Consider the following 142,899-nt stretch of genomic DNA (forward strand, 5'->3'; position numbering starts at 1 on the left):
CAACATGATACCTTTGGGCCCATTTGGTTTAGAAAATAGAAATGCAATATTGTATATATTAAGCTTATTTATATCATGTAAAAAAATATATTTATTTTTTTATATTTTTTAATGCTTGAGATATATTAGTGAAAATAGTTTTCTTTATAATAGAAAACTTAAGTTGCTTTTAAAGAAAATTAATTTTTCTTTTAAAGATCAAGCCATTTTTTATATTTTAAAATATATATTAATTATTTTAATTTATACATTTTTGTTTCTCCCCCTCAAATCGCCTAACCGGTCTATCCTCAATCCCATAAGTTTTCTTTATCTCTATGTGCTCCCTTTCACTGTTCTCTCTACAACTTCATGGTGATTTTTCAAGTTTGGTGACTGATATACTGGAGATTTTTCAAGAAAGAGATTAACAGTGTCACTAATCATTCATTCACACATTTCACCACCTCTTTCTTCATGTTGGGATTTTAACTTGTATGTGTTTTTTGGGGTTTTGCAATTGGATATTGTTTGCTTTCGGAGCTTAGCATTTGATGAACTTTTTTTATTTTTTATTTTTTGTTTTTCTAACAATCATAAATCTATTTTTATTTATTTATTTTTAGTTGAAATATTAGTAGTCCTACTTATGATAAAACTTGTCTAAACTGATACTACATGGACTGGTAGCATAATGTAAAATAGTAGTGCAATCCACATAAAATGCATGTAATTATACTGTAAATTTATATAGATTTAGTTTAGATAAGAATTGTCTCTACTTATATATAGAACATTTTTTCTTGGTAAAAATACTTCTTTTTTCCTGATGTGTTTTTCTCCTCATACTCGTTTTTTTTTTTTTGGTGGGATTACCCTTCTGGTAAGAAGACTTTTTAATTTGATTATGCTCTTTTTGCAGTGAGAATATAGTATTTTGAGTTGTTCTAAGAAAGAGATACAGAAAAACAAGTAGTAAGCAAGAATATCTTTTTATGACAATAAAGCAGATGATTTGTATTATCAATAATAAAATTAAAATTACAGAAACAACATTTATGATAAGAACAATCATTTGTGATTAAAATTTCAGGTCTAGAGACAAAAGCCTCCCTTCACAGAAATGCAGCCATTTGTGATAAGCAAATTGAAGAAAACAAGATTATGTAAGGAGTAGCTTTTGGGAATAAAAACATCTCCCTTCCCACATTATGAAGAGTATACATGAAATAGAAACAAAGTGATTTGTTTTAATAGATTTTGTAGATTAAAACTTATTTCTCTTTTCTTGATACAATATCTATAGATATTGTAAATAGAGTGAATGAGTGTCCATACCTTAAATTTAATTCTTAAGACAATGAGGAAAATGAGAACTGATTAAAACAAAAAGAGATAAAGAAGTAAATTGCTATTGAAAAAATTGATTTTAAGAAAGAAAGAAAAAAAAGCTTCAAGAAAATAATGCGATTGAATGATGAAATAAATAATCAAATTAAAAAACTCAGTTGAGGATAATCAAAGTTAAAAGGTTTACCGTTGATCATTGATTAAAAAGATGATTTATTTAATTGTCCATTGTTTGGTTATAACATTCAAACAAGTGAATCCCAATAATTCTTTCTAACGATTAAATTAATCTACATAGCGTTTAAATTAATTTCTAGTTAATTAATAATTTCATTAAGCGTGTAGATTTAATTAATTAACTGTTTTTAAAAAAGAAGAATTCAAACTTCATCAATAATAGTAAGCGAATTATTTAAACTAAATCAATTAATTCCTTAACATAAATGAATATGCTAATATCTATTTGTAATAACCTAATTAAATAATTATGTATTTACTTGGGTTAATTAGCAATATATTGTCTTATTAGGAGATTCAATAGGTCTCTTAAATTCCTAAAATGACAACAATGGAGGTGGTGTTCTTTGAAAATAAAAATTAATTGAAAACAGAAATTCAGATAAACAGAAATTAAGAACAAAATCTCACAACTTAATTAAATATCACTTGATTAACCGTCAACTGAAAAATAGAGTTTAGCCTCTAATTAAGAGCCATAACAAAATTGTAGAAGAATAAAAGAAGGAGAAGAAGAATTCGGTCAAGGAGGAACCGAAAAAAAGAGAGGAGATGATGAGAAGAGATGTGTGATTCTACTTCTAGGGTAGCCTTTATATGGGCTTTTTCCAAATAAAAAGATAATTATTCACAATTTAAAAGAAAAAATAAAATAAATATATTATTTCTATGATGACTCTTATTCTAATCCTAATTTGATTGTGTTTGCATCTATTTGAAATAGTTTTAAACTGTGTATAGCTGGCAAAACAGTAATTCTGGAATTTGTCCATCGGGCTTGGGCCTTTCAGTTAGAAAAAGCTTTAAAATAGTCTTTTTTGGTTATTTTCTCATTTTTCAACTCAAAATCTGTCCAAAATTAAAATTCAAGTAAAAATCAATTATTTATATCAAAATTATAGCAAAATCATGAAATTTAAAATAAAAAAAATAGTGAGTTTTGCAACTCATAAGATTTCCCTATACTTCACCTTTACTTGTCCTCAAACATAGAAATCCTTAAAAGAAAACAATAAAGACAAAACCCTCTCCTCAACCATTTGAAACTTAATTTGTCCAAAACAAAGAGCCAAGTTGTCATGAAATAAGATAATAGCAGAAATAGTTTAATTTCACCAAAATTTATTTCAATAAGTTTCATCTTTAAAACATGTTTCTCAAGACATAAAGCTGACCCTTTATTCAATTTCAAGTATACAAAATATTTAGATGCCATTAATATCAAACTACCATTTTGAAAGAATAAACTCTTAGAAACTCTTGGCTAGACCGATAAAATTTAAAGATTTTGAGAGTTTTATTACACTTCCTACTATATATTATCTGAAATTGGTGAAGTGAACGTAAAATAAATGGTTACTGAGTCACTTGCCTCAGGTTATTTAGTTCAGGTTGCTACTATCTCCACCCATGGTCACATAATTGAAGGCATGGGACGAGTTTTTAAACGATCCAAAAAGGGAGATACTCTCCCAAACACTAATTTTTCCATACATAATCACCTTAAGGGGTCACCAAATACCATGGGCCATCGAATGCATCAATTTAAAATTTACTTCCTTTTTATTGATTGATAAGAACTTATAGATAAGATAAGTGAGTATCAATCCCTCATAAAACTTAATTCTATTTAATTTAAATAACCAATTGGAATAGAAGAATGGTTTAATAAAAAAATGAGAAGAAGAGAGCTTTTTTTTATGAAAGTAGTTTTGCCTTGGACAAGTCAAGAAAAATAAACTTAAAAGATAAATAATAAATAATGCAATTGAAATTTCAGAAATAAATAATTAATTAAAACTTTCAGCAGGGCAGAAGGTAATCAAATTTTGGTGTTTTGTAGTTGATCATTGGTTAGAAAAAAATAATTTATGTTATTATCTATTATTTGGCTATAGTGGTCAAACACGTGAATCCTACCGATTCTTCCTTATGAATAAATTAATCCATTTCGCGTTTAAATTAATTCATAATTAACTAACAACTCTAACATGCATGTAGATTTAATTAGTTAGAGAGAAGAACCCAAACTTGATAAAAAAAAACACGCGATTTATTTAAATTATTCCTAACATAAACTAATATGCTAATTGCTACTTGTTATTAACCCAATTAAACAATCATGGATTTAATTCAATTAATTAGCAATATACTGTCTTTCCAATAGATTCTCAAGAAAACAACAATGTAGGGGTGTTCCTCAAATTCAGAAATTAACGGAAAATAGAAATAAGATGAAAAAATTGAAGCACGTAACCTCACAGTTTGAATAAAATCTCAATTGAAATTAACTTTCAGCTAAAAATAATTGTTTAGCCTCTAAGAGGAATAATAAAATTAAGAAAAAAAGAAAAAGAAGAAGATGAGGAAGAAGGTGGGGGCAGCAGCTAAAGAGAAGAGGAGGGAGAGAGAGAAAAAAATATGATATTTTAAGTTTAAATCTAGGAGCCTTTATAATTATTTAAAATAAACTCTATTACTCCTATTTCATCCATATCCTAATCTGATTGTTTTTTTATCCAACTTGAAACTTATTTAAAACTGCTGCGGTGGTGAAACTTCCCATCGCTTAGGTTACAGATTTGGTCAAAATTGCAATCTTTCAGTTCAAAAATTCTTCAATTCAGCTTCTTTTCATTTTTTTTCTCAACTTCCGCTAAAAAAACCTGTCCAAAATTAAATTTCAAATAAAAATGAATATTTATATTAAAATCATAACAAAATTATGAAATTAAATAAAAAAAAAGTTATGAGTTTTGCAACTATCACAAAGTTGTATTTTAATTAACTTTCCTATTTCTGTGGCTCTTAAAAGTTGTATTTTAATTAACTTTCCTATTTCTGTGGCTCTTGATTTAAGAAAAATTTATTAGGCTCTTTAATTAATTTTGAAACTCTTTCATACTCTTAATCAATTTCTTAAATATAAGATTATAGGTTCTAATCCTTTATTTTCCATCATTAATTTTCATCCATTAATACATTAATTAATAATTAAAAATATGACTTGGTTGGTCAAATACAAAGCAAGATAATAAACCACAAGGAAAATAATAAAGCATCAAATACCCAACTCATTAATAGAAAATAGTTTAAATTCAAAATTAAAATAGAGTATTACATACTTAATTTCTAAATCTAAGAAAACTACTCATTAATCATGCTATTTATAAGAAAAAATTCAAAGTAAGAATAAAGGATACATGAAATTAGTAAAGAAGAAGAAAAATCCAAATGAAAAACTATTCAAATATTAAAAATCTATGCGAAGAGAGTCTCCATTTGTGAAGTTGCAGCTACCCCTCATTTTCTCCAAGAGATTTTTACGTTAATAGTGTAGAGAAAAGGTGAGGAAGATGATTCCAGTGTTCTATTATAGTCTTCTCTCCCTTCAAAATGAAGAAAAAGACAAACATATACTCTCAAAAAATCTGACTAGTAAAGGTAAAAGTTGTCATTTGTTATAGAAATTAAATACTAATTTCTACACATATGGATGAGGTGGCAGACTAACAGACATAAGCTATAACACAACTTTATAGCTCCTTATATAACTTTTTCCTGCAAAATAAAAATAAAATTACCTATAAAATACTAATAAAAAGCAATTAAAATTATTAAAAATATCAAATAAATAAATAAAAATTACTTATGTAAACAAAAATAAATGCAAAATATACTTAAAATATATATAAAAATTGAGGTTAACAGCATTCAATGATTTGAAAGTTGAAATTTGTTACATCCATATTCTGATTTGAGTGACTTCAGCTAAGTGGGTTGATGATTTGTAATTCTCCATGCATGACTAGTTCATTTATTAAATTCATCAAATTTATAAAGAGAAGAAAGGCTGATAAAAGAAAAATGAAAAGAATCTAAAATAAATGAAAAATGTGTCTAGCTAAAGTAGTTCCCGTGTAGCATTTTCATAAAGTGGCAGATCTCTCAAGACTTTATGCAATTCTCTCAAGCCTGAACTTGAAAACTTGCTTGAATTGAAAGCCAAGCCAAAACTTTTCACAAGTAACTGTAAGATAAAATAGCATCAAGTAATAGAGAGACAGTTTGTGTAACATTAGGTATGACACTATTTACAATATAAAAATATAAAGTGACAAGAGTTTAGAGATACACATGTATTATTAATTTTTTACAACACAACATCAAATACAAATATTACTAGATTCAACAATTGCCACATATTCATCTGAGTTTTTCAGGCTCAATAGACACGACAGAAGCTGAAGTAGACAATTCATCAATACACCTGAAAATTGAAAATATAAATAAAATTATAATATTTTCCTTGAATTATATGCATATACTAGAACATTTTAAATGCATATAAATTAAAAGGGAAAATTTAGTTTAAATAATAATTTTAAATGAAGGAAAAAGATAATTTATACATACTTAATCATCTGCTGAATCGATATCAGAACCGTCGATAACAATTTTAGGAATATGAGCAATCTTGGACCAATCTTCACCTTTTCCACGTTCACATCTTTCGCTCAATTCATCACAATCTTCAATCTCCAATTGTTGGAGAGATGCTATATTCTGTATGCACACAGGCAATTCTTTGAGATATTTACAACTTTCTAGTTTTAAGAACTGGAGAGTGTTGGTGGATCCTTGAAGAAGCCATTCTGGAAAATCCACCAATTTTGGTAACATCGCAAGTATCAGCTTTTGAAGGTTGAATTGAGCCAAGTGTTTATTACTTTTTCCTTTCTCCTCCAATGTCAAATTGAGGTTTTCACAATTGCCAATAGCAAGAATCTCTAATGTAGTGAGGTACTTCATGCTTTGAGGCAAAGAGATTAAACTTTCACAATCTCCAATAATCAGTGTTCGAAGATGTTTGAGGCCTTGCATATCTTCAAACAAGTGTTCTAAGTTTTCACAGTTAGCAATGCCCAAAAATCTAAGAGATGTCAAGCACCCTATTCCATTCTTTGGCAAAAACTTCTGCTTTGTGGAAAACATTAGATATCTAAGGTTGATCAAGTACCTTATATCACTAGGTAACTCCTCAATACCTTCACATAACATTAAAGTTTGTAAATTATGTAACTTGCAAATAGAATTGGGGAGCTTTTTAATTCTAGAATTTCCATGTAGATGGAGATATCTCAAATGCTTTAGAGCACCAGTCCAATCTAGTGATATTTCTAATTTGGAATGAGCCAAATCCAATATTCGCAAATATTGAAATCTCAATAAATATGAATCCAAGTTTGATTGGCTGCTAGGACTCTTTTCATCACTCTGGAATATGGCAGTTCGCACACGGTCTAAACCTTGTAAAAGGGTGGAAAGATCTTGGGGAAGTGAAGTGGAGTTAGGAAATAGCAAATGACGAATATTGTGTGAGATGTGTGTGGTGCTTGAGGTTATTGCTAAAAATTCATTTTGTGTCAATGATAATGCAAGATCATGTACTAGATCATGCATTTTACATGCAATCGATATGCCCTCACCAACCTCAAAGTCTTGAAAAAAAGATCTAGATCCCAACTCCTGAAAATAACGCAACCCAATATCTTCCGGTTCTTCATTTTGGTTTGCTGATTCAAGAAGTCCATGTGCCATCCAAAATTGAATTAATTCCCTGTTATAGAATTCATAGTCCTTTGGATAAAAAGAGCAATAAGCAAAGCATTTTTTCAAATGAGCAGGCAACTGCTCGTAACTTAATCTCAAAGCAGGTAAAATATCAGTTTCCTTCTGCTCTATCTTCCATAACTCGCTATCTCTTATAGACTTCCAATAACTTTCATCAGTATTCAGAAGAAGAAGTGATGCTAATGTCTTCACTGCCAATGGAACCCCTTTGCATTTTTTGACAATTTCAACCCCAATTTTTAACAAGTTTGGATATCTCTTCACTTGGCCTTCTTTAAATGCAAATTTAGTAAACAAAGCCACACACTCATCTTCAGGAAGACCCGATAACTCATATGCTTTTGGGATGGTGCCCATAACGGAGGCTACTTTATTACTACGTGTAGTTACTAAGATTTTGCATCCATTGGCACCCATACACAAGAGCTCTTTCAATTGGTTCCATTTCATAGGGTCATCATTCCACACATCATCTAAGATGAGCAAATACTTCTTATCACCAATGCTTTCTCGCAAAATTTCTTGTAATTGCTCCATTTCCATTTTACTCAAGTTTTCTACACCGTATCGTTTTCCAATCTCTGTAGATTTAATAATTTTCTCTGTCAAAATCTTTATGTCAAATTCTTCTGATACACAAACCCACATCTGAAATTGAAACTGATTCCTTACCCTTTCATCATTATAAACAAATTTAGCCAGTGAAGTTTTTCCCAACCCTCCAATTCCAACAATAGGGATAATAGAGATTTGTGCACCCTCACTAGAATCTTGTAAAAGTCTAATGATATTTTCTTTATCATCATCTCTACCTATAACTTCAGATGCTTGTACAAATGAGTGAGTCAGTGCTCTTTCTCTAGGCATAACATGCCTACTTTCATATCGTTCTGTGAGATGAAATTTAGATTTCTGACTTGCAATCTCATCTAATCTTTCTGTTATTTGTTTTACTTTTGCACTCATTTTAAAACGAAATGCAATTGGATTAGAACACGAAAAAAAGTTACCCACCTGTAATCCAAAAATCTACTAATTAATCTCACTATCAATTTTAACAGTTAAATGTTATAAAAAAAATTCTCACATGTTCTCAATATAAAAGAACTAATTAGTAGAAATTTTTACAAAATTGAGAACCAATTAATAAATTCTGAGACTAAATACTAGAATATTTAATAATTAAAACTAATGAAACGACTAATTAAAATATTTTTAATACCTTAAAGACGCTTAATGTACTTTTTCAAAATAAAGAGAACAACTAATGAATTTTTTCATATTATATGAATTAAATAGTAAATTTTCCTTCCACAAAATTATAAATGTCTTTAATATGGAAAGACTAATTAGTATGTATTTTTATAAAATTTAAACACTAACTAATGAGTTTTTTATATCACGGGATTAAATAGTAATATATTTAATAATTAAAATTAATCAAAAAACTAATTAGTAGATGTTTTAAAATATAAAAGACGTTTTTGTAAATCAAAAAATTAATTAATGAATTTTTCTATATTATAAAAATTAAATAATAAGTTTTTTATAATAATATAAAAATATATTTTAAAAATTAATTAAATAAATATGTATTTAAAAACATGCATTTGATTGAATGAGATGAAATTTTAAAATTTTTTAATAATAATCTAATAAAAGTTGTAAAGAAAATAAGAAAATTCATATTTATAGTTTTTTATTTTTAATTTTTTTTTATTTCAAATATTTTCTAATAAGTAGTTAAAATGAAAGCTTAAACGAATAAATTTTATATTTTTTATAAAATAAAAAATAAAAAATAAAAAATATGTATTTAAAAACATGCATTTGATTTGAAGAGATAAAATTTGAAAATTTTTTAATAATAATCTAATAAAAGTTATAAAGAAAATCAAAGAATTAATATTTGTAGTTTTTTTATTTTTTATTTTTATTTATTTCAAATGTTTTGAAAACGCAAGGCTATTAAAGAATAAATTTTATATTTTTTTACAAAATAAAAAATAATAACGATAATGAACGCACCTAAATGTGTTATAAAAAATTAAACTCAAAATTAATGTTCTGGGCTTGTTTTTGTTCTTTTACAAAAAATTGAGATTGAGAGATTGAATTTAAATCTTTTAAGGTTCAACTTAATATATTTACTATAAATCAAGTATGTGAGTGTAATATTGTAGTATTAATTGAGATTTATATATTGTTTTAAAAATATAAAAATTAATTAGAATCAAATTAAAAAAAATTAATATATAAATTTATTTTAATTCAATTTTTTCTTTATATGGTTTGATTTCAATTTGTAATACATATTAAATTTATGTATCTATAACATAACTCAAATATCAGGGTGAAATAAAAATAATTATAATTCTGATTTTATTGTATTTTTTAAATAGAATTAAATTAATTTATATCGTTGAATTATGTTAATATGGTAATATTTTTATTAAAAAATGTACTATCCTGTAATTAATTTTCTAAAAAATAGAGAATTATATTTCAATTCATTAACACGACATGAAATTTCAAAATAAAACGAAATCGTGCGCCTCGTACCTTTTTGCAGGTGGTTCCATACAATTGAAGCACTCGTCTTCTCTGATCTTCACATTCAAATTCATCAAGCACATCCTCAGCATCATAAAGAGCATCCTTAAGCTTAGCCAACCACAACCGCAGTTGATGGTCATTCACTTGCTTCTCCTCAGCATCCATTAGCACAGCTTTCACTGTCAACAAGATATCTTCAAGCTTTCTGAGTTCCGCTTTCAAGCCCCATGCAAAACATATCTCTTGGTAGCTATGTGATGCTATCTTCTCCAACACTTTCTCAGCAATATTAAAAGCGAATGACTCTATTGCCATTTTTGTGGATTTTGATTTTTATTTGAGTATGAATTGAGATAGATAACAAAATTTGAATGAAAATCCCATGCATTTTATAGCCTAGAAAACTCATCTGGCAAGCATCGAGTTTTCAAAGTTGTGAATTAAGCATAAATTCTATTCTTTCTGCTGTTGAACTTAAAGATTATACTAAGTCTTTGGAGTGTAAAATTCTATGTTCTCCCATCTTCTTACTCATTCTTGGTGTAGGCAAAAGTTACAAGCAACATGATGACCTTTGGGCCCATTTGGTTTTGAAAATAGAAATGCAATATTGTATAAAAATTATTTTCTCTAAAAACATTTTTCTGTATTTATTTTTTCAAAAGAATAAGTCATTTCTTATGTTTTAAAAATCCTATTAACCATTATATATTCTATATATAAATTTATTAACATCAACTATTTTTTAATATTTTCACTTAACAATGAAAAATACATTATTTTTTAGAAAACATTTTACATACAATTATTTTGTTTTAGTTTTTTAAAGGATAAATTATAAATTAGTCATAAGATATGTCAAAACTCAAATGTCCCTCTTTGCTTTTTTGTTAGTAATAATTTTCCTTTAATATTTGATTATGTCAATCAACAGAATAATACCTACATTCTAGACAACAAGCAATCTGGGATTAGAAGACGGAACTTTTCCCTCGCTGATGGGCTTTTTTCCGCTTGCAAAATCAATAGGAAGCCTAAACAAAAATGCTCTTTCTAATCTATTTATAAACTTCTTCAATATTTATACTTGAAAAATCAACAGGAAGCCTAAACAAAAATGGGATTCAATTGAAGTTGGTATATCAGGAATCCTACATGGAATTCCATTTAATAATATATAAAATGCAGCACTCCTGATATTAGAAAAAATTATTTCATACAACTGTGATATATATATAGTAATTATATGTTAATAATTGTTTATAATAAAATTTATATAGTATTATTATGATGAATGGTTATAATATCATCATTATTGTATTATAAAATTTCTCAATGTGTAGGGCCAAGCCAGTAAATTCTAGATTTAAGCTAAAATTTGATGTCTCTCTGAGAAGACTTGGTTCATCCATCATTGCAGGAATTTCAACCAAAATATTCATTTCTTGTAAATAGATTTGAGAAGGATAAAAAAGTAGTGTATCTTATTGATTATGAAAAGTGCTTTATATAAGTATTGCTAATAACAAGAGCCCTAAAATGACTCAGCAGAATTATCTAACAAATTCAAAAATTAGAAAACCTTAGCCTCTTTACACCCCTCAAGTTAGCAGTGGTGTCAACAACAGCTAACTTATTAAAACAATTATTAAACAAGGTGTGTGACAACAGTTTTATAAGCACATCAGCAACCTGATCAGTTGAATGAAGATGTTGCACAATAACTTCTTTATTTTGAACTTGATTCCGCACAAAGTGAAAGTCTACTTCGATGTGCTTCATTCGACTGTGAAACAAATAATTTTGGCATAAATAAGTAGCACTTATATTATCACAATCAATCGTTTGGTACAGATTTTAGCAAAAAATAAAGTTCTTTTAATATATTAGTGAGCCAATTACATTCAACAAGAGAACTAGCAATAGCATGGTATTCCATCTCTATTGAAGAACGTGAAGTTGTGTATTATTTTTTTATGACCAACTAATTGGAGTCAAACCCAAATACACAATATAGTCTTTCGTGGAAGTCCGATCAACTGAATCTCCTACCCAATCAGAATCATAATAAACTAGTAATCTAGTATCCTCTGTGTGTGAAATATAAAGGCCATGATTACAAGTCCGATTAAGATAACGGAAAAGACGCTTCACAGCTCGCTAGAGAACTTCCATTGGCTTATGCATAAATTGAGATAGCCTGTTAACAACATAGGCAAAGTCAGGATGCAGCTTCCCAATAATACTACAATAGTTACTTTCATCAACCTAAGAGCCCAAATTTTAAAATAAGGATGTCACAGAAGTCATAGAAGTAGCCACACCATGACTACCAACCATATTTGTGTCATGTAATAAATTTGCAATATACTTAGAGTGAGATAAATATAGTCTAGTATTATGATGCTGAACCTGAACACCCGTAAAATAGTTCAACGTGCCAAGATCCTTAAGTGAGAATTGAAGTGACAGTCCTTGAATAACTCTATTCACATCTTCTTAATGATTTCTTATGACAATTATGTTGTTAACATACACAAGCAAATGCACAATAAGACCTCAACATTGTAAAATAAAGAGTGAAGTATACATGATTAAACCAACAGATAACAAGTAATGACCCAATTCATTGTACTAAGCTCGAGGAGATTGTTTTAACCCATAAATAACTTTTTAAAGTCGACAAATATGAAACGTATACTTAGGGTCTTCCATGAGGTTGTCGCATATAAATTACCTCTTCCAAACAACCTTGCAGAAAAGCATTGTTACCATCCAATTGTCCAAGTGACCAACCATGTTGAATAGCAATAGTAAGTACTAGATGAACAGTAGCAAGTTTGATAATAAGATTAAAAGTAGAGTGATAGCCAATGCTAGACCCCTGAATAAAGCCTTTCGCAACTAAGTGAGCCTTGTACCGATCAATATTGCCATCTAGTAAGTATTTTATGGAAAAATCTACCTGGAATCAACCACATTAGTAGAACAATCCATAGGAACAAGTACTCAAGTCCGATTTCTAATTAAGGTATCATGTTCTTTTTTTATTTATAGGTATTGGGAATAAATTGAAAATGAGTAATTAAGGTATGAAGATTGAATGGAACATTAAGAGTGAAGATACCATGCTGAGAACGGGTTGTCATTGCATGTTGATGAGTAGAAGGAAGTGGAGCAATTGGAGGAATTGATGAATTTATGGATATACACTGAATAGGAACAGAAGTCCTATTTAAAGAATGAGGCGAGAAATGCGATACGGGAGAAAAGATGATAGTAAAGTGTGAATTACCTGTGGAAGACAGTTCTGGACTTGTAGTAGGAATAATCATGGGCTGTGAGCTGTCGAAGACAGTTCTAGTTCTTACACAGAATAGATTGAGTGGGAGAATTCCTGAGTTAGTTGGAAACTGCAAAGGCCTTTCGAATATCCGAATTGGGAACAGTGATCTTGAAGGAGTTACTCCAAAGGCAATTGGGAACATTAGTAGCCTCACGTATTTTGAAGCAGATGATAATCATTTATCTGGTGATATTATCTCTGAGTTTGCTCAGTGCTCTTATATTAAATTGATAAAATTAAAAAATTTATAATAATAATAATGTAGATTATTTTTTAATATTTTAAATTTTAATTTAAAAAAAAAAAAACTTTAATTTTAAAATAAATTTATAATTGACACCCTAAATTTAAAAAATTACTAATTAAACCTGACTTTTTTAAATTGTAATAAATTGTGTTCCAAATTTTGTTGACGTGGGAGGAAAATAATATTAATCTCTAATAAAAAATCTAATGTCAAGATATAATTAAAATAAATATAAAAGTGTAGAGTTTAATAGATAAATAGGGTGCCGGTTAAATTATTTCTGTTATTATTAACTCTATTTTCATTACTAAACTATTTTTGTAATCAATAAATTTTTTTAACATATATTGAATATATAGGAGTACATTAAAACGCTAATATGTTATCATCTAAAAAAATTTCTCATACTTTTGGGATAAAATCATATTATTGTTTTAAGATTAAATATAAATTTCCTTTAAATTTTAAAATTAAATTATTTTAAAACATTTTATTATTTTGCAGTTGTTTATAAATTTATTTCATTTGAGTATATATGTATAATATATAAAAATAAAATAAAATATTAAATTCCTAAAACATTTCTATGATAAATCTGTTTCTAAAAATCAAAAAATTAAAAATTAGTTCTGATTCAAATGGGTGTGCATTCCAAAATGAAACGAAATTGTCTCCTACCTTTTTGCTGGTGGTTCCATATAATTGAAGCACTCGTCTTCTCTGATCTTCACATTCAAATTCATCAAGCACATCCTCAGCATCATAAAGAGCATCCTTAAGCTTAGCCAACCACAACCGCAGTTGATGGTCATTCCCTTGCTTCTCCTCAGCATCCATTAGCACAGCTTTCACAGTCAACAAGATATCCTCAAGCTTTCTGAGTTCTGCTTTCAAGCCCCATGCAAAACATATCTCTTGGTAGCTATGGGATGCTATCTTCTCCAACACTTTCTCAGCAATATTAAAAGCGAATGACTCAATTGCCATTTTTGTGGATTTTGATTTTTATTTGAGTACGAATTGAGATAGATAACAAAATTTGAATCAAAATCCCATGCATTTTATAGCTTAGAAAACTCATTTGGCAAGCATCGAGTTTTCAAAGTTGTGAATTAAAGCATAAATTCTATTCTTTCTTCTGATGAACTTAAAGATTATACTAAGTCTTTGGAGTGTAAAATTCTATATTCTCCCATCCTCTTACTCATTCCTGGTGTAGGCAAAAATTACAAGCAACATGATGACTATTTATTTTAAAATTTCACGCTATTTTACACCCATATATGAATATATACTATTTATTTTAATTTATACATTTTTGTCTAAACCAAGTTTACATGAACTGAACTGATAATATAATGTAAAATAATAATCTCTTTTATCGATCAATGGGTATAATATTACTTGAACGAATTAATTTTAAAATTATATTACCCTCTTTTAAAATATCAAAGTTGTATTTTAATTAACTTTTCTATTTCTGTGGCTTTCGATTTAAGAAAAATTTATTAGACTCTTTAATTAATTTTAAAACTCTTTCATATCCTTAATCAATTTTTTAAATATAAGACTATAGGTTCTAATCCTTTATTTTTCATCATTAATTTTCATCTATTAATACATCAATTAATAATTAAAAATATAATTTGATTGGTCAAATACTCAACTCATTGATAAAAATTAGTTTAAATTTAAAATTAAAATAGAGTATTATATATTGACCAAGGGAGTGATAAGGATGTGTTCACCCCCTGGAGTAATAAGGCTGACTATAGGACTTGAGCCTGGAGAGATAAGGTTGGTAATTGATTCTGCTGATTTTCAGTAATTTAGAGTTCTACGAGTTATACGTTCTATTACATATGGTAGTCTAACAATATATTGTGCCGTACTTCTAGCTATTTAGTTATTTTTGTAATCTATTTAAACAGAGTACTATGTCTCTGTTTATCATTGAGGAATACATGAATTAATTCATTTTTATAAAATCTTTTTCGCCATTTTTTTTCTATTCTCTTGTTGGTATCAGAGCGGGTTCGTATCCGCCTTCTTCTTCTCCAAAAGTTTTTTTTCTCTTCTCACGAAATGGCTTCCTCTTCCTTAAATGTTACAAATTGTGTTACCTTAAAGCTAAAACAAACGAATTACCCCTTATGGAGGGCTCAGTTGCTAAGCCTAGCTGAGAGCCAAGATCTGTCTGATCATCTGACGGCAGAATTTCCAGAAGACCAAAAATTTGTGGCTGCTCCCTCACCAATTCCCGAAAATTATCAGCCTCAGCTTTCTAATAATTTCAAAGCGTGGCAGAAATCAGATCGGTTACTTCGTGGGTGGATTTATGGAACCCTAAGCGAAGAATCTCTAGGGCTCGTTATCGGTCTGGAAACAGTAAAGACTGTTTGGGAAGCTCTGAAAGATGCTTATGCTCAAGACTCCCAGGAGAGAGAGTTTAATCTACGACAACAACTATCCTACTTTCGCAAAGATGAAAGTAAAACGATAACAGAACATCTGCGGCTTTTCAAAGAAATCTGCGATAACCTTACCGCGATTGGGAAAACAGTTCCAGACAACGAAAAGGTATTCTGCCTTCTTACAAGTCTGGGGCCTCAGTTCGAAGATTTTACTACTACCATGCTTAAGCCTCCAAGACAGACTTTTATAGAACTGATCTCTCAGTTGAAGAGTTTAGAGCAACGAAGAAGTTGGTTTATGAGTCAGTCTGATGCCTCTATGGGTCAAATTTCGTCCCACGTTGCATTCTATGGAAATCAACAAAGACAACCAAATTCCAGTTCCAGTCGGCGCTCAAATTTTACTTCTCAAGGACGAGGCTTCCGAGCGCAACAACCTCGTGGTCAGAATTAGGGAAGAGGAAACTCAACTACTCAACGTCGTACACCTCCCTCTAGGCACCGACGTATGACTGCAGAAGAACGTGAACTTTACAAAGATGAAGTCTGCCAATACTGTGGCAAACCTGGGCATATCGCCAAAATTTGCTGGTGGATTCCTAAATCACCTTAAGAAAATCTACCTCAAGCTCTTGCTGCACTTACTCTGGACAACGGAGTAGTAGATGCTGACTGGATTGCCGACTCAGGTGTGTCTCATCACATGACAGGTAACAAATTTATTTTAGACAATTTTAAAGAGTATTCTGGTATGGATTCTATTGCTATTGGTGATGGGTCTTCCTTGTCTATAAATGGTATAGGTAGTACTAGCATTAAGCAAAAGCGTTGTTTGCTTGTTTCTGATGTTTTAGTTGTACCTGATTTAAAATAGAATTTGCTTTCCATTAGCCAAATAACTGATGATTTTCCTGTTAATTGTGAGTTTTCTAATAAGTCTGTTTGTGTGAAGGACCGAAAAATGGGACAAATCCTACTAACAGGACCAAAGAAGCATAATCTTTATACCTTGTCTGCAGCTCCCAAAGCTTATTTTTCAAACCGTTTTAAAGCAGGCACAGCAGTTATTTGGCACCAGCGTTTAGGACATCCTCAAGCGTCTGCAGTTTCTACTTTAAGTAATAAGAGGTTAATAGATGTTAGAGGTTCTGTTCAAATAAAAAATCTGTGTGATAGTTGCCAATTAGGAAAATTAAGTAGATTTCCTTTTAGCAGTTCTGTTCATTCTAGTTCATGTGCTTTTGATAAAATTCATTGTGATCTGTGGAGTCCTGCCCCTGTTTTGTCGATTGAAAAATTTAGATATTATGCATGCTTTGTTGACGATTTTACCAAATATTGTTGGATCATTCCATTAAAACAAAAGTCTGATTTCTTTGCTACCTTTCTTGCTTTTGAGAAGTTTGTGTTTAGACAATTTGGCAAAAATATTAAAGTTTTTCATTCAGATGGAGGGGGTGAATTTGTTAATTCTGCTTTGTCATCTCATTTTCTTGCTAATGGTATAAAACATCAAATTTCGTGTCCATATACGCCTGAACAAACAGGCATGGTAGAACGGCGTCATCGAGTCATTCGCGAGTTAGGTATGACTATGTTATTTCATGGTCATTTACCTTTATTTTTATGGGTTGAAACATTTCAAACTGCTGTGTTTTTACTTAATCGCTTACCTTCTGATTCTTTACAACATAACACACCGTTTTACATGTTGAATGGATATGATTTTGACTATAGTTCCTTACGTGTGTTTGGGTCTAAATGTTTTCCTTATATTTGGAATACTAAATGTCACAAATTTGATCCAAAGTCTTGTCTTTGCGTGTTTGTTGGCTATAGTGATAGACACAAGGGGTATAAGTGCTATAATCCGACAACAAGGAAATTTATTATTTCCAGGCATGTAAGTTTTGATGAACAAATATTTCCTTATAAGTCTTCTGTTACGGATTCGTTATATGTGTCATAGGTTATGAATCCTTGGGTTAATTCAAGTTCCACTTCTAGTGTAGACGAGGCAACTTCAGACAACGAGTCTAGTCCTATTTTAACAGTTTCATGTGTGCAGGGTCTTGCAGAATCACCTGGCACTTCTGATCTTCCTCCACAAAATGTTTTGAATGAGATTACTCCTTTCCCTTCTTCTAGTGATACGACTGACGCTACTCATAAGTTACATGTTGATAGTGCTTTTAATACTCTTTCTGCCCCTAATAATGATGCTCCTTCAGATGTTTCTCCTAGTTTTGTGCAGGAATCTCCAAATATTGCAGGTTTACCGACTGCAGAACCACGTTTGCTGCTAGAATCAGTTGCCTCAGAACCGATTACGGCAGCAGCAACTGCTAGTTTATCTGCAGTAGAACCGCAGTTGCTACTAGACTCAGATGTCTCAGACCCGGTTACGGCAGCAGAGGCTGTTCCTTTAGCTATCGTTGCTCCTGCTGTACCTGCCAGTCCAGACTTCCATTCAAGTGCTACGGAGACTGAGCATATTGACGAAGTTTCAAATGTAGCACTAGGCAGCCACCAATCTCCTGCACCAGCTTCTGTCGATATACAATGTTCTGCTGCTGCTCCCTTCGACGGTACTGCAGTTGCAGTCCCAGCAGGTATGACTATTGTTAACTCAGCTCCTAGACACACTATGGTCACACGGTCACAATTAGGAATTGTCAAACCAAATCCGCGCTATGCGTTGTCTGTTACCTTGTTGAACTCTATTCCTAGAGAGCCTAAGACTGTTAAGGCAGCACTTGCACATGATGGTTGGCGTCAAGCCATGGTTACTGAAATAGATGCTTTACACAGGAATAATACTTGGGACCTTGTTCCTTATAGGGACGGGTTGCATATAATAGGTTGTAAATGGGTGTTTAAAGCCAAAATTAAACCAGATGGCACGATAGACCGACTAAAGGCTCGGTTAGTAGCCAAAGGATTCCATCAACTGGATGGCGTCGACTACACTGAAACTTATTCACCCGTTATCAAACCTGGCACGATTCATACTGTTTTAACTGTTGCTTTAGTTAAAAAATGGCCAATAAGGCAGTTAGATGTTACAAATGCTTTTTTGCATGGTTATGTTACTGAGGATTTGTTCATGGAGCAACCACCAGAGATGACAAATCCGGACAAGCCAACGCATGTGTGTAAGTTAAAACGAGCTCTCTATGGACTCAAGCAGGCTCCTCGTGCCTGGTTTGACCGGTTAAGTCAGTTTCTCATTGCTTATGGTTTCTTTTGCAGTTTGGCGGATCCTTCATTATTTGTTTTTTATTGTTCTAATGAGATATTAGTGCTTTTGGTTTATGTTGATGATATGCTACTCACGGGTTCGTATGTAGCTCTTGTTGATGATTTTATTAAGGTGTTATACGCAGAATTCTCCATGAAAGACTTGGGACCAATCCATCATTTCTTGGGTGTTAAAATGGATACCACAGCCACTGGCCTTCATTTATCACAGACGCATTATGCCTACTCCATTTTGGAGCGTGCCCAGATGGTTGATTGTCAGCCAATGCCCACTCCATTAGACCTTAAACACAATCCGCCAATTGATTCTGAACCACTTTCCGATCCAACATCTTTTCGAGGCATTGTCGGGTCCTTGCAATACCTCACTTTAACCAGACCTGACTTGTCTTTTAGTGTAAATTTTGTGTCCCAATTCATGCATTCACCTACTCATGCTCATCTGAAATATGTTCGTCGCATCTTGCGTTATTTAAAGGGCACGATACATTATGGTCTCAATCTTTGTTTCGATACTACACTTGCTCTTTCTGTCTTTTCTGATGCAGATTGGGCAGGCTGTCCGACGACGCGACGGTCAACTACAGGCTATTGCACGTTCCTAGGCTCGAATATCATTTCCTGGTGTGCGAAGAAGCAGTCCACAGTTGCTCAGTCCAGTACAGAGGCTGAGTATCGTGCCATGGCTCATACAGCAACTGAGCTTACATGGCTTGGATATATTCTATCTGATCTTCGGATTTTTCCTCCACACCCACCGAAACTTTTTGCAGACAATATCAGTGCTCTATTCCTCACAGTCAATCCAGTATTTCACGCTCGAAGTAAACATATTGCGTTGGATTACCACTATGTAAGAGAGCGGGTAGCTCAAGGGGCTCTTATTACTCAACATATTCCTTCCACTTGTCAGCTAACTGATGTATTCACTAAATCAGTTCCTAAGGCTCGTCTTGCGTTCTTTCGACACAAACTATGTCTCCAACCTCGGCATAGTTTGAGGGGGGATATTGACCAAGGGAGTGATAAGGATGTGTTCACCCCTTGGAGTAATAAGGCTGACTACAGGACTTGAGCCTGGAGAGATAAGGTTGGTAATTGATTCTGCTGATTTTCAGTAATTTAGAGTTCTACGAGTTATACGTTCTGTTACATATGGTAGTCTAACAATATATTGTGCCGTACTTCTAGCTATTTAGTTATTTTTGTAATCTATTTAAACAGAGTACTATGCCTCTGTTTATCATTAAGGAATACATGAATTAATTCATTTTTATAAAATCTTTTTCGCCATTTTTTCCTATTCTCTTGTTTATATACCTAATTTTTAAATCTAGAAAAACTATCCATTAATCATGCTATTTACAAAGAAAATTTCAAAATAAAAATAAAGGATACATGAAATTAGTAAAGGAGAAGAAAAATCCAAATGAAAAGCTATTGAAATATTGAAAATCTATGCGAAGAGAGTCTCCATTTGTGAATTTGCAGCTACCCCTCATTTTCTGCAAGAGATTTTTATGTTAATAGTGTAGAGAAAAGGTGAGGAAGATGATTCCAGTGAGAAGGGACTGCTCTCTTCTTTATTATAGTCTTCTCTCCCTTCAAAATGAAGATAAAGACAAACACATACTCTCAAAAAATCTGACAAGTAAAGATAAAAGGTTGTCGTTTGTTATAGAAATTAATATTAATTTCTACGTGTGTGTATATATATATAGAGATGAGATGAGGTGGCAGACTGACAGACATAAGCTATAACACAATTTTGTAGCTGCTTATGCAACTTTTTATCATTCTTGAAGTAAATCATCTCTTAAAAATAAATTGACATGCCTTTTTCCTACAAGATAAAGACAAAATTATCTATAAAATATTAATAAAAATTAATTAAAATTATTAAAAAAATCAAATAGATAAATAAAAATTACTTACATAGACAAAATAAATGTAAAAATATACTTCAAATATATATATAAAAATTGAGGTTAACAGCATTCAATGATTTGAGTGAGTTCAGCTACATGCATGACTAGTTCATTTATTAAATTCATCAAATATGTAAAGATAAGAAAGGCTGATAAATGAAAAATGAAAAGAATCTAAAATAAATGAAAAATGTGTCTACCTAAAGTAGTTCCCATGTAGCATTTTCATAAAGTGGCAGATCTCTCAAGCCTGAACTTGAAACCTTGCTTGAATTGAAGACCAAGCTAAAGCTTTTCACAAGTAAATGTATAATAAAAGAGCATCAAGTAATAGAGACAGTTTGTGTAACATTAGGTATGACACTATTTACAATATAAAAATAAAAAGTGACAAGAGTTTAGAGATGCATATGTATTACTAATTTTTTACAACACAATATCAAATACAAATATTACTAGATTCAACAATTCTCACATTTTCATCTGAATTTCCATACTCAATAGGCACACAAGAATCTAAAGTAGACAATTCCTCAATAGACCTGAAATCAAAAATATAAATAAAATTATTATATTTTCCTTAAATTATATGCATATACTATATCATTTCAAATGCATATAAATTAAAAAGAGAGAATTTAATTTAAATAATAATTTTAGACGAAGGAAAAAGATCATTTATACATACTTAATCATCTGCTGAATCGATGTCAGAACCATCAATAACAATTTTAGGAATATGAGCAATCTTAAACCAATCTTCACCTTTTCCAGGTTCACATCTTTCGCTCAATTCATTACAATCTTCAATCTCTAGTTGTTGGAGAGACATTATATTCTGTATGCACACAGGCAATTCTTTGAGATATTCACAACTTTCTAATTTTAAAAACTGGAGAGTGTTGAAGGATCCTTGAATAAGCCATTCTGGAAAATCCACCAATTTTGGTAACTTCTTAAGTACCAGCTTTTGAAGGTTGAATTGAGCCAAGTGTTTATCATCTTTTCCTTTCTCCTCCAATGTCAAATTGAGGTTTTCACAATTGCCAATAGCAAGAATCTCCAATGCAGTGAGGTACTTCATGCTTTGAGGCAAAGAGATTAAGCTTTCACAATCTCCAATAATAAGTGTTCGAAGATGTTTGAGGCCTTGCATATCTTCAAATAAGTGTTCTAGTTTTTCACAGCTACCAATGCCCAAAAATCTAAGAGATGTCAAGCACCCTATTCCATTCATCGGCAAACACTTCTGCTTTGTGGAAAACAGTAGAAATCTAAGGTTGATCAAGTACCTTATATCACTAGGTAACTCCTCAATACTGTCACTTAATACTAAAGTTTGTAAATTGTGTAACTTGCAAATGGAATTGGGAAGCTTTTTAATTGTAGAATTTCCATGTACATGGAGATATCTCAAATGCTTTAGAGCACCAATCCGATCTAGTGATATTTCTAATTTGGAATGAGCCAAATCCAACATTCGCAAATATTGAAATCTCAATAAATATGAATCCAAGTCTGATTGGCCGCTAGGCCTCTTTTTATCACTCTGGAATATGGCAGTTCGCACACGGTCTAAACCTTGTAAAAGGGTGGAAAGATCTTGGGGAAGTGAAGTGGAGTTAGGAAATAGCAAATGGCGAACATTGTGTGAGATGTGTGTGGTGCTTGAGGTTATTGCTAAAAATTCATTTTGTGTCAACGATAATGCAAGATCATGTACTAGATCATGCATTTTACATGTAATCAATGTGTCCTCAAGAATCCCAAAATCTTGAAAAAAAGATCTAGATCCCAACTCCTGAAAATAACGCAACCCAATATCTTCCGGTTCTTCATCTTGGTTGGCTGATTCAAGTAGTCCATGTGCCATCCAAAATTGAATTAATATCAAATCATAGAATTCATAGTCCTTTGGATAAAAAGAGCAATAAGCAAAGCACTTTTTCAAATGAGCAGGCAACTGCTCGTAACTTAATCTCAAAGCAGGTAAAATATCAGTTTCCTTCTGCTCTATCTTCCATAACTCGCTATCTCTTATAGACTTCCAATAACTTTCATCAGTATTCAGAAGAAGAAGTGATGCTAATGTCTTCACTGCCAATGGAACCCCTTTGCATTTTTTGACAATTTCAACCCCAATTTTTAACAAGTTTGGATATCGCTTCACTTGGCCTTCTTTAAATGCAAATTTAGTAAACAAAGCCACACACTCATCTTCAGGAAGACCCGATAGCTCATATGCTTTTGGGATGGTGCCCATAATGGAGGCTACTTTATTACTACGTGTAGTTACTAAGATTTTGCTTCCATTGGCACCCATACACAAGAGCTCTTTCAATTGGTTCCATTTCATAGGGTCATCATTCCACACATCATCTAAGATGAGCAAATACTTCTTATCACCAATGATTTCCCTCAAAATTCTTTGTAACTGATCCATTTCCATTTTGCTCAACTTCTCTACATGTCTCATTCCGTCTTCTGTAGATTTAATAATTTTCTCTGTCAAAATCTTTATGTCAAATTCTTCTGATACACAAACCCATATCTGAAGTTGAAAATGATTCCTTACCCTTTCATCATTATAAACAAATTTAGCGAGTGAAGTTTTTCCCAACCCTCCAATTCCAACAATAGGAATGACAGAGATTTGCTTGCTATCAGTAGAGTCTTGTAAAAGTGTAATGATATTTTCTTTATCATCATCTCTACCTATAACTTCAGATGCTTGTACAAATGAGTGAGTGAGTGCTCTTTCTCTAGGCATAACATGCCTACTTTCATATCGTTCAGTGAGGTGAAAATTAGATTTCTGACTTGCAATCTCATCTAATCTTTCTCTTATTTGCTTTACTTTTGCACTCATTTTAAAACGAAATGCAATTGGATTAGAACATGAAAAAAAGTGACCCACCTGTAATCCAAAAATATACACTATTGATTTCATATGCTTACATCTAGACGTAATCAGGAACTAATCAATTAATATAAAAGCATGCTTTTCTTAATGACTAATCAATTCGGTCTAGTTATAAATAATTTATAATTCAATTTTTTTTCAAAATTTTTCAATTTAATTTAGTTTGACTAGTTGCACATATCTATTTTAAAATCATTTATCCTGAACATACTATGATGAAGTTGGCATGAGAATATGCCTAATTATAGTTTTAAAAAAATAATAAGAAAAAATTGCTATGAAGAAATTTACTAATTAATTTTTTAATTTTTAAAAATATATTAAAACGTTTTTAATATTTTAAAAAATTTACTAATTATTTTTTCATTAACTTTTATATTAAACATTTTATTATTTAGTTCATATAATTTTAAAAAACTTATTAGTTGGTCCCTTATATTTTTAAAAAATTTACTAACTACTCCCTCTATATTAGGGTCAGTTGAAGACTTTTTTACAACACTTAATGGCTAAATTTAACAAAATGACTAATTTGTAAACCTTTTAAAATATCAGAAATATTTTAATACATTTTTTAAAATCGAAAGACCGATTAGTGAGTTTATTATACTATAAAAACTAAATAGTAATTTTTCTAAATAATAATCGTTTTGTATTACCTACAGTTTTATTATTTTTTTATAGTATATATTAACCTTACAAGTTTTTAAATATAATTATTTTAATTTATTGGACTTCATGATACAATTTTTAAAAAGTACTAAAAATTCAATAACACTTATAATTTTATTATTTATATTATTTTAATTCGTAAAATAATTAAAAAAACAACAACATATATCAAAAGTAATATATAATCTAAAAAATATAACCTTCAATGCACTTTGGAAATTTTATTTTGTTCCTTTCTTTCTTTATAGAGTTGATGTATTTTCCTTTCTGAAGTTAATTCACACATTTTCATATTATCTCCCCACCAAAATATATATAGATTTAATACAGTTAAAATAGTAATATATTCATGTGTTAATAAAAAAAAATCTATTTCTTTTTCCATTTTATAATTGTACCTTATTTTTTTTTATGGTTGACCAATTAAATCTCATATTTTAATATTTATTTCAATTAACGAAATTATCAAGTTATCTGACACGTTATTGTCACTGTCACTCTACTATTTCAGCGAATTTCAAAGTATAATGAATTAAAACTTAAAAAATTAAGATTTAATTAGTAAATTTTTAAAATTTAAGGTGTAACTATAATTTTTTTTAAAAGTTAAATTTTTTTTATTATTTTTTTTAAAATTAAAATTGATAATATTAAAAAATAATTTATAGTATTATTATAAATTTTTTAATTTTATAAGTTGTGCATTCCAAAATGAAATTATAAGTTGTGCATCCCAAAATGAAAAGAAATTGCCTCCTACCTTTTTGCTGGTGGTTCCATATAATTGAAGCACTTGTCTTCTCTGATCTTCAGATTCAAATTCATCAAGCACATCCTCAGCATCATAAAGAGCATCCTTAAGCTTAGCCAACCACAACCGCAGTTGATTGTCATTCACTTGCTTCTCCTCAGCATCCATTAGCACAGCTTTCACTGTCAACAAGATATCTTCAAGCTTTCTGAGTTCTGCTTTCAAGCCCCATGCAAAACATATCTCTTGGTAGCTATGGGATGCTATCTTCTCCAACACTTTCTCAGCAATATTAAAAGCGAATGACTCAATTGCCATTTTTGTGGATTTTGATTTTTATTTGAGTACGAATTGAGATAGATAACAAAATTTGAATCAAAATCCCATGCATTTTATAGCTTAGAAAACTCATTTGGCAAGCATCGAGTTTTCAAAGTTGTGAATTAAAGCATAAATTCTATTCTTTCAGCTGATTAACTCAAAGATTATACTAAGTCTTTGGAGTGTAAAATTCTATATTCTCCCATCTTCTTACTCATTCTTGGTGCAGGCAAAAGTTAAAACCAACATGTTGACCTCTGGGCCCATTTGGTTTTGAAAAATTAGGGGCGAGCGGAACCGAATAAATCACGAAATTTTGATATTTTATGAAAATTAAATTGAATTGATTTTGGTTAAAAATAAAATTGAATCGAATCGGTTTGATTCGATTTGATTTAAATTTTTAATAAATTTTTTATTTTTTATACTTTATTTTTAGTATTTTAAAATTTAATTAAAATATTTTAATTTTAATATGATATAATCTCTCATTAAAAATAATATATCATTATTATTAATCGATTCGCTTTAATTTTTTAATTTTTTTATTAAAATCAAACAAAACTGAAATAATTAAAATTTTTAAAATTAAAAATTAAACTGAATGAAATCAAAATAATAAAAAATCAAACTAAATTTTTCAAATTAATTCAATTCGGTCAATTTTTTCGATTTAAAAAAATATCTTTCATTTAATAGAAAAATTAAGTTACTTTTAAAAATATGAATTTCTTTTTTAAAGGGTAAGTGATTTTTATATTTTAATGATTTTATTAAAGCCATTGTATATTTTATATATAAATTTATTAACGTCGTTTCTTTTTAAATATTTTTTTCAACAATGAAAAGTAAATTATTTTTAAAAAACATTCACGAAAATTATTTTCTGGGATATTTTCTCTGGTCCATTCTCTTGTTTGCCTTGTTACAAGTGTTTCAAATCCTAATGGCTAACTTTTTTCCTAATGAAATATATTTCTTCATAAAATTTTAAATTAAAGGGTATTATATAAAAAAATTTAAATGTTTACTATCATTTATATTTATGTTTAATGTTTTAAAATTTAAATAGTAAACTCAAACTTTTTTAATTTGCTTAATTATAATTAAAAGGAACTAAAAAAATTAATAATAAATTATAATATAAGCTTAAAAATTTTATATTATTAATAAAACATATAACTCTTTAATTTAAATTTTATTTTAAAATTAAATATATTTCATATTTATTTTATGTAATAATATTATTTTAAATAAATATTTATTATAACTACAGTTTTATCATATAAAATATTATATATAAATAACATATATTAAAATATTTCATTGAGTATTTATACTCAATATTATAAATTATGTATTTATTTTTTATATTTAAAAAATTTTACTTTCTATTAATAATATTCTAAATAAAATAAAATATTATATGTTTTAAATTATAATTTTTTATATATTTTTTAAATTTTTATTAATATCTATAGTATTATATAAAAGTAAAAATAGAGAATGAATAATAAAATTAGTAAAAAATGATATTGTTGTAGTAAAAATATATATTTAAATATTAATTTATTATTTGAATAAAATTTTAGAAATTATATTATAATTTAATATTAATTTATATAAATTTTTTAATTATACTTATAATAAATTAAAAATATTTAATTTTATAAATATAAATGTGAATTACCGTAATTTAATATCTCTAAATTAAAATATGTGAATTGTATTTTTTTTATTTTTAACAACTTTTTTATGATATTATATTATTGACATATATAATTATTGGTTTATGAATTTAATTTAATGAGTTTCTTAAAAGATAAAGTATAACTTAGTTTTGAGATATATCAAAAGGTCTTTTTTTTTTTTTTTTTTGCTAATAATAAAATTGATCTTAACCTTTGATTTTGTTAACAGATTAATATCTACAGTCTAACTTGATTATTAACTCCATTAACTCCTTTCAATTTAAAATAATTTATTTTATAAATTTTTTTATCAACATAATATTTAAATCCCTAAATTTTTTATTTTAATCAATTATATATTTCATCTAAGTACAATTTAAAATACTTTTTCTAATAATTATAAAAATAAATAATTAATTAAATTTATATGCAAAAACTGTTCTATAAAAAGTACATTTAAAATATTATTAAAAAACAATTGAAAAAGTTGTTAATTATTTTGGAGGATTAGGTATTACTTATTATTTGATAAATTTAATTAACACTTCAATAATTAAAAAATAATTAAAAATTCGAAAAAAATGAAATAATATCAATTCTAAAAATAATAGTATTTCATATTTGAATTGTAACAAATATATTTAGTTTTTATTAATTAAATAAAAAAGATTTATTATTAAAATAATATAAATTAAAATTATTTTTATAAATTTAATGTGATCTTAAAACAATTTACACAATAAGTATTAATTAAAGAAAATGCGATTCAAAAAACATTTTATTTTCTATGCGAGTGATCTTAAAAAAGTCTCTAAAATTAGGATTTCAAATTTAATTTGACCTAATATGACTTATTACTTTTAAAATCAAACTTTACAAATTATTTTAAAAAAAAATTGTAAACAAGCAATAGAAAAACCATATTTCTAAAAAAGAATGAAATTACAATATTAATCCCATTGATGTGGATCCAATTCGTCCTCACGTTTTTTCCTTCCAGAAACTTATGCATCCACTGCTTTCTTCTAAATATTCCAAGATTAAAATCAATGCTACAATATAACATGATCTTTCCAACTTGATTCTTTAAATCACATATAAAAACATTAATGCCAAAGAAACCATAAACACAGCCGAATCTGACTCACATTTATTTGATTCATTCAGTATAGGCAACAGCATTTGTCAATCAAACCCATTTCCAGGAAAGAGTATGCAAATAAAAAGAAACAAAGATCCCATCATCTCAACTGATCATGGCTGTGTTGGGGTACTAAAACCAGATAAAACATTACCAATAAAAGGCATTAGCTATAGATAACGCAGCAGATCACCAGCTAAAATTTTGGTTCAAGATTCACGAGACTTCACAATGAAGTTCTGGCGACTGATTGGATTCATCACAACTGGAGGCCCAGCGGTGCGTGGCCATGCCTGGAATTTCTTGTCAGTTTCTTCCCACCACTCATTGGTTGCAACAGTTTTAGGTGTAGTGCCTAAGAATAAGAAAATAGTAAAACAAAAAGATTAGTGAATAGGTATAAAATACACCTTATACCAAACAAGACATATATATATATTACCTCCAAATATCTTCTTGTCAGCAATAAGATGGTCAAATGCATACGCAATTGCAAATGATCCAGCTACACCAGCAATGACCGTGGCTGCCCTGCTCATCCTGCAAAAGAAAGAACTCAACATGAAAAGGAACTTGCGATGACTAACCTCATACATCATAGTTCAATGATTAATTTAAAATATTCATCTTGTTATTAAAAAACAAAAACAAACATCCCAAGCTTTCTCAATGGTGTGGGCTTTTACCACATCTCCGAAAGCTTTAGATCTGACTCTTAAGTTCAACTCAGCTGTGGTTCTCAGGAAATCTAGAATTGAAAAAGAACTGAATTTATAGAAATCAAGCTAAATTTATGTTACTTCTTGATCTGATTCCAGTTCTTTACCAAAATCTGAATATAAAACAAATATAACCTGAACCAAAGCCAAAACTAAGTGAACAAATATATATGCAATTACAATGAATTTCATTATAATTAATTAGGATTAGGGGGTAAATTTTACCCATGGTACCTAAACTTCAATTGAAGTAACCAAAAAAACCACATTTCACCTATTAGCGAGTTTAGAGGTTAAAATAAGTTAATTTATTATTTAATTTTTAAATACAGTTAAATATTACTTCAATATCCTCATGTAAAAATATCTCTTCTCTCTCATTCATCCCTTTTCCCTCCCATCCAGTTGTCCTCCACCAATTCTCTAAATGAACTCTTTCATAAAGCTTCTTCAGCACCACTGAGCTTAACGAAGTCCGGCAAAATATTGAAGCAATCTTCCAGAGTATACTTGAATTGAAAAAGAAATAGATAACAGAAGGGCAAAAGCTAATTCCTAATTATGATGTGAAGTAGCTATTTACCATGAAGTCAAGCTTCTGCAGGGGTGGTATCACTAAGATCTTTTGCCAAAACAAAAGACACCTCTCACAGACATTCAACTCCAGAGATCCAAAACCCCCCTCATCTCAGTGATTCAACCACTGTGTAAAGGTAAAAAAACTCCCTCTCAAGGTTTTGTTTCTCAGATTTCATCATTCTCTATTTGGGACACTTGCTATCTGATGAATGTGTAGAATACTTTGCTTCAATGTTATAGTGGTTGATGCTTTTTTTATGGGCTCCATGGAATGGTTTGTGTAAAGATAGATTTATGAAGAGGGCCTTGGTAAATTTCACAATCTAATGGATGGAAAATTGAGCTGAAGGGAAGCTTTATTCTATTGAAGGAAGATAGTATTGGTTTAATAAGGGTGTCCTGAGTATCTCAGTAAGCTGTCTGAAAACCTTTTACAATATGTTTGGATCGAGTGAAAGGAGTTTTTAAAGTAAAGATAAACTAATGGCAAGTAAGGTATTAACAGTTTAACACCTCTATAACCCACCAATTTGGTACTTTGGAAAAGTGAGTTTTTGAAAGTTCTAAACGTCTGGAAACCTTACCTCCTTTAAACCAATAAAAAAAAAGTCTCCCAAACAAACTCACTGCTTCAGAAATCCACATCTTACTTCCAAAACATCCACCCAAACAAATTAATGTTTTTGAAATCGTGTTACAGGGATTTAGAATGAGAAATGGGTGACATTAGCAATTGAATTAAAAATGTTTCAATCTTTTTAGCAGTTCAATTAACTTGAAAATTAATGGCTGAACTGTTGTGGGTCCTCATTTCTATATGATATCATCGCAAGGAAATTTGCAATTGAAGAAAAAGTTGAGATAAGAATTTTTGTGCAGTTATAATAAAAAATGCAAATCCCAGAATTTACAGTATATAAGTACAATAATAACATCACCATTTGATGTTTTGTGATTGAGATTGATCATTTCTCTATGAATATTTGTTTGCATTTTGGAGTTCTAACTTTATTGTTTTCCATTGTTAATTTTGATTGTGTCATCCAGATACATTGCCAGAGGTGATAATGTTGTTGTGTACAATTAAGCCTTTTTTAAATATTTTTTTTCCTTTTGATAATGGTTTTGTAGATTAACTGGCTTTCTTTGGACATGAAGGTAGACACTTTTGATAAATTAGCTGACAACTTTGGGGCTACATGACAAGCTTCTTTTTGTCTGTATGTTTGGAGAAAGTATAACAGGTTTCTAGTTGATATTGCTATCATGCCTTCTTTGACATAGTTCTCTGCATATTTGCCTTTTTCAATCATTTGTATGATTTAACTGAAACCTAATCCAACATATCCCACCAATCTGCTTATTGACCTATAGCCTAAGAATAGGGAAGTTGATTCCCTTATATCTTAACTGTGCATAAGGAACTGAAAATCTATAGACTACAAGTGATGTGTTGCAAGGTGTTTCGACCAATTGAAATGTTAAAATAGTAGCATTCAATAATATGTTATATTCTTCTCTGTATATTAATTTACGGGTTTACATAATTTTCCATTGGGCAGAAATCTTTCCCTATTGGAATAACATAAAAAAGATCATACAACTCATGAATCTCAAACACCACTGCCATCCTAGAGTGAAGACAAAATGCAAATGCCGTCACTTATTAAAATTGAGCTCAAATATTCACATTGAAAAAGTGGATCCAGAGAAAACAAATCTTAACAAAGGAAAGCAGGTCCACAAACAACCCAAATAAAACAGTAGATGATGTAATGTAAGCCACAATCTCAGCAAATCAGAAAAACCAAAATCGATATTAGCAATCTTTGAATCTGAACACCCAAAATTAACAATCTTTGAATCTGAAAACCCAAAATTAACAATCTTTGAATCTGAAAACCCAAAATTAACAATCTCAGCAAATCCTATGAATCCGATACTTCAATATCAAGACATAATCGAAAATGAAGTGCTTAGAGAACCAGCAAAACCGAGAAAGTAATAAAATTAACAACCTCAGCAAATCTGAAAACCCACTAACCTGCGGTGATGTAATCGGGACCGTAAGTGGACGTTGAAGGATTATAAGCAATTAAACACACACTAACCTGAAATCCAAACCACAAGAACACAAATCTCAGCAACCTCGAACCCATAGAATCCCAAACCCACAAACATAGCAACACAAACCAAGAGAAACATAACCTGCAGAAACAGTAGCAGCGGGGGCAACCGAGAGGAGCCCGAGAGAGAGAGAGAGACCGTGAAGAGCCGGGGTGTGAGATCGAGAGGAGAGGGAGGGAGACCGATTGTTAGGGTTTAGAATGTTTGTTTCTATTTTGACGTTTTTATTAGGAAGAATTATTATTTAGGTACTATATAATTACAAAATTTATGAGTTAATTTATCAATTTAATAAAATATCTGAAAAGTAATTTATATTTAAAAATATTTTTTTAAAATATATTTTTTAAATAATTTATTTTTTATTATTTAATTTTAATTTAAAAATAAATTTTATTAAAAATTTATATATAAAAATTTTTAAATGAAAAATTATTTTTCTTAAAATAATTTATTTTTTATTAAAAAACATTTTTTACTGATTAAATTTTTTAAATATTTTACACGTTAAAAAATATTTTTTATAAAATAAACAGAGTCTAAAACATTATTAGTGTTATAAAAGCTCTCATTAATTTATGCCATGAGTATTTTTATTATTAGCAATCAAGAATTTCATGGTTTTATTGAAAATATAAAGTAATTTCCTATAAATTAATTTTTTAATATATTCTTATGGATTTTGTTATTTTATCTATGATTATAATAATTTGTTTATATTTCTAATATTATTTATAATTTTTTAAATGAGATGTTAAGAATAAATTTGGTATTTTAGTACAAAGAAAAAAGAAAAGGTAATTTCAATTCTTCTTATGTCGTTTGAAGTAAAATTTTCTTTTATATTTATAAATTTCTATGGTATTTTATTTATTTTAATAGTTATTGAACTTTTTCTTAAGGGTTTAAATATTTTATTTTTTAATTTATAAATAAAGATTTAATGCCGTTATAGTTTTAGGAATTAAGTGATTATTTTAAAAAAATTGTGAATTTAAATAGTTATTATAAAATAGTTTAAAATTTATATCAACCGTTTTTTTTAAGAGTTTAAATGACTTTTTATTAATTTTTGAAGGGTTTAAAAAAGTTTTTTTTTTTGCCCTTCTTTAAAATATTGTTTATAAAAGGAATAATAAAATCATAAAATTTATATTTAAATAATTTTTATTAGCATAAGTAGTTATATAAAGATTCACTTTCATAAATTTAGTGTCATGTTAACATATGTAAAATAATAATAAATATTATTATTATTATTATTATTATTATTGTTATTATTATTATTAGAATGAAATAGATATAGAGCATATGAATATTAACAACAAAGTAATATAGCAAAGGAGAAAGAATGAAGGAAAATTTTTATGTAACTTTTTTTAGTAAAGAATGCTTTTTAGTTTTATTGGAAAATTTAAATTTATAAAGGAAAAATATCTCTTGCTACTGAGAGGACATAGCAGTACGATTTTGTTAAACCTACCTCATTATTCACAATCATACATATAGGAAAGAAAAAATACTTCATGAACTAAGTTTAAGCAATAATTGCTCTGGAATAAATCACAAGTTCGAACTTTACATACTCTATCCCATTGCCTTAAGGAAAGAATTACATAACAATATATAAACTATTCTTTAAACATAAAAGGAATGACTCCTTGGAAATTTTGGAATACAAGGGAAGAAGCTTAAGGCAAATCACTGCTCAAAAGCTTGTAGAGACCAAAAAAACAAAAGAATCAAAGAATTTAATGAGAAAACTTTAACAAACTCGATCTCGGTTCTTCTTACATAAACTAACACTAATTTTGGAAAAAAAAGAAAAACAGCATATTCCTGAAGCTGCAAGGCTTAAAAACTTTGAACTGCTTATTCACTTCAGTACCCCAAGTTTCTTGTCTAGCTAGGGAAGAAGTGTTCTCGGATTCTTTGTCAGGTTCAACAACCAGCAGCTTTTAGAAAGTTATCGTAAGGGTACGATGATGGCAGCCTTAAGAAGTCGGGATTATGTTGATGTTTTGTGGCATATTGCTTCGGAATAGTCGCAACAGATAATCTTTGTGAGTCAGCAGTGAAGCTCAGGTCAATAAAAGGATAGCCATCCTGCATGCTCGGTTAAGCCATGTGAAAGCATTTCATAAGACGTCGTATTAGCAGGATACATATAAATATGTGAAAATATGACAATGTTGAAATTTACAGAAGGCAGAAGACCAACACTGCAAATCACAGTAATAAGATAAACAAGAGATTACCTTCTTCATCTCCTCACCATGATTCTCTGAAGACAAGCTAATCAAACTTTCCTGCTTCATTTGGGCGCTCAACACCTTAGATATCTTCTTTTGCTTTCCCATTAGAAGAGTCTCACAGTGATGGGCCATTTCTTTGTAAGGCATATCAGGTGCAGTTATAGACAATCTTCCCACTTGATGCGCAGCGGCATCCAAGACCTGCAGAAATAATGCATGCTATCAGTAATTATGGTTTTCGTTGTTTTTTACGTTGCAAGTCCCAAACACAGGCCAAATTAAGGCCATAAGACCAAAGTAGGCAGCACCTTATGCTGTCAATTTTCATAATTTCTATAATTTCGCAATGGGGAATCAATCTCAATGTGGATTTTCCATGCAAGATGGATAAAAGCCTTCATGTTGTTTGAAAAGCAAACAGATAAGGATCATGGTAACATACTGATTCTAGAAGCTGATTTACACTTAAAAGTATGGGATTCTGAAAGACCAACTCCTTATTAGCTTTGGCTTCATCTTCCACAGAATCTACAAAAACATCTTCATCTATTGCCACCATCTTATCACCCTGCATACAAAAACGAAGCCAGTCTCAAGCATGAAGTTAAAAGAATGGAAAAAATAATTCAAGGAAGTGACTGCAATAGAAGGATCTTTTGAATCGACCTGATCAAGCTTACATAGAGCATCCATATACTGGCCTCCTAATTGGCACACATCATCTGGTAAGAATTCATTGAGGAGCTGCTCATGTACAATGGATAATTCAGACTGCAGAGGAGGTCATTATTTATTAATGACTACACATCGTACAAAATCATTACAAATAAAATCATTTAATTGGAAGACCACAAAAGAATTCAAGTCAAAGCTTTACATCAGGAAAATTTTCCAAGCTCTTGACTATCTCAGCAGCAAGGAATTCTTTGCTTTGGTCCCCTGTAATGTCTATTTCTGAAAGAAATTTCAAAGCTGAATCATCATCCTCCTTAGATCCATAAAAATTCGTGCAGTGGTCAGATCCAGCTTTAACAGCCTTTAACTTCTGGTCGACCAAGTGCAAAAATGGATCAACCTGGCAGCATATATCCATGTTAATTCAAATACACAGTGTGATATATCCATCACAATGCACATGAAAGATACCCAAAAATAAAAGATACTTTGAATGTAATGAAAATAGATAACTCATAGAAACATAAAAAAAGCTGCTCAGTAGATGCTAACAACGAAAACAGGACTGTAATCTCATCACCAATGATTCACGTACCATTTTTTCTGTAAGCACAACCTTGGCACACTGAACAACTGGAACAATATTATATGCTTTTGCTGAAAAGAGAATCATTGAGGTTGCCAAAGTAAAGAGGGATCTATGACGCGACTGTGGTAGTGGCGCTGCGAAAAGGAAGTGAATGTATGTTATGCGTTGAAGAGTTGACATCTATTGGAATGCAAAATTTTACTTGTCCATCCCTTGCTCTTCAGTACAATGTAATTGGACAAAGCCAACCACTGTCTATTGAAGGCCTATAGACTAACTACCCAAACAGGGGTTTTCTCTAGAAAATGCAGGGAATATATATATTGCTACCATCTGCTTACGTGCTTTTGCAAGTCAGTGCATGTAGTTTTTCTCAGACAAGTAGGTATCCTATAGTTTATTTTCGTTAGCAATTGAGGCCAAACCAGCAATGCCATCCTATTTTTGCTAATGCACCATTTTTTATTATTAGCAAATTCCAATCTGTCAGAAAGTGGATCAAACTGAAAAGAAAATTAAAAAAAAAAAAAACAAGTCAAAACACAGTGCCATATACCTTCTCCCTCCTCTCTCCCTTTCTCTTATTCTTTTGTACTCCAAAATTAGGAGTGGCATTCTTAAATTCGACCCATGAATATAATACAAAAATATAGGGGTTAAGATTGGATATTTTAATGTTTGTATAGAAATCACACCGGCCATATATAACAAGCCAATAATAATATGCCATATTGTAGATTGACCTGCTAACCCGATTTGACACTTCTATTATTCATATCAAGTCTCAACCTGCCACCCACCAACCCATATTAACCCTCCAATCCTTTTGACCCGCTAACTCACAAATGACGCTATTAGAAAATGATTAATTTAGTAAATAGAGACCTAATTATTTATTAAATTTAGGAATTCATCACTTTGTGTAGTTTTTTTTTTTAATTAAAATTTATTTGATTTGTGAACTTATAAAACAAGTAAATTATATTGTTTTACAAGTACCTGTGTTCTTGAATTTTTTAAATATCACATCTCAAATAAGTCATGTTGAGTCATTTTAACTTGTAATTGAATGCGTGATATCGTGTTAAACAGGTTGTGCCAAATTAACACTATCGGATTTGATATTAATCATGTTGTATTGTGTAACCTATATAACAAAAAGAATATGTTCGTACTTAGATTTTTGACATAATTCACTAATCGTGTCAGTGTTTGTTGCGGCCAACCTGAATTGCCACCCGCTATTTGGAATCCAATTCCTCAAATCCATAAAACTATAAAAGTTGTTTTTTTTACACAAATTCTAAAGAATTGAACAAATTTTAAAAATATAACAAATAAACTAGTAAATATTTTCACAAACAAAGCATTAACACAGTAAAGAATTCTAGTTCATAACTTTGCATAAACTCGTGAAAAACCTAGCAAAGCACAAAATCAATATAACACAAAACCATCAATGAAAAATCAAACCCATCAGCCTCCTAGCAAAAGAAGATCCATTTGATCATACACCTACATTCGCACAGCAATCCATTGCATGGAAGAAACTTGGCAAAGCATCTAGCAAATAACAGTATGAGGATGATCAACAACAAAATAGCAATGCTGGTAGGGATCAATCTTAAAACACCCAAATTGATTTAATTGCTAATTGACCTACAAATAGAAAGGGATGAAGCAGAAGTGTAGAATCCATCTAAGAATCAAAGCTTGAGAGGTGGGGCCTACAAGATTGATATTTAAGAAAAATTAAAAGATTTTGATTATTACACATCTAGGGCAATAAATGGAGCTCGCAATCTTGGAATGAGAGACTCACTCCTCACTTTATTCTCGCTTTTGTGTTTAGAGAGTTTAAAGGTAAGGGAAACCTCATCAACATGTTGTGGGTGACACTGGAGGTGGGGAAGGGCTAGAAAGTTTGGGCTTTTGGTAATGGGCATGTGGGGTCAATTGGTGGTTCCTTATTTAGCTTTGATACACAACGATACTATTAATATCTGCAGCATCATCTTAATAATCACAGAGTAAAAAATCAAAGCCAAGACCATCGATATGACATTTATTAAGTTAAATAGTTTGTATTTGATGAATTTATGTTTATTATATATTTATATACATTTTTCATATTTAAATCTATCGATATTATTTCATTTTATGAACTTTGCAAATTGATTTGAAAAATTTGTATAGCACGAAGCCGTTACCATTACATTATTGCCATTACAGGCCTATTTCTATTACCTATGACCACCCATGATTTAAAACCATGGATTAGATTGAAAATTATTAAGAAGATCCCATTTTGGGGGATTGTGAGAAGAGATTGCATCATATCAGCTGCAAAGTTTATTAGATGGAATGAACAAGCTTGTCCCAAAATAGACCATTTTAAAGAAAGAGAGTATCTATGCTTGAACCTACTTAGTGATTAAGTTCACAACAAAAATACCTTAACATTTTTTTAATGTGTCTTATCTCTAGACAATTGACCATTGCATTATCTAGAATAAATTCATTTCTTATGCAATGCTTGCAACCGAATTGAACCTTAGTTTCATCTATAGATAATGTATTGCAATCATGAACGCTAATCATGCTTAGAATAAACCATCCACTAATTTTTTTATCCAAAATTCATATATTGAAATTTGTAGGACTCAAGTAGAATAATAAACATACTGGTAATTTACCTCCTTCATTAAGAGCTATGTCTCGTAAGGAAAATGCAAGCTGAAAGCTTCGAATCAGAGATTCATTACTGGAGTTCTGTGGCAAAAGATAAGGTACAGATGAAAGCAGCTCTAGAAAAAGGAAAACAAAACTAGGGCTTGATTCTCCAATTCAAATTAATTAGCAACTCTTTCGGAATAGTGGCATATATCAACAATAATAAATATTCATATTGTTAGAAAACAAGAATTCAAATTACTTCTCATTGAAGGACTACTAAAGAACTAAAATTTGTGGATTGAACGTTTTCTTGATTAAGATTCACCATGACCAGCAAAATATATGATACAATAAGCACAAGTATGGAAGATGAAGGACTACTAAAGAACTAAAATTTGTGGATGGAACTTTTCTTGATTAAGATTCACCATGACCAGCAAAATATATGATACAATAAGCACAAGTATGGAAGGTGAAGCACATTTCTACTTGTTAAAAATGAACCACTGTAAAGGGAAGAAAATATTAGCGCATAAAATACTTTGTCAACAAAAATCTAGTTAGCAGGATCTTCATATGCATATGAACTATACTAGAGACAGAAGTGAAAGACTGCCATATCAGTTAAGAAATTACCTTGGCTCGGGAAAACAGTATAACCAGGCCATATGTATGAGCAATTGCTTCGTAGTTTTCAGGTGTATTCAATGGAGAAATGGACTGTACCCAAATTGATGTCAGCAACAGATTAATCTGAAGACTACTCAGCCTTAGAGAACCTGCCTCCTGAGGTGCAACATAGACAGACAATTCAATTACATGTATCTATGATGGAGTAAACCAGTTTACAACAACCAAATGCAACGTAATCATTTGCATAAGTGAACATACAATCATGCGCCAAAATAAGGATCAATTGCTGCAGACAGAATTGCTTCTGACATCTGTAATTTGTTGCATGAAGTATGTCTAGGACCTATTTCCAACTAATATTGTCTTGCAATTCATAAATCTCCAAATAAGTTAAGCCAAACCAAGTTTTGGCATATGCATGATTATTGATTGATGTATGTAGAAAGATAATATTTGTTATCTATTACAGTAGAGATTAGAACATATTTATACATGAGACCGTATCTAGAAAGGAAAGGAAACAAGCCTATGATCATGCAATCTCTAAGATTAAGTAACTAACAAATCTATCAATATTTACTTTCTATATTAATATATTTACTTCTATACATTTCAGAATCTGCAAATGGCTCACTGTCTTTTATGGTAAGTTGAAGATTAGGGGTCATCGGTGCACTACAAGGCTTAGCACCCAATTTTCCTATTTTTGCCAACAAATCAAGAACATATTTTCTTTGAGATCAGAAAATGCCTTTCTTACACCGCATAACTTTGATGCCCAAAAAATATTTCAAGGAGCCCAAATCCTTTGTATAAAACTGTGTTTTGAGAAATTCTTTTAGGGATGTAATGCTAGCAACATCACTTCCTCCGATAACAATATCATCCACATATATTACAAGCAAAATTACTCCACTATCAGAATTTCTATAAAACACTGAGTGATTACACTTACTCATCTTCATTCCAAACTGTTGAACCAGCTCACTAAACCTGCCAAACCATGCTCGAGGACTTTGTTTTAAGCCATAAAGGAATTTTCGAAGTCTATAAACCTTGCCTAACTCCCCTGAGTAACAAGCCCGGTGGTTGCTCAATATAAACTTCCTCCTAAAAGTCACCACGAAGAAAAACATTTTTAATATTCAGTTGATGCAAAGGCCAATCATGTGTAGCTGCCAAAGAAATAAACAATCGAACAGATGTGAGCTTATCAACTGGAGAGAATGTATCAGAATGACTTCATAAGTTTGAGTATAACCTTTGACCACTAAACGGGTCTTGAGGCGAGCAACAGATCCATCAGGGTTTATTTTCACTGCAAACAACCATTTACACCCAATAGCCCGCTTTCCTGAGAGCAAGAACATCAACTTCCAAGTACCATTAGTATCTAGAGCCATCATTTCTTCTTCCATTGCAACACGCCAACCAGGATGGGATAAAGCCTCAATAACAGTTTTGGAGACTAAAATAGAATCTAAAGCAGTGGCAAAACAACGAGAAGAAGAGGATAATTGACCATAAGAGACAAGATGAAATAGGATAAGTGCAAGTACATTTACCTTTGCGAAGAGCAATGGGCAAATCCAAACCAGACGATGAAGGATCAGTGGCAGGGTCTATTGATGAAGAAGCTGGTAGCGGAGCGGAGTCAGAGTCCTCTAAGCGTGTAGAATAAACATGAAAAATGGGAGGGCGAGCTGGCACATGAGTGGAAGGTGCAGGAAGCATCTAAGGAGACAGAGAGCGAACAACGTATAACAAGAGATCATCTTCCTCTCCCTAGGTGTCATAAACAAATAATAGCGGAAAGAACGGAGTGGACTCAAAGAATGTTATATCAGCAGACACAAGGTACCGATTAAGATTAGGAAAAAAATAACGATACCCTTTTTGAAGTCGAGAGTAGTCAAGAAAGACACATTTGAGTAATTTGGAATCCAATTTAGCAACCTGTGGACGAACATCACAAACAAAACAAGTGCAACCAAAAATACATGGCTCAATAAGAAAAAAAAATTTAGTGGAAAACAAAATATTATAAGGGATATCACTATGAAAGACTGAGGAAGGCATGCGATTGATAAAAAAACAAGCAGTGAATACAGCATCAGCCCAAAAGCATTTAGGCACTTTCATTTAGAATAAGAGGGCTCTGGCTACTTCAAGAATATATCAATTTTTCCTTTTGACAACTCCATTCTGTGAAGGAGTGTCAACACAGGAAGACTGATAAAAAATTCCTTTTTGTAACAAATAAGATTGAAATTTCCCAGAAAGATACTCTTTAGCATTATCACTTTGCAATATTCGAATGAAAATATTGAATTCAGTTTGGATTTCAGTATAAAAGGCACAAAAGATAGAGTATAATTTTGAACGACTCTTCATTAAAAAAAACCAAGTAGTGCGAGAAAAATTATCAACAAAAGTAACAAAGTACTTAAAGCCAAACTTAGACACAATAGGACAAGGACCCCAAATATTTTAATGTACTAACTCAAAGGGGGACGAAACCCGTTTATTGACTCGAGACATTGCAAGTAAACGTGATATTTTGTAAATTGACAAGACTCACAATCTAAAACAGACAAAGAGTGAAACTGTGGACATAACTTCTTTAAAGCCGAGAGAGAAGGATGCCCCAAACGACAATGAACATCAAAAGGCGTTAAACTCGTGGAACATACAAGAGATCTAGATAATTGCTGATCTAAGACGTAAAGACCCTCTGACTCACGCCCTCTACCAATATCTGCTTCGTCGAAAGATCCTGAAGAACACAATGATCAAGAAAGAATGAGACATAACAATTCAGTGCACGAGTGAGTTTACTAACGGAAAGCAAATTAAAGGAGAACTTAGAAAGACATAACACAGAGGATACAAAAAGAGAAGGGCTTAAATTGACATGTCTAGAATCCATGATAGAAGATTTAGTGCCATCAGCAAGAGTAACATAAGAAGACGATGCATGAGATTTAAGATTAGACAAAAGGATATAATTACCTGACATATGATCGGTAACACCAGAATCAATAACTCATTTGGAGGATGAAGATACAAGACATGCAGTAGAGTTACCTGACTCGGTAATTGCAGTGATAAAGGAGTTAGAGGATTTCAAAGATGCCTGGCATTGGGTGAATTATGCATACTCATCTGCAGATATCAAAATTCCCCGATCAAGAGAGGCCTCAACCTCCATATGCGCCATTTGTGAGCTCTGATTCTTATTCTAAAGTTTCAGACATATCTTCTTAGTGAGTTCAGGTTCACGGCAATAATAACAAATGATTCCACCAGAGTCAGAAGTAGGAACTGATTTCCCGAATGCTGAGATCCTCTACCACCATTAAAACTTCCCTTGTACCCATCTCTGTTATTCTGTCTGCCACTGTCATTACGACTAACAAGAGCACTAGTGGTATGTGAAGGCATTGGAGATTCTGTACACAACACCCTAGTGAAAACATCATGTAACGATGATATTTTAGAATCAGAAAGAATCTAAGATTTAGCTGTCTCAAACTCTAGAGGGAGACTTGCAAGAAAACTCATAACAGCCATTTGCCCTCGTTGAGCTTGTTGAGTTTTCACATCTGTACTAAAAGGCATCAAGACATTAAGTTCCCCGTACGCTCTTTTAAAATCCATAAAATAAGAGGTCAGAGTTCTATCATTTTTCTCATCTCGATAAAACGCCTTACACACATCATAAATACAAGAAATATTCCCTTTGCTAGAATATAAAAACTCCAAGTAATCCATTAATTCTTTAACAAATTCACAATGATTAATAAGGCTAACTATCTCACTATGAATAGAATTTCGAATTTGCAAAAATAATCGAGCATCATTTTGCATCCAATCTCTCCTGATTTCATCAATTGGAGGATTCTTGGTAAGATGATCATCCATTCCGACATTTCGTAAACAAATATGAGTAGTCTTAGTCTTACTCTAATCCAGAAAATTAAATCCATTTAATTTGTGTTCCGTGATTTTAGTCATCACAGGAATCACCTCAGTTACGGTGTTTTTAACTTCAGCCATGAGAACAACCAACCCAAAGCAATAGCAACAAAAGAAACACAGAATTAGAAAATAGGACGTGAACAATACCTAAATGTGAATAGTACCAAAAACACCTCCACCCAACACCCAAATGGTATACGAACCACAGATCTAACGAGGGAGCTACGAGGCAACTCCGGCGAGGGTGACCGGAGCAGCGACGGACAGGCGATGCGCCTCCACGCGCTGGCGAGTGGGACGGCGTCAGAACCTTGTCGCAGTGCGTGAAGCTCACTCGCTGGCCGGACACCCGTCGGCTCTTCAAGCAGCTTCGCTAGCGCTCCGACATCCTTCCTAGGTGGGCGGTGAGAGACAAATGTTACCTTATATGGGTAACCCAAAATAACATAAGCCCTAAGTCTCTAAAAAAAATTTAAATCTCTATAGGAGAGGCTCTAATACCATGTAGAAAAATAATATTTGTTATCTATTACAATAGAAATTATAACATATTTATACATGAGAGGCCGTATCTAGAAAGGAAAGGAAATGAAGCCTATGATCATGTAATCCCTAAGATTAAGGGACTAACACATCTATCAATATTTACTTCCTATATTAACATATTTACTTTTTATAACCTATAATATAGAACCAGAAGCCACCAAGAGGTAAAGAGGAACAAATTCTCAAGACAAAGAAATAAATTCTCAACTTGATTTATTATCAATCGTCAATAAAATTTCTATAAGATATACGCATTTAAGGTAAAATAATGGGTTTTATTACTACTAGGATTAGAAATCCCAAAACAATAAAATACTAAAGCAATAATAATTAAGAATCCTAAGCAAAATTAAATTCAGAAAATAATAGTACTTCTTACAAAATTCCTAAATAATATAAATCTAAACTTACTAATTCTACAATGAATACAATTCCTAAGTTCCATCTTTTTGTGCTGCATCATTCTCCCATGGTTAGATAAAACTCAATCTCGAGTCTTACAGTGCAAAAGAATCAAGAAGTGGATTCAAAAAAAAAAAAAAAATTCCATTCTTTTCTTGACATCTAACAACATCAGAATTGGATAACTCTTCAGTCTAAACTGTCTTGTCCATGGCTTGACCTTCTACTTGCCCTAGGATAGATTCCTCAAGCTTTTTTTGCAAGAATAGGTTGCTCAGTCATTTCATCTTGGATTTTGTTATAGATTATAGGGAGTAAATATGTTAATATAGGAAGTAAATATTGATAGATGAGTTAGTTACTTAATCTTAGGGATGGTATAATCATAGGTTTGATTTTCCTTCCTGTTTAGATATCATCTCTCATGTATAAATAGGTCATAATCTCTATTGTGATACACAATAAATATTATATTTCTACATGGTATCAGAGCCATTCTCGTAGAAATTTAATTTTTTCTCTCTCGTCAAGTTTTAATTTTTTTTTTTTTTTGAGACTTAGGTCTCTATTCATTTGGGTTACCCATAAAGGGTAACATTTGGATCTCACCATCGTTAGAGTCGCCACACCGTCCCCTTGTCAACTCTGAGGTTTGTTTGCCGTTCAGGTGTTGGGTGGAGGTGTTTTTTTTTGTACTGTTCATATTCGGGTACTGTTTATCAGCACTGTTCATGGATATTGTTCATCAGTACTGTTCACGGGTACAGTTCATCGGTACTGTTCATGGCACTGTTCACGGGTATTGTTCTACAGAATAAAAATTAGCGCACACAAATGGCGCATATGGCAGTTGAGGCCCCTTCAGATCAGGGAATTTTAATATCTAGAGATGAGTATGCACAATTCACCCAATACCAGACATCTCTGAAATCCTCTAATTCCTCCTTTATCACTGCAATTGCCGAGTTAGGTAACTCTACTACATGTTTTGTGTCTTCATCCTCCAAATGGGTTATTGATTCCGGTGCTACCGATCATATGTCAGGTAATTCTACCCTTTTGTCCAATCTTGAGTCTCATGCATCGCCTTCTTATGTTACTCTTGCTGATGGTACTAAATTTTTTGTCATGGGTTCTGGTCATGTCAACTTAACCCCTTCTCTTTCTGTATCCTCTGTATTATGTCTCCCTAAGTTCGCATTTAATTTGCTTTCTATTAGTAAACTCACTTGTACATTGAATTGTTGTGTCTCATTCTTTCTTGATCACTGTATTTTTCAGGATCTTTCGACGAAGCAGATTATTGGTAGAGGGCGTGAGTCAGAGGGTCTCTACGTCTTGGATCAGCAATTACCTAGATCTCTTGCATGTTCCACACGTTTAACACCTTTTGATGTTCATTGTCGTTTGGGGCATCCTTCTCTCTCGGCTTTGAAGAGGTTATATCCACAGTTTCATTCTTTGTCTGTTTTAGATTGTGAGTCTTGTCAATTTGCCAAACATCATCGTTTACCTTCAGTGTCTCGAGTCAATAAACGGGCTTTGTCCCCCTTTGAGTTAGTACATTCAGATGTTTGGGGTCCTTGTCCTACTGTGTCTAAATCTGGCTTTAAGTACTTTGTTACTTTTGTTGATGACTTCTCTCGTACTACTTGGTTATTTTTAATGAAGAGTCATTCAGAATTATTTTCTATCTTTTATGCGTTTTATGCTGAAATCCAAACCCAATTCAATATTCCCATTCGTATATTGCAAAGTGATAATGCTAAAGAGTATCTCTCCGGGGAATTTCAATCTTATTTGTTACAGAAAGGGATTCTTCATCAGTCCTCTTGTGTTGACACTCCTTCACAAAATGGAGTTGCCGAAAGAAAAAATCGACATCTTCTTGAAGCAGCCAAATCCCTCTTATTCCAAATGAAAGTACCTAAATATTTTTTGGGCTGATGTTGTATCCACGGCTTGTTTTTTGATCAATCGCATGCCTTCCTCCATCCTTCATGGTGATATCCCTTATAATATTTTGTTTCCCACTAAATCTTTGTTTCCTATTGAGCCACGTATCTTTGGGTGTACTTGTTTTGTTCGTGATGTTCGTCCACAGGTTACTAAATTGGATCCCAAATCACTCAAATGTGTCTTCCTTGGCTACTCTCGACGTCAGAAAGGGTATCATTGTTTTTCTTCTGATCTGAATTGGTATCTTGTGTCTGCAGATATAACATTCTTTGAGTCCACTCCATTTTTTCCGCCATCATCTATTTATAACACTCAAGACGAGGAAGATGACCTCTTGTTATACACAGTTCACTCTCTGTCTCCTCAGACTACTCCTACACCTTTCGCTCATGTGCCAAGTCGCCCTCCCATCTTTCATGTGTATTCCAGACGCTTAGAGGACTCTGACTCTGCTCCACTACCCGCTTCTTCGTCGACAGATCCTGCTCCCACTGATCCTTCACTGTCTGATTTGGATTTGCCCATTGCTTTTCGCAAAGGTAAACGTACTTGCACTTATCCTATTTCAGCTTGTGTCTCTTATAATCAATTATCCTCTTCTTTTCGTTATTTTGCCACTGCTTTAGATTCTATTTCAGTTCCCAAAACTGTTATTGAGGCTTTGTACCATCGTGGTTGGCGTGCTGCAATGGAAGAGAAAATGATGGCCCTTGATACTAATGGTACTTGGGAGTTGATGTCCTTGCTCCCAGGAAAGCGGGCTATTGGGTGCAAATGGGTATTTGCAGTGAAAGTAAATCCTGATGGATCTGTTACTCGCCTCAAAACCCGTTTAGTAGCCAAAGGTTATGCACAAACTTATGGAGTTGACTATTCTGATACATTTTCCCCAGTTGCCAAGCTCACATCTGTTCGATTGTTTATTTCCTTGGCAGCTACACATGATTGGTCTTTGCATCAACTGAATATTAAAAATGCTTTTCTTCATGGTGATCTCAGGAGGAGGTTTATATTGAGCAACCACCTGGTTTTATTGCTCAGGGGGAGTCAGGTAAGGTTTGTAGACTTCGAAAATCCCTTTATGGCTTGAAACAGAGTCTTCGGACATGGTTTCGCAGGTTTAGTGAGGTGGTCCAACAGTTTGGAATGAAGATGAGTAAGTGTGATCACTCAGTGTTTTATAGAAATTCTGATAATGGAGTAATTCTGCTTGTAGTATATGTGGATGATATTGTTATCACAGGAAGTGACATTACTGGCATCACATCCCTAAAAGAATTTCTTAAAACACAGTTGCATACAAAGGATTTGGGTTCATTGAAATATTTCTTGGGAATCGAAGTTATGCGGTGTAAAAAAGGCATCTTTTTGTCTCAAAGAAAATATGTTCTTGATTTGTTAGCAGAAATAGGAAAATTGGGTGCTAAGCCTTGTAGTGCCCCAATGACCCCTAACCTTCAACTTACCACAGAAGACAGTGAGCTATTTGCAGATCCTGAAAGGTATAGAAGATTAGTTGGGAAGCTGAATTATTTGGCGGTGACTCGTCCTGGTATTGCATATTCAGTGAGTGTGGTAAGTCAGTTTATGTCCTCTCCTACTGTTGCCCAATGGGATGCTTTGGGACAGATTCTTTGTTACCTTAAAGGGGCCCAAGGCGAGGCCTATTCTATGATAACCATATGCACTCAAATATTGAATGCTTTTCTGATGCTGATTAGGCAGGCTCGAAGGTTGATAGGAGATCAACTATTGGGTATTGTGTTTTTATGGGAAGTAACTTGGTCTCATGGAAAAGTAAGAAGCAAAATGTGGTCTCCCGTTCTAGTGCTGAATCTGAATATCGAGCCATGGCACAAGCCGTTTGTGAAGTTTTGTAGGTACGTCAACTATTAAAAGAACTTGGGTTTACAAATTCGGTGCCTGCTAAGTTGTGGTGTGATAATCAAGCAGCTATCCACATTGCCTCCAATCCAGTATTTTACGAGAGGACTAAACACATCGAGATTGATTGTCATTTTGTTTGTGAAAAGGTCCAACAAAAGATAATATTAACAGGACATATCCAAACTGGAGAACAATTAAGAGATATCTTCACTAAAGCTCTAAATGGAACTCGAGTTGATTATATATGTAACAAGTTGGGCATGATTAACATTTATGCTCTAACTTGAAGGGGAGTATTATAGGTTATATGAAGTAAATATGTTAATATAGGAAGTAAATATTGATAGATGGGTTAGTTACTTAATCTTAGAGATTGTATAATCATAGACTTGATTTTCCTTCCTGTTTAGATACCGTCTCTCATGTATAAATAGGTTGTAATCTCTATTGTGATACACAATAAATATTATATTTCTACAGATTTCAAGGTGGGAAGGCTCAATTATCAATTCTTAAAGCCCAAACTCTTTAATCTCAGGTTCTCTTTAATTTTAGCTTTAAGTTGCTCTTTGCAGTTTTCATCTTCAAGTTGTTTTTTCTCATTTGTCTTTAAATTCTTGTCTTATATTATACCTTTAAGAGCTCTTGACATCATACCAACAGTACTTTGAGTTAAAACAAATGACTAGCAACTTGTAAGATCATCTGGTTAAAACAATGCCTTGAAGAGTTGAGATGTGATGATGTCAAAAGAATGAAGTCAATTTATGACAATCAAGGAATAGTGCATATCACCTGCAATCCAGTTTTTCATGAAAGAACAAATATATAAAGGTAGATTGTTACTTTATCGGACAGAAGATCGAGTCAGGATGTATTGCTATTAGCTTTATTCAAATAACCAATTGGTATACACATTCGCTAAATCCCTGAAGGATCTCGGATTAATTATATTTGTAACAAGCTGGGCGCATAAAATGCCCCAGCTTGAGCGGAAGTTTTAAGTTATGAATTAAGATTAATGGTTTCTATGTTATAAATTAGGCAAGGAATGTGTAGAGAACACAGGGCCAGAATCATGCAGAGATTATGGGGAATAATTTTAGAATTATTTCCATTCCTATTGTACATTTCTCCTATAAATTCCCCTCAAGTTGAGGGAAAAATCAAGTTCACTCAAGTCTCCTCTTTTTCTCCGTTCTTTCTTCTCCTCTCATAATTAATGTCAAGGAATAAGTTAAAGAAAGTCTCCAGTAATTTGAGCTTTGACAAGCTTATCAGTGGCTTGGTTCATTTGCAGCCCCAAATACAGGCCAATCCAAATGCAATTCCAAAGCTACAAATCAATTCACCAGTTCATAAACCAGTAAAAAGTTTTGAAGATGACTTTCCTAAACCTTTTCTCCAGGGCATATTAATCCCAAGACGAAGGGAAAAGAACATGTAATTAGGATCAGTTTCAAGAGGATGACAAATGTCTTTATGGTCACTCTGAGATAGTACAACAATAGGATCCTATCAAAATGGCTAGGTAATAAATGCATTTACGACCATATCTGTAATGCAGGCTGAAATATAAGTAGGTGTCGGTCGTCATCATACCATTTGAAATGAGAGTAGATAGTGTAAAGGAGACATAACAAACAAGCAGCCACAATCATAGATGATAAATTTAAACTGGTGGTGGCAATGAAATAACTTACCGTTTCCTTATTGCTGACAGGATTTTCAACTGTTGTCAAATGTGCAGGAGAATTTTTCACACTGTAGACTCGACTGTATGAAAGCTTCAAAGTATCAAGCATACCGCTCCTGATTTCTTCACCTTCCACAACAGTTTCTTGGTTGTCTTGGTGTGAATTTTCCTTAAAGGAAGTTTTCTCTTTCCTTAGCTTCTCAAAAAGAGCGGCTGAGGATGAAAAGACAGAGACGGTTCTTGAAAGTGTTCGAAGATTTAGGCCTTTATTTGCTTCAGAATTAGTTGAGGATTGACAAGGGGAAATTGAAGATGGCACTAGAACAACAGAAAAGATGCGGTGGGCTCCAAGTCGTACTTCATGATCAGGGTGGACCATAGCTGGAATTAAGTGATGAAACAAAGTCTCAGGGAATGCCTGAAAAAGAGAAACAAAGAAGTATTAGAATAACCTACAGAAACAAATTTAAACATTAAAAGAAGCCAGATTTTGTGACTTGCCTTCTTTTGATATAATAAATTAGGTATTGGAGCTACAATTTGAGCAGTGCGATAAACAGCAGAAATTGTCGTTCTACTCATAACTGTAATAGTGGAGATGTTCTCCAACATCACAGCCATAGCATCAACAATTGGACCTGCATCTCCCACCTGTTAACCAGAAAAGCATCCAGTTTTATGCTTTGAAAATCCAGCAACACCAATCGCACCAGACAACAATTTCTATGGCACATAGGCATTGAAATAATGAAAAATAAGAAAAGAGTTCAAACCAGAGAAGCATCAAACCCAGTGTTGCAGACCAAAATTGATAAAAATAAAATTCTTTAGGTTAGGAAATGAGTATCACCTTATATGATAATTCCACAAGACACTTGTCCACGGCTTCTCTATAGCTTTTGTTCCAATTTTTTACATCAGCACCCAGATCCACGTCATCGAGTGAGCAATGTATGCTTTTCCGCAAATGCCTCATAAGATCACTCACTGCGCCAATTATTGCTACAGAAGACTCAACCTTTGCATGTTGAGCAAGAGAGGTTGTAACTTCAATAATCTCAAGCTGCATTTTGGGCTGTTTAAGGACATTTTTATGATCAAGATGCTTAATCAATGTGGACAGCAGAACATGTGTATTTTGCCCTGTGAACACAGGAAAAAATCAGAAAGCCTGAGGAAGTCAATTATAAAAGCAATGGAAAAAGTAAAAGAATACAGAAACAGCATGTTTTGAGTTCAATAAATCAGGAAACTGAAGTAAAATAATAATAATAATAATAAATTTCTTAGGTGCCACAATTGTCCACTGAATAAAAAAATTTAGATTCTTTAGGTACCAGAATTTTCCATTAAAGACTGCATATCCTTTAACACTGGGAATGCAAGACCATATTCAGGAGACCATAAATTTGTATTATCAAAGTAGCGGAACAAAGATTCCAATACACGCCGAATGTTTGTGGTCTCCTTCCCTAACTGGGCCATGTTATGCAAGCAGACTATGGACCAAAAGGTGGGATTACGTGCATCATCCCTGCCAAAAATAATAAATAAAAATATATAAAAAAAAAAAGAAAAGGATGATCAATATCTGAAAGGGAATGACTCAAATTACATATTAATCTATAGAATATTGTGCCAAGAGATTACGCTGTCACGTTTACTTCTCCATTTTCATTAACAATTGCTCTCCAAGAAGGAACCCCTCTAATGACCTCTGATGGATTGACATGAATTACATGACCCTCATTTTTGCGGACTTCTTGAACCCACCTACCTTGAGTACCCAGCTTGTCAGTGTCAAGGTTCTCTGATTTTTTGGTAGGATCTTCATAATTTTCCAAGACAACTGAAACGATCTGTTTAATGAAAGAAGAAAAATAAAATAACATAAAGCATGAAGCTGAATATGTTTATTCTAGAATGCTAGCACAGATCAATTGAAAATGATGCGTGAAAAAAATTTCTTCTTTGCCCACTGTTTTTCAATTTATTTGTGAAAGAAAGTTTATATATATAAAACATGTATGTGAGTACACCTTTCTACATAGACATGAGTACTTGACTTCTTGAATGGCATTTTTATGTAGACAAGAGTAGTTTACTTATTTGGCCCACTATTTTGCCAGTTCCTGCTTTCAAATACTTCTTATCTTCCAAATGCAAGGATTCTAATAAATAAAAAAATCAGAATTATTTTCTTGTCTATGTTCCCTTTTCTGGTGAGGCTGATACAGAATTCATAAAAACATAATCTTTGAGCTTTAATGATAGGAAGGGAAGTGAGCAGCCTGGTCAGAAACCCTTCCAAGTATGTTCTAGAAGAATCCAGAAGAGCAATAGCACAAAGGAGAAGGATGCAGCAGGTGGCATGTGATGGACAGATGAAGGAGAGAAAAGTAGAGTATAAAATAGCAAGGAGAGTAGACTGAGCCTGAGGGACATTCAATTGGGTAGTTCTCTGGATATAGGGGCAGGGCAGTATGTGGATGGGTAAATTCCCCGGGGACTCTTGGCCTTTTTTCCTTGCGGAGAATAATTTACCCCCCATCTTAATTTTTATATTAATTTAAAATAACGAGAAAAATTCATGCATTTTATATTAATTTAAAATTAAAAAAAATTATGCATGCTTAAATGTATAAATATAATTATTAAAAATCATATTTTATTTATAAAAAGTCTATCCATATATGGAGTTTCATATTTTTCACTTTGAAAAACCGTATTTTTTAATAACATGGAAAACAATTATTTCGGTGTTTTCCATTTCCTTTATAAAATTTAGAAAACAGAAAATTCTTTTCTGTTTTACAATTAGAGTAAAAAAAGTTAAAATGAACACATTTTGTAATATTTTGAAAAATAAGAAATATTATTTAGAATAGACATGTTTTCTGTAACTAAACACGTTCTTATATTTTTCCTCTTTTATTTTCTAAGAAGCTTTTGTTTTCATTTTCCATATAAAATAAGAAAAAATGTGGAAACCAGTTTACCTATGGATAATGGAAAACAATTTTCTAATTAAAAAAACTTGGAAAGAAAAGTTCATAACCAAAAAGATAAATTATTATTACAGGACATATTTAAAACTTGTTTTATTTTTCAAAATAAATGTGTTATTCGTTTATTTAGAATAACAATTTTGATATTTGTAAAAAAATAATTTTCTAAAATAATTATTTAAATTTTAATTATAAAAAGCTATAATATAATGCTCGTTGTAGAAATATCATTTGGAAAGTAACTGGAAAACAATACCTTTCTTATAAAAGAAAACTGTGGAAAATGGCTTCAAACTATTTTCCAAATCTTAGTTAAATTCTGGGAATCTAGTCTTTCAGTTCTCCATTTGAAAACTAGCGAATTTGAAAATGAAATTCTGTTTTCCGATTTTCTTAGAAAACTACTCTAGATCTCCATAAGTGAACATGAACAGATCCTTGTCTATTAGCACATTTTCTGTTATTGCTGAGGTTGTTAAGGTGCAGACCATATGGCATTTTCTTCGAAGTAATAAAATAATTCTTCTCTCCCTCATTCTCTTGTTTAATCTTCTAATGCTTTTATCCTTGAAAGTATTCCTTACTCTACCACTATTTCTCTTCACGCACAATCGCCTCAATTTTCAACATTTTCATTTGCAAGAATTGATTATCAATGAAGGTCAAATTGCAAAGGTAATGTGACAGCTAACAGATCATTCCTAACCAAAATATTTGCCAGTCACGGAAAGGAATAAAGTTACATTTTCACATTATATACAAAACCAGGCTTAAAATAACTGCATAGCAGCAGTTCCAGTTTCTGTGACTCCATGTCACAGTACAGTATCATGTTATGAAACCAGGTTCTTGCTTACAGAAAAGAACAGAAATTAGGGAGGAGATTGAGAAAAGAAAGGAGAGAGGGAATAGAAGAATAGAGAAAAGAAGGAATTCTGCATTTGTTATTAACTTTTGGAATATGGTGATACGAGTACAACTCTCATATTTATACTAATTCCTACTTGTTAGTTATAACAGAATAACCACTCTGCCATTACAGTCAGCTCATCCCCTATTCAGTCTACTCATCCCTTATTCATAACATATCACTCAACAATATGCTGATTTTTTTTTTAAAATAAATATGTAAATGACACAATATTGCAATTTACTGTAAAGTTAACTAAATGTACAACATATCTATACTCTTAGTATGTAAGTATCTATTTATTGAGAAGAAATTATCTGCAAGTTATATTTGACATGTTATACTTATAGACATATAAATTCTAAAAGGAAACCTTTTTTACAGCATTGCAATAAAAGTATTTAAAATTTTAATTATAAAAGTCAAACATCTATTTCCTTACTCAGTGACGGAACAAACAACAAATAAAGCCTAAAACACCAAATAGCTACTAAGGTTAAAACTAAGAAAGGAAGACACTATATCCATCTGTTGGCTATCAGACCATGGAGGATCAATACAGTGTAAATCCAATTTCACCACTCCAAAACAGTGAGTCCCACATCAGTAGGCAAAAAAAAATGATACTCATAGAACTTTGTTACCTAAAGTTGAGACAAAAAAAAAATTGAGCAATAAATTATTTTCTGAGGGAAGGACCAGATAAAATCATGTAAGCATATGAAGAGGCATCAAATTAAGCAACAGGCAGGTAACTGTCATTCTCAACAAAAAATTTGCTTACATTGTCAAACTCCAATGAAATATGTGTGTGTTCACCCATAAACCAAACCTGTATATCATGAAAATGATCCACTCAGTATTATAATGATTGAGAAAGAATATATTGCAGTGCAAAAGACAAATATATTAATTGAAACTACATTGCTTTTGTTATCTTTCCAACAGGATTGGAAGTAACATGCAATCTTGATGCTGTAAATTACTATAAACCCAACATGATGAGCAACATACATTTTTACAATCCCTGAGCCATTAATTTGAGTTATATACAGTTTAAAGAAGATTTCTTTTCCTTGTTCTCTATACAAGTCAACCCCTTAAGTTTGAAGAGGGACAAAAATCATTGATTGGTTAAGAAGAGTCATAGATCCTAATATCTGGGGCGGCATCTCATCTGAAGGAAGAAGTCCACACTTCTACCTCAACCAGGGTCGGAGTCCTTCAACGGTCTAGGGGGACCATGATAAAAAATTTTTATTCTCCTTTTTAATAATGTTAAAAGGAAATAAGGCCCCAATGCATTTAAAAAAAGTCCATATTTACTTAACAAACCTGTTTGTACAAACTTACCTAATGAAAATATAATCTTCCAACCACATAGTGGCACTGACAAGTAAGAAAATTTCAACAATTTTCTTTCCACTTTCAAGTAATTGAAAATTTTTTTTTTTTTTAACATGGGTTAGTCTTTTGTGATATATTGGCAAAAGCATCTATAAGAATTGAAATAAAAGAATGTGGAGGAGGAAGGGGGAGAATCATTCAATGATCAATACATATTTCTTAATTTACTTTTTTTTAATAATTAAATTCTTTGAGATAATTATATGATTAATTATTTTGATGCAATTTATGTATGGAGGGGGGAATTATTGGCCCCCCTTTGCAAATGAAGGTGGCTCCGCTACTGACCTCAACTCCATCTAGGAGTTGTAGTGACTAATTTTCTAATGAAAATTGACCTAGGACCATCCTTGAGGTTTCAATAATGAGACGTTGCATGTAGTTCTAACACTCAAACATTTGTGTTGTCTCAAAATTATAACTAGTTATTAATAGAAGTAACAGCTTCCACACACACACACCCCCCCCCCCCCAAAAAAAAAAAAAAAAACCTTAATTTCTAATAAAGTTATGACATTACATCTGTTAAGACCTAAATGAAGATGATACCTGGGTATAGGCAAGAGTTATACTAGAATCAACAGGTCAGAAAACTGTGAGATGTATTATGCTTGCATTACCAACTTCATTATGAACCCAAGAATAATTGAAATTACCCTCAGTGACAGTAATAGCAAAGTTCAGCAAAAAAAAAAAAAAGAAATCTATTTCTGCAATTGTATTCTGAGTACAAACAAATGGTGAATATTCAAAATGAAGAAATACATAGCATTAACTCAACATATGGTGGACCAAATACCAAGCTAAGAAGACAACAATAAAAACTTTCCTTCAGACTACAATAGCACTGAACATTTTCAGAATGAGGCAGACACACAAGATGATTGGACAAGGTGCATCTAGAATGGAAAAAAAATTACCACGTAGGAATTAAATGTAAGTTGATTGGCATCACCAATGAGTTAACATAAGCAACAAAATATCACAATTTTGGAAATAAACTGTTCAAGCAATATCAGTTACATGAAAATAATACCATGGAAGAAAGAGCTTGCAGTGCTGCTGCACGTAGACCTTGTGCCCTTTTTTCTTCTCCCACCTCTTGAGCTAATTGACAGAGTTTATGAATAAAGCCTTCTAAATTGAACATATAAGTTCCATCCTTCTGTAAAAATTCATTTAGATGAAACAAGTTTTTAGTTTCCCATAGTGAGAAACCAGAAGCTTAATATATTGTACCTGAACCTGAACATAATAACTTAAAGATGTCACTGATACACTAACCTGATTATTTACAAAGTCAAAAAGAGTCTCACATCCTATAATTTGTAGTTCATCCTGTCGTATTTGATCCAATAGAATATCCATAATGCTCAGTAAGCCACTTGCAAATAGAGGCCTACGAAATGTTCTCAATCGTAAGTAGTCACATATTGAAACAGAGGAAGGGAAGAGAATGAGGAAAAAAAAAAAAGAAAGAAAAAGGAAGACAATAAGGACAGTTAACATTTATTTCACTCTTGCTAGAGAAGAGAAGCAATAAGCAGAAAGAAAATGACATCTAGCTTTTGAGCATACAATTTTTAATAATAATCTTCAAATTCTCAATTAATAAATTTATCCAATGTTTTAACAAGGCATGACTTATACTCAAATTACATCACTTCAAATCTTTACCTTAAAATGGGAAAAAAAGAAAAAGAAAAACCTTCATGCACCTATGGTTATTGGTAATGGGCCTTACAATGAATCCCATACTCAAACTTTTGCATGCAAATTTCAACACATCAATCTTTAGCTATACTAGCCTAAAAACTAGACCATTAAACTCTGATGGACTTTCAATAAATCAATCTGCCAAACAATGTTTCTGCTGAAGTTTCCTTTCTCAACATGTTAGCATTTTTCTCATCTTAATGGGTAGGAATGGTTCTTGCATATGTAGACACCCTTAAAAGCCATCGACTCCATTCTCCAAATGCCTAAGGAAACTTGGGTAACGCCGTAACGTTATTGGCCACTCACCCACCATTCCACACCCAACAAATAAGTAAAAATATAAGTGAGAAAGAAAAATAATAAACATAACATAACTAACAAATGAATTCATAAACTAGAAAAGCATTAGCTAACAATAAGACAACGGTAAGATATTACTAGTTCAAATGTTACACAAAAATATAAAAAAGGTAGAAAAGTAGATGAAGAAGAACTCACATTTGTTCCTTACAAGAGATCAACAATTTCTTGTAAATGCACATCACAATTTTTGCAGAGTCAAAGTTCTCATTTCTCAGTTCCTTGTAAAACCTTTGTTCAAGAGAAGTTGCAATCTGATCAGCAAATCCACAACTATCATTAACCAAACAATAATTCATGCTTGATAAATTTTTTTTATTTACATTTGAATGATGGCCTATTTCATTTTAAGCACCCAGTGATTACACTAAAGTTCTTTCTTGGGGTAATATATACACCATTCCTCAACTTTGAGAGTTATTTTAATTTTTTTTTTCTCTTAACTTCAATTTGTTACAATAAAACTCTCGACTATACGGATGTGATTTTCATATAATATTACAAGTAATAAATAATTATTTTGAGGTTTACATGAAACACAATGCTACAACAATACCTTCGGTATGCGCAGTGGATTTTTAGAAGCATATTCACATAATTTTGCAATCATCCGATCATTTGGCCCATCACCCTGCCATTTAATATTCATTAATACAGAATTCAAAAGAAATGATATTGAAAATCAAATCACTTCACAGATGAAAAATGAAAGTTCCAAATGCATTATGTTTTGTTCATTGTTTCAAAGAAGAACAAGAAATGCAAGAGGCACGATATCTCAATTTTTTGCAGGAATATCGTAATTTGAGAGTGGAGAGGGAAAAGACATTCAGAAAATTTAATAAATTAAAAGAAAAGCCAGGAAGTGAATTTGTTGAATCTAGATTAAGCAATGCTTAACAAGTTCCATAAATGAAGTTGCAAATGAAAAGTAGTGAGGTTTGACATTCAGCAAAAAATGAGGAAAAGGTCAGAAAGGAAATTGTTTTGTATCTAAGTGAGATGCTAAAGAGATTATTAGCTTCTCAATTCAAAAATGCTCCAAGCTCCCTAATGCAGGAACTGAACTAAATTCCATTTCTAATTTTCTACGTGCCCCATGACCCTTCTTCTGGTCCTAACAAATGTCCAGTCCAAAGTCGGAAGCAAAAGTCTTTGACTCATACATTGCAAGTTTCTTGCACAACTTGCCTCTTGTGAGGTCAAATTTTTTAACAACATATCAGAAAATCCCAATCAGATCATGCAAACGGGATGGGTACCAGTTGGTTATGATGATTAAAGATATAGTTGAAACGAAAATTATTAAACACAATGCATCAGAAGTTGAAACCAAAACACAGAACTTAAACTGGTTTAGAAAACTATGGATTAACTAAAAGAAATGCTCATTTCCATTCATTGATTATTTACTGCACTAAAGAGCATATAACAGACTGAAGTCATATGTAATGTGTCAGTATCATATATATAAAAAATACGAAATACTGCCAGAGGTTACTAAGTCCAAAAAAATAGTATGAAGTTACTTTGGTTTTAAAACTATAATAGCATAAATTAATCAACAGACATACAAATTAGAGTAAAATACAAGCAAATAGTACCCACACTTCAATGTTAGTAAAATAAAGAAATGCGAGAAACAAGTAAAAGACATAGAACTTAAAGAACGCAAACCTGATTTCGAGGAAAAATGCTAGCAATGAGCTTCTTGTACCTCTTGATTGGCTGTCTGGACCTTGGCCTCATAGCAGGGCAAAAGAAACAAAGGCTGCCGCATGCTGGCAATACTTGCCGTGAAATAACACCAGAAACTACACTCATTTTCAGATTCCAAAATCCAAAGGCAAAAAAGAACTGCCAAAAAAAATATTTTCCCTCAAAATTTTTTTCTTTCTTTCCCTTCTAAACCAGTCCGCAAGAAGGGAAAGAAAGACTCCAGCTCAAATGGGCAGCCTCAAATTGAACTAGCAGCCTGTAACAAACATTTTTGCAATCACTACATATTCGATAAAAAGATTATTAAAACTGCAAAAAAGAAATTATCCAACGTAGAATCATCTGTGATGAGCAACAAAACAGTGTAGCTTGCAAATTAGCATCATAAAAAAAATGAAAAACTAACAATTTTGTAGAGGAATAATCCTATAAAAACCGAAAATTTGAAGCGAAGTATGAAGAAGTTTAAAAAAAAATGGAAGATGATACAATTGAAAAGATTTTACCTCCAGAACAGAACCAAAAGAGCTGATCAGAGGCTGAAAACGGCTCTAAATCATGGAAGAGATGCACTGATTTTCCAGCAATCTACAGACAGGACACCGATATTGAAAGAGGAAAACTGAAATGAGAATTGAGAGCCGGCAGAATACAAAATATAATAATAATTATTGTTATGCCCCACACGTCCAAAACGGTAATGTAGGTGGGACCCATTATTTTACACGTAATATATCATCAGTACAGAACAGCTTGCCGCCTACGTGCCCTTTTTCTCTTTTTTTTTTTTTTTCTTTCTTTCTTTCTTTTTATGAAATAATTTATAGATAAATTACATTTTAATCCCTAAAATTTAATATAATTAATAAATTAATTTTTATTATTTTAAAAACTAAATACTTAAATCTCTAAATTTAATAATTTTTTTATCAAAATTATTATTAATAAAATATAAAATAATCATAATATTCGTAATTAATTTTTTAAAAAAAATTAAAAATTTAAGAATATATTTACTTATGAAAACAATTTTCTCATTTCTATTTTTCATTTTCAAAAAAATTATAGTTTTCATTTTGTATAAAAAAATAAGTTAAAATAAAGAAAATACATTCACATATTAATAATAAAAAATTGTTTTCAATTTCAAAATAATAAAAAATACTTATAGCTTTCATAATTAAAAAATAAATTATTAAAAAATTATTTAAAACTTAATTAGTTTTATTTTCAATTTTTTTACAATGCATTAATAATTTATTTTGTAATAATATAATTATTCTTTAAATATTTTTAAACTAAGTATTTAATTTTAGTTATAAAAATATTATAATATATTTTTTTATAAAATAGAAATTGTTTTTCTTCGAAAGATAATTAGAAAATAAAATTATTATTACAAAGGTAAACAATGAAAAATATCTTAAAATTATTTTTCAAAATCCAGTTAAATGTTAAAAAACTAGAAAACTGGTTTTACAGTTCTCAATATAGAAAATTAACACATGTGAATACAAAACCCTAATTTCCAGTTTTCCTAGAAAAATTTTCAAGAAAACAACTCCATTTTTTTTTTTTTTTCTGAAAATGAACATGCCCTAACACTACAAGCATGAATTATGCAAATAACAATTATTCTTATCATATTCATAGCTAGAAATAATATTCATGATTTTTCTTTCTACTTAAATACTGTTTAACATTATCATTAGAGCAATCGCTGAAAAAATATATTTTAAAATTATTATTTAGAAATATTAAAAATAATTTAAATTATTCTTAAATTTAGTTATAAAAATATTAAAATAATAAAATTATTTTTTTAAAATTACTTTTTTCAACGATATTTAAAATAGTGCTTTAAAAAAAATACTTTTTGAGTTCTGAAACTCAATGCCGCACACTCTTAAAAATTATATTTAGTAAAAATATAATTCTAATTTATTATTTATTTAATTTGAACTCATTACATTTTTTAGTTCTTCAGTTTTTTTTTTAAATAAGATATTAAAGTAGTAGTATATTAAAAATAATTCACATTTAACTTATTCCCTTAAAAATTAAAATTTCAAAGTTGAATACTTCTGCACTCACATATCTAGTCTGATAATAAGTATATTTGAATAAATTTGAAAAATTTTAGGTTCTACTTAATTTTTAATTTTTATTTAAAAAAAAAACAAAAAAAATTGAATACCTTTAGCTGCTCCCTAATCCATTATTGCGAGACGGAGATAAAGAGAAATAAGGGAGAGAGGAGGGGATAGAGATGGAAAAAAAAAAATGAAAGAGATGGAAAGAGATATACAAATATTGAAGAGAAAAATGGAGAAATAAATGTAAAAGAGAGAAATAAAGAGACAAAAATAGAAAGGCTAAATATATATTTATACATTTATACAGATACTATTCTCTATTAAATATTTGAAAAGAAAAAGTTATTTTTAAACATAATTTTGTTAAATTTATAATTTTAAAACTGTATTTAAAAATAATTTTTTAAATTTATTATTGTAATTTTTTAAATTTATGCTTGAAAGTATATATATATTTAAAGTTTAGGTATTTAAAAATAATATCTTTTAAAATTTAACTATTTATTAGATTATGATTAAAATTAAAATGTCTATAAATAAAAATACTGAAATACATACGTACAAATATGCATTTTGTTAAAAAATAAAAAAAAGTAAATAATTATAAAATTAAAAAACAAAATTGTAAATAATTGCAAAAATGGGAAGTGAAACCCCTAAATAAGTGCAATATCAATGGATTACATATTAATTTTGTTCTAATTGTGGGAGCTTGCAAATCCACAATCAATATCATTCTTTTGTTATCAATGATATCATTGCTTTTTTTTAAAAAGAAAAAAAAAAGAAAAAAAAAAAGCCATTGACGGGTGAGGATTAAGAAAATTTGTATTTATATTTTATCAACCATTTAATGAAATTCTATTAACTTAAATTTTAATGTCGGATTTACCGTAATTTATTCATAAAACAGAGTATACATATCTAAATGCATGTAAGAATTACCCTATCATTGAACAGATGTATCGGTTTGTTCATTTCCTTTGGATGCAAAATCAATAGCTTTAGCTAATTTCTTCTCTGTAAAGCTGCCCAATCCATTAGTTTAGGATAAATTATTATTAAGTGTCTGAATTTTCATAAAATTAACTAGTTCGTGTGAATTTTTTAAAAATTCGAAAAGTTAGATAGTATTCTCGAGAAAAGGGGAGGATGAGTCAACTTGCTCAAAGCCGCCATTTGTTTAGATTAAGAACTTGGGGACATTAAGTAATGCAGGCCACAAAGAAAGATTAAAAAAAAATGGTAGAAGAGGACATACCTTAAAGCAAACTCCATAAATAATTAAAGGAATAATCATCATTAGCCACACTGAAACAGATGAATACAAAGGAACAGCTGGCTGTTTAAGGGACTTTAATAATGCTAAGTACTCAAGTATCTATTCATAATTAACAAGAAATACAAGCAAAACAAAGCAGCTTATGAGTTATGATCAATTTTCATCCATGTGGAGAAATCTCAAAAGCAGATTCTACTAGCTCTTGGGTTCTGTCTGAAGGTTGCCTGCAACTTTTCGATGGACGATCAGGTTGAAAGAGCACAAATTTTTATCTGCTATTGGCACTTTCCACATCATCTTCTTGCTAGAGATAATAGAAAGGAAATGCAGATTCAGTAACAATCATTCTACATCAGATTCAGTAATATGGAGAGAGTAATTTCGCAAAACTGAGAGACCAATTAGTTAGCCTTTTCATCTCTTAATGGTTAAAATCAATAATTAGTAAATTTTTTAAAACATCAAAAATAATTTCATGTAGTTTTCAAAATCAAATCACCAATTAACGAATTTTTCTGTACCATAGAGACTCAATAGTAAATTTTCCTTAAATATTACAACACCAATCTCCATAATTTAATTGTTTAGCTGCATTTGATAGGGTTCAATTGGATTTCAATCACCCCTTACCTTTTTTATCCTGTCAACGATCAAGTTAAAAAAAAAAAAAGGCACCCAGACAAATAAAGAAACAAGATTTCATTTGACTGTAATCAATTTATACTTTTCATATAAACAGTTTGAATTGAAAGTTTCAGTTTCCAGCACTACATATTGATTCAATGCTCAAAAAGCTGTTTACTTCCACAGCCTCAAATAGATGAAAGCAAGCAATGATTAAAAATTTGTAATACAAGTAATCTGGAAGTGAATTTTGCAGCTTGATGGCCAAAACTTTCTAAGCTTTTGAAGTACCTCCATGATCCCTCTCAACATGCTCAACAAGTGCCACAGGATCACGGAAGCCTTTACTACATTTGGGGCACACGTCTACAGGCAACTTCAAGACACGAGATTGATTCGCACTCCTTTCGTGCACCTTCTGCACATGCTCCACCAGAACCATAACCGAAGAAAACCTTGCACCACATTGTGGACATTCTTCCTCTAGCCCAATTGCATCCCTACCATTACTGCTGCTCGGGCCTGCGGGGCTCTTTGCAGTCTGCCAAGCTTGGCTAATCTCAGTACTCAATTTTGCAACACCTGCTTCAGCTGAGGCTCGAACGGTTGAAGCTGCATTGCGGAAGGCTGAGGCCCACTTTGTTGAAGATGCAGCTGGAGTTTTGTTGGGCTTTGATTCTTCCTTCCTACTTCTATTCAGAAGACTCAGAAATTGAAAACCTGCCTCAAGTTTCTTTGGTCCAGGACAATCGTGGTCAGGTCCAAATCGGTGCTTCAAGCAATGGTCTATGGTGCAATCCCTGCATTTGATGGTGTTTGAGAATGTAAGCACCTCCCTACAACCACGAACAGGGCATTTTCTCTTCTTAGTGACTTTCTCATAATTTGATGGATCACATTCAGTATTTACATGAGTTTCCCACGATATGTTTGGGTCCTCATCAGGATTAAGACGAACCCCTTTGGCACATAGTGGACAGATCACAACAGTAACATCCTGTCTATCAGCTTTTGGGCAACCGTGTTTAGCATAGCTTCGGTGCTCCAAACAAAATACCTAGTAAAAGTGTGGCACGTATATAGTTAGCAGAAGCACAAGCCAACAAGTTGTATAGAACATTACAAACAGCAGAAGATTAACAATCCAAGATATATGATATAAATACAATCCAAGATATATGATATAAACATGAATATATTTACAACTACATGCTTGGAGATGTTCATAAGACAAGAACAAACCAAATCTGCCAATAATTTATCCTCTTATACTTTAATAATCAACTAAATAGTATCATCATACTAATTTAATGACATCATAAACATGATCAGTAATTTTGGAAGCGCAAGGGATTTGGCAATCCTAAAAATTCCAGAAGTATATGTGCAAAACTAATCATTCACCTTTCTTCAATCATTAGCATCAACAGAAAGAGCTTATAGGAAAATCAAGTTGGATAATCACTACAAATTTCTTTTTCCCACAGAATTGCTTTAATTGCACCAAAATACCTTCGCAAGTTTCAGCTTCAAATAGATTCCATCAAAAGAACAAACATTTGCTAGTATAAGATACAATGGTATAATCCATTAATTACTAAACCAAGTTTCAGAAAGAGCCTCTTTCTTGTTTAATCATGTGATAGGGCTCAGCGTCTTTGAAAGATACAAATAACATCCAGATATCCATCTATCTACAATTGGGAAAAAAAATGTCATTCATAACCTGAATTTCTTCATCCTGGGTCTCATAAAATCAAAGATCTCAACTACCCCAAATGGTTCAACTTCATTTCTTCCAAATCAGACCCAATCCCAAGAAAAGAATAAATTCAACTTCAACGAAGAAATTAACCGAAACCCATATGATAAATCAGACGTGAGAGAGAATAGAAGGGCACCTGAAGGCAGCGGTCGCAAGTGAAAGGGAGGAAATCGATCTGCTTGCAATCTTCTCTTGTGCAATGTTTACCAAGGTCAGGGAATTGCGGTGTTCCCATAATTTGAAATCTTGGATTCCAAATCCCACACCAGAACGAGTAATCAAATGGTCAAATGAAAACTCAACAAAAACAAAATGCAGAGAAGAAAAAAGAGAGACTTTTGTATATAATTAGAAAGAATCAGAACAGGGTTTTTCCAGGATTTGATGCGAGATTCAGGGAATTGAATGTCCAAAAGCTTTCCCTGGATTTCTTATCTTTGAAGTCCGCGTATATAGAAGCGTGGAATCGAAAGTTCCCAGAAAGAGTCGTTGCAGAAGTCGCCCCTAATTCCCCATTTCTTTCTTTTATTTTTTCGCCTAATTAAAAACCCCCTATTTTTTAAAATTATACAGACTTTTTATTATTTTAAATTTAAATTAATAATTTTAATTGCTGTAATTTACTAATAATTCTGCAATCTACTTCTAAATTGTAATTTCTTTTGCAAATATTTTAATTTGATTTCAATTATTATTGAAATAATGAAATGGAAATGTAATTTTAACATAAAAACATGAATATTTTAATTAAATTTTTATGAAGTAAAGGATTTGTTAACTCATAGAAAAATTTGGGCAATTTTTTTTAAATAATTCTTTAAATAATTAGAAATAGATTTTTATGTTCATATGTCTTAGTGTTTTAAATAAAAAAATGAAAAATTATTTTTTTGGGTTTTCAGAATTTAAATAATATAGGAAAATTTTTAAAATTTATCATTATTTTATTTTTATGAAAAAATTTAACTATTTTTAAATATAAAAAAATATTTCTATATATAATTAAAATTGCATTATATGTTTGTTGCTTAAAATTGAGTAATTATTTAAAATTATTTATTTAGAATGATAAAAGGTTGATATTATTATAATGATAATATAAAATAAAACAACAACAAAAATTTTAAAAAATTATTTTTATTTAATAAGTATGAATAATTTTTAATTTTAATAAAATATTTTTATTATAAAATAAATTTTGAAAAGTAAAATAAGTTATTTTATTCTAGATAGTTGAGCACTTGTTTCATATTTTTCTCTCATCTTCACATAAAATGAGAATTGATTTTTAAAAAAATATATAAAATATCTTATTAAAATTCTATCCAGGGATGATTTTTATTTTTAAATTTTATAAAATAAATTTTTGTTTATTTTCATATCCAAGATAAAATCATAAATTACTATTTAAACTTCGTCAATAATTTTTACTAATATCGTTTGATTAAAACGAAGTAAGAGAAAAAATAAATTAAAAGACAAAAACTTCAATTCAAAAGTAAAGTTTAAAATAATTAATGAATATTATTTATAATAAAAATAAAATTTTAATATGTAAAATTATAAAAATATTTAAAATATTTAAAAAAATAATTAAAATATAAAACTGATCTCTAAACGATTGAATTTTCATATAAAACTTTGTGAATAAAACTTTGTGATAGATTTACAGCTCTCGTCACACTTTCAAAAATCGTGCGTCTCGAAATTTCTTTTTTGAAAAGTTATTGTGGTCTTTATCGGACGTTGACAATAAAAATTAAGATCCGTTTAAATTTATCGTAAAATTCAAGACTAATTGCACCATGTCACATATTAAAACTAAATAAAATAATTTTTACATTTATTTTTTATTTAATTTAAAATAATAAATTCTAATTATTTTAAGATCAAATAGTAAAGAAAATGGTGTTAGGATTTGTCTGTTGGGCTAAGCTTGTTCATATAGACAGATACATCCTTGAGCTTAAGGGTTGACACTAAAATGCAGATAACCGTTATTATAGTTATAGCCCATTTAACATTATGGTTGATTGCTAGAAGAGCACTTTAAAATTTCATAAGAAAGCTTTATTATTTTTATTTTTTATAATTAAAATATGTCAAATATAAAATTAACTGAAAAAGAATACTTATTTCAAAAATTAACTGAAAAAGAAAAAAAAGAATAAAAGAAAAAGAAAAGAAAGACTCGAAGAAGAAGAAAAGGAAGACTTATTCTATAAATTAACAGAAGACGATGAAAAAGAATTAGAGAAGAAAAAAGAGAAAAAAAAGAATCGAAAAAGAAAAAGGAAATAATTTGATATTTTGATATATTTTTAACCACAGAAATAAAAGAAATTTCATAAAATGATTATTTTATCAATAAAGAGAAAAAATAAAATTTTTTTATTGATTTTTCAAAATTGAGTTTGATCTATTAATAAAGCCAACATTCAGATACTAAATAGTAAATATTCTAATTATTTTAGTAGTCATTAGTTATTTCGAGAATAATTAGTTGTAAGTTAAAATAAAATTTTTATAATTCACCATTTGTTCTTTAAAAATTAAGATTTTGATTAAATTAAAACACCAAACATTATCTTAAAAATAGTTGCTAAACAATGTATTAAGTAGTTTGGTTAAGCTTAAATTCATCAAGTACGATGATGTAGCGATTTTTGAGGTTTTGGTTCAACATAAATGTGACTAATTTATAGACCGAAAAAATTTATCTAGACCAAATCTATATGGATTTATAATATAAATATATAAAATTTTATGATTGAGTCAATCTCTTTTTGCACTACAAATTCACATGAAACCAATCAAGATAGGGCTGGGGTGGGGATGATAGTAATATTGCTCATGATTAGAGACCAAAAGAAAGATAAAGGAAGTAGAAGAAAATCCACATTCTCACAATTGGCATAGTGAATTTAATTACATATTCAATATTCCCAGCATTTTCAACTCCTCCATGCTTTCCCATGAAGTGATAGGATCAAGTGTTTATAATTTTTTTAAAAAAATTATTTTATTTTTATAAAAAATATCCTTCTATATTTATTATAAAAATAATGCTCTATTTATGTTCATTTATAAAAACAAATTTTTTAAATAAAAATATAATACATGATATGTAATAGGGTTAACTATAAATATTATATAAAATATATTTACTTTTTAAACATAAAATTTAAATTAATCAACTATTTTTTATTGATAAAAATAAAAATTTAGAAAATATTATTATAATTTTTCAATTCAACGTTGTGAGAAAAAGAGAAAGGAGGTACTCAGCTTCGCTTGTCTGTTTTGAGATCTTTTTCGACTTTTTCTATTTTTTTATTTCGGTTTCTCTTTTATTTTTCTTTTAGTTGCTTTGTTTTTTTCTTGCCTTTAAGCAAGGCCATCTCCGTCCTCTTTGATTTTCTTTTATCAGGGCGTTTCCGTCCTCTTTGATTTTCCTGCATAAGAAACGACCAGCGACATTTCTTTTTAATTTGTTATTTGTTTCTTTTTCTTTTTACAGTTTTTGTTGTTCGACATGAAGATTATTTGGATTTGAATGAGAGCTAGCAACTCTATTTCGCCGGTGAGAAGTAGTATCTTTGTTGATATCGTTAAAAACTCTAGGATTGTACTGATATGTCCAATGATTTACACTTTCTTTAGCGAGAATGGTTGAGCTCTGTAGTGCTTTTTTCCTTCTATGCTTTGATTTTTTGAGTTGCTTTATTTTCTATTGTTTATGAGAATATGACTTTCCTTTATTGTATGCAAGTTCTCTTCTGTCCTTTCGGTTGCCCTCTATTTATCAATGATACGATGCAACTATCAGTAACGGTGCAGTTACTTTGGTGCTGTGTCTTTATTAGTCAATAGATCAGTGGTGTTGGCTGTGAGCTCTGCAATGCTTGGTTTTGTAGTCTTTTTTATTGTAAATTGAATTTAAATATTGAGTTTGGATTGGTTTTGGATTTTGAACTTGAAATTTGATTTAATTAGCTTATACGATTCTTTCTTTGATGGATATATATTTTTAGTGATTTATATTTTGCCTTTTGACCTTATTTAAATGTAATTTATTAAAATAAAATTTCAGCATTTTGATTAAATTATACCTAAAAAAAAAATTCTGATTTTTACTTCACACAAAGTTTTAGACATAAACGTAAATTTATCTAAACATTTGGGCCTTGACGCCAAGTCATAAATAAAACACATTATTTTGAACTAAAACTTTCCCGCACAATGCCAATTTGGAGGGTAATTTTGTGGTTGTGGTTTAATTGAAGGGCATTTATGTCTTTCGGTATCTCTTTCGGCTGCCCGGCTCTGTTGGGTTTGGGTCTACGGTGCAGCATTTTTCAATGGGCGAAAGCCTTCTTTTCTCTTGTCCCTTATGTTATGAACATGCCATAGAAAAAACGGTGCCGTTCCTGGCTTGCTTCTGCTGAATTGCTCTCTTTCTTTTACACAAGGTGATGGTTTTCCGGTATATATTAAAAGTGTTTATTTCGTGAAATTATTTCGCTGAGTCTAGATAAACTAGTAACATAAAATTAGAATAAGACTCATAAAAAATTCTATAGATAAATTTTTTTAATCTGTATTTACCATATGGTCATGGTCTGTATCAAGGCAGGGGAGGGCAGGGCTTCTTTAACTCGTTGAAGGGTCACTGTGAAAGGGGCTCTAGGTTTGGTGAGTCATCTGGGTGATTTACACCCATCAATAAACAGTTTACAAATTGACAAAATAGCCAACTGGTGCACAGACAAAGTTTAACCTAAAATTCTCACATTTCTAAGAGACAAGATGCTGGCAAATGACTAAGGACAAAGTGGGGAAGTTTCAAAAATGGTAAAAAAAAAAAATTAAAAAAGGAAAAAAAAATTACAGTGGGGTTCTTCTTGGGGGTAGCACAGTAAACCTAAGCATGTGATATGGGTAAGGACAAATTGGGAAGAGAAATCAAAAGATTTCCACTTGTGAAATTCAAAGATTCACATTTCACAGTACTGACATGGTAGAAGCTGTGCCCTTTGAAGTTTATATTGATATAAAAAAAGGGTAATTTAGTATAATCTCTTAAAAATTTAGCAAAATCTGTAATTTTTAATCACTATTTTTTTAATAATAAATAATTTTGTTCTTAAATTTACTATTTAATTTCTAATTTTTTACAATATAAAAAAATTATTATTTAATTTTTAAAAATATATTAAAATATCACTGTAATTTTCTCAAAGATTATTTACACCTTCATTTTCTTCTCAATCCCATTTCCTCATGCTGCATAGGTAGCTAGTCTACTACTTCACTCTCACAAATTTTAGCCTGAGTTCCTCCTTTTGCATTGCTCTTTTTACTACACAGTACCTATTTCTTGATGGGGTTCTCAGGGACAAGTCTACATAACCAGTTGCCGGCAGTAATGGAGGCACCACCAGCAGTGGCGGACCCAAGTCGCTATTCACATCGTTCCATTGAAAAACTGGTGGTTGTACTAGCTGTGATAACTATAGTCGGTGTTATTGCAGGGATTATTGCTCGGTTGTGTGGTGGAAGGCATTTTGGCAGCAATGGGGAGCATGACATAGAAGGATGGATAGAAAGAAGGTGCAGAAGTTGTATTGATGGTGGAATTCCTACTGCGCCGCCGCCGCTGCCGCCAGCAGAAGAGGCAAAGCCGGCTACAGAAGAGGCAAAAAAGTGAAAATGATCATAGATCAAGTATTATCAAGGCATCATGAATTTGTTTTTAAGAATATAAATTGGTGCTGCATGGTGGAACAGGTCTGGAAATATTATCCCACATTGAGTTCATATTTCTATGTAGTTTGAGTGCTGTGATAATCATCTTCATATCATATATTTTTAGGGCTAGAAGCAAGCAGTACATTGATAGTGTCAAAGGCTAGTCATTTTAGCATAATCCTGATTGTGTATTTTTATCAAGTCTCACCTCTGTTTTTCAGCTAGACTGGGTTATGTTCTGTAGCTTTATCTTAATTAAAAAAATTAATTAAATTTAAAAAATTAATTAAATTAAATTAATTTAAAATTTTAATTAAATTCAGTTTAATTTTTATTTTAAAAAATTTTAATTAATTCAATTTAATTCGATTTTAATAAACAAATTAATCAAGTAAAATTAAACCGAATAATAATATATTATTTTTTATAATATAAAATATCAATTAAAATACTTTTAATTAAATTTTAAAATATTAAAAATAATATATAAAAAATAAAATTTAATTAAAAAATTTAACACATAAAATCCAACTGAATTAAATTATACTGATTCGATTTAAATTGAATTTTACTTAAAATCAATTTAATTTGATTTTTATAAATACTCAAAATCTAATTTTTATTCAGAATCAAATGGATCCAATACTCACCCCAACCACTCTCCTTAATTATCTGCAAATATAAAATTTTAGTTTTTAAGTGGAATCACGTTGAATAAATTTATGAAAAAACTAATTAATTAGTTTTTTTATTTCAAAAATTACATTAAAATATTATTTAAATATTAAAAACTTTAATAATTAGTCATTCTTTAATTCTATCCATTAAATATTTTATTTTTTATTTTTTATAATATAAAAATTCATTAATCGTTTTCTTAATTTTATAAAATTATCTATTAATTAATTCTTTTAAATCAAAAATATTTTAAATTTTTTTATAATATTTAATAATTAAAATTAATAAAGGATTAATTAATATAATTTTTTAAAATGTCAATGAAATTTTATTATATTTTTTAAATTTTAAAAATTAACTAATAAATTTTTCTATTGTATAAGGTATAGACTAAATAATTATTTTTAATCTGTTTTTAATAAATTAACAGATTTAAGCCATTAAATTTTTAATAAAAATTTAAATGGTTAATTTTACTTTGACCTCCTCTAAGCATAAATGTTGGGTCGGTCAATTATTAACCTAGCAGTCCAATGGTTAAATGCCAATCTCATGATGTAGAAAGCTAAACTATTCATTCAATCTTTTTCATCTTTAACACTTGAGAATTTGCATGTGAGGTTACTTTGGAGCCACCTGAGAGCTAGTGGGTAACTCTGGCATAATTTCAGGAACCACAAAAGGGAAAAAAAATCACATGCTAGATCTCCCACTAGCTCCACACTAACTAAAAAGAAGCAGAACAGCATTACAACAAAAGGGGTTATAGAACCATTTGCTGTAAAAGCAAATTGAAACTTTTACATTAAGTTGATTGTTGCTTTTTCAAAAGCTAAACCTTTTTTAAGTTGACGTTCAACTTGCAAGGATTTTTGAATTATTACCGTTGCCAGTTTCTTATAGCAATTAATCATCATGTATTCTTGCACACTCCCTCATTTTCTTGGAAAGCATTCTCGCTTAACAGTTTCAACAAGTTAGTATCTTTTCTGTATACTTTCCCTAGTTTAATTGCTACCCCGTGCATTATGCAATCAATCGGATTATATGACTATTCTTTCAACATAACATAAATCAATAAATAGATTTTTGAGACCCACCAAAACACATTCCTATCAGGTGCATTATGCAAGCGATCGGATCATATTGATATCCCTTCAACACAACATAGATCAGCAAAAGGAGCTCCAAGATCCATCAAAACATGAAAGCCAACATCTTTTAGAAAATGAATTCCTATTTGAAAGGTGCATAACAATATGAACAAGCTCATGCTAACTCTCAAATTGAAATCTAATTTGGGATTTTCCTTGGAAGGTGTCGGGAAGGAATTTGAATGTAATTCTATCAACCATACAATATAGATATAGAAGAAAAGGTTAACTTTATTAGTGTAGCCAAGGATGACTCTTGTCCACTAACTAATGCCCTATTTGGATCACAGATGAACCTAAGCTCAGATAGCAAGTGCAAAGCTTGGAAGTTATAATTCTGCCAAGCTTGAACACTCTGAAACTTGCTTTCCCTTCTAAGCACTCAGTTTGGCTCTTGCTGAAACATGCAAGTATGAGCTTTATATTGACTTCTAAAGTCTAGAATCACAATTAAATTGACAGATCCTCTATTCTGTATGTCTCATAAACTAGTTCCATTTCCATAATCATAAAGTTGCTCAATAAAGATCTGCGTAAAGTTATCAAATATTTGAGGTGTTTTTGACCTAGCAACTACAAGTAGATATAAATTAAATTCTTACTGATCAATCAAAAGAAACCTCTAAAGCAGGAATTTCACTCACCATTATAGGCATTAGTAACATGCAATGATCTTTGTTTTTTCTCAAAAAGTGAAGAGTATCATCAAAAGCCAATCACTTTGATATCATTGAATTGAAAATTGAATTAACAAACTAATTAATTTATGTCAAAAAACAAAATATTTAAGTTAAGGGACAAAAAGAATAAATAATTCTTTACTTATGAAACAATTAATTGCCAGACTCACACAATGCAAAGCTAAAAGCTTATCCCTTCAAATTCTTCCAGCTGAGGTTATCAGAAAGCATATCCAAAACCTTTATTCCTGCAGGTGATGACATTTTTCTGTTTTGCAGCTGCATTATACACTAGCAGTTGATTCCACACTGCTCAACGTCCGGGCCAGTCACCCGAGTTGTAAAAGGATCAATGCGAACCCAGAGTAAGGAGAAGATAGAGGCAAGGAGAATTGACCATACAACAACAATTGTAGGTGTCCGGTTCTGCCGTCCCATCAAACCCTTAAGGAAGGGATACAGATGAATAATCACCCAGAAAGCAAAGAATAGCTTGCCAAAGAGTGGACCCCAAGATTGATAGCCACTGTTAATGGCATATGAAATTCCAGCAACTACTCCAACCAGATTAATTATAAGGAGAGTGGTTGGTGGGATGAGTAGGGTGGTCCATTTGAACAAATAAAGCTCAGCAAAATCTCCATCTTCATCAGATGCTTTGGATGTGACAGTAAAATTGGTATCTATTCCAGCAAGGACTTTCAGCAGACCTTGGAAAACAGCAAAAAGGTGAGCTGACACACCTCCAATAACCCAGAATTGTTCATTTCTCCACCACTCGTCAATTCCGACGCCGCTCCATCTCATTTCCAGAATACCAGTAGCAAAGATTGAAAGAAAGAGTGATATGAACCAGATACTGGCAATGTTACTGATCTGCAGTACCACAAAATATGTAGATATTATAACCACATTTGCTAAAAGAAATCCAAAAAAAAGGGTACTATTTGAGATTTATTATTCTATCAAGAGTTTCCTCCTACCACCTAAATGATGTTTATGAGAATGAAAATTGATGATCCTCCCCAAGGCAGCAATTATTATACCTGTGGGATAATGAACTTTCCAGTAAGAAGACAGACAGCTGGTAATGTACAATAGGCAAGAAGAGGAATGGACGTGACGGGATAAATTGTGGTATTGACATAAGCAAATCTCTCAAGCCATTTTAGTCTTCCACCGTAGCCATACCATATGGGGCAGTGACGGCTAAAAAGAATCTCAACTGAACCTAAAGCCCACCGAAGCACTTGATTTAGACGATCTGAAAGGTTGATAGGTGCAGAACCTTTAAAGGCAGCAAGGTGTGGCATGCAATAGATTGATCTCCAACCACGAGCATGCATCTTGAATCCTGTAAGAATATCTTCTGTAACAGAACCGTATATCCATCCTATCTGCACAAGAAAACATCAATTCATTTGTTAGGAACTATGGACTTGATACTCCCTACGCAAGCTACAATTGCAATGCGGCATGACTTGTAATTGACCAAAAAAAAAAGATTCATCAGTGAAACATTAAATGAGATAAAAGAGATTTGGTGAAAGCAGTGAATGTTTTTCTAAAAATAATAATAATACAATCCTTAATTCTTTAGTCTTGAAAGAATTTGGCTCTTAGCATTAGAAATCTCATCAATTGCTTATTTCCACTTCCAATGTCAATAGTGTTGCCTAAATTTATAGAGCAGAAAAAGAAATCAGCAAAGTAGAACCATTGACATAAAAAAGGAAACAAGGCATTAACATACTTCACTTCCCCAGTCTGTCTTGTCCTCATATCCACAGCTAATGACATGAATGGCTTCTTTGAGGAGAGCTTCTGGAGTGGCAGACTCAGGAACACCACCATTCTCCATTAGCGTTGAAGCTACAAATACAGCTGATTGACCAAATCTTTTTTCAAGTGTCATTTGTGACATGAGCAGTGACTTCTCATCATCAAATCCAGCACCTGTTAAAAACAATCAAAGAAAAATTGGTATCTTGACTACAAGGAAACAGCAGGAATAACCCACAGAGCAGCACTCCATACTTCTATCCTTTTTTAACCCAAAATAGAAATTATAAATGCTAATTTCACCTTTGATTTTGTATTGCAACAGCATCTCCATATCCCTTTGTTTCTGGGGACATGGAAGTGGCTGAACTTAGATGCCCATCAACAGACAATTTTTCTCAATGTATCAATAGGTACTACCCACAATAAGTTCCTTAACAACATCATAATAATAATATTGCAAAGTTTTAAGAGAAATAGGAAATTCCTTATTAAAAAAAGAAAAAAATAAATAACTAAATAAGTTCAACATTAAGTATCTTATGAATAAATTTAAAGTTTATTGGATCATTTTAGTTGGAAAACATTGTACTAAAGCATTAGGAAAAATATCCATGCCAGAGTACAACAGATAGTGTAAACAACAAATTACATATGCTTACCTTCAACCCCTTCTTCTATATCTTCCAAATTGAACACGGGCACGGTAGGGTCAAAGTTCTTGCTTGATTTTTTCTTGCTATGCTTATTTTTTCCTGAGCTTCTACTCTTCTTTCGGGATCCACCAAAGCACGAAGAGAGCACTCCTAGTTTCTTATGCTTAGGCTTGAGAGGAGGTTCATAGCCATACAATGCTGTTCTATTGAATACGCAACCTGTACCCACATATACAGGACCTTGGATGCCGTCCAACCCTCTTAGATTTATCTAATATCACATGAGATTTAAACAAAGAACTAATAAGACAGATAAACATGCAATTAAACATCATGCATGTGACTATAATGAACAGTTTTGACTATACATATTTTATTTAAATGAAAAACAAGGAAAAAATTTAAACCAAATACTGCCATTAGAACTTACATCAAAGAAAACAGTGTTACGGTTGGCGTATCGATCATTCCTATCAATCCCATCAAATCTTTGGGGAAACTGGACATAACAAACTGATCTTCCTAGATTAGGATCCATTAGAAAGCACATAGCTTCTCTCAATGCCCTGCTGTTGTTTATGTAATGATCACAATCAAGATTTAACAAGAAGGGCCCATTGGTAAGAACTGCTGAAACACGCACCTATATGGGAGACAAACTGATAGTTAATGCCAATAACATTCTAGTTAGAGCCACAGGAACTGCTGATTACTTACAAGTGCATTCATGGCACCAGCCTTTTTGTGATGCTGAAAACCAGGACGCTTCTCACGAGATACATATACTAGTCGTGGAAGCTCATTCCCCTCGCTGTCGAATCCTCCACTGTGGCCTAGGAAAACCTGCAAATCATAATGCAACAAAAAAGCACTAACCATAAGAAGAATTAATTTGGTACAAAGCTAGCTACCTAATCCAGTTCTACCATGAGACACAAATACCACCAGCCAATAAGACAGACTGTCAAATAACAAGAGATAAATGGAAGTGATACAAACTAAGATACTACAAGTGGCATCATTCACCAGTTATGTGATTTTACAAATTCTTTGTTTTGTCATTTTAACATTTATGTGACTCGTAAGAAAACATTCTCGATTGCACATAAGCACTACTACCCTACGCATGGAATAATTACTATAAATCTTGCTGAGGAGGACACTATAATTGAATTTCGTATGGACAAACCTGGATCATCCCTGGATGATCTCTGGTGTTATTTCCGGGCCACGGTGTACCATCTTGCATCACCCATCCTTCATCAGGAACCTTCTGTGCCTTCGCAACAAGCCCGTTGATACGAACTTTAAATTCTTCATATTCTCTCTGCAACAATTTATTTGCAGTAAGAAACATAATATTTATAAGGATAATTAAAATCATTAATATAAACCTTAATGCCCTACCTTCATAGATCTACGGTCTTTGACAAATGATGGTTGAACCTTATCTTTTAAGTAGTCAATCTTCTGTGCAAAGTACCATTCTGGAGCTCGTGGTTCAATGTTGTATTTCTTGCAGAAAGGAACCCATTTTCTAGCAAATTCAGATGTTTCAGCCAGGGCTTCAAATGTCAACATAGCAGCTCCATCATCAGAAACATAACAAGAGACTTTGTCAACTGGGTAGTCAACTGCAAGAATGGAGAGGACTGTATTGGCTGTGACAAGTGGAGGTTCCTTTAAAGGGTCCACTGTACTGACAAAAATGTCAACAGCAGCCAACTGAGATGGCTCTCCTTCTTTCTCATATCTGTAAGGCACCAAAGATCAATCAAGTCTTTTGAGGATTTTGTCCAAACGTGAAAACGTTTAATGCAGTTCATAGGCAAAGGATAAATATACCTGAGAGCCAGCCTATCAAGATATGTCTCACGATTCACAGGAAGCCATTTGGGAAACTGATCCAATATCCACGATATTGCAAACCATATCTCACAGATAACAGATATTAACCACAAAGCATAGGCATCTCTCACCGGATTTGTTATACGGTAATGCAAAAAAATACTAAGAATAACAAGCCGCAAAACGATAACCATCCTGTAAGGGTTAATCCTAGAGGAAGGAATAGAAACCTTCCTTGAGAGAGGTTGGCGGGTTTCATCATTCCTGTGTTACAATGAGAAACAGAAGTTATCGAGATGCTACTAAGTCTGCAACTGATATAAACTGTCTGAATTTTGAACACAAGCAAGAAGGCAATTAAAAGCAGAGCTCCTCTGGAATACATGCTCAAAGGCCTAAGTTGAGTAAATTATGTGTATTGCTTCTGTTAATAAACAAACAGACATGACTTTCTGACAATTTTGAATTTCTGATACAAGAGACCTGTACTAGAGAATTAAATGCATCTACAACTTTGCATATAAAACACAATTAATTCAGGAGTCTCCAGAAAAAAAGATTCTATATTAGATCAACTGATTATAAGAATTGGAATATTGTGAATCCAACAAGAATATTCAAGTAGACATTCTTGGGCTGATGCACAATCATGAACATATAAAATTTAGCTGGAAAATCACATGGATACCTTATTTTCCCAAGTCCCAACATAGTATTCTTTTTCTATCGCTTATAGGTTTTCTTGTTAAGTGAGAATCCTAATGTTTCACAGAAATTTAGTTTGAATGCAGTTAGGAAGACAATTCAAAAACAGTATGCATAGGAGGAACAATTATGCACTGTACTTCATTGAGGAACTTACAATAAAGAATCATCCATGAGCACATCGGTGCTGGCATCAAAATCTCCACCACCCCTACCTTCAGATGGTGCATTACTGACGCTCATTGGAGCAGGAGTCTTCTCTGGCTTCATCTTCCAACCATCAATCCTCTCTTTCCAGGCAACATTACCAAACCCTGACAAGCCAGAATCCCTTGCTGTATCTCCAACTCTAATATTAACTGCAAACAAATCAAGTAATGACATCTAAATTTGAACCAATATAAAGAAAGGATCAACAAGAGAACATGTAAAATAAGTGATACAGAATAGACTATTACCTCTACTGCCACTTTCAGGAGAAGCCATTGAGAAACGCTCAGGAGATGCAGCTGACAAGTCCCCAGAAACCTGAAACAAACATAATATCAAAATTTACAATCAATAAGAAACTATAAGAAAAAATTGAAGATAGTGATAGATAATCCTATGACCTACCGAGTGTCTCCCAGCCAGATAAGGAATATGATTAAGAGAAACCTCTTTATCATAGTTTATAGGAGCAATATATTCTTTCCGGCCAGAGCTTGCATCCCAACCCAGCATATGCTCTATCTTTTGCTTCTCTTCATGAATCCCTGAAGCATAATGATTCGACTTATTCTCCACATCACTAAAGTCAGCATCGTCAACTTCCTCCCCGCGAATTGGAGGGCTACCTGATGATGATGAACGAACAAAATGTACCCATCACTCAATACCTTTCATTGCATAAATGCAAACGGAGCAACTATGGCGGCTCTACTAACCTTTATGCCTCTTGTATTTGGTTTTGCATTGAGGACAAGACTGATTACCATCCTTCCTCTCGTACTCGTAACATGGACGGCAAACAGGAAATGCACATACATGGCAAGCGACAAAGGGTTCTCCATCCACAGTCAAGCCGATATCATCACTACAGATCTGGCAGACCTGGGTTGTAGTTTGTTTTACATTTTTGGTCTGAACAACAAGCAAAACAACTCCAAAGTCAAAAGGGATTTCAAAATGCAACTCTATTCAAATTCTTTGCACTCTCCTAACAGCGAAGTAAATGCAGGATTTCAACATAAAACCAATATCCTCAGCTCCAGATATAAAGATCAAGGCAATCTAATGCTTAAAGGGGTCCAAAAAAAAGTTTCTTCATAGAAAACTACACTTTCAATCCAAATTACATCATGGAAAAACATAATTCAATTAAATGAAATGAAGCAAACAGGTTTCTAAAACTAATTATAAGCTCAGCCCTTCAAATCCGCAAATGTAATAGCTTATAAGCAAGCCAAACAGCATCAAAAGCTAAAACAACATCTAATCAAATTTAGATCTAGAAACCTGTGGGCAAACATGGACATTCTGAAAGAAAAGTAATCGAAACTCCATCGTCTCATATTCCTCGTCGTTTCAGGAATTCAAAAAGGAGAAAAAGGATCAAATCTTTTCAATCCAATTGGGAGGAACCATATGAAAATCGACAGCAAATAAGACTGACGTGATTCAAAATTCAGATTAAAAAACAATAACGACAAAACGTAACATCAAATCTAAATAAGAAACTAGAAAGTTTTTGTATGAACTAACCCCTGTTGAATCTCCATCAATATCCATTGCAGCCCCTTAACCAATGAACACAGATTCTGGTCCGATTCTCAGCTCAAATCACAGTCTAAGAAAGCTACAAATCTGAAGACCTCATTAAAGCACCTAGTTGCAGAACGAAACCCACTAAATCACAAACTTTAATTGAAGTATGGGAGAAATGTAGCCATCGTTGAAGATTTTGAAGCCAACCAAAGAATACGCAACAACTGTGAGAAGCTTAACAGTCACTCTCACCGACACTAGAGAGGGAGAGAGAGAAACAGAGATGGACCGCTCCTAGATCCACACTCTTTGTCCCATTACTCCATTTTCTTAATTATATTTTTACTCTCATTTTTCATACATCTGCCACTTTCTTAGAAGGTAGTTTTTTTTATTAATTTATTACATTTACTTATATTATTCTGGATTAATTTACTAACGGAATAAAATATTTTTAATTAATATTTATTTTATATATAAAAATTGAATTTCATTTCAATTAAAAAATTATAATCAATTATTTTAATATTTATAAATAAGGGTATTTATTATTTAATAGTATATTTTTTAAATTTATGTGAATATAAGAGTATGAAATGGAGAAAATATTTTTTCATTTTATATATAATTACACTAATTTTCAAGGAAAAGAAAAAGCTGCATAAAGTGTAAATAGATGGAAATTGAAGTGTAAGTTATGGATACAGAAATTTAGATATTCCCACGTCGGATAAAGGATTTTTGGCTTTTTCTGATGTGGCAAATTATGATTGGGTACTTTTTCCATTTCCTTCTGCTCTTAACCAGTCCTTTTCAGTTTTTGCTTGTAGCCGACAGAATCCAAACAACTAGTTATGGAGTCCGCGATTAGCGTTACACTCGGAAAGTAAATAAAGTTCTATACTCGCTCTGTTAGGAGGCGGATATTTACTTATTTACCAATATGCCACTGAGGGAGGTGAGGATCTTGGGATTGTCGGTGATTGCATCGCGTTTCTATGCACGTGCGGGAACATGAGGAGTGAAAAATTTTGTGGTTGACTTGGAGAAATTGAGCTGGCAACTGATCTACCGTTGTAAATTTTTAACTGTTTTTTTAATTAAACTTAATGGTTTGTTTGGATATAAAAGGATTGGAAAAGAAAAATAAAGTTTCTTCCTTTATTAATAATTTATTATAGTATTAAAAAAATAAATAATAATTTTAAAATAATTAAAAAATACAAATTATTAAAATTAGTTTAACTTTAATTTTAATATTAAATTATCATTAACATTAATATTATAATAAATATATCTAAATAAATTTAAAAAATTTCACTTTTATCTCCATTTTAAAAAAATATTAAATTATCATTAATTTAAATAGTCTCTTCACCCGAAGTTTGATAATTACACCCAAATTATTTGTGAAAAAATAAAATAAAATTTCTTGATGTACTTTTTTTTCCTCCCTTCCCAAATTTCAACAAACAAAGCAAATTCTAAATTGTAGGAAAAATACTCAATAAAAATATTAATAACATTCAACAATAAAATGAAATTAAATATTATTACTATGTGAGCTAATTTTTTATGTATAATGTTTTTTTTATAATATAAGAAAATATCATCATAAAATACTTTATATTTAATTAGATACATATTAATTTTAATTAATAGGTTTTAATATTGATTTTGTAATTTTATATAAAATTTAAGTAAATAAATAATTTAAAGTGTAATGTCGTTTTAAGAAAAAAATTTATTTTTTGTAAAAATTTTTGTATTTAAATATTCAAACGTACAATTTAAAATTCGATCGATTTAATTTAAAATTGAATTAAATTAAATAAATTAAAAATAAAATTTTTATATTTGTAAAAATTAAATCGACTCGATTTTAGACAGAAATCGATTTAAATTGAAATCGATTTCATTCAATTATATTCAGTTTAATTTAATCGATTGATCTTTCTTATGTGATTTTTAGTTTTTACATTTTATTTTTATTTTTAATATTTTAAAATTCAATTAAAATATTTTAACTTTAATTATAGTATAATCTTCTCATATTATAAAAAATAATATATATTTGCTCACTAATCAGTTCAGTATTATTAATTTTTTACTTATCAAAATCAAACAAATTATTCTCACTAATCAGTTCGGTATTATTAATTTTTTACTTACCAAAATCAAACAGAATTAAAATAATCAAAATCTTTAAAAATAAAAATTAAATCGAACCGAATAGAAAAAAATAAAAAATTTAATTGAATTTCTAAATTAATTTAATTTGATAGATTTTTTTTAATTTAAACCAAACATTATCCCTCCTACTCCGGTGAATAATATATTTTTAATAATATATTTTTAATCACTTAATCACATAATACTTATATTTACCTATTTTATTAACATTAGTCAATTCTTAATTTTTATATTTTTTTATCAATTTGAGAAATTATTTATAAATTGATAAGAATATTATTTTACAAGTACTTATCGTTTCGTAAGTTGTAATTGTATATGTCTTGACTATATTACAATATTAGATTATTTTATTTTAAAATAAAAATATTAGATTATTCAGTTATTATTATTTTATGAATATGGGGTTTGTCAAATTAATTAAAATATTAAAATTATTAAACAAATTAATACAATTGAAAAAATTAACTAAAACTGATAATACGTAAAAGGATTTTAACTTTTTTGTCCATTTGAGTTTCATTATTTCTAATTAAGTTTATGCTTATTGAATGAGAAAATTGAAATTCGTGAATTAACAATTATTGGTAAATTTTTAATTTTTGTATAATAAAATCAAATATTTTTAACTTAGTTGTAATTATAACCGAAAATTTTTATTGTTGGTTAGACATCGTTCACGGTGGGCTTAGTCCCTTGATGCTTGAGATGAACAGGGGTTCTATCTGGCCGTGTTTGGATCAGGGTTATTAATATTCAGTTTAAATTGAAAAAATTGACTGAATTTAATTAATTTAAAAATTCAGTTTGATTTTTTATTTATTTCGATTCAGTTTAATTTTTAATTTTAAAATTTTAAATTATTTCAATTCAGTTCGATTTTGATAAAAAAAAATTGAAAAAATCAAACCGAACCGATTAGTGATAATAGTATATTATTTTCAATAATATAGAGAGATTAGATTATATTAAGGTTAAAATATTTCAATTAAATTTTAAAATACTAGTGTTATTAGTGTGATTTTTGTTGTGATTTGTCACGTGAATTTCAATGGGTATTATAAGAACGAAATTCTAGTGATGAAAAAATATAGTTTGTTCCCACAAATGGCGTCAATTAATGTTTTGAAATCTAGAAAATAAAATTTACAATAGTTGTGTAAACTTTGATAGAGAAGAAAACATTTCTTTCTCTTTTATCTCTTTTCCTTTCGTTATGACGTCTAAACGCTTTGTCTTTATCACTCATATCCATACATACGGAGGTGTCAGAACCCCTCTCCACGCCAGACAGTCATTTAATTTTCTTCGGCTCGCATGCGGACAGGAGTAAGTGGTAACTTGGCCTCCTCTCCTACCTCTTATTACGTCATTAGACTAAACTTCTTTCAGATGGGATCGCGCCTGTGGCCTGTCCAGCCTGCTTCATGTTACCGGATTAGGATTCGCAGTGTGAGGCCGTTTCATTTGGGTGAGGTCTATAAGTTTTGAACCAGCATTCTGGCCTGCCCTTGCCCTCAAACGTTGTAAGCCCAACGGTCATCAATATTTATAAAATTAAATATTTTTAATTTATTATATTATAACTAAAAAAATAAGTTAATACTAAATTACAATATAATCTGTAAAATTTTATTTGAATAATAAACTAATATTTAAAGGCATATTTTTATTACAATAATATTATTTTTTACTAATTTTGTTATTTACCTTTTTATATTATTTTTATATAATAACATAGATATTAATAAAAATTTAAAATATAAAAAATTATAATTTAAATTATATAATATTGTATTTTATTTAAAATATTATTAATAGAAAATAATTTTTTTTAAATATAAAAAATATATATATAATTTATAATATTAAATATAAATATTCAGCGAAATACTTTAATATATATTATTTATATATAATATTTTATATAATAAAAATTTATTTAAAATAATATTATTATATAAAATAAATGTAAAATATATTTAATTTTAATATAAAATTTAAATTAAAAAAGTATATATTTTATTAATAATACAAAACTTTTAGAATTATATTATAATTTATCATTAATTTTTTTAAATTCAATTTAATCCTTTTAATCGAAAAGGTTTTAGTTTACTATTTAAAATTTAAAATATTAGATATAAATATAAATTATAGTAAATATTTAAATTTTTTAAAATTTTATGAAGAAATATATTTCATTAGTAAAAAAGTTAGCCATTAGGATTTGAAACACTTGTAACAAGGCAAACAAGAGAATAGACCAAAGAAAATATCCCAGAAAATAATTTTCGTGAATTTTTTTAAAAAGTAATAATTTTCTTTTCATTGTTGTAAAAAATATTTAAAAAGAAACGACGTTAATAAATTTATACATAAAATATACAATGGCTTTAATAAAATTATTAAAATATAAAAATCACTTAGCCTTTTAAAAAAATAAATACATATTTTTTAAAATAACTCAAATTTTCTATTAAATGAAAAATATTTTTCGCATGTAGCTTAATCAAATATTGTATTTAAGAATGATGAGTATTGGGTTCAAACTGAAAAAATTGATCGAACTGAATTAATTTAAAATTTTGGTTTGATTTTTTATTCATTTCGGTTCAATTCAATTTGATTATTAATTTTAAAAATTTTAGTTATTTCGGTTCGATTCGATTTTAATCAAAAGAAAAATTAAAAAAATTAAACCGAACTCATTAGTGATAATAGTATATTATTTCCAATAATATGGATAGATCAAATCATATTAAGATTAAAATATTTTAATTAAATTTTAAAATACTAAAAATAAAGTGTAAAAAATAAAAAATTTATTAAAAATTCAAACTGAACTAAATCAAATCGAATCAGACTGATTTAATTCGATTCAATTTCTAACTAAAATCGATTTGATTCAATTTTATAAATATTAAAATTTCGATTTTTAGTTGCTCACCCTAATTGTATTTCTATTTTCTAAACCAAATGGGCCCAAAGGTCATCATGTTGCTTGTAATTTTTGCCTACACCAGGAATGAGTAAGAAGATGGGAGAATATAGAATTTTACCCTCCAAAGACTTAGTATAATCTTTAAGTTCATCAGAAGAAAGAATAGAATTTATGCTTTAATTCACAACTTTGAAAACTCGATGCTTGCCAAATGAGTTTTCTAGGCTATAAAATGCATGGGATTTTGATTCAAATTTTGTTATCTATCTCAATTCATACTCAAATAAAAATCAAAATCCACAAAAATGGCAATAGAGTCATTCGCTTTTAATATTGCTGAGAAAGTGTTGGAGAAGATAGCATCCCATAGCTACCAAGAGATATGTTTTGCATGGGGCTTGAAAGCAGAACTCAGAAAGCTTGAAGATATCTTGTTGACAGTGAAAGCTGTGCTAATGGATGCTGAGGAGAAGCAAGTGAATGACAATCAACTGCGGTTGTGGTTGGCTAAGCTTAAGGATGCTCTTTATGATGCTGAGGATGTGCTTGATGAATTTGAATCTGAAGATCAGAGAAGACGAATGCTTCAATTGTATGGAACCACCTGCAAAAAGGTACGAGGCGCCCAATTTAGTTTAATTTTGAAATGCATAACTTATCATTTGAATTTCATGTCGTATTAATTAGAATTGAAATATAATTATTTTTTTATTTTTTTAGAAAATTAATTGCTTATTTTTTATTTTATAAAAAAATATAAAATTTATTTGTTTGATAGTATTGCTTTTTTATTTTTACTACTTTTAGAAAACATTTGAAATAAAAAAAAATTAAAAATAAAAACTACAAATATTAATTTTTTTTATTTATAACTTTTATTAGATTATTATTAAAAAATTTTAAAATGTTATCTCATCAAATCAAATGCATGTTTTTAAATACATATCTATTTAATTAATTTTTAAAATACATTTTTATATTATTATAAAAAAATTTACTATTTATTTTTATAATATAAAAAAATTAATTAATTAATTTTTTAATTTAAAAAAAAAATTTTTTTAAATTTTAAAAGTCTACTAATCTGTTGTTTTATTAATTTTAATTATTAAATATATTACTATTTAATTACTGTGGTATAAAAAACTCATTAATTAATTATTTAATTTTGTAAAAATACATACTAATTAGTCTCTTTAATTCATATAATATGAAAAAAATTTATTAGTTGATATTTTTATTTTAAAAAATACATTAAACCTCAATTGAGAGAGAGATTAATTAGTAATTTTTTTAAAATTTTAAATATATTTTGATATATTTTTCAAAATAAATGGATGGATTAGTGAGTTTTTCCGTAATTTTTATTTTTATAGTACTTATAAATTAAAATTAATAAAAAAAATTAACTAATAGATTTATTAAAATCTTAATAATATTTTAATATATTTTTTAAAACTAAAAAACTACTAATAAGTTTTTCTATATTATAAGAATCAAATAATAATTTTTTATTATAATATCATATACTATATAACATAATTTATTACTTATTTTTGTGTATAACTATTTATAAAATTATTTATATATTTATTTTATTATTAAATATCATATTTTAAAAAAATATTTTATGGTTTACTTTTATATAAAAATTTATATTTATTTTTATACAAACAGTTATTTAAAAAATCATTTTTAAAAAATAAATAAGAAAAATAAAAAAAAAACTATTTTTAATTTTACAAAAATAAAAAATAAAAATCCTATAATAATACCAAACACATCCTAAGTTTTTCAATTTGAAAATCTTTAACACTTTCAAAACAATAAAACATTTTTATAAAGATCAAACTTCAAAAATTGATAGACAAAAACAAATCCAATAACAATATAAAGATAAACGTCAAAATAATAAATAATTAGCAATACTTTTTTTTTTGGAATTTTGTAATGATATTTTTCTTTAAATAATAAATGATTTTGATTGTCTTATTATTTTTCATTATTAATATTATTATTATCATAAAAAATATGCACTCCCGAAATTAATATTTATTGACCATTTAACAAATATTTTTCTTAAAATGATTACCTATTAAATTTTATTTATTAAAAGTTACATTTGTTTTTTTGGAGAATAAAGAATTAACTTAAGAAAGGAAAATACATCAACTCTATAAACGAAGAAAGGAACAAAATAAAAAAATTTCCAAAATGTATTGCAAAGAGTAAAGGATATATTTTTTAGATTATTTGATTGGTTTAATTATTTTACGATTTAAAATAATATAAATAATAAAATAGTAAGTATTATTTAATTTTTAATATTTCTTTTTAAAAATTGTGTCATAAAGTCCAATAAATTCAAATGATTATATTTAAAAATTTATAAAGTTAATATAATTACTATAAAAAATAATAAAACTGTATATAATATAAAAAAACATAGTATTTTGTTTTTAAAACTATGATTGGACGTATTCTCTAACTAACTTTTACAACGATATTTCAGCAGTATTTATGAAATTATTGTCTTAATATTACTAAAATAATTGTTTAATAATAATTTAAAATTGTTAAAAAGAAAATCACTTTTTAATTATACATAATAATATATTTTAATAAAAAATTTTATTTATCTTTAATAAAATTTTAATTTTAGCTGCCTTTTATATTCATTATTAAAAAATAAATAAATTATTATTCTATACTTAGTTTGAAGGGCATAGCAGTGAAGACCAAATTTTAAATTATTGTTACTGACTTATAACGATAATTAACGTATATAAATTAACATTTTACCGCTGCTGCACTGTATATTCTTGGATTACAGGTGGGTCGCTTTTTTTCATGTTCCAATCCAATTGCATTTCGTTTTAAAATGAGTGCAAAAGTAAAACAAATAAGAGAAAGATTAGATGAGATTGCAAGTCAGAAATCTAAATTTCATCTCACAGAACGATATGAAAGTAGGCATGTTATGCCTAGAGAAAGAGCACTCACTCACTCATTTGTACAAGCATCTGAAGTTATAGGTAGAGATGATGATAAAGAAAATATCATTACACTTTTACAAGACTCTAGTGATAGCGAGCAAATCTCTGTCATTCCTATTGTTGGCATTGGAGGGTTGGGGAAAACTGCACTCACTAAATTAGTTTATAATGATACAGAAGTAAAGAATCATTTTCAACTTCAAATATGGGTTTGTGTATCGGAAGACTTTGACATAAAGATTTTGACAGAGAAAATTATTAAATCTACAGAGGTTGGAAAACGATACGGTGTAGAAAGCTTGAGTAAAATGGAAATGGAGCAATTACAAGAAATTTTGCGAGAAAGCATTGGTGATAAGAAATATTTGCTCATCTTAGATGATGTGTGGAATGATGATCCTATGAAATGGAACCAATTGAAAGAGCTCTTGTGTATGGGTGCCAATGGAAGCAAAATCTTAGTAACTACACGTAGTAATAAAGTAGCCTCCATTATGGGTACCATCCCAAGAGCATATGAGTTATCGGGTCTTCCTGAAGATGAGTGTGTGGCTTTGTTTACTAAATTTGCATTTAAAGAAGGCCAAGTGAAGAGATATCCAAACTTGTTAAAAATTGGGGTTGAAATTGTCAAAAAATGCAAAGGGGTTCCATTGGCAGTGAAGACATTAGCATCACTTCTTCTTCTGAATACTGATGAAAGTTATTGGAAGTCTATAAGAGATAGCGAGTTATGGAAGATAGGGCAGAAGGAAACTGATATTTTACCTGCTTTGAGATTAAGTTACGAGCAGTTGCCCGCTCATTTGAAGAAGTGCTTTGCTTATTGCTCTTTTTATCCAAAGGACTATGAATTCTATAACTGGGAACTAATTCAATTTTGGATGGCACATGGACTACTTGAATCAGCCAACCAAGATGAAGAACCGGAAGATATTGGGTCGCGCTATTTTCAGGAACTGGGGTCTAGATCTTTTTTTCAAGATTTTGAGACTCGTGAGGGCATATCGATTTCATGTAAAATGCATGATCTAGTACATGATCTTGCATTATCGTTGACACAAAATGAATTTTTAGCAATAACCTCAAGCACCACACACATCTCACACAATGTTCGCCATTTGCTATTTCCTAACTCCACTTCACTTCCCCAAGATCTTTCCACCCTTTTACAAGGTTTAGACCGTGTGCGAACTGCCATATTCCAGAGTGATGAAAAGAGTCCTAGCACCCAATCAAACTTGGATTCATATTTATTGAGATTTCAATATTTGCGAATGTTGGATTTGGCTCATTCCAAATTAGAAATATCACTAGATTGGATTGGTGCTCTAAAGCATTTGAGAAATCTCCATGTACATGGAAATTCTAGAATTAAAAAGCTTCCCAATTCCATTTGCAAGTTATACAATTTACAAACTTTAATGTTATGTGAAGGTATTGAGGAGTTACCTAGTGATATAAGGTACTTGATCAACCTTAGATTTCTAATGTTTTCCACAAAGCAGAAGTTTTTGCCAAAGAATGGAATAGGGTGCTTGACATCTCTTAGATTTTTGGGCATTGCTAACTGTGAAAACTTAGAACACTTGTTTGAAGATATGCAAGGCCTCAAACATCTTCGAACACTGATTATTGGAGGTTGTGAAAGCTTAATCTCTTTGCCTCAAAGCATGAAGTACCTCACTGCATTAGAGATTCTTGCTATTGGCAGTTGTGAAAACCTCAAATTGACATTGGAGGAGAAAGGAAAAAGTGATAAACACTACTTGGCGCAATTCAACCTTCAAAAGCTCATACTTGCGAAGTTACCAAAATTGGTGGATTTTCCAGAATGGCTTCTTCAAGGATCCTCAAATACTCTCCAATTCTTAAAACTAGAAAGTTGTGAACATCTCAAAGAATTACCTGTATGCATACAGAATATAGTATCTCTCCAACAATTGGAGATTGAAGATTGTGATGAATTGAACGAAAGATGTGAACGTGGAAAAGGTGAAGATTGGTCCAAGATTGCTCATATCCCTAAAATTATTATTAACGGTTCTGACATCGATTCATCAGACGATTAGGTATGTATAAATTATCTTTTCCCTTCATCTAAAATTATTATTTAAACTAAATTCTCTCTTTTTAATTTATATGTATTTGAAATATTCTAATATGCATATAATTCAAGGAAAAGATAATAATTTTATTTAAATTTTTTATTTCAGGTCTATTGAGAAATTGTCCACTTCATCTTTTTATTGTGCCTATTGAGCCTGGAAATTCAGATGAAAATATGGTAATTGTTGAATCTAGTAATATTTATATGTAATATTGTGTTGTAAAAAATTCTAATACATATGTATCTCCAAACTCTTGTCACTTTATAGTGTCATACCTAATGTTACACAAAAAGTTGCATAAGGAGCTGCAAAGTTGTGTTATAGCTTATGTCTATCAGTCATTCGTATGTGTAGAAATTAATATTTAATTTCTATAACAAATGACAACCTTTTATTTTTACTAGGTAGAATTTTTGACGGTATATGTTTGGTTTTTTCTTCCTTTTGAAGGGAGAGAAGACTCTATAATAAAAAAGAGAGCAGTCCCTTCCCATTGGAATCATCTTCCTCACTTTTTCTCTACACTATTAACGTAAAAATCTCTAGGAGAAAATGAGGGGTAGCTGCAACTTCACAAATGGAGACTCTCATCGCATAGATTTTCAATATTTGAATAGTTTTTCATTTGGATTTTTTTTCCTCTACTAATTTCATGTATCCTTTATTTTTATTTTGAAAGTTTCCTTGTAAATAGGATGATTAATGGATAGTTTTCTTAGATTTTAGAAATTAGATATGTAATATTTTATTTTAAATTTGGATTTAAATTAATTTCTATTAATAAATTGTGATGACCGCTGGATTCTCCACCCCGGTCAAGGGCCAAGCCCTCAATCACGGCCTATCGCTCGGAGGCCCACACGATCCCAATACAAACAGGTTCAGCTCGTTCGAATCTTAATACAGGATCCATGAGGATTTCTCAACCAAGCCGGCCCAGCCCTCATGGCACCTCTGGATGACCCTCCTTGGGCTCAGCCTTATTCCTATCTTCCGGCTCAGCCCCGAATCGGGAAGAAGGTCCCACCTTCAGCCTTGTAGACCCGTTCACACACGTACGAAGGGAATCAGGGGCCGTTACGCATGAGACAGGTACCGGATATCCCCGTACAATCGTATCAATATGGCAGAGACAGGTGGTTCAATGATAGCCGGACCGTTGCACATCACTAGCATAGGAGAAAAAGAGATAAAAGGGGAATAAAAATTAAATCGAACCGAATAAAAAAAATAAAAAATTTAATCAAATTTCTAAATTAATTTAATTCAATTAATTTTTTTAATTTAAATCAAATATTGTCACTCCTAGTCAGGTGAATAATATATTTTTAATCACTTAATCACGCAATACTTATATTTACCTATTTTATTAACATTAGTCAATTCTTAATTTTTATATTTTTTTATCAATTTGAGAAATTATTTATAAATTGATAAGAATATTATTTTACAAGTACTTATCGTTTCGTAAGTTGTAATTGTATATGTCTTGACTATATTACAATATTAGATTATTTTATTTTAAAATAAAAATATTAGATTATTCAGTTATTATTATTTTATGAATATGGGGTTTGTCAAATTAATTAAAATATTAAAATTATTAAACAAATTAATACAATTGAAAAAATTAACTAAAACTGATAATACGTAAAAGGATTTTAACTTTTTTGTCCATTTGAGTTTCATTATTTCTAATTAAGTTTATGCTTATTGAATGAGAAAATTGAAATTCGTGAATTAACAATTATTGGTAAATTTTTAATTTTTGTATAATAAAATCAAATATTTTTAACTTAGTTGTAATTATAACCGAAAATTTTTATTGTTGGTTAGACATCGTTCACGGTGGGCTTAGTCCCTTGATGCTTGAGATGAACAGGGGTTCTATCTGGCCGTGTTTGGATCAGGGTTATTAATATTCAGTTTAAATTGAAAAAATTGACTGAATTTAATTAATTTAAAAATTCAGTTTGATTTTTTATTTATTTCGATTCAGTTTAATTTTTAATTTTAAAATTTTAAATTATTTCAATTCAGTTCGATTTTGATAAAAAAAAATTGAAAAAATCAAACCGAACCGATTAGTGATAATAGTATATTATTTTCAATAATATAGAGAGATTAGATTATATTAAGGTTAAAATATTTCAATTAAATTTTAAAATACTAGTGTTATTAGTGTGATTTTTGTTGTGATTTGTCACGTGAATTTCTAATTGAATTTTCAATAATCAAAATCTTTAAAAATAAAAATTAAATCGAACCGAATAGAAAAAAATAAAAAATTTAATTGAATTTCTAAATTAATTTAATTTGATAGATTTTTTTTAATTTAAACCAAACATTATCCCTCCTACTCCGGTGAATAATATATTTTTAATAATATATTTTTAATCACTTAATCACATAATACTTATATTTACCTATTTTATTAACATTAGTCAATTCTTAATTTTTATATTTTTTTATCAATTTGAGAAATTATTTATAAATTGATAAGAATATTATTTTACAAGTACTTATCGTTTCGTAAGTTGTAATTGTATATGTCTTGACTATATTACAATATTAGATTATTTTATTTTAAAATAAAAATATTAGATTATTCAGTTATTATTATTTTATGAATATGGGGTTTGTCAAATTAATTAAAATATTAAAATTATTAAACAAATTAATACAATTGAAAAAATTAACTAAAACTGATAATACGTAAAAGGATTTTAACTTTTTTGTCCATTTGAGTTTCATTATTTCTAATTAAATTTATGCTTATTGAATGAGAAAATTGAAATTCTTGAGTGAATGAACGATTATTGGTAAATTTTTAAATTTTGTACAATAAAATAAAATATTTTTAACTTCTTCTAATTATAACTGAAATTTTTTATTGTTGGTTAGACATCTCTATATATATTCACAGTGGCCTTCAGTCCCTTGACGCTTGAGATGAACAGGAGTTCTATCCGGCACTAACGAGTGTTTGGAATAGAATTAGCAGTCTGAAGTTCATTTCGAAAAAATTGATTGAATTGAATTAATTTAAAATTTTTATTTTTATTTTTATTTATTTCGATTCGATTTGATTTTTAATTTTAAAAATTTCTATTATTTCAGTTCGATTTGATTTTAATTAAAAAAAATAAAAAAATCAAATCAAACCGATTAGTGATAATAATATATTATTTTCAATAATATAGAGAATTATATCATATTACCATAAAATATTTTAATTAAATTTTAAAATACTAGTGTGTTATTAATATAATTTTCATTATGATTTGTCATGTGGATTTTAGTGGGTATTACGAGAACGAGATTCTGGTGATGAGAAAATCTATTTCGTTTCTACATACGGCACCAATTAATGTTTTGAAATCTAAAAAATAGGATGTACAATGGCTGTGTAAGCTTGGATGGAGAATAAAATATTTCTCCCCTTTTATCATTTTCCTTTTGTCCGCTAGTGACGTCTAACCGCTTCTCTGCTACAGTGTCACATGTCTCTGTCACTCAGATCCGTACGTATGAATGTGTCAGGAATCAATTGGCGCCGTCAGTGAATACTACGAGAATGGAACTCCGCTGATGATAAGATCTCATTCGTTTCCACAGACGGCGCCAATTGATAATATGAAATCCAGAAAATAGGATTTACCGTGGCTGTATAAGTTTGGATGGAGAAAAAGACCTTTCTCCCCTTTTATCTCTTCTTCTTTTCGTTCGCTAGTGACGTGTAACCGTTTCTCTGCTATAGTGCTACCTGTCTCTGTCACTTAGATCCGTACGTATAGATGTGTCAAAGCTCCTCTCCACGCCAGACCATTTAATTCTCCTGGCGCTTATGCGAATAGGGCTGTGAGGTGACTTGGCCTGCTCTCCTACCTCTTGTCACGTCACTAAACTAGGCTTTCTTCAGATGGACCCGCGCATGTGGTCTGTCCGGTCTGTTTCGTGTTATCGAGCTGGAATCCGTAGTGTGAGGCCTGTTCATTTGAGTGAGATCTTTTGGGTCAGCATTTTTCTTCAAGACCTGGCCTTGCACTCAGGTATAAGAAACTAATCAATATTTATAAAATTAAATATTTTTAATTTATTATATTATAACTAAAAAAATAAATTAAATATATATATATATATATATATATATATATATACTATTGAATATAAATACTCAACGAAATACTTTAATATATATTATTTATATGTAATATTTTATATAATAAAAATTTATTTATAATAAAAATTTATTTAAAATAATATTATTATATAAAATAAATATAAAATATATTTAATTTTAATATAAAATTTAAATTAAAAAATCATATATTTTATTAATAATACAAAACTTTTAAAATTATATTATAATTCATCATTAATTTTTTTCAAATTCAATTTAATCCTTTTAATTAAAAAGGTTTTAGTTTACTATTTAAAATTTAAAATATTAAATATAAATATAAATTATAGTAAACATTTAAATCTTTTAAAATTTTATGAAGAAATATATTTCATTAGTAAAAAAGTTAGCCATTAGGATTTGAAACACTTGTAACAAGGCAAACAAGAGAATGACCCAAAGAAAATATCCCAGAAAATAATTTTCGTGAATTTTTTTAAAAAGTAATTTTCTTTTCATTGTTGAAAAAAATATTTAAAAAGAAACGACGTTAATAAATTTATACATAAAATATACAATGGCTTTAATAAAATTATTAAAATATAAATATCACTTAGCCTTTTAAAAAAATAAATACATATTTTTAAAAATAACTTAAATTTTCTATTAAATGAAAAATATTTAGCTTAATCTAATATTGTATTTAGAAATGTAGAGTATTTGGTTCAAACTGAAAAAATTGTTCGAATTGAATTAATTTGAAATTTTAATTTGATTTTTTATTCATTTCGGTTCGGGTCGATTCAGTTTAATTTTTAATTTTAAAAAATTTTAGTTATTTCAGTTCAATTCAATTTTAATTAAAGAAAAATTAAAAAAATTAAACCGAATCGATTAGTGATAATAATATATTATTTTTAATAATATGGATAGATAATATCATATTAAGATTAAAATATTCTAATTAAATTTTAAAATACTAAAAGTAAAGTGTAAAAAATAAAAAATTTATTAAAAATTCAAATTGAACTAAATCAAATCGAATCAAACTGATTTGATTCGATTTAATTTCTGACTAAAATCGATTTGATTCAATTTCATAAATACTAAAATTTCGGTGTTTGGTTGATTCGGTTCGGCTCACCCCTAATTGTATTTCTATTTTCTAAACCAAATGGGTCCAAAGGTCATCGTATTGCTTGTAACTTTTGCCTACACCAAGAATGAGTAAGAAGATGGGAGAATATAGAATTTTACACTCCAAAGACTTAGTATAATCTTTAAGTTCATCAGCAGAAATAATAGAATTTATGCTTTAATTCACAACCTTGAAAACTCGATGCTTGCCAAATGAGTTTTCTAGGCTATAAAATGCATGGGATTTTGATTCAAATTTTGTTATCTATCTCAATTCCTACTCAAATAAAAATCAAAATCCACAGAAATGGCAATAGAGTCATTCGCTTTTAATATTGCTGAGAAAGTGTTGGAGAAGATAGCATCCCATACCTACCAAGAGATATGTTTTGCATGGGGCTTGAAAGGGGAACTCAGAAAGCTTGAAGATATCTTGTTGACTGTGAAAGCTGTGCTAATGGATGCTGAGGAGAAGCAAGTGAATGACAATCAACTGCGGTTGTGGTTGGCTAAGCTTAAGGATGCTCTTTATGATGCTGAGGATGTGCTTGATGAATTTGAATGTGAAGATCAGAGAAGACGAGTGCTTCAATTGTATGGAACCACCTGCAAAAAGGTACGAGTGCTTCAATTGTATGGAACCACCTGCAAAAAGATTTCGTTTTATTTTGAAATGCATTTTTTTTTTTTGAAACGGTGATCGGTAATTGAGAGAAGAACATAATTTAATTTTATTCAGATATATTTTAATATATTTTTAAAAATAAATAATGGACTAATGAGTTTTTTTAAATAGTAATTTTCACTTTTATAGTACTATCGATTAAAATTAATAAAAAAATTAATCAATAGATTTGTTAAAATCTCAATAATATTTTAATATATTTTTTAAAATTTAAAAATTAACTAATAAAATTTTTTATATTACGTTACAGAAATTAAATAATAATTTTTTATTATAATATCATATACTATATAACATAATTTATTATTTATTTTTATGTATAACTGTTTATAAAATTACTTATATATTTATTTTATTATTAAATATCATATTTTAAGAAATATTTTATGGTTTACTTTTATATAAAAATTTATATTTATTTTTGTACAAACAGTTATTAAAAAAATCATTTTTAAAAAATAAATAACAAAAATAAAAAAACTATTTTTAATTTTAAAAAAATAAAAAATAAAAATCCTATAATAATACCAAACGCTTCCTAAATTTTTCAATTTGAAAATCTTTAACACTTTCAAAACAATAAAACATTTTTATAAAGAGTAAAGGATATATTTTTTAGATTATTTGATTGGTTTAATTATTTTACGATTTAAAATAATACAAATAATAAAATAGTAAGTATTATTTAATTTTTAGTATTTCTTTTTAAAAATTGTGTCATAAAGTCCAATAAATTCAAATGATTATATTTAAAAATTTATAAAGTTAATATAATTACTATAAAAAATAATAAAACTGTATATAATATAAAAACATAGTATTTTGTTTTTAAAACTCTGATCGGCGTATTCTCTAACTTTTGCAATGATATTTTAGCAGCATTTATGAAATTATTATCTTAATACTATTAAGGTAATAGTTTGATAATAATTTAAAATTATTAAAAAGAAGAATCACTTTTTAATTATACATAATAATATACTTTAATAAAAAAATTTATTAATTTTATTTATGTTTAATAAAATTTTAATTTTAGCTGCATTTTATATTCGTTACTAAAAAATAAATAAATTATTATTTTATATTTAGTTTGAAGGCATAGAGTGGAGATCAAATTTTAAATTATTGTTATTGACTTATACCTATAATTAAAGTATATAAATTAAATTTTACCGCTGCTGCATTGTATATTCTTGGATTACAGGTGGGTCGCTTTTTTTCATCTTCCAATCCAATTGCATTTCGTTTTAAAATGAGTGCAAAAGTAAAGCAAATAAGAGAAGGATTAGATGAGATTGCAAGTCAGAAATCTAAATTTCATCTCACAGAACGATATGAAAGTAGGCATGTTATGCCTAGAGAAAGAGCACTCACTCACTCATTTGTACAAGCATCTGAAGTTAGTAGAGATGATGATAAAGAAAATATCATTACACTTTTACAAGACTCTAATGAGGGTGCACAAATCTCTATTATCCCTATTGTTGGAATTGGAGGATTGGGAAAAACTTCACTTGCTAAATTTGTTTATAATGATGAAAGGGTAAGGAATCATTTTCAACTTCAAATATGGGTTTGTGTATCAGAAGAATTTGACATAAAGATTTTGACAGAGAAAATTATTAAATCCACAGAAGACGGAATGAGACATGTAGAGAAGTTGAAAAAAATGGAAATGGATCAACTACAAAGAATTTTGAGGGAAATCATTGGTGATAAGAAGTATTTGCTCATCTTAGATGATGTGTGGAATGATGACCCTATGAAATGGAACCAATTGAAAGAGCTCTTGTGTATGGGTGCCAATGGAAGCAAAATCTTAGTAACTACACGTAGTAATAAAGTAGCCTCCATTATGGGCACCATCCCAAAAGCATATGAGTTATCGGGTCTTCCTCAAGATGAGTGTGTGGCTTTGTTTACTAAATTTGCATTTAAAGAAGGCCAAGTGAAGCGATATCCAAACTTGTTAAAAATTGGGGTTGAAATTGTCAAAAAATGCAAAGGGGTTCCATTGGCAGTGAAGACATTAGCATCACTTCTTCTTCTGAATACTGATGAAAGTTATTGGAAGTCTATAAGAGATAGTGAGTTATGGAAGATAGAGCAGAAGGAAACTGATATTTTACCTGCTTTGAGATTAAGTTACGAGCAGTTGCCTGCTCATTTGAAAAAGTGCTTTGCTTATTGCTCTTTTTATCCAAAGGACTATGAATTCTATAACAGGGAATTAATTCAATTTTGGATGGCACATGGACTTCTTGAATCAGCAAAGCAAAATGAAGAGCTGGAAGATATTGGGTCGCGCTATTTTCAGGAGCTGGGGTCTAGATCTTTTTTTCAAGATTTTGAGATTCGTGAGGACATATGGATTACATGTAAAATGCATGATCTAGTACATGATCTTGCATTATCATTGACACAAAATGAATTTTTAGCAATAACCTCAAGAACCACACACATCTCACACAATGTTCGCCATTTGCTATTTCCCAACTCCACTTCACTTCCCCAAGATCTTTCCACCCTTTTACAAGGTTTAGACCGTGTGCGAACTGCCATATTCCAGAGTGATGAAAAGAGTCCTAGCAGCCAATCAAACTTGGATTCATATTTATTGAGATTTCAATATTTGCGAATGTTGGAATTGGCTCATTCCAAATTAGAAATATCACTAGATTGGATTGGTGCTCTAAAGCATTTGAGATATCTCCATCTACATGGAAATTCTAGAATTAAAAAGCTCCCCAATTCTATTTGCAAGTTACATAATTTACAAACTTTAATGTTATGTGAAGGCATTGAGGAGTTACCTAGTGATATAAGGTACTTGATCAACCTTAGATTTCTACTGTTTTCCACAAAGCAGAAGTGTTTGCCGATGAATGGAATAGGGTGCTTGACATCTCTTAGATTTTTGGGCATTGCTATCTGTGAAAACTTAGAACACTTGTTTGAAGATATGCAAGGCCTCAAACATCTTCGAACACTGATTATTGGAGGTTGTGAAAGTTTAATCTCTTTGCCTCAAAGCATGAAGTACCTCACTGCATTAGAGATTCTTGCTATTGGCTATTGTGAAAACCTCAAATTGACATTGGAGGAGAAAGGAAAAAGTGATAAACACTACTTGGCGCAATTCAACCTTCAAAAGCTCATACTTGCGGGGTTACCAAAATTGGTGGATTTTCCAGAATGGCTTCTTCAAGGATCCTCCAACACTCTCCAATTCTTAAAACTAGAAAATTGTGAACATCTCAAAGAATTACCTGTGTGCATACAGAATATAGCATCTCTCCAACAATTGGAGATTGAAGATTGTGATGAATTGAACGAAAGATGTGAACGTGGAAAAGGTGAAGATTGGTCCAAGATTGCTCATATTCCTAAAATTATTATTAACGGTTCTGACATCGATTCATTAGACGATTAGGTATATATAAATTATCTTTTTTCTTTATTTAAAATTATTATTTAAACTAAATTCTCCCTTTTTAATTTATATGTATTTGGAATATTCTAGTATATATATATAATTCAAGGACAAGATAATAATTTTATTTATATTTTCGATTTCAGGTCCATTGAAGAATTGTCTACTTCAGCTTTTGTTGTGCCTATTGAACCTGGAAATTCAGATGAAAATGTGGCAATTGTTGAATCTAGTAATATTTGTATGTAATATTGCGTTGTAAAAATTTGCTAATACATTTGTATCTCTAAACTCTTGTCACTTTATAATGTCACACCTAATGTTACACAAAAAGTTGCATAAGGAGCTGCAAAGTTGTGTCATAACTTATGTCTATCGGTCATCCTTATGTGTAGAAATTAATATTTAATTTCTATAACAAGTGACGACCTTTTATCTTTACTAGATAGATTTTTTGACGGTATATGTTTGTTTTTTTTCTTCCTTTTGAAGGGAGAGAAGACTCTATAATAAAAAAGAGAGCAGTCCCTTTCCATTGGAATCATCTTTCTCACTTTTTCTCTACACTATTAACGTAAAAATCTCTCGGAGAAAATGAGGGGTAGGTGCAACTTTACAAATGGAGACTCTCTTCGCATAAATTTTCAATATTTGAATAGTTTTTCATTTGGATTTTTCTTCTCCTTTACTAATTTCATGTATCCTTTATTTTTATTTTGAGATTTTCCTTGTAAATAAGATGATTAATGGGTAGTTTTCTTAGATTTTAGAAATTAGGTATATAATATTCTATTTTAAATTTGAATTTAAATTAATTTCTATTAATAAGTTGGGTATTTATGCTTGATTATTTTTCTTGTGATTTATTATCTTGCTGTGTGTTTGATTAAAGTGTAAAAAATAAAAAAATTTATTAAAATTCAAACCGATCAAAACGAACAGAATCAGACTGGTTCAGTTCGATTCGATTTCTGATTAAAATCAATTCGATTCGATTTTTATAAATATAAAATTTTGATTTATTCGATTCGATTTGATTTTGAACCGAACTAATCGAATGCTCACCCCTGCTAATTATCAATAGATTATATATCATGGGTTAAAAAAAACAGATGCATAGATCCAATGAACTGCAAAGAATTTCCTTATTGTTGAAAAATACTTACCTTATGATATAAGAAATAGAAAATCAAATATTCTACCAATCTTTCTTCATTAAATTCAATACTAAATAGCCTTTAGCTTACAAATCCTTAATTACTATTACATTCTAATAATTAGTAATAAGAATGACAACATGGATGAAACTATGCATCTTACATAGAACTTAGAGAGGGACATTGAGGAAGAACAAGTCCCAATTCAGCTAAATTAACATTATTGCATAAAGCTTTTGTTGTTTGATAAGCTTCTTCAGTTTCCAAGACAACATCTTGCACTACAAAAAAACAGGCTATCAGCGACGGATTTAGCGACGGAAATTACTTCCGTCGGAAAAGAAAATTTTAGCGACGGAATTAGCAACGGATCAGTGACGAATACTAAATGTGTATATTTGCGACGGATTTGCGACGGATTAGCGACGGATTTTTAAAATTTTAGCGACGGAATAAATTCCGTCGCTAATCCATCAGAAAATATGAAAAATATAAAAAAAACCTAATCCATCTCTTTCATCCCCCCTTTAATTTCCAGCCGCCCTCTCTCCTCTCCTCTCCTCTCCTCTCCTCTCCTTGACGCCCCACCCTTGTCCGTGCCGCAATCACCGTCACCGCTGCCGCTAGTGTCGCCGCTACTGGACGCTCCTCTCGCCACCGCTCCCGCTGCCGCTCCCGCTGCCACTCCCGCTTTGGTTATCAGGTGAGTGTCTAGTTTGAGTTTTAGTTTCTTTAGTTTGTATTAATCAAAATATAATTCATTTAGTTATAAATTTGTATTAATCAAAATATATTTTAGTTTTACTAATTATATTTTAAAAAAATTATTGAAATTGGTCAAGTGCTGTTGTGCACTAAAATATAAATTATTTTAGTTTTACTAATTTAGGCTAAACTCAAAAGAAACAATAATATGGCAATAAAGGTTCCATGGAAATTTTATATGATAATTAATTACCTTCATTTCTTTCAAATTTTTTTTAAAAAAAAATAAATAATAAGGGAATTGAAGGTGAGCTACTGCTGTGCACAGCAGCACCTGATGTGCTGCATGCTGTGCAGCAGTTGGTGCTGCTGTGTGCAGCAGCACTTGCTGCTGCTGTGCAGCAGCACATGTGTAACGACCCGAAAATTGGACCGCTACCGGCGCTAGGATCTAGATCGGCTTAAGGCCGCCGGGACCCGTAGCAAGCCTGACATATAACCTGTAAACCTGTATAATCCCATTCATGATCCACAACATACATAAAAATTTAAAACTTTTCTTTCCATGAACATCAACCAAACTCAACCTGTGCATAAATATTAACATAACATTGATCCCTCTGTGGGATCTCATCAGTGTCCCCAATGGGTGACACAACATATGCTGAGTTGGTTTACATAAGTGACATAAAATAACCAAGATCATGTATAAAAAGGGATACAACATTCTATGGTCAAGCACACACTAACATCCATAAACATCATCTCATAACTATACTGTACTTTTTCATTACAATTTGATCATGTCCATTGCTAGCTATTACATAAGCATGACTTCTTTACTCTATCCGGACTCCCGCACTATACTGTACCTGCAAGCCTGGGGGTAAAGGGAGAGGGGTGAGCTAAAAGCCCAGTGAGCTGAACTATAAAACATATTAACACTATGCTTTAATGAAATGCATCATAACACAGACAATTCACATAAGGGTTGGGTGAACTTGTCACCAATTAGTCCAAGCTAACATGGTGCCAGGCCGTAGCATGGGGTCCTGGTCTTCCTGTCATACATACATTACTTACCATTATTCCAGAGCCTCCTCTGGGCTCCTGGTCTTCGAGTCCACAATCGTGCCAGGCCGTAGAATGGGGTCCTGGTCTTTCATTTCCGTGCCAGGCCGTAGAATGGGGTCCTGGTCTTCCTGTCATGGACTAATTGGGTCATCCAACATTCACCCACATCAACAACAATCGATGCAATGCGGCATATTCGTGAATACTAATGCAATCATCCTATTGCATAATCATGATGCATGAAACATGATAAAACATTTAATTTAAAAGATTAAGTTTAGTTCCACTCACCTCTGGCAGACTCTGACAACACCGAAGCAGCTGGACTCACTGCTGGGGTTCTCGGTTCCTCGGGTCCGAACCTACACAGGTGGACTTAAATGAGGGACCAAACATACCTGAACATAACTATAAACTACTCCCCAAAAACCCCCTAAAACATCATGAAAACGTCACATAAAAACATGCAAGAAATGGCTGAACAGGGCACTTTCGGCGGCAGGTTCGGCGGCCGAAAGTCCCTCCAGAGCCGAAAGTCAGGCAGGTTCGGCGGCACCTTCGGCGGCCGAATCTCCCAGACAGATCCGAAAGTCTTCTTTCGGGGGCAAGCTTCGGCAGCCGAATGCTGCCTCCACAAGGGGGTTCGGCGGCCGAAAGTTCCTTCGACTGCCGAACCTGGTTTCTTCCCAAAGGGCAGAAACTTGGCTCACATGAGCCTCTTGCCTCCCAAAACCTCAAATCATGCATATAGCTCAACTAAAACATGCATACCAGTTCCTAGGGGTCTCAAACAATCAAATACCCCAACTACAACACTTCAAACACACACAATCAACACACATTGCTCAAAACATCAATATTAACCCATAACTCAACATATAACCTAACACGCATTTCTACCCAAAGAACTCATAAAATCTTACTTAAAACACATAAGGAGCTTAAGATCGGCTCTTACCTCTTGAAGATCGAGAGGGAGACGACCTAAACTTGGAGATCCACGAAAATGAGCTCCCGAGTTCCCAAAGCTCCAAAACTTGTTTCAAAAGTTCAAAACCTTCAATGCAAGCTTAAAACTCAAGAAAAAAAATGGTGGGGATTTGAAGGAAGAACACTAGATTTGGAAGAGGGAGGTTGGAAGCTAGCTGTGGCCGAAAATGGGAGAAAGCTCGCCCATTTCGGCCAAGTGATCCTTTTATAGGTGGCTGGCCAGGCCACGTTCGGGGGCCGAAAGTGCTTCCGCATGCATGCCATGTTCGGCGGCCGAACTTGAGTTTCGGCGGCCGAACCTGGACTTCCCTCACTCATGCTTTCGGGGGCCTAACGTGCCTCCAAAACGCATGCATGTTCGGCGGCCGAACTTGACTTTCGGCGGCCGAACTTGACTTTCGGCGGCCGAACCTGGGTTTTCCTCCAAGGACTTTTCATGTAAAAACTCATTTAATTTCATACTTAAAACCATTAAAATTCATGAAAACATTTTATAAAACATGTTTTTACCCCACTAGAGGCTTCCGACACCCGAGATTCCACCGGACGGTAGGAATTCCGATACCGGAGTCTAGCCGGGTATTACATTCTCCCCCCCTTAAGAACATTCGTCCCCGAATGTTCCTCAACTAGCATATGCAAGGCAAACAACATATCAAACACATAAAATACATAGAGACTAACCTTAAAAGAGATGAGGGTATTGCCGGAGCATAGACTCCCGTGTCTCCCAAGTGCACTCTTCCAGATTGTGGTGGTTCCAAAGGACTTTCACCATTGGGATTTCCTTGTTCCTCAGCTTCCTGATCTGGGTGTCTAGGATCCGTATTGGCTGTTCAACATAGGTGAGATCCTCTTGGATCTCCACATCAGGCTCACTAAGAACCTTGCCCGGATCTGACACGAATTTTCTCAACATAGAAACATGGAAAACCGGATGGATTCTCTCCATTGAAGCAGGTAAATCCAGCTTGTACGATACATTCCCAATCTTTTGCAAGACTTCAAAGGGTCCGATGTACCGCGGAGCCAGCTTACCCTTCTTCCCGAACCGAACCACTCCTTTCATTGGAGACACCTTGAGCAATACCAGATCCCCCTCCTGGAACTCTACTAGCCTTCTGCGGATGTCTGCATAACTCTTCTGTCTGCTTGCAGCAGTCTTGATTCTCTCTCTGATTAAGGGTACCACCCTGCTGGTGATCTCTACTATCTCAGGCCCTGCCAAGGCCTTTTCTCCAACTTCTTCCCAGCAAACAGGTGACCTGCACTTCCTTCCATATAAAGCTTCATATGGAGCCATCCCGATGCTAGCATGATGGCTGTTATTGTAGGCAAACTCCACCAAGGGTAGATGTTGCCTCCAAGAACCGCCAAAGTCCAGCACACACATCCTTAGCATATCTTCTATGGTCTAGATGGTCCTCTCTGACTGTCCGTCTGTCTATGGATGGAAGGCAGTGCTAAAATCTAACCTGGTACCCATGGCATCCTGCAGACTCCGCCAAAACCTGGAGGTGAACTGGGGTCATCTATCTGACACTATAGAAACAGGAACCCCATGCAGTCTGACTATCTCATCAACGTACACCTACGCCAACTTGTCCACAGAATAGCCACTCCTGACAGGGATGAAGTGAGCAGATTTGGTGAGTCTGTCCACAATCACCCATATGGAGTCCAATCTGTTGGACGTCGCCGGTAACCCCACTACGAAATCCATAGCTATATTCTCTCATTTCCACTCTGGAATAGGTAGCGGGTTAAGCATTCCAGCCGGCTTCTGATGTTCCAGCTTCACCCTCTGACATATTTCGCAGGCTGACACAAACTGTGCCACTTCTCTCTTCATAGCTGGCCACCAGTAAACTTTCTTCAGATCTTGATACATCTTGGTGGCCCCGGAGTGAATGCTGTATCTTGCATTATGAGCCTCTCTCATAATGTCTCCTTTTAGCCCTATGTCATCTGGTACACACAAACGACTCCCATAGCGGAGGATCCCCTTATTGTCGAATCTGAACTCACTGCCATTGCCTGACTGAACAGTCCTGGCAATCTTCACTAACTCTGGGTCCTCATGCTGTTTCTGAGCCACCTGCTCTAGAAACACGGGTGTCACTTTCATCTGAGCGACCAAGGCACCTGTACCAGACAACTCCAACTGTAGACCTTCATCAATGAGCTTGTAAAACTCCTTCACCACTGGTCTCCTCTCTGTCGTGATGTGGGATAGACTGCCTAGTGACTTTCGGCTTAGGGCATCTGCCACAACATTCGCCTTACCCGGATGATACTGAATCTTGCAATCATAGTCACTCAGCAACTCTACCCATCTCCTCTGCCTCAAGTTCAAATCCCTCTGACTCAAGATGTACTGCAAGCTTTTATGATCTGTGAAGATCTCACATTTTACCCCATAGAGGTAGTGCCTCCACATCTTGAGTGCAAAAATTACTGCTGTCATCTCAAGGTCATGTGTGGGGTAATTCAACTCATGCTTCTTTAGCTGCCTAGAAGCATAAGCAATCACCCTCTCATTCTGCATAAGCACACAACCCAGTCCCACACGGGACGCATCACAAAAGACTGTAAAGTCTGCATCACTAGCTGGCAGAGCTAACACTGGTGCTGAAGTCAACCTCTTCTTAAGCTCTTCAAAACTCTCTTCGCACTGGTCGGTCCACACAAATTTCTGGTTCTTCCTGGTTAGTCTGGTCAGAGGAGCTGCAATTTTCGAGAAGTTCTGAACGAACCTCCTGTAGTAACCTGCCAAACCCAAGAAACTCCTTATCTCTGTTACTGAAGTGGGTCTAGGCCAGTTAGCCACAGCTTCTACCTTCTTGGGGTCTAGCTCTATTCCATTTGCTGACACCACATGCCCCAAGAATGAAATGCTCCTCAGCCAGAACTCACACTTAGAGAACTTGGCATACAAGCCATGTTCCCTCAAGGTCTGTAGAACTAACCTCAGATGATGGGCATGCTCCTCTGCATTCCTGGAATACACCAAGATATCATTTATGAAGACAATAACGAAGTGATCCAGGTACTGGCTAAACACTCTGTTCATGAGGTCCATGAATGCTGCAGGGGCGTTGGTTAACCCGAACGGCATTACAAGGAACTCAAAATGCCCATATCTGGTCCTGAAAGCTGTCCTTGGTACGTCCTCTTCCCTGATCCTCAACTGATGATACCCGGACCTCAGATCTATTTTGGAGAAACAACCCGCTCCTGCTAGCTGGTCGAATAGATCGTCGATCCTTGGCAATGGGTATTTGTTCTTGGTAGTGACTTTGTTCAACTGTCTGTAGTCGATACAAAGCCTAAGGGATCCATCCTTCTTTCTCACAAACAAAACTGGAGCACCCCAGGGTGAGGTACTCGGTCGGATGAAGCCCTTGTCTACCAACTCCTGTAGATGCTCCTTCAACTCTTTCAATTCTGCTGGCGCCATCCTGTAGGGAGGGATAGAGATCGGTCGGGTTCCAGGCATCAGTTCTATCTCGAACTCTATCTCCCTAGCAGGTGGTAAACCTGGCAGTTCGTCTGGGAACACATCTAAGAACTCTCTAACCACTGGCACCGAGGCGGGCTCTCGAACCTGACTGCTAAGCTCTCTCACATGAGCCAAATACCCCTGACATCCTTTCCTAAGCAACCTACGAGCCTGAAGAGCTGATATCAGACCTCTAGGTGTACCCCTCCTGTCTCCTCTGAAGATAACCTCAGACCCATCCTGACCTCTGAACCTGACTACCTTGTCCCTGCAGTCCAAGGTAGCACCATGGGTAGATAACCAGTCCATCCCTAGAATGACGTCAAAGTCTGTCAAATCTAGAACCACTAGGTCGGCGGACAAGCATCTTCCCTCAACAAACACAGGACTACACTGGCAGACTGACTCTGCCACTGATGGATCACACTTCCACTGACCCAGAGAGGACACTCTAACCCAGAAGTCATCAGACCCAACCTCCCCACGGCTCTTGGAGCGATAAAAGAATGAGATGCACCAGGGTCCATCAAGGCATATACATCTGAACAACCAATAATTAAGTTACCTGCCACCACGGTGTTAGATGCATCTGCCTCCTGCTGTGTCATTGTGAAGATCCGTGCTGGAGCTGATGGACCTTCACCTCTGAAGCCCGCTGAAGAAGAGGCTGCCCCTCTCTCTCTGCCTCTGCCACTGGCCTGAGTCATGGCTGGAGCTGCTGGCTGCGCTACACTGCCTGAAGCTGTCTGCTGGGACTGAGCCATCGGGACTGCTCTTGGACAATCTCGAGCCATATGCCCCTCTTGACCACATCTGAAACAGGCGTTTGTCCCAAACCGACATACTCCCCTGTGTGGCTTACCACACCTCGCACAAACTGCATTATCCGCACCAGAGCTTGAGCCACTCCCAAATCTCAGACTAGACTTGACTTTATTCCAGAACTTGTTCTTCTTACCCTTGGGCTTACCCCATCTCTTACTGCCTGAAGCTGCTGCACTCAGGGTAGAGGGATCTAATCTTCCCCCACCCGGAGTTTTAGAACCGGAAGGCTGTGCCACTGACTGCTTAACTGTCCCCTGAACGATGGCACTGGCCTCCATTTTCCTGGCCATATCTACTATGGCATGGAAGCTCTCCCTGTCCACTGACTGAATCAAGGAGGAATACCTGGAATGGAGTTTCATGACGTACCTCCTTGACCTCTTCGAATCTGTATCCAGACTCTGCCCAGCAAAAGGCAACAGCTCCAAAAATCTGTCGGTGTACTCCTCTACACTCATTTCGTCCGTCTGCCTCAACTGTTCAAACTCTATCATCTTCAGCTCCCTTGAACTATCGGGAAAAGCCCATCCTGCAAACTCATTTGCAAACTCTTCCCAAGTCATGTTGTCCACTCTCGGGTTCACATAATTCTTGAACCACTCCCGTGCCTTCTTGCACTTAAGCGTGAACCCGGCCATCTGAATGGCTCTACTGTCATCAGCCCCAATCTCCTCTGTGATCACTTTAACCCTTTCAAGATATACAAATGGGTCATCCCCTTTTTCATACTGGGGAGCACCCAATTTCATGTAGTCAGTCATCTTAACCTTGCTCCCACTGGCTGAGCTAGGTCTAGGTGGCTGAACAACTAGGGCTGCTGGTTCTGCAGGTGGTGGGGGTGGTGCAACATTTTCTGAGGTAGGGTTTGCTGGATTTGGATAGTAGGGTGGAGGTGGATACATTGGGTACTGAGAGTATGGTGGGTAGTATGGTGGGTATGGCATCTGTGTGGGATAAGGGGTGAAACTAGGGTAATCCGATGTACCTCCCATCGAATACCCGGGATGTTGTGAGAAATGTGGGTAGTGAGGTGGCTGAACAAATCCTGAGGCCTGAATGCCTCCTTGGGACTCTCCCATACCTTCCTCTGACATGCTAACTCCCAGACTGCCATCCCTTCTCTGTTCTACATCCATATCATCCCCCATGCCCTCAGACATTCCTCCCTGAACTGTTCCTCTGACTGATCTGCTTCTACCCAGATCCAAAGACCTTCTAGGGTCTCTTGCTGCTCTTTCTCTGTTAGACCTACTAGACATTGCCCTAGGCAATGCTGGAGGACGGGCGCTCATGCCCTCATCCTCAGGTGGTACTCCAGTCAATCTTGCTGATCGACGAGTTCCTCTCATCCTGTTTTCTGAAAAACAGTGCACATCACAAGCAACATTAGCATCATATGGTTCATGTGGGCACACATGAACCCGCATCACATGCATCACATATCATAGCATATCATTAATGCACATGCATATTATCATGGCATTTCACATCATCATGCAAGACAGGACTCCACAGCCTATCCTAGTGGACATGATCTTTTCCTATTGTGCTTGACCTTCTATACCATCTATGAGCCCGACACTCTAGGTCCGACCATATGAACCTAGGGCTCTGATACCATTCTGTAACGACCCGAAAATTGGACCGCTACCGGCGCTAGGATCCAGATCGGCTTAAGGCCGCCGGGACCCGTAGCAAGCCTGACATATAACCTGTAAACCTGTATAATCCCATTCATGATCCACAACATACATAAAAATTTAAAACTTTTCTTTCCATGAACATCAACCAAACTCAACCTGTGCATAAATATTAACATAACATTGATCCCTCTGTGGGATCTCATCAGTGTCCCCAATGGGTGACACAACATATGCTGAGTTGGTTTACATAAGTGACATAAAATAACCAAGATCATGTATAAAAAGGGATACAACATTCTATGGTCAAGCACACACTAACATCCATAAACATCATCTCATAACTATACTGTACTTTTTCATTACAATTTGATCATGTCCATTGCTAGCTATTACATAAGCATGACTTCTTTACTCTATCCGGACTCCCGCACTATACTGTACCTGCAAGCTTGGGGGTAAAGGGAGAGGGGTGAGCTAAAAGCCCAGTGAGCTGAACTATAAAACATATTAACACTATGCTTTAATGAAATGCATCATAACACAGACAATTCACATAAGGGTTGGGTGAACTTGTCACCAATTAGTCCAAGCTAACATGGTGCCGGGCCGTAGCATGGGGTCCTGGTCTTCCTATCATACATACATTACTTACCATTATTCCAGAGCCTCCTCTGGGCTCCTGGTCTTCGAGTCCACAATCGTGCCAGGCCGTAGAATGGGGTCCTGGTCTTTCATTTCCGTGCCAGGCCGTAGAATGGGGTCCTGGTCTTTCATTTCCGTGCCAGGCCGTAGAATGGGGTCCTGGTCTTCCTGTCATGGACTAATTGGGTCATCCAACATTCACCCACATCAACAACAATCGATGCAATGCGGCATATTCGTGAATACTAATGCAATCATCCTATTGCATAATCATGATGCATGAAACATGATAAAACATTTAATTTAAAAGATTAAGTTTAGTTCCACTCACCTCTGGCAGACTCTGACAACACCGAAGCAGCTGGACTCACTGCTGGGGTTCTCGGTTCCTCGGGTCCGAACCTACACAGGTGGACTTAAATGAGGGACCAAACATACCTGAACATAACTATAAACTACTCCCCAAAAACCCCCTAAAACATCATGAAAACGTCACATAAAAACATGCAAGAAATGGCTGAACAGGGCACTTTCGGCGGCAGGTTCGGCGGCCGAAAGTCCCTCCAGAGCCGAAAGTCAGGCAGGTTCGGCGGCACCTTCGGCGGCTGAATCTCCCAGACAGATCCGAAAGTCTTCTTTCGGGGGCAAGCTTCGGCAGCTGAATGCTGCCTCCACAAGGGGGTTCGGCGGCCGAAAGTTCCTTCGGCTGCCGAACTTGGTTTCTTCCCAAAGGGCAGAAACTTGGCTCACATGAGCCTCTTGCCTCCCAAAACCTCAAATCATGCATATAGCTCAACTAAAACATGCATACCAGTTCCTAGGGGTCTCAAACAATCAAATACCCCAACTACAACACTTCAAACACACACAATCAACACACATTGCTCAAAACATCAATATTAACCCATAACTCAAATATAACCTAACATGCATTTCTACCCAAAGAACTCATAAAATCTTACTTAAAACACATAAGGAGCTTAAGATCGGCTCTTACCTCTTGAAGATCGAGAGGGAGACGACCTAAACTTGGAGATCCACGAAAATGAGCTCCTGAGTTCCCAAAGCTCCAAAACTTGTTTCAAAAGTTCAAAACCTTCAATGCAAGCTTAAAACTCAAGAAAAAAATGGTGGGGATTTGAAGGAAGAACACTAGATTTGGAAGAGGGAGGTCGGAAGCTAGCTGTGGCCGAAAATGGGAGAAAGCTCGCCCATTTCGGCCAAGTGATCCTTTTATAGGTGGCTGGCCAGACCACGTTCGGGGGCCGAAAGTGCTTCCGCATGCATGCCATGTTCGGCGGCCGAACTTGAGTTTCGGCGGCCGAACCTGGACTTCCCTCACTCATGCTTTCGGGGGCCTAACGTGCCTCCAAAACGCATGCATGTTCGGCGGCCGAACTTGACTTTCGGCGGCCGAACCTGGGTTTTCCTCCAAGGACTTTTCATGCAAAAACTCATTTAATTTCATACTTAAAACCATTAAAATTCATGAAAACATTTTATAAAACATGTTTTTACCCCACTAGAGGCTTCCGACACCCGAGATTCCACCGGACGGTAGGAATTCCGATACCGGAGTCTAGGCGGGTATTACAACATGCTGCTGCTGTGCAGCAGATGGTGCTGCTGTGCAGCAGCACTTGCTGCACACAGCAGCAGCACCTGCTGCTGCACCTTTCTTTTGTAATTTTTTTGTAATTTTTTTAATTATTGTGCAGCAGCAGTTACACCATTATTTTGTAATTTTTTTTTAATTATTGTAAACATTTATATGAAAAATTATTCAGTTTTTTTATAACTCATTTTTATAACTTTTGATATGTATAGTTCGGCTTGGTCGGTTTACTTTACGTGCCTTCATTCAATTCTACTTTGATATGTATTGTTAAATTGATTAGTGTGTTTGATTTGTTAAATTAGTATATAATTAGAGTTGAATTTGTTTATATTTCAGAATATATTTATCATGTCGGTAGATCGTAGTTGGATGTATGAGCGACTAGATCAAAATGGCTTCCTGAATTCTGAATTTGAGGTTGGAGTAGAGACATTTCTAAATTTTGCCTATTCACAAGTACAGTTTACATGCCAAGATAAAATTCGTTGTCCATGTTCTAAGTGTCAGAATAGAAAATTTCAAAATAGGCAATATGTTACTTATCATCTTTGCAAAAATGGATTTGTTGGAGGGTATACTAAGTGGATTGCGCATGGTGAATTTATCACTCATGAAATAAATTCTGAACAACTTGAGGAGCAGTCTACTGATTATCTTGCTACAACCAACAATGTCAATGATTATAGAAGCATGGTCACAGAAGCAATGGATATAAATTGTGGTACATTTGGAGTTGGTAATTCTGAAATGGACAATCAAACCATGGAACAGAATTTAGAAGTTTCAAAATTCTATGAATTGTTACATGATGCAGATGTGCCGTTATGGGAAGGCTGCAATAATCATACCAAGTTATCTGCTGTATCTCAATTACTGAACTTAATGTCAGAATTTCACATCAGTCATAGTTGTTTTGATAAGTTTATGGGAACAGTAAAAAGTATGCTACCAGAAGGAAACCTCTTACCGGATAATTTTTATAATACGAAGAAGATGATGTCCACTCTAGGCCTTGGTTATACAAAAATCGATGTTTGTGTAAACAATTGTATGTTGTACTTTCAAGAAAACATCGACAGAACATCATGTACAATATGTGGTCACCCTCGATATAAACCAATACAATCATTTATGGGGCGACGAAAAAAGAGACCATTTAAAGTGTTGCGATATCTGCCTTTGATTCCCAGACTCCAAAGACTTTTTATGTCATCCAAAACTGCTCAGCATATGGTTTGGCATGCTTCTAACCAACATGTAGATGGTAGTATGGTGCATCCTGTTGATAGTGAGGCATGGAAACATTTTGATCGCACCCACTCTTGGTTTGCATCTGATCCAAGAAATGTTCGGCTTGGATTATGTACTGATGGATTCAACCCTTTTGGACAACGGTCTAAGCCGTATTCTTGTTGGCCCGTAATTGTTGTAGTTTACAATTTACCTCCATGGATGGCAATGAAAAAACCTTACATGTTTCTGAATATGGTAATTCCAGGTCCTAAAAGCCCTGGAAAAAGCTTGGATGTTTTTTTGAGGCCTTTGATTGATGAGTTGAAAATATTGTGGCATGAAGGAGTTTGGACTCATGATGCAAATTCTAACCAAAACTTTCAAATGAAAGCAGCACTGTTATGGACAATAAGTGATTTTCCTGCATATGGTATGTTATCTGGATGGAGCACACATGGTAGAATGTCATGTCCATATTGTATGGAAAATAGTAAGGCCTTTGTACTTCAGCACGGTGGGAAGCCATCTTTTTTTTATTGTCATCGTCAATTCCTTCCTATTAACCATCCATATCGAAGACAGAAAGATAAATTTAAAAAAGGTTTCATAGAAAAAACTCCTCCTCCTCCTCGTATGACAGGTGATGTTATACAACATCGAGTTAATTTGTTGAGTGATGTTGTGTTTGGAACAACTACTGGCAAGCAAACTATACCGGGGTTTGGAGTACAGCATAACTGGGTAAAAAAGAGTATATTTTGGGAGCTTCCATATTGGCAATCAAATTTACTTCGACATAATTTGGATGTTATGCATATAGAAAAGAATGTGTTTGATAATATATTCTACACAGTTATGGATGTGAATGGAAAATCAAAGGACAATATCAAGGCAAGACAAGATTTGAAAGTCTATTGCAATCGTCCTGAGTTGGAATTGTTGTATAATAACGGTAAAGTATACAAACCTAAAGCCACTTATTCTTTGAATAAAGAACATAAACGGTCAATTTGTCAGTGGCTTAAGGATTTGAGGTTACCTGACGGCTATGCTTCGAACATTGCTCAGTCTGTTAGTGTGAATGATTGTAAATTTTATGGATTAAAAAGTCATGATTGCCACATATTGATGCAAAGACTGATACCAATTGCATTTCGTGACATATTGCCTAAAGCGGTTTGGGATGCTTTGACTGAGTTGAGTCATTTTTTTAGAGACATAACTGCAACCACACTCACAGAAGAAAATATGAATATCTTAGAGAAAAATATTGTTGAGAGTATTTGCAAGATGGAGAAGATATTCCCACCTGGTTTCTTTGACTCAATGGAGCATTTACCTATTCACTTGGCATACGAGGCAAAAGTAGATGGACCTGTGCAATATCGTTGGATGTATCCCTTTGAACGGTAAATGCAACACTAAATCTTTACATATGGTGTATTGTAAATAAATGTCAAATAAATCAACTAACAGTCTAATTATTCTTTTACTAGATACCTTTTTGACTTGAAGAAAAAAGTCAAAAATAAAGCTTCTGTTGAGGGTTCAATTGTTGAAGCATATCTTATTGAGGAAATTTCATCTTTTTGCTCACACTACTTTGAGCCATCTATCTCGACAAGGCTAAATAGAGTTCCAAGAAATGATGATGGTGGACATGTAGAACCTATGGGACGCCTTTCGATTTTCACTCATGCAGGTCGACCTTTTGGGCAGTTGGAACATGGCAGAATGTTGTCAAATGAAGAGTACTATGCAGCACATTTATATGTGTTATTGAATTGTCCTGAAATTGATCCGTTTATTGAGTAAGTGATTTACATTAAGTATTAACATTTTAATCATATAAAATAAAATATGATACAAAAAAATTAATTTTTTTGTGTAGGATTTTTGATTCTCATTTTCGAGAAACAATACCAAATATCAGCGATCAACAAATTGAGCAAATGCGAGAGCGAGAACTGGCTAATTAGTTAAAAGACTATGTAAGTATTGCAAGTGATGATTTGAGCATTTGCATTATTGTTGACTTCTAACTTAATATTTCAACATTAGGTGGGAAGGAACGAAGTTGATAACTGCATTTATCAAATAGCTCAAGGGCCCAGCCGAAAAGTACAACCATATAAAGGATATTTTGTGAATGGATTTAAATTTCATCGACATGATTATGGCAGAGAGCGAAAAACATTAAATAGTGGTGTATGGGTCAAAGGAAGTTGTTATAATGAATATGAAAGTGATTACTATGGCTTGTTGAATGAGGTATTAGAATTAGAGTACTTTGGAGAGAAAAACAAGATAATCCTTTTCAAGTGTGAATGGTTTGACACTAATAGAGGGGTAAGGGTCCATCCTCAACATGGTCTTGTGGAAATCAATGTCAAATTAAGGCTAGCATCATCTGATCCATTTATTTTAGCTCAACAAGCTCATCAAGTTTGCTATATTAAATATCCTAAAATCAATAAAGTCAGAGTTGACTGGTGTGCGGTTTTCAAAACCAAAGCTAGAAGCACTTACAATATTGGACCTTCCATGGTTAACAACAATTCAAATGAGCAAAACTCCAATGATGTTGCTTATCAAGAGGATGATGTCTCAAGACCTCAAGAAATTGTACCAACAACCGAACTTGATGATCCCACAATGTTACTTGATTCAAGTAGTATGGTTGAGGTGGATGTTAATGAATTGCAACAAGTGCAACAACCACTTGAAGTGGTGGAAGATGAAGATGAGGATGTAGAGGAAGAGGAAGAGGGAGAGGATGAGGAAGAGGAAGAAGACACTAAAGAGTCAGATGACGATTTAGAAGTTGATGGTAGTGATAGTGATGATGATGTCAACTTAGAAGATGATTCTGAATGATACATTGTAAAGTATATCATATTTTTATATATATTCATAGACTTAATATTTGATTATTATTTTTTCTATTGTTTGTCTTTATTGTTAATTAAAACTAATGGACAATTATTTTTTCAGATGCCTCGAAGAGCAGTATCATCTAGAGATAGAGGACATAGCCAGCAGCTCTCTATGAATGAAACAGATAATCCAACTGCAGATTGTACTTCTATATCAGATGATTCAACAAATTCATAAATTAGTTTTTAGTTTTATGAACATTGTTAAGTATTATTGATTTATTTTAAATTTTATGACGATTGTTAAGTATTATGAATTTATTTTAAATTTTATGAACATTGTTAAATATTATGGATTTATTTTATATATTCTGAATATTGTTAAGTATTATGAACATTACTTATAATTATTATGAATGATATTTGATTTATATTTAATATGATTCTTAATTATAAATTATTTGATTATACAGGGAATATCTAAATAAAAACAGGGAATTATTTTTTGTGATTGAATTTTAACATATTAGCGACGGATTTGTGAGAAATTTTTTTTAAAATGTGTTAATATTTCCGACGGAAAATTTCCGTCGCTAATTATTTCCGACGGATTAGCGACGGAATATTTATCGGATGAATTGGCATTTCCGACGGATTTAGCGACAAACGTTTTTCGTCGCTAAATTTTTCCGACTGAAGTTTCCGTCGGAAAACCGTCGTAAATTTTTCCGACGGAGTTTAAATCCGTCGGAAAAAATTAGCGACATGACTTTAAGCGACGGACTTGAGTCCGTCGCAAATCCATCGCTGAAAGTTTCAGCGACGGATTTTTTACTTTCAGCGACGGAAAAATCCGTCACTGATACCCTGTTTTTTTGTAGTGTTGCAATAAAATATCTTGACATGGATAGGCTTTACTACAATCAAATTTGATTGCCACTTCAGTAGCACTTGTCCCCTTTATGTTCTTGTACATCACATTTTTCACTTTAACTGCTGATTTCTGCATTCATCATCCAAACCATTCAAATTTCACCCCATTTTGTCAATAACATAAAATTTTAGAGACTAAATTATAAATTTTGTTAAATTTCAGTGCAAGTGTTTCAGCTTAGATTTAATTTGATTATTTACCTGTTCTTTGCATGGTTTATGATGATCACAATAGTACTGATTTATTATAATGGGATTGCTCACATTGTGCATTTCAATATTTTGAAACTTGATGTTCTTGGCTATTCCTGACCCTCCCTGCAAAGAAAGGAAACTAAATAATGACAAAATACATATTTTTTTAAAAAAATTTATATACATAGAAAATAATCTTTGAGATATGGTAGTGTTATAAAATAATGGGAGATTTATATTTTAATCTCTGAGTATTGTCATTATTAATAAGTCAGTCACTACATTTTTAGAAACCTATTAAAATATCCTCAATTTTTTTCTCCGTCAACGAAATAGTATTTCTGTCATATTTTTCATTAAAAATAGATAAAGGATGAGAGAGAAAATTTTTAAAATTCAATTTTACCCTCAAATAAAATCTCTTATTTAGTCATTAAATATTGCTATTATTAACAAGTCAGTCCCTATATTTTTGAAAATTTATTAAAACGTCCTTATCTTTTCTCATATCTATTAAAACGTCTTTATCATTTTTTTCTATTAACCAAATAGTCCCTCATCCTCCTCCTCAAAAAAGAAGATGATGAAGAAGAAAAAAGAAGAAAAAGAAGAAAAAAGAAAAAGAAGAAAAAGAAGAAGAAAGAGAAGAAGAAAATGATGACGATGATGAAGAAAAAGAAGAAGAAGAAGAAAAATCTCTTTCTCCTCATTAAAAAAGAAGAATAAAAAGAAAAATCGAAGAAGAATTGAAGAAGAAGAAAAAGAAGAACCAAAGAAGAAGAAGAGGAAGAGAAAGAATGAAGAAGAAGGAGGAGGGGTAATTTGATTTTTTTGCTATATTTTTAACGGCAAAAATAGACGAAATGACTATTTTATTTACGGAGAGAAAAAATAAAAATATTTTAATAGGTTTATGTAAATGTAAGTATTGACTTATTAATAATAACAATATCAAGAAACTAAATTGTAAATCTTTTTAAAATAATTAACCTGCCATGTTTTGATCCTGACACCATTCGTAGTCCCAGAAATCTCAGCACCATCAATAGTTACTTCTAAAACATAAGCTTTTCAGTCCCCTGATGCTTGAGATGAATAGGAGTTCTATCGAGTGTTTGGAATAGAATTAGCAGTGTTCGGTTCAAGTCGAAAAAATTAACTGAATTGAATTAATTTAAAAATTCAGTTTGATTTTTTATCTATTTTAATTCAATTTGATTTTTAATTTTAAAAATTTCTATTATTTCAATTCGATTTGATTTAAATAAAAAAAATTAAAAAAATCAAATCGAACCGATTAGTGATAATAGTATATTATTTTCAATAATATAGAGAGATTAGATCATATTAAGGTTAAAATATTTCAATTAAATTTTAAAATACTAGTGTGTTATTAGTGTGATTTTCGTTATGATTTGTCATGTGGATTTCAGTGGGTATTACAAGAACGGAATTATGGTGATAAGAAGATCTCATTCGTTTCCACAGACGGCGCCAATTGATGTTCTGAGATGAAAATAAGATTTACAGTGATTGTGTAAACTTGGATGGAGAATAAGACATTTCTCCCCTTTTATCCCTTTTCCTTTTGTCCGCTAGTGACGTCTAACCGCTTTTTTGCTATAATACCACATGTTTCTGTCACTCAGATCCGTACGTACGGATGTGTCAGGAATCAATTGGCACCGTCAGTGGATATTACGAGAACGAAACTCCGGTGATGATAAGATCTCTTTCGTTTCCACAGACGATGCCAATTAATGTTCTGAAATCCAGAAAATAGGATTTACCGTGGCTGTGTAAGTTTGGATGGAGAAAAAGACATTTCTCCCCTTTTATCTATTTTCTTTTCGTTCGCTAGTGACGTCTAACCCGTTTCTCTGCTATAGTGTTACCTGTCTTTATCACTCAGATCCGTACATATAGATGTGTCAAGGCTCCTCTCCACGCTTTGCCATTTAATTCCCCTGGCGCTTATGCAGATAGAGCTGCGAAGTGACTTAGCCTGTTCTCCTACCTCTTGTCACGTCACTAAACTAGGCTTCCTTCAGATGGTTCCGCGCGTGTGACTTGTCCGACCTGCTTCGTGTTATCGAGCTGGAATCCGCAGTGTGAGGTTTGTTCATTTGAGTGAGGTCTGATAAATCTTGGGCCAGTTCAAGATCTGACCTTGCTCTCAGTTATAAGAAACTAATCAATATTTATAAAATTAAATATTTTTAATTTATTATATTATAACTAAAAAAAATTAAATTAAATTTACATAAATTCACACTAAATTACAATATAATTTCTAAAATTTTATTTAATAATAAACTAATATTTAAATACATATTTTTATTACAATAATATCATTTTTTTACTAATTTTATTATTTACTTTTTATTTTTATTTTTATATAATATCATAGATATTAATAAAAATTAAAATATAAAAAATTATAATTTAAAATATATAATATTTTATTTTATTTAAAAATATTATTAATAGAAAATAAAATTTTATATATATATATATATATATAAAATTTATAATATTGAATATAAATACTCAATGGAATACTTTAATATATATTATTTATATGTAATATTTTATATAATAAAAATTTATTCATTATAAAAATTTATTTAAAATAATATTATTATATAAAATAAATATAAAATATATTTAATTTTAATATAAATTTTAAATTAAAAATTATATATTTTATTAATAATATAAAACTTTTAAAATTATATTATAATTTGATGATCTGAGATCCAGAAATAAGGTTTTACAATGAGTTCAGTAAAACTGAAAAAGTTTAAACCTAGAGGAGAGTATTTCTCCTTTTATATGTTTCCTTTTGTCCGCTAGTGACGTGTTAACAGAGCGTGTATCATTGGACCACCTGTCCCTGCTACATTGATACGGACGTACGAGTGAATCAGATTTCTGTCCCATGCATAACGGCCTCTGATTCTCCCCGGACGTGCATGCGGACGGACCCACAAGATAGATGGGATGACTTCTTTCCCTGTTCCGGGCCGGGCCGGAAGGTGGGATTAACAGTGGGGCCCGAGGGGATCTGTTTGGTGGGCCATAAAGGCTGGGCTGGTCTGATTGAAAAATTTAGATGGAGCCCGGTCTCAAGGCTGAGCGGGCTGGGCCTGGTGCATATGTGAGGCTTGAGGGCCTCTAGATAAGGGCTGGTGTTGATCAAGCATAATTTAGCCACATTTTTATGATATTTATTATTGTTTATTTACACATTATTTAGCTTAATTTATGGTTTTTACCTTGTTTTTACAGAAAAGGAAGAAATTGGAAAAATGGAGAAAAAGTGCAGAAAATGACAGAAAAGTGATTGGGTCAGTGATTTGCCCAAATCACTCGTAGAAACTGGTCAAATCACTCGCAGAGACAGAGACAGAAACTGGACTGAATCCCAGAGAACGATTGGAGCAGATTGGGCGAGTGATTTGCCCAAATCACTCGCAGAAACTGCCCAAATCACCTTGACAGCAGAATTTACAACAGAGGCGGGAAAAGAGCAGAAAATCTAAATTCAAAGAAAAGAAGTCCAAATCCACTTCAAACACCACAAGATCAGTCCCAAGAGCCACGCCCTTCACTTAGAGAGTTCCATTCTCAATCAAATACAAAATCCAAAGAGAAATCAAAGACTACAAAGAAGACCAAATCAAATTGAGATTCTAAAACCCTAATCAAATTGGAATTGGGATTCTCCAGCTATATAAGGGCAGCATCCAAACCAACATCTCATCATCCCATCTTCAGCAATACTGCAGAAAATTACAGCAGCTTTCTTCCTTTCTTTTCTTTTCTTTCTTTTGAGATTTTGTCCACCATGAGTGGCTAAATTCCATCCTTTTCTAGTTGAAGTTGGTGAATTTCAAATTTTGTGATGAATTGGGAGATTTAAATCTCCATTGTTAAACTTCTATTTATTATCAATATTTATGTAATTTGAGCTTTCCATAATTATTACTTTGCTTTTAGAATCAATAAGGGCACATTGCTTTTAAATTGCTTAAGTAATATTGTTTGAATGATTTAGGTCCGTAATTGCTTAGGTTGTTCAAATATACATTTAATCAAATTGCATAATCTAAACTTGACCACGCGGTTGGCAAGGATAGAATTGGGTTTCTCTAAGTCTTAATGCAGTCAACAGTTGTTCGATGCCAAAGGCCCCAAGGACGTTCCTTGGCAACTTGTTAACTAGTGTTTGATTAGCGAACGTTTCCTAATCAAACTAGAACTAAGGAGGAATTTAGATTGTGAGAAGCGTCTTCCACATCTTAAACTAATTTGTTGAGATAAATAGGAGTATTAAAGAATCAATGATCAATTCTAAACAATCTGAAAAAGATCCATACTTCAACTATAAATTTTTCTCTTATTGATTTACTCAAACTTTAAATTATTACTTTCTTTTGCTATTTAATTTTAATCATCAATTCAAAACCCCCCTCTTTTATTTACTTGCTGTTTACCTAGTCATTATTAGGAAAATCTTTGGTGTCAATTCCCTGTGGTTCGACCCTATTGCCACTATCTGCAAATTTATTTGTTGATTGATAATAGGTTTATTTTTGACGGCTTCGACAACCGCTTATCAGGTGTCGTGGGCCTGGCCTCCGACCGGGGCGAAGAAATCCAGCGGTCATCAATTGCCCCTTTACCTTCTCATCAGTTATTGCCCGACTGATGAGGGGGTAAATACCGAGACTCATTATGACCGCGCCGCCTAAGTACAGCCTGCCTTAGAACATCTTTTCATCTCGCCATTGTTTCAAATTTCAAATTCTCCAGCTTTCTCAAAACTTTTGCTCTTCTTTATTCTCTGTTTTCCTTCGCTCTCCTCTGCTCATCCGCTATACCGCTCTTCAGGTACGCCTTTTCTACCTCCATGAAAATTTCTAAGCTTCCTAAAGTTTTTAACCTCAAGTCTAGTATCACTCCCTCTACTATAACTAACTTCTTTTCTCGGAGGTATTTGGATACTCCCATTTACTGTATCCGAGCTCCTCTCTGAAACGAGAGGATTGTTCTTCCAGATCCTCCTCCTCCCGGTTTGATAGATCCTCAGAAGGATCGTAGCATAGTCTTTTTTGTTAAACAACGGGACTTTGGTCTAACTTTTCCGTTTACCCCCTTCTTCATCGAGGTTTTCCAATATTTCAGGATAACTCCCCGAATGCTATCCCCAAATTCTATTTTGTTCATGTGTTGCTTCGAATCCATTTGCTTGAGCTGGGGATTTACGCCCACGGCGCGTCTATTCGTGACCTTTTTTCGTCTTGTCAGAGCAAGTAACTGTTTTTATTACTTTGCCCCCCGTGGGGGTTTATCCACCCTCACGGGCTATAAGGATTCCATAAAGGGCTGGATAGAGGGTTTTGTAGTTGCGGAGCTGAAGAAAGACTCCGGTTCGTCATGGGGGGTGGAGCTCGACTGGGAGGAGGTCTCTCTGGGTTGCAACGACCTGCCCCAGCTGAGCCTTACCAAACAGGTCGGGTACCTTCATTTGACTTCTGTTGACAAGAAGTACGATGTCGAGAAGTGTATGTTTGCCTGTAATCTTAGGGATATCCAAGATGCGGGTATTGTACCTTGCCCAGTCATTTTGCCTTTTCTTTGTGATTTCTACTGGAGATTATGCTAACTTGTTTTGATTTTATATTTTTTGTAGCTTCTGACTCCAAGATGGACCAAATTAAGCCTCCAAAGAACTTGGTTCTGTCTAGAGAGAGTATGAACGCTGCGTTGGATGCCCTCCAAGCTGGGCAACGCGTCTCAGAGGCTACTACAGAGGTGGCCCGGGTTATTTCTTCCAGGACGGTTAGCCGACCTCCTGCCCAAGCCTCTTCCCGAGCTCCTAAGCCGAGCTCCCGAGGTACCAGATCTTCAAGGCCATCTAGCCGTAGTGGGTCGAGCTCGGCTATTCAATCTTTCCAGGTTCTAGAATCTACGCAAATTGTGGTTCTGAGGACGGAGGGGACTCCCCAGGTCGCCACCGGGCCGGTTGAGGATGTCGAGCTGGAGAGGAAGGATTTAGTTGCGCCTTCTGGGGGTGCTTTTGCGGAGGTGCCTGGGACGCACCCTGCCGACGTCAACGTTCCTGTGGGCGAGAAAGAGATCAGCCTAGCAAGGGGAGATATTCAGGGGGCCGTTACTGAAGACTCCCCTGTCATCGAGGGAGTAGGGCCCAGTCCAGTAGATGACGAGGCCATAGCAGAGGAGGTTGGGAGTAAACGCCCTCCTCCTTCTAGAGCACCTGCCCCCGTGCCTAAGAAATCTCGTGCTTCGCAGGGGCCAGCTCCTGCCCTGCCTGCTATTGGAAAAGAGAAGACTTCTATGGTGCCTCTGCTGTCTGCACCGGATAACGACATCCCGAATCCAGAGGACATCACTCATCAGTCCCCTGCGAGCTTGGTAGCCGAGTTAATCCAGGAGCGGATGTTCGGCGGGGTCACGGAAGCCTCAGACCCTCGCTTGCTGGCTCTCACTGGCATTCTGGCCAGCTCCACTCAAGAGCAGGCAACATTTCGATCTCGCCCCCGGGGGGAGTTAGGAGATACTATCAGGGAGATGCTTCTTATGGTGAGTTGTCCTTTCCGACTTCTGTCCATGCTTTAGTTTTCATCGTTTCTTTGTTCTGACAGCTTTCTCTCTTTGCTAGGTGATGGGCCTCTTTATGGAGGTAGATGCTCACGACCATGCTCTCCAGGAGTCCGTGGATCGCCGGGTCGAGGAGGCATGTTTGGAGGAAAACCTATCTGCCATCAGTGATGCCCGAAGCAATCTAGCCGCAACTCAGGAGCATTCCAAATCCTTACAGGCAGAGCTGACACATGCCCTGGATGCTGTCAAAAGGGCGGATGAGAGGGCAGCTGAAGCAGATATTCGCTGTAAAGAAGCCCTGAAACAGCTGTCTTCTCTGGAAGAGGTCCAGAGGGAGAGAGATGAGGTCCGCCACCAGTATGAGGCCTTGAAGGCAGATTCTAAGGTAGCCCAGTCTCAACACGAGGTCGTGATGGGTCAGAGAGAGGAAGCCCTGGCTCGGGTAGTGGTCCTCGAATAGGAGCTGGCCAAGCAGGCTGAGAATTTTAAAGATCTGACCTTGGAGGCCGAGACAACAAAACTCCAAAATCAATATCTCTACCAAAAGGTCGAGGCTCTGAAGAAGAAGTGTTCAGCCTTACTTGAGGATGCTAAGCTGGCTGAAGATAGGATTCAACTGGAGTGTGAGGAGTGCCTGCGGGAATTCAAGGAGTCATCGGAGTTGAAGAAGGAGATTGAGCAGGCCTGTGAAACTCATCTTCGAGCTTACAAAGATTCTCCTGAGTTTAAGACAGAGATAGCTGAGGCTTGCCAGGCACGACTTACGAAGTACAAAGCCTCTGATGAGATGAAGATCGTTATTTGGCGCAAAGGCTTCCGCATGTTTGTGTCTAGTTTCAACAGGGGTTTAAGAGATTCCAGACTTGCTCTTTCTACCCCTTTAGCGAAACTCCGAGCTGCTGAGGTGGACTCCGATGGCGAAGACGTGCTATATGGGGAGGATGATCTGCCTTTGCCCAAAGGAACTTCTCACACTTCAGCTGGGTCCCCTAACGAGGATACCGAGCTAGGAGAGGAGGACGATAGGGCCCCCGAAGATGCCGGGCCTCAGGGGCTGGAGATCATACCCTTTGTGGGTGCTGGAGGTTCTGAGCAGGAGGGTTCCAGACCTCCCGTAAGCAGTAATGTAGATAGTAGTGTAGAGGATAGCAATGTAAATGATGGTAATGTAAATAGCGAAACTCCTAGGAATGTGGACCCCCTAAAGACAATTTTTCCTTCAATAGTTATAGATGATTAGGCTGTAAATCTTCATTTTCCTTTAATGAAATTTCTTTTTCACTTATTTTGCTTGCTATTTCAATTTCATCGGACTACTTATTCTGTTAAACAGTCTAACTTGTTTGATAATAAACACTTAAGCTGTGCTTAATAAACTTTGTAAGGAATTGACTACATTGTCTTTCATTCCTTGTCTCTCAGCTAATCAAGGCTGAAAATTTAGCCAGGGACTTAGTCTTTGACTCATAAACTTTTCTAATTTTCACAAGGCATTCTTATCCGTAAGCTTTTTCCGAGCTGGACTAGCTGTACCCTTGAACTCTGTTTTTAACAGTGATCAAGGCTTTCAACTTACGAGTTTTTATCCTCGTTACTTTATTAACGTGAGCTCGGGTGCACAGCCTTTGCTGAGTAATAATAAGTCAGATCATGTACCATTCGTGATGATGGGCAGGGCTCGTCTTTCTGTCTTTAGTTTTGTCTTGACAGGGACTGGAGCTGAGGTTTTATCTGCTTCGTGCCCTTAGATTTTTCCTCGGATTGCCCCTTTACCTCCTCAGCATTTATTACATGAGTGGTGAGGGGGTAAATCCCTAGACGTCATTTGTAATCGCCTGGTGTTACTTTAGGATTTTTTTTTTTTGGCGTCAAAGCTTCCTACTGCCCCTAAACGTTTTATGTGCTGTCTGCTCTCGGGCATTTTACGGGCTCCTTGCTGCCCCTGGGCTTTACCAGTGTTGAGCTCACTTTCTTGAGGTCGGCATGGCGCTTTGGCGCTTTGGCGCCTGTGAGCCCTGCTTTAGTAGGTCGTATTGCTATACAGACGTTGAGGTGCCTTGATTTAATTTTTGTGATGTGCTAGTTACTTTGTGAGATCAAGGTCTCATTAGTTTTGTTAATCCGAGCTCTTTCGGGAGGTCGGTTTTGAATTCTTTTATTTCTATTTCAGAATTCTTCTGAGGTCGGCATGGCGTTTTGACGCCTTTGGCCGTTGTGTGAGATCGAGGGCTCTTTACTTTATGACTCGAGCTCCTTTGGGAGGTCGGAGTTTTAGCTTTTTATTTATGATCCCATGCCCCAATCTTTTATGTGAGGTCGAAACTTTTATTTTTTGCGTGTGGTCGCTGTGTATCTCTGCTTGCTGTGACCATACGATATCGAAAGATCTCTAGGGATCCCGGGTTTTGTTGCTCTGAGGGATCTTTGAGATTCTTGCCGGCTGTTTTTGCTCCAGGAGATCTTAAGGGATCCTGGCCGTTTTTGCTCCGGGAGGTCGTTTTGAGATCCTCGCCTGCCGTTTTTGCTCCAGGAGATCTTACGGGATCCTAGCCGTTTTTGCTCCGGGAGGTCTTTTTGAGATTCTCGCCGGCCGTTTTTGCTCCGAGAGGTCCTTTTGAGATCCTCGCCGGCCGTTTTTACTCCAAGAGATCTTACGGGATCCTGGCCGTTTTTGTTCCGGGAGGTCTTTTTGAGATCCTCGTCGGCCGTTTTTGCTCCAGGAGATCTTACGGGATCTTGGCCGTTTTTGCTCCGGGAGGTCTTTTTGAGATCCTCACCGGCCGTTTTTGCTCCAGGAGATCTTATGGGATCCTAGCCGTTTTTGCTCCGGGAGGATCTTGTTGATCCCGCCGGCCTTCTACCTCCAGGAGGTCTCTATGTTTCAATGAGGTCTTTTGGTATCTGTTCTTTTCCTCTTCCTGAGAGGGTTAGTACTCACGATAATAGAGATAATCACTGCATTACTACAAGATGGTGTTATTCATGCTTTCATAATACAAGAATTTTCTTTTCGTAAACATTCTAAGGAAAGTACCTCTTTTGTTTTACCAGCCTATTCAGCTTTTTGTTCCTCCAATGATCATATTGATGGTTCCACTGGACCCATCGTTTACTGGCCCTGTTCCTATTTTTCTGGGTGTCTGCGCTGCTGGGTTCAGATGAGGTCCTTGTCCTTCCAGTTTCTTTATAAAGTCCTTGAGGTGTCCCCTCTTTATTAGCCTCTCGATCTCAGCAATCAACTGGAAGCAGTCATTGGTGTCGTGGCCGTGCGTGCGATGGTACTGACAATATTTATCAGGATTTCGCTGGCTTGCTTCTGTTTTCATAAGTCTAGGCCATTGGAGGTACCCCTTGTCCTGGACGGCCATGAGCACATCGGCTCTAGAGACATTGAGGGGGGTCGGTGTTTCCGGGACCCACGGGAGGAGTGACCTTTGTTCTGAGACCCGATGGGGAAGTCTTTGGTCCCTTCGATCCCAGGGTTGTCGGTAAGGCTCAGGTCTCTTGCCGTGCTTTTTCTCGTGCTTCTCCGGTCTTCCTTCCTCCGATGGTTTCCTCTTATCTATCGCTCCCCTGGAGAATCTGCTTGTCACCAAAGCGTCGTCCTGCCTTATATATTTTTCAGCCCTCTTCATTAGCTCGGCTAGTGAGGTCGGAGGCTTCCTGCTCAGCGAACCAAAGAACTCAGCTGAGGTCGTTCCCTTCTGCATGGCTTCTACAGCCCTTCCTTCATCAAGCTCCGAGATTTGCAAGGCCTCTGTATTGAAACGGGCGACGTATTCCCTGAGTGATTCATCTCTCCTCTATCTGATCATCTCCAGGTAACTCGTCTTCCTATCCGCGGGCACCCCGGCGATAAACCAGCTGATGAAGCGGGTGGCCAGATCTCCAAAGCTACTAATACTTCCTGCCTCAAGGCTGTTGAACCATGCCCGTGCTGGCCCCGAGAGCGTCGTAGGAAATACCTTGCACATTAGGGCATCCGACAAAGTTTGCAGCTCCATGAAAGTCTTATAGTTCAAGACATGCTCCCTGGGGTTCCCACCCCCGTCGTATGTGACCATAGGCGGCATCATAAACTTCTTGGGGACAGTCTTTTGCTGCACCCACTTCGAGAAGGGTGAAGAGGTGGGTAGGAGGGCCTGGTTCTGATCCTTCATTCCTAGCTCGGCCAAGAGTTGTTCTCTCATCTTTTCCAACTTCTGGTCTACACTTTCTTCTTCCCGCCTAGGCTTCCTCTCTTGGCGGCCCTCCTCTTCCCATGTTTCGCTCCCCACTCTTCCGGTGGTTCCGGCGGAGTAGCTATCAACTTCATCGTTCTCTATCAGCTCCTTCACCCTCCTTCCATGGACTCGAGCTTCCGGCTCTTCCTCTTCTCCGGCTCTCCTTCTTCCGTCTCCGGTTTCTTGGCTGACAGTTCTAGGGTGGTTGAAGGTAGGCTGAGGTTCGTTGGTCTGGGGTTCTTCTACCACTGGTGACACGTTTGTGGGGGTGCTAAGGCCCCGTTGCTGCATTATTTGCCCCAACCAGTGGGCGGTGCTTTGTAGTTGGAGGGCCATGGTTTGGAGGTCCTGGTTGGACAAGGTGGTGGTGGAAGCATTTCCCGCCAGGCTTGGCGAGGGGTTGAAGGGGATGGGTATTTGGTTGTTTGGTGTTGTAGGAATGGAAAAGGAGAACTGCTGCCCCTCTTGGGCAGAGCTTAGGTCATTGGGAGTGACGTTGTTTTCATTGTGGTTAGCCATCGTGGATCTCAGTAGGTATTATAAGAGTGGAACTCCGGTGATGAAAAGATCTCCTTCATTCCCACAGACGGCGCTAATTGATGATCTGAGATCCAGAAATAGGGTTTTACAATGGGTTTTGTAAAACTGAAAAAGCTTAGACCTAGAGGAGAGTATTTCTCCTTTTATATGTTTCCTTTTGTCCGCTAGTGACGTGTTAACAGAGCTGTGTATCATTGGGCCACCTGTCCCTGCTACATTGATACAGACGTACGAGGGAATCAGATTTCTGTCCCATGCATAACGGCCTCTGATTCTCCCCGGACGCGCATGCGAACGGACCCACAAGATAGATGGGATGACTTCTTTCCCGGTTTCGGGCCGGGCCGGAAGGTGGGATTAACAGTGGGGTCCGAGTGGGCCGTAAAGGCTAGGGTGGTTTGATTGAGAAATTTAGATGGAGCCCGGTCTCAAGGCTGAGCAGGCTGGGCCTGGTGCATGTGTGAGGCTTGAGGGCCTCTAAATAATGGGCTGGTGTCGTGGGCTTGGCCTCCGACCGGGGCGAAGAAATTCAGCGGTCATCATAATTCATCATTAGTTTTTTCAAATTCAATTTAATCCTTTTAATTAAAAAGGTTTTAGTTTACTATTTAAAATTTAAAATATTAAATATAAATATAAATTATAGTAAACATTTAAATCTTTTAAAATTTTATGAAGAAATATATTTCATTAGTAAAAAAGTTAGCCAGTAGGATTTGAAACACTTGTAACAAGGCAAACGAGAGAATGGCCCAAAGAAAATATCCCAGAAAATAATTTTCGTGAATTTTTTTAAAAAGTAATTTTCTTTTCATTGTTGAAAAAAATGTTTAAAAAGAAACGACGTTAATAAATTTATACATAAAATATACAATGGCTTTAATAAAATTATTAAAATATAAATATCACTTAGCCTTTTAAAAAAATAAATACATATTTTTAAAAATAACCTAAATTTTCTATTAAATGAAAAATATTTTTTACATGGAGCTTAATTTAATATTGTATTTAGGAATGTAGAGAATTCGGTTCAAACTAAAAAAACTTATCGAACTGAATTAATTTAAAATTTTAGTTTGATTTTTTATTCATTTCGGTTCGATTTAATTTGATTTTTAATTATAAAAAATTTTAGTTATTTCAGTTCGATTCGATTTTGATTAAAGAAAAATTAAAAAAATTAAACCGAACCGATTAATGATAATAGTATATTATTTTTAATAATATGGATAGATCAGATCATATTAAGATTAAAATATTCTAATTAAATTTTAAAATATTAAAAATAAAGTATAAAAAATAAAAAATTTATTAAAAATTCAAATCGAACTAAATCAAATCGAATCAGACTGATTTGATCCGATTCAATTTCTAACTAAAATCGATTTGATTCAATTTCATAAATACTAAAATTTGGATTTTTGGTTGCTCACGCAAATTGTATTTCTATTTTCTAAACCAAATGGGCCCAAAGGTCATCATGTTGCTTGTAATTTTTGCCTACACCAGGAATGAGTAAGAAGATGGGAGAATATAGAATTTTATCTTCCAAAGACTTAGTATAATCTTTAAGTTCATCAGAAGAAAGAATAGAATTTATGCTTTAATTCACAACTTTGAAAACTCGATGCTTGCCAAATGAGTTTTCTAGGCTATAAAATGCATGGGATTTTGATTCAAATTTTGTTATCTATCTCAATTCCTACTCAAATAAAAATCAAAATCCACAAAAATGGCAATAGAGTCATTTGCTTTTAATATTGCTGAGAAAGTGTTGGAGAAGATAGCATCCCATAGCTACCAAGAGATATGTTTTGCATGGGGCTTGAAAGGGGAACTCAGAAAGCTTGAAGATAGCTTGTTGACTGTGAAAGCTGTGCTAATGGATGCTGAGGAGAAGCAAGTGAATGACCATCAACTGCGGTTGTGGTTGGCTAAGCTTAAGGATGCTCTTTATGATGCTGAGGATGTGCTTGATGAATTTGAATGTGAAGATCAGAGAAGACGAATGCTTCAATTGTATGGAACCACCTGCAAAAAGGTACGAGGCGCGCGATTTAGTTTTATTTTGAAATGCATAACTTATAATTTGAATTTCATGTCCTGTTAATTAGAATTGAAATATACATATTTTTTATTTTTTTAGAAAATTAATTGCTTATTTTTTATTTTATAAAAAAATATAAAATTTATTTGTTTGATAGTATTGCTTTTTTATTTTTACTACTTCTAGAAAACATTTGAAATAAAAAAATTAAAAATAAAAACTACAAATATTAATTTTTTTTATTTACAACTTTTATTAGATTATTATTAAAAAATTTTAAAATGTTATCTCATCAAATCAAATGCATGTTTTTAAATACATATCTATTTAATTAATTTTTAAAATACATTTTTATATTATTATAAAAAAATTTACTATTTATTTTTATAATATAAAAAAATTAATTAATTAATTTTTAATTTAAAAAAATAATTTTTTTTTAAATTTTAAAAAATCTACTAATCAGTTATTTTATTAATTTTAATTATTAAATATATTACTATTTAATTACTGTGGTATAAAAAACTCATTAATTAATCATTTAATTTTGTAAAAATACATACTAATTAGTCTCTTTAGTTCATATGATATGAAAAAATTTATTAGTTGATATTTTTATTTTAAAAAATACATTAAACCTCAATTGATAGAGAGATTAATTAGTAATCTTTTTTAAATTTTAAATATATTTTGATATATTTTTCAAAATAAATGGATAAATTAATGAGTTTTTCCGTATTACATAGAGTAAATAGTAATTTTTATTTTTATAGTACTTATAGACTAAAATTAATAAAAAAAAATTAACTAATAGACTTGTTAAAATCTTAATAATATTTTAATATATTTTTTAAAACTAAAAAACTACTAATAAGTTTTTCTATATTATAAGAATCAAATAATAATTTTTTATTATAATATCATATACTATATAACATAATTTATTACTTATTTTTATGTATAACTATTTATAAAATTATTTATATATTTATTTTATTATTAAATATCATATTTTAAAAAAATATTTTATGGTTTACGTTTATATAAAAATTTATATTTATTTTTATACAAACAGTTATTAAAAAATCATTTTTAAAAAATAAATAACACAAATAAAAAAAACTATTTTAATTTTAAAAAAATAAAAAATAAAAAATAAAATATAAAAATCCTATAATAATACAAAACACATCCTAAATTTTTCAATTTGAAAATCTTTAACACTTTCAAAACAATAAAACATTTTTACAAAGATCAAACTTCAAAAATTGATAGACAAAAACAAATCCAATAACAAAATATAAAGATAGACGTCAAAATAATAAATAATTTTGCTTGAGAGTATTGCTAATATGTTTTAGCAATACTTTTTTTTTGATATTTTTCTTTAAATAATAAATGATTTTGATTGTCTTATTATTTTTCATTATTAATATTATTATTATCATAAAAAATATGCACTCTCGAAATTAATATTTATTGACCATTTAACAAATATTTTTCTTAAAATGATTACGTATTAAATTTTATTTATTAAAAGTTACTTTTTTTTTTTGGAGAATAAAGAATTAACTTAATTAAAAAGGAACAAAATAAAAAAAAAAATTCCAAAATGTATTGCAAAGAGTAAAGGATATATTTTTTAGATTATTTGATTGGTTTAATTATTTTACGATTTAAAATAATATAAATAATAAAATAGTAAGTATTATTTAATTTTTAGTATTTCTTTTTAAAAATTGTGTCATAAAGTTCAATAAATTCAAATGATTATATTTAAAAATTTATAAAGTTAATATAATTACTATAAAAAATAATAAAACTGTATATAATAAAAAAAATAGTATTTTGTTCTTAAAACTATGATTGGAAGTATTCTCTAGCTAATTTTTGCAATAATATTTTAGTCCTATTTATAAAATTATTGTCTTAATATTATTAAAATAATCGTTTGATAATAATGTAATATTATTAAAAAAAATCACTTTTTAATCGTACATAATAATATACTTTAATATAAAATTTTATTTATGTTTAATAAAATTTTAATTTTAGCTACCTTTTTATTTATTGTTAAAAAATAAATAAGTTGTTAGGAGGTATAATAGTGGAGGTCAGATTTTAAATTATTTTTATTGACCTATAACTATAATTAAAGTATATAAAGTAATATTTTATATTTTTGGATTACAGATGGGTCACTTTTTTTCATCTTCCAATCCAATTGCATTTCGTTTTAAAATGAGTGCAAAAGTAAAACAAATAAGAGAAATATTAGATGAGATTGCAAGTCAGAAATTTAAATTTCATCTCACAGAACGATATGAAAGTAGGCATGTTATGCCTAGAGAAAGAGCACTCACTCACTCATTTGTGCAAGCATCTGAAGTTATAGGTAGAGATGATGATAAAGAAAATATCATTAGACTTTTACAAGACTCTAGTGATAGCGAGCAAATCTCTGTCATTCCTATTGTTGGAATTGGAGGGTTGGGAAAAACTGCACTCACTAAATTAGTTTATAATGATACAGAAGTAAAGAATCATTTTCAACTTCAAATATGGGTTTGTGTATCGGAAGACTTTGACATAAAGATTTTGACAGAGAAAATTATTAAATCTACAGAGGTTGGAAAACGATACGGTGTAGAAAGCTTGAGTAAAATGGAAATGGAGCAATTACAAGAAATTTTGCGAGAAAGCATTGGTGATAAGAAATATTTGCTCATCTTAGATGATGTGTGGAATGATGATCCTATGAAATGGAACCAATTGAAAGAGCTCTTGTGTATGGGTGCCAATGGAAGCAAAATCTTAGTAACTACACGTAGTAATAAAGTAGCCTCCATTATGGGTACCATCCCAAGAGCATATGAGTTATCGGGTCTTCCTGAAGATGAGTGTGTGGCTTTGTTTACTAAATTTGCATTTAAAGAAGGCCAAGTGAAGAGATATCCAAACTTGTTAAAAATTGGGGTTGAAATTGTCAAAAAATGCAAAGGGGTTCCATTGGCAGTGAAGACATTAGCATCACTTCTTCTTCTGAATACTGATGAAAGTTATTGGAAGTCTATAAGAGATAGCGAGTTATGGAAGATAGGGCAGAAGGAAACTGATATTTTACCTGCTTTGAGATTAAGTTACGAGCAGTTGCCTGCCCATTTGAAAAAGTGCTTTGCTTATTGCTCTTTTTATCCAAAGGACTATGAATTCTCTAACTGGGAATTAATTCAATTTTGGATGGCACATGGACTACTTGAATCAGCCAACCAAGATGAAGAACCGGAAGATATTGGGTCGCGCTATTTTCAGGAACTGGGGTCTAGAACTTTTTTTCAAGATTTTGAGACTAGTGAGGGCATATCGATTACATGTAAAATGCATGATCTAGTACATGATCTTGCATTATCATTGACACAAAATGAATTTTTAGCAATAACCTCAAGCACCACACACATCTCACACAATGTTCGCCATTTGCTATTTCCTAACTCCACTTCACTTCCTCAAGATCTTTCCACCCTTTTACAAGGTTTAGACCGTGTGCGAACTGCCATATTCCAGAGTGATGAAAAGAGTCCTAGCAGCCAATCAAACTTGGATTCATATTTATTGAGATTTCAATATTTGCGAATGTTGGATTTGGCTCATTCCAAATTAGAAATATCACTAGATTGGATTGGTGCTCTAAAGCATTTGAGAAATCTCCATGTACATGGAAATTCTAGAATTAAAAAGCTTCCCAATTCCATTTGCAAGTTATACAATTTACAAACTTTAATGTTATGTGAAGGTATTGAGGAGTTACCTAGTGATATAAGGTACTTGATCAACCTTAGATTTCTAATGTTTTCCACAAAGCAGAAGTTTTTGCCAAAGAATGGAATAGGGTGCTTGACATCTCTTAGATTTTTGGGCATTGCTAACTGTGAAAACTTAGAACACTTGTTTGAAGATATGCAAGGCCTCAAACATCTTCGAACACTGATTATTGGAGGTTGTGAAAGCTTAATCTCTTTGCCTCAAAGCATGAAGTACCTCACTGCATTAGAGATTCTTGCTATTGGCAATTGTGAAAACCTCAAATTGACATTGGAGGAGAAAGGAAAAAGTGATAAACACTACTTGGCGCAATTCAACCTTCAAAAGCTCATACTTGCGGAATTACCAAAATTGGTGGATTTTCCAGAATGGCTTCTTCAAGGATCCTCAAATACTCTCCAATTCTTAAAACTAGAAAGTTGTGAACATCTCAAAGAATTACCTGTATGCATACAGAATATAGCATCTCTCCAACAATTGGAGATTGAAGATTGTGATGAATTGATCGAAAGATGTGAACGTGGAAAAGGTGAAGATTGGTCCAAGATTGCTCATATTCCTAAAATTATTATAAACGGTTCTGATATCGATTCATCAGATGATTAGGTATTATAAATTATCTTTTCCCTTCATCTAAAATTATTATTTAAACTAAATTCTCCCTTTTTAATTTATATGCATTTGAAATATTCTAATATATGTATATAATTCAAAAAAAAGATAATAATTTTATTTATATTTTCGATTTCAGGTCTATTGAGAAATTGTCTACTTCAGCTTTTGATGTGCCTATTGAGCCTGAAAATTCAGATGAAAATGTGGCAATTGCTGAATCTAGTAATATTTTGTATTTGATATTGTGTTGTAAAAAATTGCTAATACATTTGTATCTCTAAACTCTTGTCACTTTATAGTGTCATACCTAATGTTACACAAAAAGTTGCATAAGGAGCTGCAAAGTTGTGTTATAGCTTATGTCTATCAATCATTCGTATGTGTAGAAATTAATATTTAATTTCTATAACAAATGACGACCTTTTATCTTTATTAGGTAGATTTTTTGACAGTAAATGTTTGTTTTTTTCTTCCTTTTGAAGGGAGGGAAGACTCTATAATAAAGAAGAGAGCGGTCCCTTCCCACTGGAATCATCTTCCTCACTTTTTCTCTACACTAGTAACGTAAAAATCTCTCGGAAAAAATGAGGGGTAGCTGCAACTTCACAAATGGAGACTCTCTTCGCATAGATTTTCAATATTTGAATAGTTTTTCATTTGAATTTTTCTTCTCCTTTACTAATTTCATGTATCCTTTATTTTTATTTTCAGATTTTCCTTATAAATTGGATGATTAATGGGTAGTTTTCTTAGATTTTAGAAATTAGGTATATAATATTCTATTTTAAATTTGGATTTAAATTAATTTCTATTAATGAATTGGGTTTTTGATGCTTGATTATTTTTCTTGTAATTCATTATCTTGCTATTATCTTGCTTTGTGTTTGAATAAAATGTAAAAAATTAAAAAATTTATTAAAATTCAAACCGATCAAATCGAACCGAATCAGATCGGTTCAGTTCGATTCAATTTCTAACTAAAATCAATTCGATTTGATTTTTATAAATATAAAATTTTAATTTATTCGATTTGGTTTGATTTTAAACCAAACTGACCGAATACCCCGGTTAATTATCAATAGATTATATGTCATGGGTTAAAAAAAAATGCATAGATCCAATGAACTGCAAAGAATTTCCTTATAGTTGAAAAATACTTACCTTATGATATAAGAAATAGAAAATCAAATAACCTACCAATCTTTCTTCATTAAATTCAACATTAAATAGCCTTTAGCTTACAAATCCTTAAATAGTATTGCATTCTAATAATTAATAATAAGAATGACAACATGAATGAAAATATGCATCTTACATAGAACTTAGTGAGGGACATTGAGGAAGAACAAGTCCCAATTCAGCTAAATTAACATTATTGCATAAAGCTTTTGCTGTTTGATAAGCTTCTTCAGTTTCCAAGACAACATCTTGCAATAAAATATCTTGACATGGATAAGCTTTGCTACATTCAAATTTGATTGCCACTTCAGTAGCACTTGTCCCCTTTATGTTCTTGTACATCACATTTTTCACTTTAACTGCTGATTTCTGCAATCATCATCCAAAGTATTCAAATTTCACCCCATTTTGTTAATAACATGAAATTTTAGGGACTAAATTATAAATTTTATTAAATTTCAGTGCAAGTGTTTCAACTTAGATTTAATTTGATTATTTACCTGTTCTTTACATGGTTTATGATGATCACAATAGTACTGATTTATTATAATGGGGTTGCTCACATTGTGCATTTCAATGTTTTGAAACTTGATGTTCTTGGCTATTCCTGACCCTCCCTGCAAAGAAAGGAAACTAAATAATGACAAAATAAATATTTTTTAAAAAAACTTTATATACATAGAAAATAATCTTTGAGATATGGTAGTATTATAAAATAATAGGAGATTTACATTTTAATCTTTTAATATTGTCATTATTAACAAGTCAGTCCTTATATTTTCAGAAACCTATTAAAATATTCTTAACTTTTCTTTCCGTCAACGAAATAATCATTCTGTTATTTTTTCCGTTAAAAATAGATAAAGGATGAGAGAAAAAAATTTTAAAATTCAATTTTGCCCTCAAATAAAATCCCTCATTTAGTTCTTGGATATTGCTATTATGAACAAGTCAGTCCTTATATTTTCAAAAATCTATTAAAACGTTCTTATCTTTTCTCATATCTATTAAAACGTCTTTATCGTTTCTTTCTATCAATGAAATAATCCCTCCTCCTCCTTAAAAAAGAAGATAAAGAAGAAGAAGATGATAATGAAGAAGAAGAAGAAAAGGAAGAAAAAAGAAAGAAGAAGAATTTCCTCCTCCTCCTTAAATAAGAAGAATAAAAAGAAAAATCGAAAAAGAATCAAAGAAGAAGAAGAAAAAGAAGAACCAAAGAAGAAGAAGAAGAGAAGGAAGAATCAATGAAGAAGAAGAAGAAGAAGAAAAAGGAGGAAAAGAATGGAGTAATTTAATTTTTTGCTATATTTTTAACGGCTAAAATAGACGGAATGACTATTTTATTTACGGAGAGAAAAAATAAAAATATTTTAATAGGTTTTTAAAAATGTAAACACTTGTTAATAATGATAATATCAAAAAACTATATTGTAAATCTTCCAAAAATAATTAACCTGCCATGTTTTGATCCTGACACCATTGGTAGTCCCAGAAATCTCAGCCCCATCAATAGTTACTTCTGAAACATAATCTTTTGAATGGCGAGACCCTAAGCTGCCAATACTGCTTGTGTTCAAAATCAGAAAGGAGAAGTTAATATTAGTAGCTAGCTAATTAATCAATGACTAGTATTGAAATTTAGGTTAGAATTGATGAGACCTTATTCCATGACCTGGCCCACAGGATATGTTCTTGGCTTGCACATTTTGGGACCCACTCACAATAGAGATACAATCATCACCTTCAATACATTTGAATCACAAATAATTAAGTCATCAAACCAGAAATAAATTATGAAACTTTATTGATAAACGATCATATAATACCTGTTCCAATAGATGAATTTGCAATTTGGATATTATTAGTATGAGTGACATGAATTCCATCTGTGTTGGGGCTGTGCTCAGGTGAAGTTACATTAAGATTGGAGACTTGAACATCCTTGCTTCTTTGAAAAGAAATATGCATTTGTTGTGCATTTTGGATTGTAAGGTTGTCCACAACCAAATTCTGGCATCTGTAGAAAGTGAGAGCCTGCCCAATTTCAATTTTCCAAAATTATGATTTTGATTTAATTTGATTTATCCTTTAAATGAAATTTTAATACTTTGATTATGATATTATACACTTTATTTTTTAGTATCATCAATTTATATTAAAAATGAATATAATTAAAAAATTAATAGGAAAAAATTAACAAAATAATAAATGATGCTTGAAGTCATTTATACTTTGATCAAGATCTGAAAACCATACTTGAAATCCACGTATAGCGGCAAATAACAAAATAATAAATGATAATCATATACACACATACCGTAGGGGCGTCCTTGCAAGGCTGCAGATCAACAAGAAACAACAAGAAGAATCAGTTTTCTTCATGAACTGCAAGAAGAAGAAGAAGAAGAAGAAGAAGAGAGAAATAGCTTACAAGATCTTTATCAACTTTGCATGAATTTTGCCACCATATATTACCATTTCCATCAATGGTTCCACCACCTTCGACTAACAAATTCTCAACTTTATCAAACACTAGCCAGTGTCTCTCGTCTTCTTCATAGTCTGATCTATCATCTGATGCTTCAATGATTCCATATATCTGCCATTTCTCATTTTCAAAATCCTCCATTAATTTACTTTTCTTCAAGCTCTGAATATGGAGATTAAGTAAGAGCTCTGCTATTACCTGCACTGTAATATTGGATTTGCATGGACCTGAGAATCTAACTGGCTTCAAACGATACTTCTTCTCAGGCACAACAATAACAGCTCCTTCTTCAGACGAACAAGCTTCCTCCCATGCCTTCTCAAATGCCTGAAAAAAAAACCCATATATTACAGTAAAAATAATAAAATAAAAGTTATAATTTTACATGATTGTGTACGTACTTCTGTATCATCATCATGATTGTTATCAAAGTTAGGTTTGAAATCATCAACGTTAACTTTATGAACTGAAGTTGATATGCTACCAACTTTATCATCAAATATCTTCACCTTGAAGTGGCCATCTTCAATGGAGTTGATATAAGAAGGGTAAGCTCCAGAATCATACCCATCTTCTTCTTGAAGATAATGATTAAGGGTGTCTCCTTGTAAACAATAATAGCAAGGAATAATGGCAAAGAAAATGATGATGATGAAGAAGAATAGATAAAGGTGAAGTCCTTGCAAAGGCATAATTATAATGAATTTTTCTTGTTTTGCAAGGGAGAGATAAGAAAATGAGAAAGTTATTGAGGAATTTGATGGGAAAGATTATTATGGAGAAATGGGGTTTGGATTGAAGTAAGGAAATGTGATGATGGTGCTTGTGCATTTATAGAGACCGATAGAGAGAAAAAGAAAATGTTGCGTAGCATAATTTTTGTCTAAATTCAATTCACTAAGAAAATATTTATCTTAATTTATGAAAATAAATTTATAAGCACTGAAGTTTATAATTTATTTAAAAATATTTATAAGAATAAATATTTATATTTTGTTTAAAAATAATAAGAGTGATGAATAAATTAAATTAATTTAAATTTTATTATTAATTTTATAAATAAAAATAAATTGAATTTCATTAATAAAATCTTTTTTTAAAAAAAATTATACACCAAACAAGATTGATTTATTAGTCAGATAGATGCATGTTAGAATTTTTCGATAGCACTACGACACTTCATACTAGGGGGTGAGCATTCGATCGATTCGGTTTAAAATTAAACCTAACCAAATAAATTAAAAATCAAAATTTTAGTGTTTATAAAAACCGAACCAAACCGATTTTGGTCAGAAACTGAACCAAATCAAACCGGTCTGATTCGGTTCGATTTGATCGGTTTCGATTTTTAATAATTTTTTTATTTTTTACCCTTTATTTTTAATATTTTAAAATTTAATTAAAATATTTTAATTTTAATATGATTTAATTTCTCTATATTATTGAAAAAACATATTATTATTACTAATCGGTTCGGTTCGATTTTTTCGATTTTTTTCTGATCAAAATCAAACCGAATCAAAATAATCAAAATTTTTTAGATTAAAAATCGAATCGAACCAAAATATATAAAAAACCGAACTAAATTTTAAATCAGTTCGATTCGATCAATTTTTTCAATTTGAACCGAATAGTCTCATCCTCTTCATAGTATATGATATAAAAAACAATTTGCCCAAACAGTGAAATTGCAATGACTTTCAAAACAATAATTTAATTTACACATTTACCCAACTCACGTAATTCTTTGCCATTCAATTCACTCATGCCTAGCCAGGCTTTTTGGTCTTTGCATTGAGCCAATAATTTTGAAGTTGATTTTTTTTTTTCTTTTATTGTTGTATAGGAGATTGAAAAAGTTGTTTATTGGATATTTACACCTTTAGTCCACAACTTTTATATCATCCACATTTATAAATTTTCCAAATTCATTCTTCGGTTTCAGAGATTCAGGTTTCCTGGGCTAATAGAAAAAAATTTCATCATTCCATATAGATTTTTATATATAAATGATAAATTAGTTATTAAATTGAAATAAATATAATTTTGGTTAATGTTATATAATTAATTTGCTATTCTATGGATTAGCTCAGCAGGTAAATGACTATATAATATAATTTCTCAAGGATAATAGATGAGAATTTCTTTGTTATATCAATGATTTTTATATCTCATTCATATAAAAAAGCCTTATCATATAATTTTATTGGATTTTATTTCAGGGTTTGTGATTAATTTAAAAAAAAATTACTACTTAATTCCTATAATACGAAAAAACTCACTAGTTGATTCTTTAGTTTTGAAAAAATTCATTAAAAGGTTTCTGCGTTTTTTAAAACCTATTAGTTAGTCCTTCTGTTATTTTTAGTCGTTAAGTAATGCAAAAAAAAAGTTTTAAATGCCTTTAATATGAAGGGACTAATTAGTAAAAATTTTAAAAATTTGAGGACCAACTAATAATTTTTTTAAAATTATAGGGATTAAATAATAAAATATTTAACGACAAAATTAAAAACTAACTAGTAGACTTTTAAAATGTCAATGATATTTTAATATATTTTTTAAAATCGATTCATTAACTAATGAATTTTTTCATATTATAAAAACTAAATAGTAATTCTCCTGTCAATTTATATAAAAATAATATTCTATGATATTATATTGATAGCAAATTTTGACAATTTTCAAATAACATCACAAAATATTAATGTGAAATCATATTAGAAATATTATTTTGACATAATTTGAATCATAAATCCTAAAATAAAAATATATGAAACTATATATTATTTTTTATATTTTTTTCTGTAAAAATGTTAAGATTAATTTCAATGTATATTAAAATAATATCTTATTATATTGGTAGCAAATTTTGACAATTTTCAAATAACATCACAAAATGTTAATGTGAAATCATATCAGAAATACTATTTTGATATAATTTAAATCATAAACCCTAAAATAAAAATATATGAAACTATATATTATTTTTTATATTTTTTTCTGTAAAAATGTTAAGAATAATATTAATTAATAATTATATTTCGTTGATCTTATTAGCATTTCTTAATTAGATCTAGAAATTACTGTTATTTATTAACTATACGATATCATAATATATTATTTTGACACAAATTAAACTATATGTAGATGAGTAAAATTTTGAATTTTTTTATATTTTTTATTTTTTAAATAATTTAATATTTAAAGAAAAATTACTTTTTAGTTCCAGAGGTATGGCGTAATTAATAGATTCATCTCTCTATTTTTAAAACCCAATACTTTTATCCCTAAAGTTTAATTTTATCAAAATTAGAGGTCACTCCATCAAAAATGTCGTTAGTAACAGAAAAAATGATCGAATTACCCTTTCTAGAATCCAATACTTTAGTTCCTGAAATTTAGTTACTACAAATTTATAGATCTCTCTCTTAAAAAATTGAAGGAGAAAAATATGTTTTCGCCGCTAAAATATTACATAATTAATAGATTTATCTCTCTATTTTTCGAATTCAACACTTGAGTCTCTAAAATTTAATTTCATCAAAATTCAAAAAAGAAAATCTCAAACTCAATCTCCATAAATGAATAAAAATTTAAATAAATTTAAAATTCAAAGTAAAAATAATAAAAACCAAAATATATAAAATTTAAATTATTAAAAATAAAAATTTAAAATTCAATAGAAATTATTTTTGTAATACCGTTAACTGTGGATCACTGCTCGTAGACATTTTAAAAAGTCTATTAGTTAGACTTTTCATTAATTTTAATCATTAAATATTATAAAAAAAAATAAAATACCCCTGATATGAAGGGACTAATTAGTAAACTTTTTAATAATTTGAGGGATCAATTAATAATTTTTTTTAAACTATAGGGATTAAATGATAAAATATTTAGTGATAAAATTAATAAATTAACTAATTAGTAGACTTTTTAAAATGTTAGGGACATTTTAATATATCTTTTAAATTTGAGGGACTAAGTAGTGAGTTTTTTCATATTTTAGGGACTAAATAGTAATTTTTCATTTTATTATTGATAAGGGTATTTTCGAAATTATATTTATTCTCTTTTCTTTGATTAAGTGAAAATCATTGACTTAAAATAAATTTTTTTTGAAGAGATCTTGAATTTTGACGGAATTAAACTTTAAGGACAAAAATGTTAACCTCTAAAAATAGAGGGATAAATCTGTTAATTATACTATATTTCAGAAACTAAAAAGTAATTTTTCCATATTTAAAATTCTCTATCTCTATATATATATATATACATAAAGTATAATCAAATGGGGTGATGAAAGATTTATAATTGTGACATTTTGAGATATTCATATAATTAATGATAGGATTCATTGTACATATTGTTACTCAATTTTGCCTTCAACCTCCAAAAAGCCAAAGATAAATATGTGGAATTTGAGTTGTCGCTTAATGATATGGAAGTGGAGATATGGCTTTTAGAGTATGCAAATTACATTTGGTGACTTAAGTTATGTATCCACGCCATTATGAATTCTATGACCTTATAATTACACTACTAATCATATCCCTCTTACTCTTCTTCTCTATCAAATTATTAATATCTTCATCATGTAATTAGGAAATTAAAACCCACCAAAATCAACGTATTTAGTTAGTTACTAAGTTAACATAGACAAGCATCATCAATTCATCCATTAAAGCCACGTAGATAATTCTTTAGGGATTAAATGGAATGGCGTGGATTCTTTTTCTCTTAATTAGAGGTTTCGAGTTCGCACTTTAAATATAGAGTATCTTTAATAAGTCAGGAGAAAGTGCTTTGCCCTCTTAATAGATCTGTCTGTTGCGGATTCAAATTAGTTCAATCAATAAATTTCTAACACCGAATGATTTATATAAAAAAAATCTCGTAGGATAGCTTAATTATTACTAGAAAATTCTCAAGTTTGTCACATAATATCTTAGTTTCGATTGGAGGAGTGATGGATGTTTTCCTAAATCACCAAGCTATGTAGTCAAGTAATAATTAAAAAAATTTACTATTTAATCTATGAGTCATAAGAAACTTTATTAGTTAATTATTTGATTTTGAAAAAATATTAAAATATTTATTAATTATTTTTTTAAAATTTTAGTTATTAAATATTATAAAAAAAATGTTTTTAATAAATTTTTACAATGCTAGTAGACTTTTTAATTTTATATATTAGAGAGAAGTAATTGATAAACCTTTTATAAAATTGAAAAAACAATTAATGAATTTTTTTTAAATTATAAAGATTAAA

The 142,899-nt window shown here is 32.1% G+C and overlaps 14 protein-coding genes across 19 annotated transcripts; 5 read left to right on the plus strand and 9 right to left on the minus strand.

Moving 5' to 3' along the window:
- Positions 1 to 5,965: 5,965 nt before the first annotated feature.
- On the minus strand, positions 5,966 to 10,109 carry LOC110622697 (putative disease resistance protein RGA1). The gene is made up of 2 exons (XM_021767296.2): positions 9,763 to 10,109; positions 5,966 to 8,214 (listed from the first exon to the last, which is right to left on the minus strand). The coding sequence occupies exons 1-2, from the start codon at positions 10,069 to 10,071 to the stop codon at positions 5,983 to 5,985; spliced, it is 2,541 nt and encodes an 846-aa protein (XP_021622988.1). The 5' UTR covers positions 10,072 to 10,109; the 3' UTR covers positions 5,966 to 5,982.
- A 1,299-nt stretch (positions 10,110 to 11,408) lies between these two features.
- LOC110623650 (putative disease resistance protein RGA1) lies at positions 11,409 to 14,362 on the minus strand. The gene is made up of 2 exons (XM_021768651.2): positions 14,028 to 14,362; positions 11,409 to 11,956 (listed from the first exon to the last, which is right to left on the minus strand). The coding sequence occupies exons 1-2, from the start codon at positions 14,334 to 14,336 to the stop codon at positions 11,936 to 11,938; spliced, it is 330 nt and encodes a 109-aa protein (XP_021624343.1). The 5' UTR covers positions 14,337 to 14,362; the 3' UTR covers positions 11,409 to 11,935.
- Positions 14,363 to 21,640: 7,278 nt separating this feature from the next.
- On the minus strand, positions 21,641 to 25,644 carry LOC110622699 (putative disease resistance protein RGA1). The gene is made up of 2 exons (XM_021767298.2): positions 25,308 to 25,644; positions 21,641 to 23,869 (listed from the first exon to the last, which is right to left on the minus strand). The coding sequence occupies exons 1-2, from the start codon at positions 25,614 to 25,616 to the stop codon at positions 21,641 to 21,643; spliced, it is 2,538 nt and encodes an 845-aa protein (XP_021622990.1). The 5' UTR covers positions 25,617 to 25,644.
- Positions 25,645 to 28,429: 2,785 nt separating this feature from the next.
- Positions 28,430 to 32,114, minus strand: LOC110623573. 2 transcript variants are annotated; one of them, XM_021768568.2, is made up of 4 exons: positions 31,958 to 32,114; positions 31,794 to 31,860; positions 28,894 to 28,991; positions 28,430 to 28,806 (listed from the first exon to the last, which is right to left on the minus strand). In XM_021768568.2, the coding sequence occupies exons 3-4, from the start codon at positions 28,988 to 28,990 to the stop codon at positions 28,661 to 28,663; spliced, it is 243 nt and encodes an 80-aa protein (XP_021624260.1). In that variant the 5' UTR covers position 28,991; positions 31,794 to 31,860; positions 31,958 to 32,114; the 3' UTR covers positions 28,430 to 28,660. The 2 variants fall into 2 exon arrangements, with proteins under 2 accessions (XP_021624260.1, XP_043816349.1); XM_043960414.1 differs by lacking the exon at positions 31,794 to 31,860 and having other exon boundaries at positions 31,958 to 32,095.
- Positions 32,115 to 33,382: 1,268 nt separating this feature from the next.
- LOC110623172 (protein SEMI-ROLLED LEAF 2) lies at positions 33,383 to 58,944 on the minus strand. 2 transcript variants are annotated; one of them, XM_021768102.2, is made up of 20 exons: positions 58,805 to 58,944; positions 58,257 to 58,554; positions 57,136 to 57,210; positions 56,718 to 56,833; positions 55,785 to 55,899; positions 55,537 to 55,665; positions 53,878 to 53,925; positions 50,826 to 51,034; positions 50,513 to 50,709; positions 50,026 to 50,318; positions 49,677 to 49,826; positions 49,183 to 49,593; positions 38,708 to 38,857; positions 38,092 to 38,167; positions 35,402 to 35,529; positions 35,009 to 35,206; positions 34,798 to 34,902; positions 34,574 to 34,699; positions 34,135 to 34,332; positions 33,383 to 33,982 (listed from the first exon to the last, which is right to left on the minus strand). In XM_021768102.2, exons 2-20 carry the CDS (start codon positions 58,401 to 58,403, stop codon positions 33,818 to 33,820), a joined length of 3,036 nt encoding a protein of 1,011 aa, XP_021623794.1. In that variant the 5' UTR covers positions 58,404 to 58,554; positions 58,805 to 58,944; the 3' UTR covers positions 33,383 to 33,817. The 2 variants fall into 2 exon arrangements, with proteins under 2 accessions (XP_021623794.1, XP_021623795.1); XM_021768103.2 differs by lacking the exon at positions 58,805 to 58,944 and having other exon boundaries at positions 56,718 to 56,810; positions 58,257 to 58,396.
- A 3,416-nt stretch (positions 58,945 to 62,360) lies between these two features.
- On the minus strand, positions 62,361 to 64,589 carry LOC110622056 (zinc finger AN1 and C2H2 domain-containing stress-associated protein 16). Of its 2 annotated transcripts, none has more exons than XM_021766409.2 (2): positions 64,202 to 64,585; positions 62,361 to 63,357 (listed from the first exon to the last, which is right to left on the minus strand). In XM_021766409.2, exons 1-2 carry the CDS (start codon positions 64,298 to 64,300, stop codon positions 62,575 to 62,577), a joined length of 882 nt encoding a protein of 293 aa, XP_021622101.1. In that variant the 5' UTR covers positions 64,301 to 64,585; the 3' UTR covers positions 62,361 to 62,574. The 2 variants fall into 2 exon arrangements, 1 of the variants encoding a protein (XP_021622101.1); XR_006351875.1 differs by having other exon boundaries at positions 63,216 to 63,357; positions 63,705 to 64,589.
- A 4,740-nt stretch (positions 64,590 to 69,329) lies between these two features.
- On the plus strand, positions 69,330 to 70,011 carry LOC110622904. The gene has a single exon (XM_021767623.2). It carries the CDS (start codon positions 69,449 to 69,451, stop codon positions 69,773 to 69,775), a length of 327 nt encoding a protein of 108 aa, XP_021623315.1. The 5' UTR covers positions 69,330 to 69,448; the 3' UTR covers positions 69,776 to 70,011.
- Positions 70,012 to 72,350: 2,339 nt separating this feature from the next.
- LOC110622902 (cellulose synthase A catalytic subunit 3 [UDP-forming]) lies at positions 72,351 to 79,387 on the minus strand. Its single transcript, XM_021767622.2, has 14 exons — positions 79,063 to 79,387; positions 78,246 to 78,441; positions 77,935 to 78,155; positions 77,778 to 77,847; positions 77,477 to 77,678; positions 76,612 to 76,878; positions 76,174 to 76,519; positions 75,956 to 76,093; positions 75,484 to 75,609; positions 75,197 to 75,409; positions 74,773 to 75,037; positions 74,082 to 74,284; positions 73,375 to 73,725; positions 72,351 to 73,204 (listed from the first exon to the last, which is right to left on the minus strand). Exons 1-14 carry the CDS (start codon positions 79,087 to 79,089, stop codon positions 72,620 to 72,622), a joined length of 3,210 nt encoding a protein of 1,069 aa, XP_021623314.1. The 5' UTR covers positions 79,090 to 79,387; the 3' UTR covers positions 72,351 to 72,619.
- A 5,041-nt stretch (positions 79,388 to 84,428) lies between these two features.
- On the plus strand, positions 84,429 to 89,985 carry LOC110622534 (putative disease resistance protein RGA1). 2 transcript variants are annotated; one of them, XM_021767071.2, is made up of 3 exons: positions 84,429 to 84,816; positions 87,036 to 89,270; positions 89,415 to 89,985. In XM_021767071.2, the coding sequence occupies exons 1-2, from the start codon at positions 84,508 to 84,510 to the stop codon at positions 89,268 to 89,270; spliced, it is 2,544 nt and encodes an 847-aa protein (XP_021622763.1). In that variant the 5' UTR covers positions 84,429 to 84,507; the 3' UTR covers positions 89,415 to 89,985. The 2 variants fall into 2 exon arrangements, with proteins under 2 accessions (XP_021622763.1, XP_021622762.1); XM_021767070.2 differs by lacking the exon at positions 89,415 to 89,985 and having other exon boundaries at positions 87,036 to 89,347.
- Positions 89,986 to 94,814: 4,829 nt separating this feature from the next.
- Positions 94,815 to 99,130, plus strand: LOC110622701 (putative disease resistance protein RGA1). 2 transcript variants are annotated; one of them, XM_043959652.1, is made up of 3 exons: positions 94,815 to 95,185; positions 96,459 to 98,687; positions 98,834 to 99,130. In XM_043959652.1, the coding sequence occupies exons 1-2, from the start codon at positions 94,877 to 94,879 to the stop codon at positions 98,685 to 98,687; spliced, it is 2,538 nt and encodes an 845-aa protein (XP_043815587.1). In that variant the 5' UTR covers positions 94,815 to 94,876; the 3' UTR covers positions 98,834 to 99,130. The 2 variants fall into 2 exon arrangements, with proteins under 2 accessions (XP_043815587.1, XP_021622992.2); XM_021767300.2 differs by having other exon boundaries at positions 96,459 to 98,610; positions 98,834 to 99,129.
- A 12,061-nt stretch (positions 99,131 to 111,191) lies between these two features.
- LOC122724573 lies at positions 111,192 to 114,953 on the plus strand. The gene is made up of 4 exons (XM_043959872.1): positions 111,192 to 113,485; positions 113,573 to 113,887; positions 113,968 to 114,046; positions 114,138 to 114,953. The coding sequence occupies exons 1-4, from the start codon at positions 111,192 to 111,194 to the stop codon at positions 114,951 to 114,953; spliced, it is 3,504 nt and encodes a 1,167-aa protein (XP_043815807.1).
- Positions 114,954 to 115,088: 135 nt separating this feature from the next.
- LOC122724574 (polygalacturonase-like) lies at positions 115,089 to 121,096 on the minus strand. Its single transcript, XM_043959873.1, has 5 exons — positions 120,967 to 121,096; positions 117,071 to 117,147; positions 116,087 to 116,203; positions 115,819 to 115,955; positions 115,089 to 115,146 (listed from the first exon to the last, which is right to left on the minus strand). Exons 1-5 carry the CDS (start codon positions 121,094 to 121,096, stop codon positions 115,089 to 115,091), a joined length of 519 nt encoding a protein of 172 aa, XP_043815808.1.
- An 8,109-nt stretch (positions 121,097 to 129,205) lies between these two features.
- On the plus strand, positions 129,206 to 133,948 carry LOC110622702 (putative disease resistance protein RGA1). Its single transcript, XM_043959874.1, has 2 exons — positions 129,206 to 129,514; positions 131,714 to 133,948. Exons 1-2 carry the CDS (start codon positions 129,206 to 129,208, stop codon positions 133,946 to 133,948), a joined length of 2,544 nt encoding a protein of 847 aa, XP_043815809.1.
- Positions 133,949 to 135,154: 1,206 nt separating this feature from the next.
- Positions 135,155 to 138,407, minus strand: LOC110622452 (polygalacturonase). Its single transcript, XM_021766951.1, has 9 exons — positions 138,026 to 138,407; positions 137,823 to 137,951; positions 137,568 to 137,735; positions 137,454 to 137,474; positions 136,963 to 137,170; positions 136,796 to 136,877; positions 136,591 to 136,699; positions 135,637 to 135,753; positions 135,155 to 135,505 (listed from the first exon to the last, which is right to left on the minus strand). The coding sequence occupies exons 1-9, from the start codon at positions 138,314 to 138,316 to the stop codon at positions 135,269 to 135,271; spliced, it is 1,362 nt and encodes a 453-aa protein (XP_021622643.1). The 5' UTR covers positions 138,317 to 138,407; the 3' UTR covers positions 135,155 to 135,268.
- Between the last annotated feature and the right edge of the window lie 4,492 nt (positions 138,408 to 142,899).

Source organism: Manihot esculenta, chromosome 9 (genome assembly GCF_001659605.2).
Source record: "Manihot esculenta cultivar AM560-2 chromosome 9, M.esculenta_v8, whole genome shotgun sequence".
Classification (NCBI taxonomy): domain Eukaryota; kingdom Viridiplantae; phylum Streptophyta; class Magnoliopsida; order Malpighiales; family Euphorbiaceae; genus Manihot; species Manihot esculenta.

What these genes read in the sequence shown, in the direction of transcription:
- LOC110622697 (XM_021767296.2), bottom strand. Translation starts at nt 10,071, where the DNA reads ATGGCAATAGAGTCATTCGCTTTTAATATTGCTGAGAAAGTGTTGGAG. An exon ending in ATGGAACCACCTGCAAAAAG is followed by an intron (nt 8,215 to 9,762) that starts GTACGAGGCGCA and finishes TTTGGATTACAG; the next exon opens with GTGGGTAACTTTTTTTCGTG.
- LOC110623650 (XM_021768651.2), bottom strand. Translation starts at nt 14,336, where the DNA reads ATGGCAATTGAGTCATTCGCTTTTAATATTGCTGAGAAAGTGTTGGAG. An exon ending in ATGGAACCACCAGCAAAAAG is followed by an intron (nt 11,957 to 14,027) that starts GTAGGAGACAAT and finishes TGTTGTTAACAG; the next exon opens with GCTATCTCAATTTATGCATA.
- LOC110622699 (XM_021767298.2), bottom strand. Translation starts at nt 25,616, where the DNA reads ATGGCAATTGAGTCATTCGCTTTTAATATTGCTGAGAAAGTGTTGGAG. An exon ending in ATGGAACCACCAGCAAAAAG is followed by an intron (nt 23,870 to 25,307) that starts GTAGGAGGCAAT and finishes TTTGGATTACAG; the next exon opens with GTGGGTCACTTTTTTTCATG.
- LOC110623573 (XM_021768568.2), bottom strand. Translation starts at nt 28,990, where the DNA reads ATGAGCAGGGCAGCCACGGTCATTGCTGGTGTAGCTGGATCATTTGCA. An exon ending in TGACAAGAAGATATTTGGAG is followed by an intron (nt 28,807 to 28,893) that starts GTAATATATATA and finishes TCTTATTCTTAG; the next exon opens with GCACTACACCTAAAACTGTT.
- LOC110623172 (XM_021768102.2), bottom strand. Translation starts at nt 58,403, where the DNA reads ATGAGTGTAGTTTCTGGTGTTATTTCACGGCAAGTATTGCCAGCATGC. An exon ending in TTGTGGAATTATCATATAAG is followed by an intron (nt 49,827 to 50,025) that starts GTGATACTCATT and finishes TCTGGTTAACAG; the next exon opens with GTGGGAGATGCAGGTCCAAT. An exon ending in TACTGTTTTCCCGAGCCAAG is followed by an intron (nt 38,168 to 38,707) that starts GTAATTTCTTAA and finishes CTTTTGCCACAG; the next exon opens with AACTCCAGTAATGAATCTCT.
- LOC110622056 (XM_021766409.2), bottom strand. Translation starts at nt 64,300, where the DNA reads ATGGGAACACCGCAATTCCCTGACCTTGGTAAACATTGCACAAGAGAA. An exon ending in CTTGCGACCGCTGCCTTCAG is followed by an intron (nt 63,358 to 64,201) that starts GTGCCCTTCTAT and finishes CACTTTTACTAG; the next exon opens with GTATTTTGTTTGGAGCACCG.
- LOC110622904 (XM_021767623.2), top strand. Translation starts at nt 69,449, where the DNA reads ATGGGGTTCTCAGGGACAAGTCTACATAACCAGTTGCCGGCAGTAATG.
- LOC110622902 (XM_021767622.2), bottom strand. Translation starts at nt 79,089, where the DNA reads ATGGATATTGATGGAGATTCAACAGGG. An exon ending in TATAGAAGAAGGGGTTGAAG is followed by an intron (nt 74,285 to 74,772) that starts GTAAGCATATGT and finishes TGTTTTTAACAG; the next exon opens with GTGCTGGATTTGATGATGAG. An exon ending in AGACAGACTGGGGAAGTGAA is followed by an intron (nt 73,726 to 74,081) that starts GTATGTTAATGC and finishes TTTCTTGTGCAG; the next exon opens with ATAGGATGGATATACGGTTC.
- LOC110622534 (XM_021767071.2), top strand. Translation starts at nt 84,508, where the DNA reads ATGGCAATAGAGTCATTCGCTTTTAATATTGCTGAGAAAGTGTTGGAG. An exon ending in ATGGAACCACCTGCAAAAAG is followed by an intron (nt 84,817 to 87,035) that starts GTACGAGGCGCC and finishes CTTGGATTACAG; the next exon opens with GTGGGTCGCTTTTTTTCATG.
- LOC110622701 (XM_021767300.2), top strand. Translation starts at nt 94,877, where the DNA reads ATGGCAATAGAGTCATTCGCTTTTAATATTGCTGAGAAAGTGTTGGAG. An exon ending in ATGGAACCACCTGCAAAAAG is followed by an intron (nt 95,186 to 96,458) that starts GTACGAGTGCTT and finishes CTTGGATTACAG; the next exon opens with GTGGGTCGCTTTTTTTCATC. An exon ending in AAGATGTGAACGTGGAAAAG is followed by an intron (nt 98,611 to 98,833) that starts GTGAAGATTGGT and finishes TTTCGATTTCAG; the next exon opens with GTCCATTGAAGAATTGTCTA.
- LOC122724573 (XM_043959872.1), top strand. Translation starts at nt 111,192, where the DNA reads ATGTCGGTAGATCGTAGTTGGATGTATGAGCGACTAGATCAAAATGGC. An exon ending in GAAATTGATCCGTTTATTGA is followed by an intron (nt 113,888 to 113,967) that starts GTAAGTGATTTA and finishes TTTTTTGTGTAG; the next exon opens with GATTTTTGATTCTCATTTTC. An exon ending in AAATGCGAGAGCGAGAACTG is followed by an intron (nt 114,047 to 114,137) that starts GCTAATTAGTTA and finishes TTTCAACATTAG; the next exon opens with GTGGGAAGGAACGAAGTTGA.
- LOC122724574 (XM_043959873.1), bottom strand. Translation starts at nt 121,096, where the DNA reads ATGGGAGTATCCAAATACCTCCGAGAAAAGAAGTTAGTTATAGTAGAG. An exon ending in AAAGGCGTACCTGAAGAGCG is followed by an intron (nt 117,148 to 120,966) that starts GTATAGCGGATG and finishes GGGACTGAAAAG; the next exon opens with CTTATGTTTTAGAAGTAACT. An exon ending in TCAGGATCAAAACATGGCAG is followed by an intron (nt 116,204 to 117,070) that starts GTTAATTATTTT and finishes CTTTCTTTGCAG; the next exon opens with GGAGGGTCAGGAATAGCCAA.
- LOC110622702 (XM_043959874.1), top strand. Translation starts at nt 129,206, where the DNA reads ATGGCAATAGAGTCATTTGCTTTTAATATTGCTGAGAAAGTGTTGGAG. An exon ending in ATGGAACCACCTGCAAAAAG is followed by an intron (nt 129,515 to 131,713) that starts GTACGAGGCGCG and finishes TTTGGATTACAG; the next exon opens with ATGGGTCACTTTTTTTCATC.
- LOC110622452 (XM_021766951.1), bottom strand. Translation starts at nt 138,316, where the DNA reads ATGCCTTTGCAAGGACTTCACCTTTATCTATTCTTCTTCATCATCATC. An exon ending in AATCCAATATTACAGTGCAG is followed by an intron (nt 137,736 to 137,822) that starts GTAATAGCAGAG and finishes GAGAAATGGCAG; the next exon opens with ATATATGGAATCATTGAAGC. An exon ending in GGGCCAGGTCATGGAATAAG is followed by an intron (nt 136,700 to 136,795) that starts GTCTCATCAATT and finishes GAACACAAGCAG; the next exon opens with TATTGGCAGCTTAGGGTCTC.